Genomic DNA, 144179 nt, shown 5'->3' on the forward strand with positions numbered 1-144179 from the left:
AGTAAAATAAGTAACGCAAATGTATTTTAACGTATGATTATTACTGTATGATTTTTATTTCTGTAAAGTGTCCTTGAGTATAATGAAAAACACTATATAAATAAAATGTATTATTTTTGTTATTAGCCAGGGTGTTAATATGATCTAAAAAGGGTTGCCAGGTTATATGGAGGGCCTCCTAACAGGCAGAGTGTGGTGAATGCAATGGCTTGTTATGTCTGCCTTGGACATTGAAGGAATTCTGAAAAAGGGCAGTAAGGGGGTCGGGATCCACTAAGCGTAGCAAATATTGCTGGCCAAAAATATGTTGTTGGCATGACCAATACCCACGTGCATATAGAGCTCAACAGTGAGATTCCAGGAAGTAAGAATCCTGTTCATATTGTGAATCAGGATTTTTTGATTATTACATTTACATTATATTATAATGTCTTTAAGGTAGGCTAGACGAGCTATAAGATTGTAAAATGATGGTTTATTCTCCTAAAGAAGCCATGTCCGTGTGATTGGTTTGTGACATAGTTCGTCCATGACATGTTTGGTCACGTTGTGATACGACAATTAACGTCCCTATATGTTGTTGTTGGAGTCATTGACAATTGCCCTAATCATTTAGAAATAAGAAATAAGAGTAAGAAAAACAAGTTTTATTTGCAGTGATATTGGATAAATACTTTTACCCATAATCCTAAGCATGACAGCAACCTGGAGTGTGTGAAATATTCACTGCACCCGCAAATGGCTAGTGAGCTGTTACCACTGAGCCCTATAATTGTTTTTGTACACAATCCTGTACATTTATGTTTTAGTGCTGATTGCTGCTCTATGGTCATGATTCATCTGGTAGTTGGATGGCTTGGTTCCAGGCTTAACGCTCTTAATATACAGATTTTCTGAAATGGCAATGCAGTGAATAATGGGAAAATCACTTCCGGAACCTGGAGCCAATCAAAATGTGAGCGGACATCTGTTGCATGTCTTCGTTCTTGTATGTTTTCTGTGAATGGGGAAGAGATGATTTGTACGCGTGTGTGGGCATGATCAGAGATGATTATACTAGGAAGAGGAAACCGTATTGTATATTTTTCTTATTATCAAGAAAAAATCTGTCCGTGAATAAGTGCGGTGGACGTGCAAAACGAAAGAGAAGACTTTACTGGAAGGGAATTTACTTCTCCAGGGGTCTATCAAGTCCAGCTGGTCTGTGTGAAGCTTAAAGATGTTGACCAAATCAGATAAGGTATATTGCTTAATGGATGACCTACTGAGTTCTGTATCCTGCACCTCATGGAAGTCACCTCCACAGTTGATATGGTTATCATTAGGATTAGGTATGGAGAAGTAGAAATGGAAAGGAATTCGTTGTCATCCCAAGTTGAAGCACATATTGATGCCAGGACCACAGAGGGTTTTTTAAAAATATAATTTAAAGCATTTGTCACTTTTCTTTAGACTTTAAAATACTATCTGTTCTCATATATTGTGCAAAAACCCATTTGTGAATGTGAAACAGATGGAGAGGTGGTGGATCAAAGTTGGCAGGGCTGCTGCGGTTCATTACTCACAGATGTGTCCGTGTTTGGATATTACAACAGCTCAAGTCAGTAAAATACTTACAAATGCACTTCAATTGTCACATTGTCAGCTTAACATAAAAATCTATCCTCGTTTTAGAGAATCAAAGAAAATTAGCTAAACATGTATAAACAGTACAGCTTAGTATTATTTACTTAAAGTCCAGGACCAGTGTTAAATTACACTATTTTATTTACATTTTTATAGTATCAGTATGATATGCAAGTTGTATCTTGCGTTAAAACACAGATAAATAAATCATTTAACATGTTGACTGATCTAAATCCTGTCTGAAATACAATATAATCAATGCAACAAGACCATCTGTGAGTCGCACGTTGCTATCATGTCACCTCACCTGTAATCCATTAGTGAGATCATTGTTGGAGGTAGAGGCTCAGGTTGAAAAAGGTGAAATTCAAGTATAAGTAGACTGAGAAATATGTGTTCCTACAATCTGAGAGAAACACAGCGCCCATGTGTATAATTTACAGTAAAACAGTGGTCATTATGAAGAGTGGCAAAATACCATTATGACACCAAGATCCTATCAGACTACCAGCAGGATAAATTCTAAGATGAATGACACAGCAAGGACAGGCTAAAATAAACAATTTTATTCAAGGATATGGAGGATAAAGTTGCAGAAACCTCCATTTGGTCATCACACCTTTTGTGCCAAAATTTAAGGACATGTTAAAATGTTGTCACACTGACTTGGCACCTCTCAGAATAAGCTCTTAGGCCAAGTAAGGGACATCACGTGGAAGGAATACATTTTTTGTTTCCCCTAAATGTATAAAAATAGACAAATAAACTTACTGATATACAGTAAACCAACAGCAACATTTGGTCCCGGGGCGCCCAGGTTAACAGGTTAATCTTACCTTCCCAGTAAAAGACCAGTGCTGCAGTCTTTTATTTTGGTAATCAAATTGAAAGGTGCAATATGAAAGATTTCTTTTGCATTAAAATATTATAATATATATAATTTACCTATGTATGTATAACTTTCGGTACGGTATCATATTACCATCTGAGTGCACATGGCTAAAATAAAGAATGAAAGTGGATTTTCAGTCAGACCAGTTTGGAACAGAAGGGTTTGAAAAAATGTGTGACGCACTCATTCTACGCACTGTTCTGTCTATTTCATCTCGTCACTCTTCTTTTTACGTCCCTATTTTACAACATGTACTAATCTATAATTGGCTGTTTGGAGAAAACAGGATCAAGGCAGGGTGCTCTTTCTCAACATGACTTCTCTTCCACACCGCAGGCAGAGACTGTTGGATGTCTGTTCTTCTTCTCCATAAAAGATTAATGCACAGTGCTGTCTCATCCAGTTCTCTGTCTGTGTTGTGCTGAATTAAAGCTGAATGCTCCCCACTGATCACCAGGGATAGCGGACAGACAGGGATGACCCCATCAGAGCAGGCATAAATAGTAATGGTACGTTGTAAGGATTTATGAACCTGAAAAACTTTTGACTGAGTCGGTCTCTAACGGCTGTTTGAGGGTGGCTGCAATATTTGAAATTTCCCCCAGAATTTAAGAGTGAAAATGTTATTGAAAATGGAGGAAAATGAAAAACAAAAAGATAAAATTTCAATTTGAGCATTTATTACATTAAAGCTTTTCTGTTTTTAACTTCAGGATTTGAGATTTCACTTTCCATTTTCAAATTTCCGTTTCACCGTATAATTTTTTCAGAAATTTCCATTTTCATTTTTAACATTTAGGTTCTCATTATCCTGAGTGATAAATGTAAGCAGGTGAACTTTGAATGACACCAGTCACAAAACTTTATTCAGGGATCTTAAATACCACCTCCTCTTTAATTGGGAGAGTAGCATTTAATTAATTAAATTTGCAGCCTAACGTTACTGGATATATCATGGATACAGTATATAGATATATCTGGATTTTGAACGCTAGCCTTGTAGGTATGCTTAGCTTCTGCTGGCTCCAGCTACATACTTACCGTACAGACATGAGAGGAATGTTTTCACCCAATGCCAAACTATTCCTTTAAGTTTTAGTTCCTTCTGAAAAATGTTAGAAGTGGCTGGACTGAAAAACACAAAAGCTCCATCTCCGGTCTCTGTTTGAGCCTCAGGAACCCACTGCAAAACTACATCCCAGGGCCTAAGAAAATGCTCACTTCTCTTTTAACTTTACCACATAATGCTTCTCTGTCATTCTCTATCAGTTGTTGTGTTTCTTATCTTTCCTCTCTAGGTTAACCCCGGTTGGAGCCAGCCATGTTCAAGAATACATCAGGCCTACACTTCAGCCAGCTTGCCAATCCATCACCAAAAAGGAGACAGACATGGTTCACATCTGTAGACCATCACACCCACATGTCTGGACACAGAAAGGATTTTTAATTTAGACCTCTGAGAAATGACAGTTTTCTTCCCTTTTCCATCTTTGTCATGAATTTATACACATTCCAATCTCCTGCTTAAATTTGAGGTACCAAATGATGAAGCATCAAGGGGTCTGACAAGGGATTCTTTCTTCAGCTTTGTTCTGAAAATAACCGTGAAGCCTCTTTTTGCATCACCAGCCATGTTTGCTGAGGTTTCCGAGACTTTCTCTTCCTGGCGTTTCCCCTGCAAAGACATTTCCGTCACTGGGGTAATTTCCCATGACAAGACAAAGTGTTGTAGGTTTAGCAAACACCCATAACCTACAACGTCACCTGAAAGCAAAAAGGGTGTTCACCCGCTGGAGGCGGAGATGAAGGGAGAAATGAGAGGGGGATGTTGGGACCTCAAAGGCCAGATAGATAATTCCAGGACGTTTTTCCTTCTAAAGAAAGATTTGATGTGATATTCAATGATGCACAAGGATGAGATACCGTCTCCTTCCTTACAAAAAAAATCTTTATCAGCCGCAAACACACACACACACACACAAACACAGACAAACACGCACACACATGCACACACACGCACACACACAAACACACACACACACACACACACACACACACACACACACACACACACACACACACACACACACACACACAAACACAGACAAACACGCACACACATGCACACACACGCACACACACGCACACACACAAACACACACACACACACACACACACACACACACACACACACACACACACACACACACACACAGATAAATGGCAGTGTCTAAAAAAATAAAGGGTTGTGGTTTACTCACCCATATACTATAATACCATTTTCAAGATAATAGCATTTGTGGAGAAACAGAGACCTTAACTTTCTTTCCAAATATGAATGAATGAACGCAGCAGGAGTATGATGTCATATCTAATGTAATAATCTAAAGCAGTTGTCTGGATTCTGTGAAAACTGACGTGATATCAAGACTCGGACCAACAAAAGCCAAAAAAACAAGTTGTGAGGAACAAACATTTGAACACTTATTCTCCTCATAATGACAGATTTTTAGTTTAAAACATAAAATAAAAATGAACAAATAGGTCTATTATCAAAAGAGTGTGAAGAAGTAACAGTTTTATGTCAAAAATGTCTTAAAATGAATGGAGTGTTGCAGAGATACTGAAATCAGCATGCTAACCAGCCGAAAAAGTTCAACTTCCGCGTCTAAAATATCTGGATGATTAGCACTACTTCTGCACCATTGAGCCCAGAGAGCAGGGGGCACACTAGAGACTTCTATGCCTGGCTAAATATAATGGGAAATAAAAGATTTTAAAGTGCGGCTCTTCTAGACTTTCAATGTTGGGGGGCGTCCGGTATGTTATTGGGGGGTGTCCAGTAGCTGAATTGTTAGAGCTGTCGCCCCATGTAAAGAGGCTGAAGGTCCTCGAGGCAGTGGCCGCGGGTTTGACTCTGACCTGTGGCCCTTTGCTGCTCTCCCCCTCTCTCTCTCTCACCCCATTTCCTGTCTGTCCTATGTAATAAAGTCTTGGAAAACTGTCAAAAAAAATCTTAAAAAAAAAAAGGTTATTGGACCGAATGGATCAAATTTCGATATTAGTGATTATAGAGTCATTTTACAAACGTTTACAGATGTTTACAGACGTCTCATTTGCTATGAAAGTCAATGGGAAAAAATATTTTTTCCCATTGACTTTCCAATGGCATCACATGACCATTGCGGAATAATATTATTTTAATTCCACCATTTATTTCAAAAGTCCAGCGGAAGTGCCATATACTGTATGTGCACACAGTATATGGGAATTAATCAACATACACTTGCATGAGTGGCAGTTCTGCTCCTCTCCTTTACTATCTCTCCTCTCCCTTTATACAGCTCCCCATTATCTCGTCACATCTGAAATACATGAGCATACATCTTTCAAACAAGGTAAATGTTTATTGTTATGACTGTAAAATTTGTTACTGCCGGCTTTGTAGAACGAGACTATCAGGCAACTGTCTAATCTATGTGACAAGATGCTGTCTCTGTCTTCCCTGCCTACTGTCTGCTCTTGCCTGGGCCTCTGATCTATGGGAGAAAGTGACTCAGCTTATCTATAGAGACCGAGGCTGTGCACGGATGGACTGAATAAAGACAAAGGAAAAGATGAGAAGAAAAACACAGAAATTTATAAATCTCTTAAAAGCCAAGGTATTGCTCCAAAATTACTTTATTAAGTTGCTTGTTAGTTTAAATGTGAGTTTTAAGAGAAAGAAACTATTTCCAGCTGCATCCGCTCATAATCATCAGTCTTTAACCTTTAAAGCAAGCAACTTTTAAAAGGAGAAATACCTTCATCGACTCAAGTCATTGAGTCACTCAGTCATTGTTTTGATGATGACTTGAGATTAGTGTCTTGCCTTGAGACATGACTTGTCTATGTTCATTTCATGTTTCACTTTAAATATTAAATACAAAATGTTCAACATTGTCAGTGTTGTCAGTTATGAGTCTTTGTGCAACGTTATGTGAGTGCACACAGGATTGTCATTGTCATGATTGGTTGACCCTGTCAGTCAAGCTCCTCGCAATGCTACCTGATGGTCCTACGGATCAAATCAGATCATCATCATGATACCTGTGTGCCATGAGTCATCGCTTTTGGATTCAAGGGTTTCACATGTAAAGGAAAAAGGTCAACTGCTGAATGCGAGACCTGATGGTCAAAGATTTCTGACAGCCAGACTATAACTATAAACTTTATTCGTCAAGAAAGTGACTGGACTTGGGACTTGCCTTGCTTCATATAAGGACTTGTCTCGACTTCGGCCAAATTACTTAAGTCATATCTGCTGCTAACAGACACATTTATCTCCTTTTTTCTCATCAAAGTTCACCAAATTCAAGCAAATATCTCTCCTTTAACTTCTCCCATGATTCTTCCTTGTCCGAGTCCTCATTTACTGGACAGTTGACATTGAAACTCTGACACAGTTTTCCAATATGAACTAAACTGTTCAGAGAAGTGATGGCGGAAACAGACCCTTGTCTGCTCCAAATTCTTGACAGCTCCCTTTGCTCTTTATGTGTCCCAGAATATTTCAAATATCCTGTGTTTAGCCCTTTGTTTCCAAAATTGTTGAGAAACCGGTTTTAGATCAACTAGTGGGAGCAGTTAACAGCATTTTTGAGAAATTTTAATTTGGATTTTGCAAGCTGCATAGCACTGAAACAGCTCTTCTAAGGTTTACAAATGATTAAATTAATGTGTGCAGTGCACTGCTCTGTACCTGTGCTGCTTGACCTTAGCAAAGAATTTGAAACCATTGATCAGATTACGCTTATTAATCTCCTAAAGGAATTGGGTGGGCATTTCTGGAACAGCCCTGGACGGTTTCTTATCCTATCTAATTGATTCATCCATATCTCAGAACAATATATAGCATACCTCAAGGTTCAATCCTTGGACCAATTGTGTTCTCTCTGTATATGCTACCCTTATCATTATACAACAGAACATCTCTTTCCACTGTTGTGCAAATGCTACAGTTATATATCCCCCATTAAAACCTTTGAATGCAACAAGCTGGCCACAATACGAAGCTGCATACCTCCATCAGCCCTGAGCATCTCCTTTATCACCTGAATTACAAGGCTTTACAGGGTCAGGCCCCAGAGTCAGTCCAGTCAGTGAACTCATTCCCCCTTACTGTACAAAAAGGTGTCTCAGATCTGCTGTGCTAGGCCTGCGAGCTGTTCCAGAGTCCAGGTTAAGGTCAAAGTTTTACTGTTTTACTTATTGTTTATTTTCTTTTGTGCTGTATGGAAAGCATGGAAATCTGTGCTCTCAGATTGAATAGTGCTATACAAATAAATTATTATTATAATCATTTTAATACAGTATGTCTGTTTACATCAGTTTGAGTGGTGCAAAGGTCAACTGTGAAGATAACATGCAGATATATTTGTGTTTCAGGAAATACATTGTTTTCATTTTTTACTTTCTTGTACGATTGCATTATTCATCTTCTCATAACAGTTGCCATTTAGCTGACTTCCTGAGGTGAAATGTTTATGTTCTTCTCTTTTTTGACCTGTTCATCAATAAATGATTAGGTATTTTATTGGGCTTGCAGTGGTGGGGATTACTTGGCACGTTGAAGTGGGTTTTTAAAAAAAATAACTCTGACATAGCAGACAATGAACCCAAGGACAAACAAAGCAACCCTTGACTCTTCTCACTTATAAGAAAACATATCACTATTATAGATACAAAAGATACAAACAACTGGCCCTCTAAAAAACTCTCTTTTAGGAGTGGTGGAGGGGGTATCCAAAGCTATTTGACCATCCAACCAAGTATTTCTGACAAAGTACACCAGCCCCTTGACGGACTCACATCGCAATGTGCTGCAATTATATACGACACTACAACTACAATCAGTGATGATGGAAAATGAGGATGATTAATAAAAAATAAGGTTTCTATCATGCATTATACTATCTGTTCCTATCTGCAAATATTAAGACAAAACATCTTGTTGATCATTTTGACCATTATAAACAGCTAAAATAACATATTGCTATATCATAGAAAATGATAATGTGTGTGCACAATTTTAATAAGCCTGCATTAGTGATTTATAATGTTATAAATGCCAATCTAAGACATGAACAGAGGGTTTCCTTAAAAGCAAGAAGGCTGCACACAGAATAAAAGTGCAATCATTACATTTTCATAGTAGTGGGAAATAGTCTTTACATGTAAATGGGCCCCTTTTTTGGCAACCTCTTGTTTGGTGTTTTATGGCTCCATCATGATGTTGGGCAGAGAATGAATGTTATGCCACAGATGTTAGCGTCCCTCTTTTTGGCCATGATGCCTTATCATGTTTGACACGCCTGTAGGCAGAAGTGTTGAAGTTGTTTTGTCTAAGTGTGTGTCAGTATTATTCTTATTTTTACTGGCAAGTGTTAAAATGAAACCAGCATCAGAAACAGCGAAAATAAGTCACTTTCTTTATGATTTTCCAAGACTGAGCCAGTGAAGGATCAATGCCATAGTGGTTTATGTTGCTGAATGTCTGGCTGAAGTTTATTTATATTGGTGTTTCTGAAGAAGTCATTAGCTTAGACAGAGAGAGGTTGTGGTTGGTCAGTGTCAGAGGTCACTCTGCACTGTGTCAAAACACGTCACCGTCTTTGAGCTGCACACTGATAATGGTGCTCCTTTTATCCTGCTCCCATCCATCGTGTATCATCAAGACAGGAGCCACATGTGATTTAATCATTTGACAAAAGTTACGAGGCACAAGATTGCTAATAAATCTCTCAATTCAGTTGTAAAAGTAGTAATTCATTGTTTAAAATGTATATATTCATATATATCAGTCACCACCAACATGCGGTCAGTGAGTGAACATTTTGCAACTTGGCAAATATGTAATCAATTGTTTCCCCATTATGTTCATATATAATAATGAACTGGGATGGCATTACAATTCTTTCAAAACGATTTGCTGCTAGAAATCAGGAGTATATATCATTTCTAAAATATCTTATTAGAGTTTTATTAACTGTTTTCTCTATTGCAAAAGCTACTTCCTCTTTGGAATAGTGTTTTGTTATATATTATAGGTAGCTTGAATTGGTCAAGAAGGTTTTGTTGTGTGCTCTAATTTTAAAGACAATCTTGCCAAATGGTGTGTTAATTGTCAAGAAAGCCAATACATTAAAGACAGGTATGTGTGATTTCACAGTGCTATGAAAATAGGAAAGATTCAACATCAGGCTGTGAAATATTTTAATCAGATTCAAAATACTGCCATCTCAAATTACTCTGTGGTGTGCAGGAGATGGCAAAAGTTTACAAAGTGTAAACAAATGCCATATTCAATTGTCACTGTTAGTGATGGCCGCAAAATCAAACTTCAGTAATAACTCAAAGATCTAAATTCGTTAAAGCTGAAGAAGTCCAGACACTGACAGAATCGGCCTGTGGCTCAAACCTTTTCAAATCATTATAGTGGCAGTTAGTTTTACATACAAGCATGTCATTATGGGTAAAATGTTGAAGCTCGTATTCAGGGTAGAGTAAATGTGTTGCATACGGAAAATATGTCCTTGTTTGAGAACCGTAGCTCACATTGCCTCTCTGCAAGAATCCTGTTACTCCCTAAAATTCCTTCAGGTCATTGAACATTTTTGGTGAACTCCCTTCTATCTCAATTCAGCCTTGTCTTAAGAGCAGAGTGGAACAACTACACCGCAGTGATGTCCTGATAAGCAGAACGGCTGTGAGACGGATGAAATTTATGATATTACTTGTATCTCATGAATCTTCTTTAAAGAGTGAAGAAAGCTCCCACTCTCTTTGCCCTGTGAATCCTTTACATGCCTTTCTGCAAGACCACATTTATTTTAATTTGTGTTTTAATTATGTGAAATAAGATATGAGAAGAGGCTGTGTATATCAAAAACAATAATCCACTATACTCTTCTTCTATACTGTTCCCCCCTCTGGGACCACAAAAGGTAAATTTCCCCCATTTCATCGTAAATTTTATCTTGTACAAAATGTGAAGCTTAAACAATAAATGACTAATAACACAAACATAAATCTGCAATTTGTCGACAACAAAATTGAAGCTGGGGGAGGTGATTAATGAAAATACACAAAACCTTTAGAGAAAATCAGGTGTTTGTGATTTTCTGTAAGTGGTTTAGCTGTAACGACATATCAAACATTAGTTTGCGGCTGTTTGATGTGGATTCTTTATGACTTCCACTTCCATTATTTACATCTGATTATATCTTGCCATGTAACACCTGCTTGCTCACTTGCATATTTGTGTGGGCTCGAAGGTCAAAGCTCATAAAAACTCCCCATTTGGCATGTTTAAAGCAGTTTCCTCTGAGGAAAATTGCTGCCCTCAAAATTAAGGTGAAGACAATAACTATGACTCTGAGGTAATGATATGACGAGTAAATCTTTCACAAAAACCACAGACACTTTTATAGTTTTACAACTTAGGTTTTATCTTAGCATGCAGCACAGGTGATGAAATGATCTCACCGGTCTCCAGTGCTATTCCTCCCAGCCATCACCAGATGTGTAAGTGGACAACAAATGTCCTGATAGCTATTTCAAATTAGAAAGAGATAAGATACCATAAACAAGAGTTCAGTCAGACAACTCATGTTTTAAATGTTTATTGCAACAGCACAACATAGTTTACTTTACACTTTTTTGTTACACGCGGAGGAAATTTGTTTCCACAGTAAAGGCAGACGCACATTAGAAATAAAAACAGTGAAAACAACTATACAGCAGAACATAGCACAAACAAACAATGTACTGATGGACCGCACTGGCATACTCAGGCGTGTGCCATTGTCCCTGGTAGCTCTACCTACATCCTTCTACCCCAGGGTGTTCTGTACCTGTGCTCAGAGGAAAGCAGGATGAGGAGGTGATGTGGGAAGACCAATTATCCTGGTGGCAGTGGTGGTTATGTGTGTCAGTTTGGCCCTATAAGTGACGGATAACATGTTAAAGAAAAAGGTGCAATAGTACAGTAAGATGGATTGAATAATGTTCTGGTTCAACAGCAGGAGGAGATGGGGACTCCTTTGGGTTTGCTTACGGCTTCTTTTTTGGAGGTCTTGTGTGCTGGTCAACGCTAAGTTTGTTGTCGAGTGTTTCACCAAGATTTTTAATCTGTGAACTTGAATTCAACTGATTGATTATTGATAGGATGCTGAGGTGAGTGGGGACCACTCATTATTTCTTTTGTCTTGCTGACATTGAGGTGCAGATAGATGTCCTTGCACCTCTGTTTGAAGTGTGCAACTGTGTTATGAGAGCATAGTGGTTGTCTGTGAGTAGGGCGAGGATGGCTGGGTCTTCTGAGTATTTTAGGTAGGCAGTGATAGGTGACGGACTGATGCAGTCATAGGTGTAGAGGATGTAAAAGAATGGGCTCAACACACAACCCTGCGGTGCTCCGGTGTTATAGATGAGCCCACACATATAGCTTACAGTCTGTCACTCAGGAAATTGTGCATGAGATGGATCAGATGGGGAGGTGTGTTGAGATGGTGGAGCTTCTGGATCGTCAGGTGCCTTTGGAAGGTATTAAAAGCAGAGCCAAAGTCCATGAAGAGGATCCCGACGAAGGTGCCAGGGGAGTCCAGGCAGAATGATGCTCAGCAGTAGCTTCTCCAGGCATTTCATAAATATGTATGTGAGGGCAACGGGGCGTAGTGATTGAGTTCTTTGGGCCAGGTTTTTTCGGGTACAGGGATTATGATGGCAGTTTTCCAGATGGTAGGTATTTTGGCAGTGGGATAGGATTCACAGAAGAGTGAATGAAGTATTGGTGCGAGTTCCATGGCACAGGTCTCAAGCACCTTTGCTAGGTCACAGTCAGGCCCTCGGGCCTTGCCTTTCTTACAAAGGCTAAGCTGGTGTTGTACCTCTTCCCCTGTCAAGGGCGCTGGTTCTTCTGGGTCTGTCTGAGGAAGAGCTCTCAGTCATCTTTCACACTCAGTTGAGAAATCAACAGTGGCATTGATAAAACATATGCAGCATAAATAGACCGCCAAATTAGAGTAAAACTTATTGTATGTAGCAGTGTAACATCCACCACTATCAAAAAAGTAATTAAACGATTTTACAATTTTGATTATTTTTGTCTTCTAAACATCTTTTTCCTCAGCAATAGTCTTTCCTTTCAAGTACTGTCGACTGATGAGTCTCTAGACAGATCTTTCTGGCTTCTGAAATCTTACAAAGATTGGACAAAATAATGCTGCCCTTCATCTGTTCACATTCCTATTTCCCGTTATCTTGTTTTCTATCAGTGCTTATTTTCCCTGACTTCTCTCTCAAAATGTTTCCTTCTCCCATGTGTTGTTTTATGGTCTCTCTTTAGATTTTTGTACAGTTCACTTGGCATCTGGACATCTCAGCAATAGACAGATATCATTGCAAAGGCCTTGAGTGGCGAGAAAAATATGTTGCATTTTCCTCTTGTATGCATGATTCTGTTACTGAGTGTGGGTTTTTTTTGTATTTGTTTGCACATATTATGTCTGAGTATGCAGTACGCCACAGACAATATCCTGTTTCATGCAGTAGGTCAGGTTATCCTGCTCCGTCATCAGGACGGAGATATAACAGGAATACGCACACCATGGGAAAATGGCACCCAGGAAAAGATTGGATGATGGGAATTGTGTGTGTCTTTTCCGTGTCACATACCACAACCAGATAATATACTTACTGTACTTACAATGTGACTGGTACACCTCAGAGCTCTGTGAATACATTTTCAAATGAAAAGGATCAGTTACCTCTCAGGAATGAGGGCTTACCATAACGCCTGTTTTACCCAGCAGACAGATTAACAAATGTGACATCACGCCTGCACACTCTTGAAGACCCAGGAACAGAAGTGCCAAAAACTGACATCAATCCGTCCATCAACAATCCAGATGGTCAATCGAAAAATGTATATAAAAATGTATTTATTTATATGTAGAAACTTTGTGAGTCAGCTCTTTCTGTATTGCATCGTGCGTAAACTTACATGACTTACCTACAACACCACCCCCAAACATTTCGCATAAATTTTAGAAATATACAGAAGTGGATTAAACTGGCCTTGTATTAAACATTTAACCAATTGGATAAAAGACACTATGGACAGAGGCAAGTTATAAACAAATAGTTAACAAATCCTTCAAAAAAGTAGGCTGATCACGCATTTTTCGACAAAAATCCTTTGCGGAAGTGGCTGCCTTCGACTTATTCGCTGCTATTTGTAATCCCCTCAACAGGGTCACATTGAGGGCCAACTGTATTCAGAAAGAGGATTATTATATCAACCTGAGCGGCTAAATAATGTCTGGACTGTTTTTTGAATTTGTTGAGCAATTTGGCCTTAGTTCATATAAGGACAAATACTAGCCTGTAGATTTATGCTTAGGCTTGAATAAAACCTTTGTGTACATGCGGAGTACAAATTTCAAGTGGGAATCGGGCAGTCATACATTATGGGTTAAGTACTACAGTCCTTCCATGGAACTGGCTCCCAGACAATGGCTTCAGCTACAGTAACTGATCTGTGTCGGAGTGCATTTTCCGTACAGCGATGGTGAGCCCTTTTCTAGAGAATACACTGTTGTCTTCAAGGAATTAATTCATCTCTGATCTAATACCGCATTGAACACTAAATGTGTTCCTTGGAGGGTATTCTAGTTTTGTTTCTATATAGAAAATGTTCCTGTTCTTTAAATCTCTCACATTTTCAAGTATAGACACACGCTGGCTCAAGAAAGCACACTTTCAAAAGTTATCCAACACAAAAGCATACCATTTATTCTCCCAGGGGTTACCCCATTTACAAAGCTCTCACTCTCAGAAACATTTACAAACACAGGGCTTAAGAAACAAAATTTCTCTCTCTCTTTCTCTCCTTATCCTTCCTTTAGCCTCTTTCTTTCTCTCAAGCTTTTAGATCCCATACTGGTGTTAGTATCAATCGCCCTCAGGGAGAGCAACAGCTGGGAAGAGCTCCTCCGCCTTCAAACAAACAGGGAGAGATCAGTAACTGGATCCTGGCCACAGAAATGCAATATAGATTTTTAGGCGTGCTGCAGCAGTTTATAAAAGGCCACTTAGTTATCTCTTGGCCCCGTTAGGAGACATAGGATCATCAGATGATGAGGCATCTGGTATGACTAAGCATGTGTGGATACCAAAGAAGAGAGGGATACTGTATGAGTAAAGCGCTGAGATCAGAGGCTACTGTCAGGATGCTCTCAATGACATAGGGTTCACTTTGCTTCTAAAGAACTGGTTATAGCCTCAGCACAGTTTTCTTTATCTTTCTGTCATGTTTTCAAGTCTCTAGAATAAGTAAACTTGGTTAATCTGCAGCCCCGGAAATTGGAAATCAGGAGACACTGGAGCATTTTGCCTAAACAAACAAATTCCACAGTGTTGTCTCATTAAACCAACAAACTACAACAGCTTTGACTCATCACTCCCTTTACCGTCTTGCATATTTGCATTTCATACAGATGTGGGGAGGCATTTCAGGGTGCTGAATACAGGGCGCAACAATCATTTGTATTAATAGCGTGCTGTAAACATGTGCTCTCTCTCAGTGTTGGCCAACAATGCAATCCCAATCATGTCTGCAGGCTCAAGGAGAGCTCCAGCATCTGATGTTCAGCCCAAGGATCCCACACAGGCTCTCAGTGGGACAATAAGCAGCTAACAGCAAACACACAATAGTAATTATTATACATAGACAGGCACAAAAAAAACCTGGATGATCAAAAGAAAAAGGCAGCCAACAGAACTGGCTCAGGACAGGCAGGGATCATTTTCTTCTTTCTAAAGTTTCTGTTTTGGGGAAGGCTGAGAGATTATGAGATCCAGGCCTTCAGTCATACAGGATTCAACCAGGGTTAAATCAGGGTAGATTTTGTTTTCGAAATGGTTAAGTGTTGAGGTGAGAGAATGACTATTTGTACAACATGGATATGTGGCCTGAGGTGCGGGATCCTGGAACTCTGTGTTGAGGAAGTCATTAACCTGCAGTTGACTGGATGGTGAGGCAAAGGGCAACGTAATGTCACTGCATGTGGATATGACAAGGCTGCTGAAAGAATGAGAGGGGCATCCACCGTTCACAGAAAGGTCATGACTACAACAAGTTGGCGAGTTGACTGGCAGTACAACCTGTGCAACATCTCGGAAACACTGCTTGCGGTAATCCGGTAATTCAGCTCTCCTCCAGCGGACAGGCAAGAAACTAAAATGAATTAGAACTATTAGGACCTATTTCTCCTCCCCCTGCAGTCCTTTTTGTTCTGCTCTGGTTCCCGTCTCCGGTCCTTTTCCTGTTGGCCTTGTCTCTCTGTTCTGGATCAGGGTCCTGGATGCACACTCACCTCAGCTACAATCTGGATTCCCTTTGGGTCACTTTGGCTTAGTTTTCCCCCCTCTTTCTCTAGACACCCTGCTCAGATTAGTGACGGCACCCCCTCTACTCAGCTAACCCCTGGCTCATGCCAATTCCCTTATTCCCTGCAATAAACGATCTGTTTATTCAAACTGCAGTCTCCTGCTGCTCTGTGTCTCACACTTACTCAGCCTTAACATTTGTAAAGATTCCCGATCACCCAGATCATAGTAGATCTGGAAGTGCTAAGTGAAGGGCAACTGGACTTGCTTTTTGTCTTCATAAATTATTGATCGTCTCGTGTTTATCATTAAGGCCTAACAACTCCAGCATTTACAGTTTTTCTCAGTTGCGCCGGCTCAATTCCCGAACGATGGTTGAAGTCGTCAAAGCAATATGTGAAATCCGAATTAAGATCACTTTTCATTCTTTGTTACCATTTTGACTAGAATTTCAACAATGTTTGGTTATATTTGCATTACAGATCAAAATAGATGTTTCTTCTCAGTTGAATACTTTTTACTCTCCAAAATATTTCATAAGTAAGTGTTAGTCATCGTCGCATGCAGAATAGTCTATCTAATAATCATTTGCCAGATTTCATAAATTGCATGATATGGAGTGACTGTAAAATCTGCTCACTTGATACATTTGTTTTCAGGTGACATAATAGCAGGAGCATTCTCTGCGATTCTTCCTATGTTGCATTGGGTGGGAGAGAATTAGGTGTGAGGTCGATGAGGAGCAACAGGATGTCCAGTGACTCATGTAACTTATTTTTGTTACTGTACTATACTACTGCATATAGCCTGCCTATGTTTTGTTTCCACAGTACCTTCATGTTTTTGTTGGTATAGGCTACATAACTTTTTAAGTTTTTGTACTACATCTTAGTATGACAATTGCAGGAAAAATAAAATATTTTTTCCTCACATTACATGAAAATGGAAGTGCTTCTTGCTTTCAAAAGTGGAATTTGAAAGGTTTGAAAACAGCATCTGCAGAGTATTCACTTTGATTCACAATAGCAGGCAGTCAGGTTCAAAAAAAGGGTCAAATAGTTGAGTCCAGTAGGTAGGCGTGTTTCCATTAGGGTATATTGTGACCTTGGAAAGTTTCAGGGCACGCCCTCTCAAATGGCCATTCAATCGCTGTGTTTCCATTACAAAAAAAGGCCAGAGAGGGATTTACGAGACTCCGGAGTTGATGAATTACTCTGAATGGGTTTTAATCGTCGGTGATCAGCTGATCAGTGTTACAGCTGCACGCTGCTCTTACTCAAAGTGAGAAATACAAAATAGTTGCAGTTGGATTTAAGTTGGCCCATATGATTCACAACGTCAACTTATGTACAAGTAACATAAACAAAAACCCTCGTTTCAATTCTGGGCGCTGTAAACTGTTTGTTGCAGTACGGTGTGTGAGAGAGCGAGAGAGAGAGAGCGCGAGAGAGAGAGAAAGAGAGAGAGAGACAGAGAGAGAGAGAGAGAGACACACACACACAGAGAGAGCGCAAAGATAATTTTCTGCGCTGCGTTCTACTACTCCACTGGATAAAAGTGTTTTTGTGGCGTCTGTACTACCACACATCACATCCCGCTGAAAGCTACATCCAATCAGCAGCCGTGCTTCTCTCAGGGGTTTGAGCGGCCGTTTTTTGGCCAGTAAACGGCCGCTCGAGCGACTCGCATGCAAATTAGGGGAGACCCAACTCATTCCGGCATTCGACCATAGTGAAAACACACCTATTCAGTGTGAAAACATGAAGCACACGAGTGTTTGGAAATGAGGATATGAGGAACTCACTTTCAGTCCACTGTCATTCTGACAAAACATTTAAACATTTTGACTACCTCGGTTTTCACAATGTCAAATGTAATTTGGCTATGATTGATTCGTTGACACAATAACTTTTGACATTTTGACATATGAATCAAGTGTTTTGGGTTTGTTACAGCCCTTTGCAGACTAACTGTAGTGTTTTGCCATACATATAACCTGTTTTAGGTAATGCATAGTCAGTGTTCACAACATTAAAAATGTTTTGATAAATGTGCCAAATAATGTAATGCAATGTAATGTGAAATTTTGCAGCAAAATCGAATCATTTGAGGTGGATTTGCCACATAAATCTGAAAACATTGAGTTCAGCTTTGGGGCGCTTTCACAAATTGATCATCTTTACATTGCTGACCATTGAAGGAACAGAGATATTGAGACAGCGAGCGTAGCTGTTAGCTGCATTGTTCTGCTCACTTTTATTTTATAGGGATGAAGGTGGGGGACAGGGGAAAAGGTTCTACTGTACTTGACCAACCAGTCTCAACAAGGTGCAAAAGACCATATCACATGAGGAGGGAGAACAGGACAAAGGTCAGCTGCTCTGCAGGTTGCTTGCTTCCTCAGTCAATTGTCAGCTTTACGGGTCACTAGATAGTTGTCCTTTCTGAGCCACCGCCATACACAAGGCTGGCAACACTTCAGTCTCACAGAAGCCCAAATTCTGCTTTCAGACAGCGGCGCCAGGAGCAGATCCTGACCTGCACACAGAGAATCACAGAAATATGAGCCAGCAGTGTTGCTGCATGTGGAACAGACCACAGAGTGGAGGCACACTCAAACACACATGTCTTCAATCAGATCCTGATTCATGGCCAAAGACTCACACACACCAGCCAACACTCCCGATTTTTCTAACAAATTTCTACTATTTCTCCCGCAAATCCACCTATTCATAGTGATAGACAAATTAAATGGGGGGGTTTCTGGTGTTTTTCTGTGTGGGATACATTTTGCTAAATCAGATTAGAGGACAGTATTAGCTCCTACATACGTAACATTTAATTTTGTGGAACCTTGCAACTGTCATCCACAGTCTGACTGCGCTCATTCACCCTCGGACCTCCATCCTGACACTAGGTTTTGTATGTTATTATTGTTAGTTTCTGTGGCCTTCGGATAACCTGACCTGTGGTTTGTTTCACAGAACCATCTGAGAAGGCATCAATAGAAATGATGGGTGAGGGCAGGCGCTTCCACAACATACCTGGCAGGTGATTGGATGAACCCTCTGTCTATCAAACTCTTGCAGAATACAGTTAGGAAAAGAGAGAAAACATTTTCCATTGAGAAAAGGCTTCAATGCCATCCTCTTCTTTCAATGATCTAAGCATCTAAGCTAACTTCTTTAGAAGCCTCCACTCTTAAAAACCTGATTATAATCGGGTTAAGGGCATACCCTGGTTTCTTAAACACCATGTAAACACCATACCCTGGGTAAAATCCGGGATCTCATACCCCGGTTAACAGACCTAGAGAACTCCTTCAGTTCCCCGATTATCTGCGCATGTAAACAACATTCTCGTATTATTATCGGGTTTCTTGTCTGCGCATGCTCCCCACTCCGCGGCAGTGGCTTTTGACCCGGAATTAAATAAACCCGAAAGCAAAGGCGCTGAAAACTACGTGAAAAAACAACAATAATAGAGTGTTACCTTTAGAGTAACATTACTACCAAGAAGACCCGTTTCAGTCGTAATTCTATCCAAAAGTCGGCTATTTTTGACAAAGGTGAACCAGAAAAAAAGCTGTATTCAGTCCAGCTTATTGCTGGCGGAGAGCCACCTACTGTACCGGAGGTCCAGTTACTTCATTACGTCTTTTTCCCATTCAACCCCTGAATGTATACAAGGGGAACTTCAATAATCCAATCATTCCCTAAACCGGGGTACAGCCATTATAGGGTAACTGATGTGCATGTAAACACACTAATTGTCTCATGAACACGCGGTCATCTCTCCGGTCATCATCACCCCCCACTCCCCCTCCTCCCTTAACTGATAGTGTCACAGGACACTGATTGGCCAGATAACTTCTAGTCAAAATACAAATGCATTACTTGGAGCTCGACAAGATGGTTTTTCGTGTGACATGTGGATGTGATTGTCGTGAGAATTCAATTGGGAATTTAAGTATTTTTCAACCGACAAAAGCACAGACAGGCAGGAAACAACTGCAAAAACCCAAGGTCAGGTACAGAAAACTAGTTGTTTACTGGGGAACAAGCGATGAAGAAGAATCGGGTAGTGGAACAGCAGCGGGAAATCGGTCCAAACATGAGTATAATCGAACAGGGAACCTGAGGGTGAATCCACACGATCATTCCCGTCATTCTTAAAAAGTTTTCCGTCCACACGGCCTTGACTCAAGAAATATCTGTCCACATGAAACCAGTGAAACCGACTCAAAATGCTGTAATACAGTACACATGTCAGGCCTGGATGTGGTGCTGTAATTGCCACAGAAATACACCAACACAGAGAAGAAGAGACAGGGAGACGCTATGGAGAATAAAAACAAGCGAGTTTCTTCCAAATCTGGCGACTTCCTAAATCCTCATCCATCCTAGAGAGAAATCTAGTGACTGTTTCTGGTGTACTTGAAGACTTTTGTGGTGTTTGGAGACACTGATGCACGAATCCCTCTGTTGTTACAGTCCCCTCGAGCAGCAGGTGCTACAGTGAGCCCCTTCCCCATACCAAGTGGTCGAAGGCGGTCACTTTCTCTAGATTTAGCGACTTTTCACACCTTCTTAGCAACTTTATTTATAAAAGGCAACTAGTGACTAATTTGCCGACGTATTCAGACCATCAGGTTGTTATGTGATGCCATGGGGTTAGAGGCCGGAGGTGGGGCGATGACGGCATCATTTAACAAAGTATGCGGTTTCGCTGTCCAGACAACAACGCTATGGGGGACGTTTTCAAATCTTCCCACTCTGGGACTCGGTTTCTAAAGATACCGTTTTCAGGCTCTGATAACGGCGGCTGCGTGTGGATGGCCGGCCAAAATGATACTAAACTTGTTACAGAAAAATGCGTCTTTGAAAATTCAAAATTCAACCAAAATCTCAGAAAAATAGGGTTATCTATCCCTATTTATCTTATTTGGATTTTATCCAACCTATTTCAGTTGAAATATAATTTTGTACCTATGTTTCTTATATTGTTTGTTTAGTTCCTGGTAACTTTTTTGAGTTTACTCTAAGTTCTCATTTTATCTTAGTAAGGCTTATTTATGAGTTTTATTCTATTTTTCTACTTTCTCTTTGGTTTGCTTAACCAGCTCTATTTAAGCTTTAACTCACTTTATACAACCCATTCATGTAATACCAATTTGGCACACAATAAGGAAAAAGTGAATGAATTAAAGAAAGATGTATCAAAAATACAACTCAATCAGATCTCACAGATCAATATTACCAATAAGTCAGATCTCCCATGTTTGGTATATGAAATTAAATGAGAATAAAGTACTGAATTACAGATTTACTATCAACTTAAATCCAAACCGCACCCTAAAATGGCGGTATCGCTTTCACTCCCCCGCAAGGCAGACTTGACCGTGTATGCTCTGTATTTTAGCTCTTAACTACACATTGCACAAATGAAAACACAAAATACATAGCATAACAGTGGTTCAGACTGCTTTAGCTTAGCTGCGAGAAATAGCGCCTTCACACTGAACTCATAAGACGGCAACGTGAACAGCCGTTGAGTGCAATAATCTCTCAAAACTGAAAGAAACAAGGTGTAAAACATCAAAATACAATGCTTTTACTCTTATTTTTTTCTCTTTTCCTTTGCTTCTGGACTTTTCAGTCTGTAGCTTCTGCTCTTGCTCTAATTATCCTCCTTTTCTCCAGCAAGCGGTGCTGTAGTCGCCTGACTGGCTATTACCGCTGCACTTGTTACACCTTACCCTAACCCTTAATGATACATTGAACATTAAAATGCTTTTATGACATTCTCTGTTACATTAAACATAATAATTATTTTGGTTGGCTTACATGTTACATCTTTGTTTGCCAATCCTGCAGCTGCGTTATTTGTCTCACCAATTGAGTGATGCATAGTGGCTACGTTTCTCCTTGATCTGTAAGCTAACTTTCATGTTTACTTAGCTGTAACGATAACTGTCAGTCAAACTACTCTACAATACTTGTTTTTATGGTGCGATTTCCCGGAGGGGACAGGTTCAAACAGGCTCAAACAGGCTCCAGTCTCCTATAGGTTACTGGACCAGGTCTGACAAACATGGTAACGGGACTGCTTTTAATGATATTTTGTTGGTGCGACTACAATCCTGAGACACTTGATGGCAGTGTTCTGCTCATTCTCCATATTCAACCTCATATATTCAAAGTTCGATCAATTTATTATCTTCTTCACCTACGTTACACAAGCACTGACAATATACGTCCACTAAAAACGCTTGTTTTAGCTCACTGATAGGCTCAGATCTTGAGTGTCTGATGTTGGGATCCTGGGGTGGGAGGGATATACATTAGCTCTTATAATGGTATGTGATACCTTTTTTTGGCCTTTATTTTTTTCTTTACCAAGAAGTAACTACTTAAAACACAGTGAGAACTGGTGCAGTAGTGACTGAACAGCCCCCCCAAACCAACAGCTCTAAAAATAAACAAAAATAAAGATTTTATACTTTTGGAAGATTGCAAATTATTTCAGTAATTCACAAAATGGTTTGATAAATTGTTTTCGCATGTTTAGACTGCAGCAAGCTTGTAGTCATCAAGCCAGGACACACACTTTAACTTTGATTTTCATCTTTACAGATTGGGAGTGCACACACATAGTTGAATCAAGTATGCTATTTTATAATAGAGCCATGCTCAAATTTGGTGTTCATCCACCAAAAAATAAATAATGCACAATTTTCTCCATAATAACTAAAAACTGACATCTGGCATCCATCATTATGTGCTCGATATTTAATAGAGATCAGACTGTGCTTTTTATTTATTTTTTATTCAAAATAATAGTTCAAGCAGTAACTCAAATTAAAACGTCATGGACAAAAATGATGGGCCTCCTTGTTGCACAACCTTGATTGGCTATCACTGCAATCGAACATTGTCTGTAGCACTCACTGAGATTTACCACCTACCTTGACCTTGGAGTTCAGCTTGTTTCTCTTTGGCATTTATCCTTTTTTTTTTCCTTCTACCACTTGCAATATTCTTCAGTTCAACATTACGTCAATTTTCCTCTTGCGGCCACACCCAGGGAAGTTGGCTACAGTTCCATGGACCTTTTTCTTCTTACTAATATTTGAAACTGTTGTCGCAGGAACATCAAGTTGCTTGGAGATGGTCCTGTAAACGGGCCTACTGGGCTCGGGCCATGGATGTAAAAAGACCAGGTAAAATTACCTTGCACAGCAGCTGAATTCTGGTGATAACACAAGATCACGCGAGAAACGCGACCACTCGTTCCAATAACAACAACAATGGCGCTTTTCTTGATGGAAACATTTTTTTTCTCTTTTCTCTTCTGATTGATTTTGGCGATAGTTTGACAGACTGGTGGTTCATCCAATTACCTTCCAAGTATGTTTTGAAAGTGTCTGCCCTTTCCCAATCTATTTCTAATGACGCCTTCTCAGATTGTTGTTTAAAACAAAACATCTGACGAGTCAGGTTAGAGGCCTGGTGCAGTCAGAAAGAACCTTTTTGAGGCGTGTTTCTGATGGACTTTTTTATCTGATCTCGTCATACAACTTTCTCTTTTGCCGTCTTGGGTCCGGGTTTGACGTCGTGGACCCAATAATACCAAATAGCAGAGTGACTGATTTTCTCCATTTAAATTAGAAATGTGTCATATTTATTAAAGAAACTAATGTTATGAACTAGTTTGGTCCAGGGGTTTAAAACTATGGCTCTTATTTCTAGTCCTAATCATGTGAGCTGAACAGGTTGAAACAAGGAAAGCACAGCAGACCGGGGGGAAAAAAGCTAATTTGGATGCAATGTCCACTTCAGTTTATCTAATGGCATAGGCTGCTTACTGATGTAGCTACAGATGCACTTGGGAGGTAAACATCACATGAGTTATGGAGAGGTGGATGCATGAAGGCGTTTACAACATAGCATCTGGTGAGAATGAGTCTCAGGTCCTTAGAAGGTTTGAGCAACTGTTTGAGCATCGGTTTTCAATCTGTCTTGAATGTTTCTTGGACGCATTTTCACTTCACAGCTATCAGATTCAGTCATGATACACATATTGTAAATGGGGTCTCCAAATTGTAATGGAATTCATGTAATGCAAACTTGTGATATCCTTGTCTAGGTAGTTGTCCAGAGGCGGTGCTTGCTGGCTAGAGGAAGAGTCATACTTGTATTTATTACTTGTATTACAGTAATGCACAAACATCACTGTCAATCAAATATCAAATATATTCTTTAAACCACAAATGTATTTATTTTGGTCGTATCTCCCATTGATCTCAACGCAGATAACTCACCTAAGTCACTGTTTCTAACAATAACCAAAACCATGGGGACAAACCATGCCCCAAGTATGGGCCTGTAATAGCAGGAAGGTAGCATAGGTACAGCTTATTTAATAACATTAACAACAGCTGCACTCCATATAAGTTCACCTGTGGCAAGTTTTCCTGGCACAGCTTAGTGAGCAACCACAATGGAATGGAAACGTTGTTAATGTTATTTATCTACATAAATGATTCTTCTGCTCCAAGAAGTCAATATGTTCAGTACAGCATTGAAGCTTTTGCGTTCATTATGTTTCTTCACTCATTTATTCATGTTTTCCTTTCATTTGTGACACATAAAGATTTTTAAAGGCTGAAGCACGTATCTGAGCTATGGGATATGACACCTACGCAATATAACTAGAGCTTTGGCCTGACAGAACTTTTTGGGTATGCTCGCATGAATGGTTGATATACATATCTTTTTTTTCCTATGAAATATATTCCCATCCAACGCTGACTGCAGATGCCTCAGTGAAACAAAAATCAATTATCCCCATGTTCTATGATAGTGCACCAGACCAGCATGTGTTGTACCCCAATGGTATGATGCAATAGGGTGCCTCTTTTTACCCTCCTTGTGGTGCGGAGATGCCCAAACAAGGAAGACTTTCTGACCCCAGTTCATTCTGGCTTGCAGTTGTTTAGGTACAACCACGCATGGCTGCAACAGAAGTTGCATTTTCTTGTCTTCACAGCAAGAGTCTGACATAATAAATGACAAAGTTATGCTGGGATAGCATGGTTTGAATGATTCCATCCTTTTTTTTCTAAATAAGGAGCCAGATTGAGATAGCACCAGTTGTGCTGATTACAGCCCAGTCAACTGTCAACAGTCTGATGATACAAAAAGTGTTAAAGAATACCACTTTCACTCTTACTCCACTTTCTTTGACTCAAACAACTCCTAATAGCAAAAATCGTTATCTTACCTGGGGGGTAAATGTTTACTCCGAACCTTAGAGGAGGAGGAGGGTGTGGTTTTGAGTTCCTATTAGATTGCATTCGAAGCGGACCCTCACCAATGCAGAAAGTAGAATTTCGGTTTTGGTTTCATTTGTCTGAGTTTCTGCTTTAACAGCTGTCCCTGTTAAACTGTCAACTGCTTTGGTCATCAAGTATCCCATTCAGTACTATTGTATTTACTAACTGAATAACATGTTTTGAATATCAAAAGTGTAAAACTGGGAGGTGCAGTTTGAGATCACACACATTTGTTTAAATGCCACGCCCCAATATAAAAAGGAAGCATCATCATCAGTCAACATGTTTGTTTTGTTTTGCAGAAAATGTTTTAGAATTATTGCATTTCCAAAAAATATTTGTCTTTTTCTTACATTTACTTAAACAGAGCGAGTTGCTGTTGCTTCTGGCAGTTTCTCTTCCTTTTAGCATTATTCTCACTCTAGCTGTCAAGTGTTTTCACTTTACCTCAATTCTGCAGCGGCAGATGAAGAACACATTTCTTGTTGGCTCAGCTGCTACCAAAGCGGCCCTTCCTTGATTGCAATTTGCAATGAGCTCATTTTTCATCTTGACAACACAAGACATGATGCTTTAAAGTTTATTGAATATTTAAAAGATCTAAATTCCATGTTGGGTGGAATTGTCCATTTGAAGGCAACATCGAGGTTTGAAGCCAATTTCTTTTGAAGTTGGTTGGCAGGTGCATGTAAAATATGTAGCCTCTGGACTTGGCCTATTGTCATTCTGTTGTTTAGACTGTTCTTCGCAATACTACTGAGATGACCCTCATTACAACTCTTAAGAGATGTCAATCCAGCATGGTCTGCAAGTCATAAAAAGCTGACTAATCTGCCAACATCATTGGAAATATCTGTATGGAAGTAGAAGGCCTTTAATAATTTGTTCAATACTTCATTCAGTTTCTTTCAATTTGGCAGATAATCACACAATTTAAAAATGATGACAATAATAAAGTTGAATTTACAAGAGGTGAAGATTGAACCCCTAACCTTGCAGTTCAAAGCACAACCGCTCTACCTCTTGCACTGCAGTTGAACCAGAAACCCCACTCTCAGTGCTCTGATTAAGGCAGGATGAACATGTGGTATGATAAAGGCAGAGTAAAAGATCAGGTAGTAATAATAAGCGGGCAGGTTTTGTTACTTAACTGTCTTGCTAAGTAAAAAGAATAGTTTTATTAACCTCCCGCTTCTTGCTGTTTTTCTTTTTCCGGGTAATGGTAGAGTTTCCACAGTTACTCCGGTCTTTCTGTGGTCCGCTAACATTACCTGGCGATAATGTCTGTTTGTTATTTTGTTGGGTTTTAAGCTTGTTTGTTGACTTGCCTCTTAATGAAATGAGATCAAATGCTATGTTCGTTAACATTTGTTGTTCTTGTGCCAATGTAAAAAAAATGTTTATGTTGGAAAGAGCTGTGCCAAGACTGTAAGCTTAGAGATACGGAAAAATAACTTTAAAGGCCCAGTGTGGAGGGTTTAAAGGCATATGGCAGTGAGGTTGCAACCAACTGAATATCCCTGTACTCACCCCTGTCTTTCCAAGCAGGGTAGGAGAACCTTCAGTGGCCTTGAAGTAACATAAAAACTTGAAAGGCCTCCTTAGTTTGTCCGTTCTGGGCTACTATAGAAACAAAGTGGTGCGACATAGTGGGCTCTTTGGAAAACGACCCTCTCTCTATGTAGATATAAAGTGCTCACTGAAAGATAACGATAACACAAGAATTCTTAGTTTCAGGTGTTACACTGTGTTAAAACACTATTATGATTATTATATTCCATTGGCCAAAGATCCCCCTAAATCTCAAACGCTGCTCCTTTGAGCTATCAAAAGCTACTTCCTATTCTTTGTCGCTCCTTTACAGCTGTATCCACTCACTTCTAATTGTTTCTCCAATAGTGGTTAAAATAAATACACGTGCAGGGGACAATTTATACTTTGCACTCAGCTTAATTTATAACAAAGTAAAAGCCAACCATCTGCTGTCAATATGACGAGGGAGAGATAAAGATGCTGTGAAAGGTTAAATAAAGAGAAGAAGAGTCTAGAGGATAGGAGGCACCAATAATATATTTTATCTATTCTGAGGATTTTCTATAACCAAAACACATGGAAAGAAAGTCTGGCATGGATACCACTGGCAGGACAGTGATAAGTCCTTTTTAGGTGGGAAATAACAAGTGTGGTAGATAAGTCATTTCACGTCTGTATTTTAAAAGATGATTAAAGAGAACCAGTTTCCAAAGCATGGCTTTTACTGATTTTTTTGTGACAACCAAATTCCTTTCATCACAAATTCCCGGCGGGGCAATAGCTCAGTGCAAAGGGACATAGCTTGGGAATCAAGGGGTGCCTGAACAGACCAAGTATGGAGCGTGGACTGGTAGGTGGAGAGGTGCCAGTTCACCTCCTTGTCACTGCCAAGGTGCCCTTGAGCAAGACACCGGAAACCCCAACTGCCCTAGGTGCTTTTCCATGGGGCAGCCACCTCACTCTGACTCTCCACCATTTAATGCACGTATCTAGGTCCTGTTCGTGCATATGTGTATTTCAGGCCTGAGTGTGTGTGTAACATGATAACAGAGTGAAAAATTTGAATTTCCTCTCCCGGGACTAATAAAGTAATTCTTTCTTTCTTTTCCTGCAAACGAAAATACACGTTTTCTATTTTCACACCAGTTAAAATGTGTTTCTTGCCCAGGATTTTATAAGTCACGGCCGTCAACGATGTCAGCCTATGTGACCCCTCACGAATAACAATATTTTCAACACAAAAGCTGTGGCCAACAACAGCAAGGGCCTCGCTCTGTGTCTATGTCTTGAGGAAGTGAAATTAAGAACTTGAAATAAAAATCCAGGAAGAAAGTGCCATGTTTATAGGAGGATGGCCACATCCTCCTCTGATGAACTCATCAAATGGTCTTGTCAAGGAAAAATATCAGAGAGTTCAGCAGAAAAGGAGAATGAGATAATTAGTGGGTTCAAACCAGTGACCTCCACACCGCATCTGTGAGGTTGACCACATGAACGTGACTCACTGACTTACAAATATTGGGCCACATGGTTTCACATGTGACATGGTCATACAGCTGCATAAAAATAAGCAAGGGGTTAAACAAGGTTATGCGCCTGCTAATAATTTCTGCTGTTGTGGTCTTCACTTTGTCAAACTTTTCAGCATGTACATGAGATAAGTTGATCTCCAAAATATTACAGCATCAGTCAAAGGTGCAGACAAATCACTGAACTGTGCCAGAATAAACAAAGTAGCTATTATTTTGTCTTAACTGCTTGCCAGACCATTGACACGAATACTGACAATTGGAAAAAATCAACCTTGCTTTTTGTTTACTAGCCATTTAAAGGATTTATTTCTTTCATATCATTTTCTGGTGTAAATTGAGTATGTTTATTTAGCAGAATGACGTAAATTTCTTTTTACATCTATATGGAATGATTTCAAGGACATATAATCCCTCCAATATGCTGGTTAAGTGTTTGTTACTATCGTAAGAGACATGGATGGATAACTGAATGGGCTCTGGGCACTAACCCAATGGTCCACAGTGTCAGGGGCCCCCCTTGTCTTCACCTTTTTTTTAAAAACTGCATTTAAAGAGCGCACCAACCAGGAACAAACTCAAAATGGCCGCAATGAACTACAAAGAGAACACAAAGACCACAAATATATGCAAAACATATGCAAAGAGAAAACATAGGGACAAAACCACAGAAACATGCTTAATGACCACAAAGAGAAACAAAACAACAAAAACAAGCTTAACAATTATATATGTGTCTGTGCTCATGGGGCCCATTGTCACATAGTCCATCCATGCATCACTAGAGGTATGAGACAGTATGAATATGAATATTTGGAGGATTTCAGTATGCAGTAATTGCAGATTGGTGCCCCCTGCTGAAACCGCTGCAGAACATTCTAGGGAAGTCACACATTATTGATTTATTCTGACATTTATTTGATGCATGAAATAATATTTGCTGTTTGGATACAGCAAAATACATAACATTTCACTTTTGAGAGGGAAATTCACACATCAAAAGTAATAGATCAGGTCCGATTCACTTAATTGTGCATTTAATAAAAAACGGTCCAATTGTAAAAGGTTTAATAAACATTATCCAACTCTAATTGAATGTATTATGTTGTATAAGAACATGATTCACCTTAGTCTTCACAGACATGTCAGAGGTCAGGCTGTGCTCCAGGTTCTCTCTATAGCACACGTCATCAGTACATGCCTGTGATAAATGGTCTTATAAACAAGATTGTCGGATGTATGCTCTGAGACCACCTGCTCTCCAAACTGGAAGCCAGTGGTGTCTACTATGCCAGTCATTGTACTGGTTTCTGTTCACTACAGTGCAGCAGAAAATCTGAATTCACCTGCAATCTCAAGGCAGATTTGCTGTCCAAAGCAAGTTTATGGAATTACCGTTTTTCAAACCACACTGCTGATCAGTGTTGGTAGATATCTCATTACACTTCCAAAAAGTTGGATCAATTATCTCTGATCTACAAGAAACAAGTTAAATCGCCCTTGTGTGAATCACCAGGGAAACCAAATATCCATATTTTTCCATATCATTTTGATCAATAAGATGAATCAGCATTGTGTTTCGACAAAATACACAAACTGCCTACCATTATACTGGAAGCCATCACGTTTTTTTCTGAGCATTGCACGTTCAAAGAGAATAGGTTTGGAGCTGGGTGACAGTGCGCGCTGTCCTTTCAGCACCAAGGTTTTACGCACGGCCACAGGGTTGCTTTGCAGTGAAAAAAAAAGTTTTGTAATAGAGGTTTTAGCTTTCAATGACACAGTGGTGAAACACACGATATATTTGGGTAATTCCTGTGAAGACACGTGTAACAAAGTGTGAAGTTTGTTACGCTTCTCGAGAGGTAACTACTCAAACCTCACTGGTCGTCAGATTTGAGGGGGGAGCATGGGAGTCAATTGCACGCCCTGGCTGTAGGCTTACTAGTACAAACTAATCTGAGGAGAAACCTGCTAAACCTCAACTATCCTGCGCTGAAGTCGGCTGTTCCGACCAGTAACTACAGTGCATGAACTTAAAAAAAAACCGTGCGTCATTCATTTACAGAGATTCAGCCTTAAACGGTGCGTAATCGTGTTTCAATTCCCATGATGGATGTAAAGTGCGCAGTGGCTGTAAATGAAGTTACGAGCATTTCCACTAAGATGCCAATCTGCGCTGTGTACGGGGCTGATTGGACATTTCATTGGAAGTATTAGTGGGAAAAACGCTTCCTGTGACTGCGTATCGCACAGATAAATGGAGTAACGGAAAGGAGGGGGGCGCAGAGAACTTCACACGGCGTTTAAGTGATGGTCAGTCAACTCATGTGGACTTTCCGCTTCAGGAGTGCCAATAATGCGTCTTATTTTTATCTCAGACACGGCGGAGTAACCCACAAGGGACAGGTCACCACGTCTGCGAGACAGAATAAAAAGTGAGCTGATCCGCTACTACGGCGAGGACACACACGGGACTTGGAGCGCCGGATCTTTGAGCTGTTCTTCCACTCTCTCCCTACAGTCCGCCGGTGCTCAGATGATGACCACGGATGCTCAGCGAATACTCATATGACTTAAGGAGCTTTGACTATTTGTCCTACAGAAGATCAGACTTTAAACGGGACATATTTCGGACCGGACATAAGCAGGGAAATAAAGTTGCGCACAGTTCCTTATTTCTTTGTTTCATCTTTGCTGGACGCACAGCACGTTATCACACATTAGCCGTTTTAAGAGTATATCGACCTGAAGGTAATTACATTTTTATCATTCCATCACTCATTTCTTCCACGAATTACTTCCTTTAGCCAGAAAAATAGGATTTTTCTTTTGTTGTCTTGCTCATGTGATCTTCTGGATTATTTGTAATATGTTCTCAACTCTCTCTTACATAACAACGAATCTCATTGAGATTTTCTATAAATAAAAGTGTCAGAAAGAGGAAAAGGCTACTAATAAACCTGTTGAACACTTTTACTTCATTCATGGTCAAAATAGTGTGACATATGGATAAAGCCTAGTTAAGAGAGTTAATAACGTCAAAGTGTTTCCACCAAGAAAATGCCATCAGTCGTGATGTATATTTTACTCGTAAAATGGGTCTAAATGTGGTTTTCAAAGTAAGCAAAACTTTTTTCATATAACCTGCTTTGCATCAACATTAGTAGGCAACATAACAACAAAACGTATACCAAGCATAGTGTGTATATAAAATAATACATGGAAAACTATGGAGAGCAATAAGAAACTAGTCACCATCCAGAATTTTAAATAAACGTGCAGCAAAATAACAAGAGACACATCTGGGCATCTTTAGAGTCCAAGTGTGTTCGTCTGGTAAAATACTTTTTCACCATGTTCTTACTGGGAGTATAATGGAGATCTAGGCCATCAAATGACATCAGAAGCACTTTGACATTCATGTTTGATCTCTGCTGCAGGTCTCCGATTCAACTTTCCCCCCCAGAGGCGTTAGAGAAGGAGTTCACATTCTCCCTCTCTGTCTCTCTCCCTCTCGCCACGGGAGCTATGAGCGGACTGCGTAAGCACGTCACTCTGCGACTGCTGCTACTGATGTGCACGCTAACCGGCCACTGCAGCGAGAGCGCGCCTTCGGCGGCCCCGGCGTCTGCAGCAGCCGGCAGGGACGCTGTCAGCAGGCGGATGATAGAGATCGTTAAACATGTGGAGGAGAGCCGGGGTCGCCACAGTGCGAAAACGGAAGCCCCGTTAACTTCACGGGAGAAGACTTCTCCGGTGGGTCCGAAGGATTTACGCAACTTGAAAACAGACCGAGGGGATCAGGTTGTCGGTGAGTGCGGCTTGTCTTCTGGGCGGGACCCAAATGTTGGAGTGAAGAATGTAGCCTACTGGAATAATAATATATATTGTCTTTATTTGTGCGTATAATAAAAGAGAATACATATACAATAATATAAGAAAATGCACAGGTGGGATGAAAAAATATATACATACATCCATATAACTTGACCTCTGTGCTCGAATAATGACCAGTGTTATTTCTGACTATAGAAAGTCAACACGTGAAACTCCCTAAAAAACTTAAAGCACTGTCCTATCTGAAGTGTATTTATGTCAAATATGTTTTAAAAAAGCAGTTTGAAATAAAGGGTTAGTGACCACTCTAAAAATAAAAAATGGAATAGAGACTGGTTATATATCTTCTTGCCCATACTGTTGCCATAAGATATTAAATGATTTAAAAAAAAAATAGAGTAATATAGATCCAGAAAGATGTGTTCTCCCTACGAAATACTAATATTTTTTGCAACTTTGCTGGACACATACGAGATGTGGTTGTTCAATTCAATTTTATTTTATTTACAGTGCCAAATCATAACAAAAGTTAGCTCAGGACACTATATTAAAGATTTATGACTGTTTTGTTGATCACTAATGATTAGGGTTTTTTTTAGGCTAGAAGATATATGCACTCTGTCACATTTAGAGATAATGTATTGCATTTGCGCCAGATATCTGACCTATCTAGAACTTTTTTCATAGTTATCAACCAATGTTCATTTTTTAAAAATAAAGACCTCTTCTTTTGATATCAAATGCAAATCATGTATCGATATAATAAATAAAAGATGACCTAGTATAGAACCTTGTGGAACACCACACTTTATTTGGCTAATTTTGTAAACTTATGGAACTAATGCAGAATAAAGTTAACGTCGTTGCACGGAAATTTCCCAAAAATATCTTTGCAATGTGCAAATATTTGGTTGGGGGCAGAAGTCTTACAGTATCTGAATGGCTGGATACCACCAGAGGTAAGTGAGACTTTTTTCTTCATTACAATGATTTCCTTTTTGCTTTCACACAGGTTTTAAGTTACAACAAAATAGCTCTGCTCTAGGTGGGGTGACAGATGCCCCCTGAGAAAATGAATGCTAATATGCTTAAACAGAAGCGTCTGTGCTGTCTAAAGGAAGCTATAGGTTAAACCTGACACGTCTTTCCCATCTTTCCGCAGTCGTATACCCCAGAGATCTCAGAAAGAAGGAGAAATTCATAAAATATCTAACAGGTAAGGCCACTTTTGTATCACTGGCGCTCTTGTTTCAAAAATTTGTGAAAGTCCGAGAGGGGCATGATGAAAGAAAGTGGGATGTAGGGAACATAAGAAAAGTGAATGATAGCCTCACATTCTCCAACAGCTGTAAAACACATGTTTGTGCAGTCTGCTGTAGAACTGGAAATGTTCTGAAAGCCTGCCGTCTTCCCTTTCAGGTCCACTTTACTTCAGCGCCAAGTGTCGAAAGCATGTGTACAGACTCTTCCACCACACCAGAGACTGTACTATACCTGCATGTAAGCTCTTACACAATGAGGAATAAATCTATTCATCAGTATGATGTCAACACACTGTGACAAGCATCCACTTATACGCAAGTCTCCTTATCATCTTCTCTTCTCAGACTACAAGAGATGTGCGCGGCTTCTCACGAGACTAGCAGGAAGCCCGCAGTGCACAGAGGGGTAGTGCGTACAAGGTACAGTGATATATTCAGCTCTCATGCATAAAAGTATTTCTGCTGTTTAAGACAAGATGTGTACAGAGGGAATATGATCATAGTGTTGGTGCCTTGTATTTGGTTGATATATCCACATAGGATAAAGTTTCAAAAGGTATGTTGCTGATTTATAAGGTAGGTATCATCTACCCGAGTAAATATAACAACACAACAATGTCAAAACACTGTTAAGAGTAAAGGTCCTGCATTGAAAATGTTATTTAAGTTAGTACTAGTAGTAGTATTATTAGAAACATATTATTCAAAGTATCAAAACTAGTACTGCCCCATGTGAGGGTTATTTTATTTATCATTGGATTATTATTACAGATGCATTAATTTGTGTCATTTACTGTTGTAGCTGAAGCTAATTCAAATTATTTTATACCCCGTTGGGTTGTTTACAACAATAAATTACGTTTATCATCAGTTCATTATGTTTTTATATGTAAAAACTTTATTTGTAAAACGACTTTCATAGATCAGACATGTGATGGAGTAGAAATACAACGTGGCATAAAATGAAAATGTTCAAACCTCGGATTTACATAGATGATGCATTAGAGCAGTGGTGGGAAGTTTTTAAAAAGTACAGTTTCTCAAATAATGTTCTTTTCGGGGTGCTTGTACTTACAGTATTTCCTTTTTATGTATGTATTTTATACCTTTACTCCACTATATTAAGGAGGGAAACATTGTTATAGCTGCTTTTCTGATTAATATTTTACATAGTAAACATTAACCCTTAATAAAACTGATGCATTGCATTGATGTGTAAACAGCATGTTATAAATCCAATCAATATTCCATCATCAGTACTCTTTTGGTACATTACCTCAATTTTCGGTAAAATTCTGAGAGCAGAACATTTCATTTGTAAAGGAGTATTTTCCCATATGTGGTATTGCTACTTTACGAAAGAATCTTGAGCAAGTAAGAGCTGAAGGTCAGTGCAAAGATCGAATTCACAATGATGATAAATGCATGTTGTGTCGGTATACACTTGCCTTAGCAGCAGCACAGCAAGAGTTTCTTGATTTATTATGATTCCTTTCAGAAAGCAAATACCTTCATTTGTCTAGTGCTGTCAAGTTGGAGACCGCTCTGAATTGCACTTTCTCTTCATTGCAGGTTGAAACCAAATACAAATTCTCCACAAGAAAAAAATCGTGGGAAAAAAGTGCCTTAAGACAGTAAGAGGGAAGCCTAACATACTCTGACCAGCCCCAACTGACATTAGGCACAGTATTGCCCTTCAGTGAGGCATGCTCTGCTTAGGCGTGGATTACTGCCTCCCAACACTCTGGCTGGGCCTCGATGGTTGGCTGTCACCACGAGGGAGGCAACCAGCCAACAAAACCAGACCAAGATAAAGATGGTGAAAATGAAGAGTGGAGAAAGAAACAAGTGGCTGATAGAAACAAGCGAGAGGCCTATTTTCCTGCTGGAATCCAAAAAAAAATGTTGCTCAATCAAAAAGGGATTGCATATTTTTATTTTGTTCATTTCTTTTGGAAAGGAGCAAAATCCAAATGTACTATTTTTCTTATGACGTGCTTTCTGCGATTGGTTTACTCTGTACGAGTGTTGTGGGTCGATTCGTTCTACTGCACTGCCCATTACGAAGACAAAAAGCTCTCACAGACCCCCTGGCATCGGTCACGCCATAGTTTCCCCCACTTGTACTCACACTGAGAAAGAACTGTGACTAAATTATTAATTGCATGAACATTTCTCTGTGTTTTTGCAAAACATGTTAAAAAAGGAAGTGATGGTTGTACATCATAGCCCTCCTATGGATCTTGGATAGAGCGTGTCAAAGTCTATATTTATATGTTTGAGTTGTCACAAGTTTCCACTGTACAGACTATAGGCCATATGAAATGAGAGAAATATGTACATACTGTAAAGAAAAGCATAAAAGGAATCCACCACCTATCTACCATAAATTAAAGTGACTGACATTTATCAAATGGCTGTTAAATACAGATATATATATATATATATATATATATACATATACGAAAAATGAAATATATTTAAATAAATTATAAGAATGGTACAGAGGTTTTGTTGTCTTGTGCAGTATTTTCTCTTACATTCCTGTGTTGAAAAGCGGAATGCTCCCTGAATGACCACCTGACTGGACAGAGTCCTGTGACAACAGATCTGGTGAGCTTCCCACTGCAGTTCAGCATATTTCAGTCATTAAAAAAAAAATTCATAATGGGAAAAGGGTCTTTGAAAAGGGGCAGTTCACTAAAATACAAAACTTATTTTCTCACTTGACTCCAGTGAAAGTGTTTCAACTTTATTTGACGTTTTGAGATACGTGTCATACGAAAATAACATTTAAGGGACATCCTGGTGGTTGACTTGTTTACGTGTACCAAGTAACAGTGACATTCCTTGTTCTTCTTCTCTCTCTATTACAATACTTTCAAATATGTTGTGAAAATCCTTTTTTAAACAAAATAGAAATAGAATAATAAAAAAATAATATTCCAATAACTCCATACACTTTTGACTGGAAAAACACTATTCCAAAAAAAGTTACTATGAACATTGTTGACATAGCATTCTATGGATTATCCAGAATAACGTCTGGGAAATAAACACATTTTAGTTTACATGCTGGTTTATGTAGGGATTAAATGCAGCATGCTAATTAGTGTGCTTTATAAAAAGGTGCTGGTAAGCAGATTTAGGTTTCCCCATGACTTGCGTCTTTCAGATTATCTTGTGAATGTTTATTTAGCATATGAGATTGTTATCAGTCTCCTCATCTACCTCTCTGCAAGAAGGCTTATAGGGATGTTTCCCAAAATATCAAACTATTCCTTAATCTGAACCTTGCAGCCATAATTTGCTTACAGCACAAGTCATTTGGTCTGAAATATTAACTCCAGCAGTCTTAGATGGAATCAGGGAGCTACTTTGTACTTTATTTCATTACTAAATGAAGCACAGAATGGACCACGTTCTGTCCAAAAGACTTAGAAGCACTTTCTGACTCAAGACCAGAAATAGTCCTTTTTTTTTATCTTAAAATTCTTTCAAAAGCCCTAGATTAACTTAATTGTTCAACAACAGGAAACCTTCCAGTCATCACTTGGACCGTCTATTCTTTGACTCCACCCTTTAATGATTAACAGCCTTTTCTCAATGTGTTACACTCACCACAACCCTACCATGTGGAGATGGTTCACACTGATTTGTATTGGCACTTTTAAGTCCATCATGTGGTCAACACTATAATATTAAGTGTTTGGCGTACAGCAGAATAACTTGTGTCTAATAAGAGGAGGAATAAAATACTCAAGGGAAAAAAGTGAGATGTATGTATGGATGGATGAAGAAGAAGAAGAAGAAGAAGAAGAAGAAGAAGAATTACTTTATTTATCCCGCACGGGGAAATTGAATTTTTTGGATGGATGGATGGATGTACTTGATATCTAATATTTGTAAAAATAAATCAATAAATAAAAATACCTTGTATTAATAAGTCAGATAAAAGGAGCTGTATACCAAAAAAGTCCTGCAAAGAGAATAACCTAATCACGAAGCTTCCAACAAAACGTCCAGGAAGATTAGAATTTAGGACAGGATTAACTTTGATGCCTGCGTCGACCTTTGACCTCAGAGATGACCAGTCATGCATAACTGTCTGCAGGATATATTCATTCATAGAAATACTTTTGCATGTTCAAAGTGCAGAGCTGATGAATTGTGTGTGAAAAATAAATCTCTGATAGGGATACTCATTCATCCATTTTATTTATCACCTGAATTTACAGTCTACAAACTTATCCACACATCATCTTTCCAAATGTAGTGTCATTACTAACGTGTCATTTGTATAACATTTACAACACTTAAATGTTTGTGGTCTTCCAGTGACATCCACAAGAAAGATAAACTGATGAGTGCTTATGTGACACAGTTGACGCGTATTTGCTTAACTTTTTAACGTTAATTCAACATATTCTACAAAGATCCTTTTAATGCCAGATGTTGTTAGGAGTTCTTTTCCAGGAATACTTTGCAGCAACGCACACACTGTTCGTACACTGTTTCAAAGTCTTTGTCACACCCCTAAGAGATAAAACAGAAAAAAAGAGGAATTAAAAACAGTTTTGGCCAAGTGCAATAAAACTGATATTCCATACAGCTGTGAATACGGTATGCAGGACCCAGTCTGCGATGCAGTTGGAAAACAAAAAACAGTCAGTTTCTAGCTCAAACATGAAATTGTTTTCATCTCCCTTCTGATAGCCAAATAATGTTGTAAAGAAGGAAACAGATCCCAGACTGATGTCATATGGCTTCAACTGTAGTGTGAGCTTGAGCACAGCACAAAAAACAAAACAAACATCCCCTCAGGGAAAAATACAGTTCCAAGGAAAAGAAAGTGATTATTTTGGAATTAATTATATTTATGCACAGTGTCCATAAAATATGTTCTGATCCATGTCAATGTCACACTAATAGAAACATTTAATTATCTGCATGGTTTCATTGACAGACGTTTAGGCCTGTGATTAACCTCTGAGGAATGCCGGATGATGTTGTCTCTGTATAAATAATGGAAGGGGTGAAAAGCAGAGGGGAATAGAGGAAAATGTCTTAATGAGATGCAGATGTAGATTATGCAAAAGAGGTACTACCAAAAGCAGCAAAAGTACTTCAGAAATTCTGGTTTGCGGAAATCTTGAAAAATGTTGTGCTAACATACTGATGTCTATGTTTACCATGTCCACCACCTTAGTTTAGTCAGTTAGCAAAAGTAAAGTAAAGCTGAGGCTGTTATTATGTCACGATGTTATGAGTTTGGCATGTACGTGGCCATAAACCAAAGAAATTAAATGTTGACTTGATGATGGCGCTAGATGAAAAGTCATAAGATCAAAGTTATTGCAATTTATCCTGTGGGAAACATGATTGTCTGAACCAAAGTCTATCCAACAGTTATTTCAGTTGGGCGCTGTTAATCTAGAGAAAACAGTGGACAGTTGAAAAGTTTATGACTAAGTTAACTGATCTGCATATACTGAATATCGCTTTTCCACCAAAATCGGCCTGCATGCAGGTTATTTGAAACACAGGAAAACTTTGTCACATTCAATGTCACAAACGCACCTGAAAACAGAGTAAGTAAAAAGTAGAAAGCAGCATGGAGGACAGTGAACATGTTATGGTGGTTACTTCTTCCGTCACTTATTCAGTGTGTCTTTCAAACTATTTGCCGACTAATTTGTAATGACGTCCAGGCTGGACGGAGATGGACGGAATTTGTAAAGGGTTGCAGAAGTAACCCACTAGCTGACTACTGCAGTCATTTGTGCCGTGAATGAATGCCGATTGTAATCTCTCCCAAACTGACTGATAAGTCATCAAACTCCATCAAGAAAGTAGGTAATCAGGGCCTTTGAAAAGCTAACTTCAAAGTGTTAAGTGATAAATAAGGACTAAATTAGTCAATTATTTCTAGTGTTAACACAGACAAAATGGCACGGAAAAAGACATGCTGTCTGGTTATCATTACATAAAGATGACCAGACAAAGCAAGTTCTGCCTCTATTTATTCTGAAACAAAAACATTAAATGTCTGTCTCCTCTTTGCTCACTTTGCCGTCATGCCATGTGGTTGCTGGCGAGGGACCGTGATCCAATACTGACAAGTATCCAAACCACACTGAGGCATTCATTCACTCCATGTTATGGCATAACTTTAGCAATAGACGCACTAATGCTGATGGCCACACAAAGAAAAGTGGTGTTCAAAGCTAAAATCAGAGACAAATTTATAACCGAATAAAATCACATCAACCGCAGGCGATCACAACCTCTTCTTCCAGCCACATCACTGATCATTTGACGAGTTTTTAGGGTCTCATAGTGCTGCAATTACGCACAAAAATACATCATAATAAGGCCAACTGAGCTGCACATATTCCATTAAAAACACACAGGAAATTGTTACTTATCAAGCAGCATTACTATTTATTTAAAGTGGCAATCCTTGTGATTTAGTCCTAGTTGATTTACAGTTTGTATTACTGCAGCTATATAATTATTGCAATACATATATCAGTAGGCTCAATCTCCATTTTGTTACCTCCTTGTGCGATAGACATTCATTTAAATGAAAACTATTGAGGTTAGAGGTTTAAATATGTTATGAAAGTATAAAAGTTTTGCGCGTCCCAATATATTTTATTGACAGCACATAATCACTGATCCAACTTTCAAACACTTACTCCCTCAAGTTTGCTTTTCTCACTCATAACCAAGAAGATAAAAAGCAGCCAAGGAAAAGACGGCAGGTGGAAGGTGAAAAGGCAAACCAATCAGAACCAGACTTCTCCTAGTGATGTACAAGCAAATCAAGTAACAAGTTATGCAAAAGTAATTTATTGTAGTGTGTTGAAAGGTTCAAAACCGACAGCGCTGATTTCCACTGTTACAGTCAACTCTGTTATGGTTTGGTGGGGTTTCGTGAAACGTGCCTGGACATGATCCCATTTCTCCCTGTGGAGAAAAGTCTCCAGAACTATCACATGCACCTGCAGACAGGCATGTTCTGTCCAAAACAGGCGCACAACCACTGTACGGACATCATACATATAATTTTTCTGTGTTGTTTCCAGACACGGTTTACACGCACCATCAAAATGTTTTAAGTGTAGCTAAAAAGGCCCTATAAACCTATTTTGTACATCAGCTTCTTAGTATAATTGATGGGACAGTGCATGAAAAAAACTTCTCTGCTAGATTTCAAACCATTTTGGTTAATTTACATGACATCTTTTCTCTATTTTTATTCTTGTTGCAATGATTTCCGTCACTTTTCAAGTGAACAACCGAGTGCATTGAACAATATAAATGTCTTCCAGATTGTCTGAAAATGCGCGCCATATTTAAGAGATGTGTCCCCCATCTATCTCTAATAGGCGGCTTTTCACCTCACCCTCCAGTGTTGCTGTTCGGAAAAACTATAAACACTTTTGATTTTCGAAGTGGTCAGGCAATACATCATAAGAGCTAGTTCTAATCAATTATACCCTGGCCCTTAAAGGGATTGTTTGGCTATTTTGAAGTGGGATTGTATGTGGGCTTGTATGCGGTACCATTGTTAGTGTGCCGATGCCCCCGTCCACAGATGCTTCTGTGTCGGTAGTTTGTCTGCCTCAACAAACAACTGTAGGTGAATTTGTTGTCAATGGAAAAGTACCTTGTACGATCCCATCCCAAATAAGCCAAACTATACCATTAAACTGCCTAACATCGACATGGTTAATACAGTTATCCTTTTGGCAAATACATTTACACTTGATGTGAAAAATGTCAAAAAGAGTGTGTCTCCAGATTGTCCCAATCTTTTCATTATATTATTACCACTGCTTTCCCCAGTACTATGGCATCCCAACATGACCATTTAAATCAAACATCATGGAATTGTGATTAATTATGTTTGAAAACACTCAAAATGAGAATTGACTGTCTCTTGAGAAAGAGACCCGTGCCTCATTTAGATTGACTGTATAACTAAAATGTTGAATTTAAAAAAACACTTACATAATACGGGTCTTTGATGATGAGCTGCTTCTGGGGGTCATATGAACCAAGAAGCTCAATCTTTGCTTGGTTGTTTTTCGCAACTTTTGCTTTCCTGTTCAGCTCACTGTGAAGACAGGAAAAAGCACATAACTCCAGGAGATTGGAAGAAAGAACAGGAGAAAACATTTGAATGCTTTAACAAGTGACCTCTGGACTTTTTTTAGTTTGTGATTTAAATATGAGGTGACACATCCTACTGTATATGCATGTCCCATACTTCTAATAATGGACAGCATATAACAACCCCAGGGTAATGACATGTAGAGACTTAAGTAATAAAATGGAAAATTATAGAAAGTAAAACAATTAACAAAAAAATGAGATGGGTTCCGTTAAAAAAAAAGAAACATGGACAGGGTACGTTTTCTCTAAGACAGGGTCTAATTTTCTCAGTCTGGTCAGCTTAACATTTATGGAGAAAAAAAAACATAATGTGGGAGAGAAGGGGGAAAAACCTGCCCAAAGAGCAAAGACGAGGCATCCAAAGAACTTGGTAAGCTGCTTACAGATCAGATCTGCCATAGGCATGTGATCTCAAAATGATCCCTAAATGTTCAAAGTATCAAAAAATATCCCTCCCCCTGACCTCTGGAAAGAGCTTAAGAAAGGATATTGCTAATTAAAAGGGAGGCTTTTGCCTATGCAGTAGTTATAGCTCAATGTTACCACCATTTTGATGTGCATGTGAAGGAGTAGCACAAATTACTTTACAGGCAGTTAGTTGGATAACCTAGTTTGACCTCTTTCAAAGAAAAAAAGGTTGTTTTTTTTTTTTATCTCAGGCACCCATTCATGACACTTAACACATGACACCAGTGCTTCCTGCAGCTATGTCTATCTGCAAGCCACAGTCACAAAAACAAAAAGTCACTGCCCTTGCAGCTGCAGACTGAAATAACCATACCTCAAATTGTTCTCATCCATGCAGAGAATGTATTCAAAGCTTATGAAATCGTCCTTGGTCACCTGGAAGTGAAGCAGAAATGCAGGAAAAAAATCAACATTCGTTCTGGTTCTGTATGGTAACACAATACGGCTTGCAGACTTTCTCTATGGTCAACACCATGCAGTACGAACACAATGTTCTGCATAATAAAACAATAAAAGGACATTTAAAGTTATAAGCATGGAGTCCGACATTTAACACACACACGCACACCCGCACACGATTTACAGGAAACAATGCATGTGAGTAATTCATCGTTACAGTTTCTAATTTTATTTAATTGATAACAGACTCGATTTATTGTTCACTCTCTCAACCCAATTCAAGATGATGACTGATTCAACACGGCTTGCGGTATAGCTCACATTACCTCAGAAAGCTAAAGAATGCCAGTCATGAGCTTTTTCTCTCTGCTTGCTATGTGTTTTACGGGTCTCAGTACATGCTGTCCTTACAGATTCTATCACCGAGAGGGTGTTCAAGTGTAATTGGCAGCAATGCATTTTGGTTCACTCAGAGCAAACAATCTATTGATGTGAAAAGGTCTTTAGAGTCTGTCATTAGGGACAAGGCTGCTAAATAAATAGCATGGATAATCGTAGACCCATTGTCTTCACCTGCATCTATAAAGCTATGAAGAAGCCTGTTAAAAAGGTTGGAAGTGTGTGTTCTCTCCACTGATAATCAGTTTGCCTTTAAAAGAAAACACAGCACAGTGTTTATCAATGCTCTACTGAGGGGCCGTCCACATGAACACGGGCATGTTTTAAACCGTGTGTTTCTCTGCACAGTTTAGTCTTTCATCCACACGTAACCGCAGTTGTGGGATCCTGAAACCAGAGTCCGGTTTCAGCAGTGTCATGTGGACAGGAAAATCGAGGAAAACCGCATTGTATCCATGGAGATGTGTTGAGCGCTCTAGACGTGACCAGCGTTGTGGTTATGGAAGACCGAGCCAAAATACTGGTGCCAACTTATCAGCAAAATACCCGTTCAAAAATACCCGTGTTCGTTTGAACTAGGCCTGAAAATCCAAAAAATCAAATCCTCGGTGCATTTATGTGTTCTATTGAAGTGCACCCAATGCTTTTGAAAGAATTAATCACAAGATGTTTTTTTTTTTTTAATTGTTGGTGTTCCAAAGTATGTACTAGCTTTCTGGTACACCCATCAGACAATGCAGGTTACATGGGCAATGTTGCGTATGCCTTGTTCCATAAATAAATAATAAATAATGGTGATCCCAGTGTGGAATTCTGTCTCCTATTTTGTTCAATGTGTATATGGATGCCCCCGTGACCCGACCCCGGATAAGCAGTTGAAGATGAGTTCATTGTGTATATGGATGACATACCGATACAATTAAACGGGTGTTACACAGACTGTCTTGTTGGAAACTCCTATCAATCATCTTATGTATGCTTATGACCCTGTAATTCTTAGTCCATAGAGTGCTGTTCTGCAGCAATTACTGTGCACTTACACTACGGCAAATATTGTGACATTTTCATGCCAAAAAGAGTAATGTCACAATAGTCAGAAGTTAGAGGGGACATGATATTCATTATTCCTGTTTTCAAGTATGTGATATTCCTCTTGTGACATGCAACCAAAGAAAATACAGTGGCCATTTTCTCACCGATGAGTTGAATGATGACATAGATATTTACTGAGGGTTGTAAACTATTATGCTCAGCCAGCATGTTGCTTCTCAAGTTCAGCTTGAGTTCTGTCATTGTAAAATGCTCATTATTTATCTATCATGCTTTTCCATCTTTTTTGACCTATAAATGTTGTTGTTTATGTCCGTCTGGGTTGGCTGTGCTCAGCTCTGAACGCTAGGGTCTCGGTCGCTATTAGAGGTCTCTCTGAATTTCGGGGACTTGTCTGCGTAGAGAATCCTGAATTCCCTATTGGTAATGCTGCTACAAACTGTAAGCTGTAACTTCAGCCACTTTTATGCTTTTTTTGGTGTTTATTTTGAAAGTTAACCTGTTAAAGCTAATGTTAGCATGTTGCGCAGCTAACTTGACTAGCTTCCATATAGACAGTTGCTGTGTCCCAAATCGCGCACTTCTACCCTCAAACTGGCTTTTTTGAAGCTCAGACACCTGGATGTGCTTTACACATCTTAAATAATGGAGCTGATAGAATTGTGTGACAGGCAGCCTTCTTTGCACTCCCACAGACCGCCATTCATTCATTCAAACCTTTATTTAAGCCTCAAAATCATTTTAAAATCATTTTTAATTAACTGATTAGTTAAATGATGTTGAGATACAGAGAAAATGTACAAATACTGTACTACCTCAGTTATTATTATTATTAATTATTCAACTATTATAATACGTCAGAAGGATAAAGCTGTAAATGTTGAAACAGAAAGTTACAAAGTGCTTCACAATTATGAAATTCTAAAAACACATTTTCAGCATTTTATGATAAATATTGTTGTGGGTAATTTGGGGTTTTCTGGGTTTCCTTTGCATGTCCTATTTGTGTCTTTTATGTCTCTCATTTTTAATCTTCTCCTTATTTTAACATGCTAAATAAATACATCAAATATGGAGCCAAAGTGAGCTGTTAGATGAAGAGTTGCAGGTGACAAGCGGTATTGCTCTAACTCCTCAGGAAGGTAACAAACTTTACTGTGACCTATTGTTATGAGGCAATCTGCTTGCGCCGTGTGCGGTATGAAATCCGATTAGTGTTGACTTCTTTATTAAAGCAACTCAAGTTTGCTTTCTGCACTGTAAAGAGACGTACCAGCATTATTTTGTTGTTGTTGTTGTTATCTAACAAAAAGGCTGCTCAAGTAGTTTTATATTATTGTAGTATTAAACCCCACTTACTGTTACTAATGTAACCACAGGTGTTGCCAAATCAACCAGGGCTGAAATCTTAAGAATTAAAACGGGTTATGAAAAGCATCTGAGCTGCACATGTGTAAGCATGTGGAGGGTGTGTTTACTGTTCTGTGTGATGATTATAATTCTTATATAACAAGCAAATTTTTTAAAAACAAGCAGCTCCCTGAATAGTTTTTGAAGGGTTTTGAGAGCTTGCATATAGGAATGCCAAGATCGAGGTGAGGGCAGCGGGAGACAAATGAAAGAAGAGAGGAACAATAAACATGAACGTTCCTGTGATGCTCTCTCAGCTGTGGTCATTCAAGTAACAGCCTTTTTATTCCATGTTTATATTCCCACAGTGTCTGGTTGTAGCTATAACGGTTTGATCACTTTACTTTCCTTTTGAACACTCTCTCACCCTCTCTCTTTCACACAGAGTGGCTAATCTGTGATGACAATAGTCACAATGCATGTTGATTTCTCTGCACATGTCTATCTTGCAGTCATACCTGAAACAGCGGTAATCCCCTATCCAAGAAAAGCTTTCTGATTTCTAACATATCTGGCTGAGAGGGAACTGGGAAGCTGTTGCGCTAAATGAGGAAGGAGCAGGGAGACACAAAGCAAGATGAAGACGATAAAACCCTGAGAAGATGTGAAGAGGTGATAAAATGGTGTGAAAATTAAGAGCTTCGGGGTCCTCCTGGAATTGTGCATGCTGACTCACTGTCACGCTGTCATGGCTTACAGCCAAAGAACTTGGAAAACAGACGCATCACACAGGCTGGGCGGAGTTTTACCTGCTACACAGACTCCGTCTTTGTAACTGTGGTTGCTGCCACCTACACTGTGTGAAGTTTTACCTAGTGGTAATGCAGAGTAGGCTTTATTAACCGGCACTGAATTAATGAAGTGCCAGTTAATTGAATTAATGAAGTGGATTGTTTTAACTACATGATCATGTATACACATTCATTTGATTGATTTATTTTAATGTGAGTTGTAAAAACACCCACATGTTTGGTCTGCTGCCTCACATTGCCTCTGGTACAATGAAGTTTTTATTTTAATCTGCATAAAAATAAAGTTGAGCCACTTCAATTGGATAAAATGGACGCGCTCTGGTGCGGGCATACTGCAGCAGTGATGCTGCAACCTTTGACTGTCTCTGGATTGTGTCATGGTTTAAAACATTGGCTCATTGGTATATTGATTAGAATATATTCTAAATTTCAGCTCTATTGAATTCAACATCAGGATGTCAATTGACAAGGCATTAAGCACTCCAAATAATTTGATATGAATCACACTTGAGCATGTTTGCTTTTTGTTTGTTCTTCTCCCAGTCTTCTTGGATATTGGCAGCAGTAGAAGTTCAGCAAAGTTCACCAAGTACAACATTTTTGAGGACATAAGGGGAAAATACAGAGGGGTGACAGAAATCAAAAGGCTGATAAAAGAAAGAGCAAAAGCTTGTCAAAGCTAATTGTGTGGATTTGGCTGGGTTTAAGCCAAGGGTTGAGCCTCCCCTTCCCGCTTTGAGGAGATTAAACAAGGGTCTGACTGAATGGTTTTCAGAGAGACAAACCAGCGAGACGGAAGATCTCAAGCACAGGGTGAAACTCCCCGAGTTCTCTCAGGGAAACATGAAAAGAGTGTTTTAAGGGCACTGAGGATAAACCAGCACAGCATAGGGCCTTAAGGCCCTACATGGACAAACATCTTGGTGTAATTTAAGACCTGTTCCAGGACTTGAAACACATGCGATATGTCAATTGCTAGATTTGTTCCATCAATTTTTCAGTGCCATCATTTTAAAGAAAATAGACATAGGCTTTGCCAGCAGACAGTCCAACAGCAGATATTTCCATGATTTTAACACTATTGTATCAAAATGCATATAAGAAAGCCAGTAAAAAGATGGAAGCTGTTACTTATTTGAAAAAAGAAATGTACAAAAGGTTAAAAAAAAAAAAAATCCAAAATTGTTAAGCCACTTGCTGAAGCAACACAAAAATAATGGACATTAAGACAGGACTAAATATATTAGTTGACAATTATATAAGTTACTAAATCTATTAGTTGTAAAGGCTATATAACCTTGTACTGAATAATTAACTGGACTGTTTTAACTATAAGACCATGGATACACATTGATTTGTATTATAACCATCCACTACAGCGATGCTGGTGCTGCTTGGTGGAGTTATTTGCTAGGTGACAGAGCAACAGCACCTGGTAGGCATGATCTTACCAACATCACATTCATATACACAAACATGAATGAGGTGAGAGGAGCCACCAGACATCTGGTTTTACCTGTCGGGCCCTGTGGCTTGTCTCAATGCCATGCTTCCTTAGGCAGGCCAGACCGCGGTCATCCGGAGAGCTGCCTATATTCCAGTCAGACGTGGCACCACTGTCTATGACCCACTGCAACAACAGAGAGCAAAAAAGGGGGCTACTGCTAAAACCTTAAAAGTGGAAAGTCGTACCTGCCTGGCTGTGTGCTTCATGGGCACGTCATGACTCTTCATGCAGGCTTGACCACGGTGGTCTGGAGGGTTTCCTATCTCATAGGTGGAGGTGGCAGCACTGTCTATCCTCCACTAGGCAGAGCAGAGCACGGGGGAACAATATAACAGAAAAAAATGTTTCATACTCTCATGTACAGATATGTAATAAGTGATAAAAAAAAATTTGCGGCCAAATTTAAAAGTGAGACTCAAACTATGGAATTTAGGACAAATGTTATGAAACACACCATGCCTTCGTTCATGATCTTTCGAGGCTGCAGCTAGGTTGGTATGGTGTATTATCATGTCTGATAAGTATGAAATATTTTACTCCAGTTTAAACAGCTTCGACAAATGTATTGTATTTACCATTTCACCCACAGCGTCATATCACCAACCAGTATTTCATGTAAAAAAAATGCCATACTGTTAAGAATCAAGTTTGTATGAAAACTATTATTGTGATAATAACCCAATTCAATCACTATTTTTTATACCTTTTTGTTTTTTCACCAATAGCTATAAGTTTCCCACTAATACCAGTTAATAGCAAAAATCTTTGCAAGCATGCTTTGAAAAATGATCAGTACTAATGTTCAGTATTGTATTGTTATTTGCAACAAATTATGTTTTTTTATTTTTTAAATCATTTGAAAATGTGTCAGAAAATATAAAAGATATATCATGTCTTTAGATGTCATATTGGGCCAATAATACCAATACATTGTATTGCAAATACGGTTTTGTATGATGCAATAATAATTAATTAATCATGACATTACCTTATCAACAACACCAGCATCTGTCGCCATCTTCCTGAAGACTGCTTCAGCGATGGGGGATCTGCAAATATTCCCTGTTCAAAGCCACAAACACCATGACACAAACCTTAATACTTTTTTTGTTATTCTTAAAGAAGTGTATAAACAGTTTTACCAAAAAAATGTAACAATTCAAATAGATATGTTGCTGATTTAAATCCAGCTCTGCGTAAGGTCAGTTTGGACAAATTGTGCAGATGAACAGTGTTTGTCTTCCCTCCCTGGCTGCAGCTCAGGGAGGTTGGAGTCAGCTGGATGGACTTTCACTACTCAAACTGCCACGACACAGAGCTGGATTTAAATCAGGAAAAAATTCAGTATACAGGATAAATATTTTGTGGTATTTAAGTACGAATACAAAACTAAATTATACAGTGCATCTGACAAATACCATTATACATTTAACAAAGCATAAAAGAAATTAGAGCTGCGACAATTAGTCAACTAATCTTTACTATGTCATCTTGTTGATGTCGTCAACCTTAATGACACATTTAACAAGATATATCTGATCTCCTGGCTATTATTTATATATTTTTAAAACTGACAAATTATGTACAATGTAAGAGTTTAATAACAAGTTGTGCAGTTTTGCGTTAAAAAATATATATATTAGCAGGGGTGCGCAAAATTTCACAGTATAACTCTAAAGAACCACGTATCTGTCAAAACTTACTATTTTAATTAGAGATGCGATACCCGGATCGGATATCGGCTCCGATATTGACTAATTAGCTGGATCAGATATCAGCTGAATGAGGTCAATCAGTCATTTCTTTTTTATTAATATCATACACAGCAAGATTAATTAAGTTGGGTTTCAGGAAGCTGCTATATTTTATTTTATTACATATTAAAATGTATGTTTGCAGTGCACTTTACATGGAAGTGTTATTTATTTTTGCTGCTAATGAACACTTTAATAATGTACATAATGTACAATAATGTACTAATGTACATTTATATCCGTGTTAATTTGTCACCTTGTTTTTTTAACATGGCTAAATGTTTATGTCAAGCCTGATGCCTTCACTCACATGGACAGGTCTACGGTTGATTCATTCAACGGTATTCATCCAATCCGATACCTGGGCTGAGCGTATCAGCCGGTTACCGATCCGATACTCAGTCCAGGTATCAGATTGGATTGAAAAAAACTGGATCGGTGCATCTCTAGTTCTAATGTTACGTTGTTAAAGTACTGCAGTTGTTGTACTAGTTACACAAACTTCCTGCAACACGGTGCGATATATCGTAAGGACAAAGGTGGGAGAGGCTTATTAAAGAAGAAGGCTGGTAAGAAGCCATCTGATTCTGTTGGGGTGGATGAGGATGACAGTGGTTTCTCCCTGAAATTGCATATAAATCTTTTAACACAAGGAAGAAAAATAAATATATGAATGAATACAAAAAATAAATGAATGATAGAGTTAATAATAATAATAATAATAATAATAAGCAAAGGAACCGAACAAACATTTTTTTATTGGATCTCTTGATTTCATGATGATTTATTTTGGGTTGTAAAACCTCATGATAATATTTGTGATGACATGGATGTTTTTGTTGTGTTATGTTTGTTGTGTGTTCCAGTGTTAACTGTGTTGCTTATTGTGACTTATGTCACGTTTCTGTCTTAATGTCAGATTTTTGTCTGATGAAATAAAATATAAAAAAATCTTCTTGCAACGTTCAAGTGTGTGGGATTAACAACTACTACAAATAAATAGTGCGGATAAGTAAGAGCCATAAACGAGAGGCTTTCACGGTGGACTCTGGACCTGTTCATAAACCGACAGCTAATTTCAGGGAAGTTGTTACCAAAGCTCCTCGCTGATGTAATGAGTCCAGCCAAGGTCACTCAGTTTTCTACAAAACACCCCAATATGTGTTACATCACACAGGGCTGGACAACAAATGTGCATAAATGCGCAGAATTATCCACTAAACTAATGAAAGTGGTTTGAGTGAAGAGTTGTCTGTGCTAGCGGAAGCATTTTAGCTTAGTCATTCTAACAACACCTGAACAAACTACTGAAGTCTATGACCTGATACTGGCTGCATGTGATTTTTGCTTTCTGCCGTGACACTAAATGAGCATTACATGCGCTTCATTAGGGTAAAAAGACGTCTCTTACCCAAGCAGACAAACAAAACTGACTTCGCATCAGAGGCTGCCATGTTGATCTGAGGGGTCCGGGGTGACGCCGCACATGGTGGCCAACTTGTGCCTGAACAAAAGGTCTCAAAGTTTGAACAGCTCATAAACAGTTCATCCCGCATTTATTTTGTTATGCTTACGTATTCTTATATTTTCATTTGATCTCACGCAATTCTTGCCTGGTAAAATAAATAATATATAAGTGAATTAGACAGTGGTGGAAAGAAACTAAGTATATTTGCTCAAGTACTTTACTTTTGAACAATTTTGAGGTAGTTGTACTTTACTTGAGTGATTCCATTTTAATCTACTTGATTATTTAGAATTATTAGTCCGGCAAACGGGGAAATTTATTATTATTTTTTCATGTTACACACACAGGCCCGAAATACACACACATGCACAAACAGGACCTACAGTATATACATGCAATTAATGGAGAGATGTCTGAGCGTGGGGGCTGCCAGTGACCAGCGCCCCGAGCAGTTGGTTGCAGTGCCCAGGAGATGAACTGGCACCTCTCCAGCCACCAGTCCACGCTCCATTCATGGTCCACACAGGGACTCGTGCCGGCGACCCTCCAGTTCCCAGCCAAGTCACCTATGGCTACTGCTGCCCCATAATTATTAGCAGTCATATTCTATCACCTTAGCTGTGGCTGTTTCTACTTCTCTACTACAACATATAAGTCATATTCACATTACAATAGATATTATTATAGTTACTGTTACTTTTGTGGTTGCTTGCATCTCTGGGACTGTCTCTCTTTCTGTCTGTTTTTGTCTCTCTCCTTCCATCTGTCGGTCTTTTCTCTCTTTCTTTCTTCTTTTCTTCCTTCCCAACTGGTCAAGACAGATGTCCGTCCTCCATGGAGCTGGGTCTGTTTGATGTTCCTGCTGTTAAAGGGAAGGTTTCGTTGCCATTGTGTGCACAAGATTGCCTCATGGAAGAATTGTTGGGTCTATGTAAATCCTAAATAAGTCATAGAGTGTGGTCTTTACCTACTCCATATGTAAAGTGTCCTGAGATAACTTTTGTCATGAATTGGAAATGTAAATAAAATAAAATAAAATTGAAATAACATAAATTGTTATAGAATAAGCTACAGATCAGTGTATAAAATAAATCAAATTAGCCCCACCTTTATCATCTTCCACATTAAAGTGATATTTATATTAATATATCAGTAATTATAATATAATAATCCAATATTCTGAAAAGGGGCATTCTGCATAATGACAACTTTTACTTTTAGTACTTATACGTTGATTTCCTAAACTTTTGTTCATTTACTGATGTAACATTTTGAATAAGTATTTCTACAGTGTGGTATTACAACTTTTACTTAAAGTAGTAAAAGCTCTGAGTGCTTCTTCCACCACTGGATTTAGATAGATATTATGAAAATGCTGCACATATGATGGCCGAAATCTCACATTTCTATTAGTTGAGAGAAATCCCTGAAGTTATGGAGAAAGTGTGTAAAACTTTGATCATCGTTAAAATGATCAGGTGCTCTTTTATACATTTTGTAAAACATTGCTTTCTCCGCTAAATTTTAGACAAAAGTTTCTGTTTTTTGCGTTTTCTTTTGATTTATTTTTGGTAATTAAATACATTTTGCTGATAGTATTTGTAGATGGCAGGCTCATTCTTGTTGCAATGACTTGTTCTCAGCTAATCCATTGGTATGTTTTGGCAGGCAAGCACAGTTTTGTGATTATATGAAACACATGTGAACCTGACTCACACACTTAAGTGCCGTAGTCACTCACAAATATTTTATTGCTAGTCGATTAGCCTTAATAATACACGTTAGAGTTACAAAGAGAAAATAACCTTGTCACTTCGTAAAATAAGTTCTCCGATCCCTCCTTGATGTAAATAACCGACACAATCTGGCTATTATGTGATGTACAGTAGATGCAGTAGTGAAATCTGTACTTTACTATGTTGAGTAATGCTTTGCTGAGTCATGGTATGAAATATGCAGGTCATGAGAAAATCCTGGACCTAGACGGTGTAAAACATTCATAACAGCAGATTACAGGGTGTTGTACAACATTCTCTCTGCACTGGGACCTGATCTTTTGCCTCACATTTATATAAAAATCCCAATCGTCGTCTCTTTGTCTGCATCCTCTCAGCTAGCAGGGAATGTTCCCAAAAGATTGACTGATGTTACGTACAAGTTCTAATAATGTTTTAAAGAAAATGTTTAAATCTAATGTTCAAAGACACAAGGACACAATGTTTTAACTGCAACCTTCTAAGGATGTTTTGGGGACATTATTGAGGTAACAGATTATAACATAGAGATAGATATACTGGAGACAGATATAGGCCATAAATCCTGCCATGTTAGTGGATAGGACATCGGCCAAACTAAAAACTTATAGTACACCTCAAATAAATTTTAGGAAAGATAATTTCTGTCAATTTAGGTGTTTTTTATCACGCTGACGTTTGTTAAAGTTTTAATTTCTCTGATATATTTGGTTTTGATGAGTTATTTGATGCTTTGAAAACCATGTTAAACGTCTTCATTGACAGCCACGATCGACTCAATCACTACTGCTTCACTTCTGTACAGTGAGAGAAAGAGGAGCTGCGTTGTCCATCTTTATATACAGTCTATGGATTACACAATGTTACATAATAACAAAGGAGGGACATTTTAAAGCAACATTGTGAAAATGTTTGGAGGAAGTTATTGAAGATGTCATGTGTTAATGAAGATAAAACAATTCACTGAGGACGTTGTCCTACCTTTTAGAAGAAGACTCTGGGAACTAAAAGTAAACTCAAACTCCTCTTCTTACCCAGTCATGGAGTCTATTTGTTATTTGGTCATTTTAACGTCTTGCCAAAGGACTGCAGTTGAAAATTAGCCTGCTGGCTCAACACTGGCACATTTCTACACATGTTGATCAATGTGTACTGTCCTTTAAATGAATGAATAAAATTAAATAAAGAACAGACGATCCGGAGTGGACAAGCAGATTGTGAGTTGCTCATAGGATACAGTAAAGTTTGTGGGCTGATCGTGCATGGACTGTTTGAAATGCTGCTTAAAAGCCGAAAACCAATAATTTAACCAGTAACTCACTTGTTAACTTTGTTCGACCCTGTTTTCTTAAACATTTTGCTTTTAGCAAGAACTAACACAGAGGTGGTTTGGACTATATTTAGCTTTCTGTTTATCTCTAGTTGTAAATTTTCAGTTTCAGTTTCATTGACAGGGGGTAGGCCAATAATTCACCTCTCAGGAATGTCTCAGGATGTTACTTCACTGTAATCAATGTGTGTTGAAAAAGAGAGGAAAGCACAGTAAATTTCTCACATTAAAAAATAACATGCAGATGTTGATGATTCATGTGGACCCACGTGAATAATGTTGTTTACGCACACAAACCTTTTTACCAGCATATGTGAACCATCTCTCATTTACATGTGGTTTCAAAGTACTTCAGATGAAGCAAGATGCAAAAGAAAGTCCTTGGATTACTGTTTGATATATGTCTCAGCGATAAGAAAAATATCAGAAGATAACAGTGCTCATGGAAAGGTACGCATGGTACTCTTCCATGAGCACTGTACTCCAGGGGAATATTCTGTGAACTTGAATCAAAATATTTTGTTAAAGAAACACCCTAATTTAGCGAAACGAACTGGAAACATACCATCATCCTAAAAGTGAAGCAAGGATCACTCGATTCATATGATTTCAGATCATCTTTGCTGCCTCTGGAAAAACCACAAAAAAATAAACAATGCAATCAAATGTAAGCCTATATAAATATTTTTACATGTTTAGGTTTCAGGGTAGCTGTCATTCATCTGATGCTTTATAGAAGTTGGGAGATGTAACACGAAACAATTACTACAAAAGGGCTTAGATATAAGAAAATCAATGTTTCAGAACGGAAAGGTCAATCTTGGTCTCAAATGAACTGAAGAGAGCCATTCATGATCAAGACATCCCTGAAATGTCAATACAATTAAACAGTTTTGTTTGGGGGGAATTTGCTGGACAATATGGAAATGTGATCTACACATGCAGGAAACATCTGTTTGAGGTTTAACTAGATACCTAAACCAATGGCTCACTTCTTATTTCTATCATGATTGAGTAAATACACCAAAACATGCAATTGTTTTATGTTACTAATTTCAGGGAGAAATAGTTTGTCTTTTGTTGGGAATTTCAAGAATATCAGACCACATTTTCTAACTAGATTACTGAAAAATAGAAATCCAAGGGGTTCTCACTTGCTTTTCCTTGGAACTGTAACAATGTCCTACTGGCTCATCTCTAAAAATCCCCTCTTCCATGCCAACCCTGTCCATTAAGCATAATGGTTGTCTATATGTTTCTTGAAACTTTTGTGGAGTGTCGCAACATATCAGGGAGCATTAATTGTCTGTCCAATTCTGCCTCTCCTCTCCCCTTTCCCTTTGTTTCTGTGTGTTCCCTGCCCTCCGTTCTCTGTTGTCTGTCTGTGAAGCGGCAGCCTCCGGGACTATCCCCATAGAACCCCCTATTAAAAAGCCGAACTTTACAGCAAAAATAAACATGTTTACAGCCTGGTACAACAAACTAATTTCAAATGAATATTTAATTAAAACACCTCTTTATTCATTCTGCATTACATGACGTTTATGTGTGGAATGCTTTAGTGTTCACAGAGGCGACACGCTGTAACTCAAGGGTAGGAAACATTAAACATACTTACGGGATTTGGGCTTTTCATAGTCCAGACCAAAATTAAGTTGTAATAAAACCAGATTATAAAAAAAAGCGGCGATTTTTATAAGAATGGTTTCATTGTTTTTGTAATGGCTGTTTTGGGGAAAATGTTTTTGTAATGTCACTAACTTAATCTTGGGGAAAATGAAAACAGAAAAATTACAGCTTTTTATTATCGGTCAAAGCCTCTCATTAGCAAAATGACAAAAACCCTCTGCGTGGGCAAAACAGCCGTTGTACTGCCTCAGATAAAACCGACTGGAATCAGTAATTACAATGCTCCAAAATCCATGCAGCTCTGTTCTGTCTCACAATCACCCTCCACCTTTACTGTGCACATCTGCAACACACTAAAAACATCTGCATGCTCTCTGCCAAACTGTGACAATTACGGTGAAAAGTCAAGAGGGAAATTTGAATTCTTTTTTTATTTTTTGTGTTAGGAAATAAAGATAGAAAGATAAAAATTAATTGATCTCGAAGGAAATTCAATAAACTATATCGACACTGCAGCTATACAATACATTTACAACAGCAGATACTGTACCCCCTTTAATGATAACAGAATCAACACCTATTAAAAACAGCTTCAACAGAAATAACCTTCATGCAGGCAGGATTTATAACAGGGCTGTTGTTTTAGTTAAGTAGCATTAGTTTTAGCTAAGTGTACATAATAAATTGGAAACTGTATAAATTGAGAATATACTCGTCTTTCCAGGGTGAAACACGTGGGCATATGGTATAGCTAAAACAATTCCCAGCTTGTCTTTATCTGACTTCACATCCCAGAGTTTGATTTTTGTCTGCTCCAGATTATGATGGATTCAAGGAATGCACATTACATATGTTCTTCTTTGTATCTGTCCTTTCCAGTTGATATTTATAACTTCATATCCACAGGCATGTCATGGAATCTGTGTGTTGTCAATGCTCCCATTTTTGAACGAGTTTCCTGTTCTTTTAGTCAAACAAGGGGAGAAAAAACAGAAAAAAAGAACATTTGTTTCTTCATGTATGGCACTCATTACTTCCAAAGTTTGGTTCTGACATTGTAGTAGCAATGGTTCTTTTGCAATTTTTTTTTTTTTGCAATCGTGATAGAATTGCTTTGATGTGGACCTGGCAAAAAGACAAGGAATTGGTTGTTGGTGTAAAAATCTTCACTTAGATGAATAAAAATATATGGTTTTAATACAACATAGATATGGTGAGAGAAGATCTTTATACAGCATACGAATGCTAAGTCATACAAAAAACTTGAATTAACATTATATTTTCTTATTTTTATACATTGTATCCCGTGTCACACAGAATAACCATTCTGTTGCACTCAAAACATCTAGGTCTTTATCTTCACTGTGCTTCAGATACTCAGAGCTTCTCAAAATACTCCACCATGACAATGCATATACAGTATCATTCATACATTTATGATGACATTCACATACCTTCATGTCTAATAAACTTACAGCATTCGTATTTGTTTGTAATCAATATCCTGCAAACTTTATACATCTATTAAAGTAGGATCATCTTGTATAAATGTAATATCTGATTTGAGTGGAAACCAATTATCTTTTACTGACCACACCAGACTATCTTACAACATCACTGCTGGACATCAATTGCATTCTGGCACAAACTGGCCCATCAAAATTCATCATATAAATGCCAGCTCAAACACATGTAAGTCATTATAACAGGGTGTAGGGGTTTTATTCATCATTTCTGGGGAGAAGCGCTGGCTCCCCCAAGACATTTTGAGCATCTTACACTTCATATTTTGCATTCTGAGGATTATTTTTGCATCCAATTGCGCAACACTTGCATCTGTATGGTGGAAGGCAATTTTTCTCGATTGCTAAGACACACTTAATAAAACTGGGTTCAACTTAGTCCTTATCATCACTTTCTTAGCACAGCGGGTGTCTTCACTTGCAAATGTGTGAACATGCTTTTATTGGTTTCATACATTTCTACACCTTTTTGCAAAACAGTTAACACAGATCTCATAGAGTGAGAGCAGAGTTTGAAAAGTATGGAAACATGACTCTAGGTCAAAACCTAGAATTTGGCTGTTGTGGTCCAGCCAAACAGAAGGACATGGAAATATCTGTAGCAGGAAAGTAATTTGTTAGTTCTTGGTGGTATTTATTAGTTCTTGGTGGTACACAAATGGATGTGTGAAATGTATCCTGTCTAGCTTCCTGCCAATCTGATATGTGAACGCCAGTTCATGGAAATGGAAATACCTGCCTACAAGAATAAAATGAATGAAGAAAAGTTGGCTGAGAATGAGAGGGCTTAGATCCTGTGGGACTCCTAGGTCCAGACTCCAACCAACCGGACATTGTGGTGATCGACAAACAGTAGAAGAAAGCAGTTGTGATAGATGTAGCAATCCCAAGCGACAGCAACATCAAGAAGAAGGAACACGAGAAACGGTGGTTCCAATGGTAATCAGAGCACTCAGGGCACAGGGCTGTAACCCCAAAACTGGGACAGTGGCTCCAGCAAATTCCAGGAACAACATCTGAGATCTCTATCCAGAAGAGCGCAGTCCTGGGAACAGCTAACATACTGCGCAGAACCCTCAGGCTCACTAATCAGTAAAGCATTTTTTAGATTAGTCCAGTATTGAGTGACACCCCGGCAGCCATGAACTAGGCAGCAATATAATCGCACAGGGCAAGTGTTCACCATCGATGTACCCCCACTCCCCTTCCTACATGTGGAGTAACCTTGCCCTACACCTGAAGTAACAAGTTAAACCAGGGGTACGCAGTTTTAGTTTTGCTGATTTTGGGCACAAAATCCACAATAACCTCTCATCATATTAAGCCTGTGAATGTTCTCATTTGTCCAGGTCATCATTGTCCCCAAAGCAATTTCAGTCAAAAGCAACTGGACTTGGTTATTTGTCAAGGAAGACGTTGGCTTTCATCATTTTCTAATTAATGTGTTCTGAGAGAAAACTTGACTTCTGCACCTCCTCTTGGCTCTCCTCTTGGCTCTGTTTTCTGGCTTTAGAAAACCTGCCTGTAGCAACAGATTTTGGTCACTCATAGAGAGACATTTCAGAGAGACAGACTCAAGACAGAGCAGGGAAAGGGAGAGCTGTAAGAAGAGGTCTCACTCACTCAATTTTTTTACCTACTGCGGCTTTAAGTGTGGGTTGTTTAGAAGCATAGTTAGCTGACGTGTTACCTCTAGAAACCAATTTGGTATCACCTTTGTGCAGCATATTTTATAATAGAAAATAGTTGTGAAGACAGGAAATAGGTTTCAATAGTTTAGATGTTTGTGTCTAGTGTCAAATTGGATTGCCAGATGAAGTCATAAAACCAATCTCATGGGTCACACAGACCGCATATCGTGACTCTGTGTAAATCGATCTGGCTCTCAGCTAAAATACATGCATGTGTTAGAGTTTACAACTCAGCTCGTTAAGCAGATGTTCCAGGAGGCAAAGCCTTAATCTAACACTGTTTGAAAGCATATGATATTGGGTGCCTGGGGGATGGTGTTACATTTCTTCTCATTTCCTTGAAACATATTGGTCCACTCAGAAGTCATGTTTCAAAAACAGTTGACACACAGGCCTAAACTGAAAGTTTCTGGCCAAAATGACACATTGTATTTGCAAAGTGCTCTAACACTGTCAAAACATTTACCACATGCTACAAAAGCAAGTATTTTCACCAAACAACACAATTTGTGGTCAAATTAAAAATGTTCCTTCAATCAACCATTACATAGTGGACAACAAAATACAAAATACAGCTATCAACATGAACCCGTTCAGCCTTAGTTTGAGCTATATGCCTGTTTTTTTTCCCGATACTTACATAATTGTAGTTTGTGCCAAATTGACTGTATTCTTTCCTCCGAAGAGGATTTTATGAGAATTACCAAACCCTCTTGCACTCTGCACATTTTATCAATGTCCTGTTGAAATACTATATTTTTAAAAGAGACATTTTCTGAGAAAGTTTTCTTAATTCATGTTATTCTTGTGGGCAGGCCTTTCTCTGCCCAGGAACTGTTGTTGAATTGTAAGACCTACAGTAAGCACCTAGACTGGACAAATTCAGACATTCATTATGGTACAGCTTTTGTATTACATCTTTTATTCACCAAAGAACCAATATAGAATTTCCCTCACTCACTTATCTTCAACTGCTTATCCGGGGTCAGGTCGTGGGGGCAGCAGCTCTAGCAGGGGACCCCAAACTTCCCTTCTCCTTTCATTAAAGAATTTCATCCAAACTCAAAAAGGCTACTCAGAAACTTTTGTATCATTTTACTACATCAGATTTTTACATGTCATTCTTTTTGGCTGGACCACAACAGCCATATTAGAGCTCGACCTAGAGTCATGTTTCAATCATTTTTAAACTCAGAAATGCTAAATACTGTAAATAAAAATTATCATAATAGCAACCAAACAAAACGTATGGATGGCAATATCTACAAAACAGAATGTAGACAATCATATTTATGAACGTAATTTCTATCAGTTGGTAATAGATGTTATCCTTTTGTTTAGCACAGTTTGCCCAATAGAAAACAAAGTGTTTTATGAGATCTGTGTCAATTGTTTTCAGGGTGGGCTGTTACAATGTGTGAAACCAAGGAAAATGTGTGAGCACATGAGTGAGGACTCCTGCTGTGTTGACAAAGTGATGACATGATGAAGATCATGTAGATCCCAGTTTCATTAGTCATCTAAGACATTGAGAAAAACTGTAAACATGTTAGAGCTGGACATATTAGTTGTTTTATAGCTGGATCTACATGGAGATGTTATGTGTTGTGTAGCAGAAGTGTTTGAAGCGCAAAGCAATTGAACTGCAACAGCTCGTTACCCTGGAAATACAGCCACACCGCCGGCAGCTGCCTCTGGGCATGCACCGCTGGAGCTAATTTACTATGTCAGAAAATCCTGATTCACCAATCAAATCTGCTAATGTGTTACGGGCAGTTGAATACGGCTAAATATGTCACCTTGTTTATTGCTGTGATTGGTCGTAATCGGTAAGTGCTATCCACTCAAGTACAGTGGTATTTTTAAATGCATGCGTGGTGCCACCCTTGAGTAGTGAGGGTCTATTGCTCGTTGCCTGACCCTACATCTGGATAGATGTGGGTCTGGATTTCCAGGCTAAGAGCTCATAAGACAGAGTACCATTTTTCTGAACCAAGATGCCCAAGATGAAGCTAATAAAGGGATAGAGCCAGTGGCTCAGCTTTTAGACAGTCCTTTAAACTGCAAATTAATTATGGTATGTCCAGTGTAGCAGTATGAAGGACAGCGTCTATTGCAGAGTCACCGTGAATACAATCGGTTGTTTGCAAAAGACACACTGGAGATGGATGGAGTTTGTTTGCATGCATCCTCAGAAGCAACATTCCTCCATCACATGAAGGTCTCTCTTTACCTGTGGCATATATTGCAGAAATAATACTGACTGTAGCCTGGGAATCAGTCCAATCTGCAGAGCTCATGTTTAATTTGCTTTAGCAGATATGTCTGGCCCTCCTCACATCAGAGATGGGGGCTCGAGTTTGGGACTCGGCTCGAGTTGCACTTAACTCGCCCTGCAAAGACTTGAGACTCAACTCTAACTTGAGATTGAGAGTGCACAATCTTTTTATTTATGTACTTTTTGGAGCATTAACATCAGAAGCAGAATGTCATTCTCTCCCACAGAGATGCTCGAGCGGCCACACTCCGCAGATGACACGGAGAGATGACACATCACCAGCTGCTGATGACCGGGGCGAAGTTGGATATTCGGACAGGCTGAGACCAGAGTGGGTCCGCAGGTGACTTAAACTAACTTCACCCAGGTCGGCTACTGCAGTTACATTACCGTTATATTGTTTGGCTTCAATAACTTCAGGCACAGCCGAAAACAAAAAACCACAGAATGCAGCATCTGTGTTTTAAGCTCAGCTGCATAAACTATCAACGTTAGCTTGCTACTAATGTTAGCTTTGTGAGAGATTAACTTTTAGATTGGTGATCATTAAATTACATATTTTTGAAAAGTGTTTTCTTCCAGGTGCTGCCACCATCAGCTGACTAACATTGTTAAACCGGGAGAAATACACGTTAATTATTAATGTCAGCTAAAGGCAAGTTTACGTTACAAGTTTATTGTTGACCATGTAACATCAACTTTATTGCGTTATTAGCTTACAATTACACTGCATTTGAGACGCTAGAGGAATTATTTTTAATATAACTTTTATTTAACAGGAATTAAAAATCTTTTTTTTCAGAGTGCCCTGGCCAAGACTGGCAGCAGCATGACTGACAACGATTCTGATAAACATAATGAGCAGCCATTGCATGACTATAATACAATAAAAACATATCAAATAAGTGAAAACTATATATCAAAATCGGAATCATGAATATATCATTCCGAATATCTACAGCTAGATGTATCTGCCTCCAAGTTATAAAAATGTCGAAAATCATTTCTTTATTTACACTATAGTTGCGCTTCAACTCTATCTTATATATTAAAACCATAAGAGACTTGATTAGGACTTGCTGCTTGCCTCCGAGACTTAAGACTTGACTCACACTTCCCCTAAAAGAATTGAGACTAGACTTGGACTTGCAAAAACTGACTTGTGACCATCTCTGCCTCCCATACAGACAGATTTCCATCAACATGGGAGTCAGTGAACTAAGTTATTGAAGGTGACTGCCATTCTTTGCCTAGTGCAACTTACCAGGCTCACAAAACTCTCAAACTGTCAAATTATAGGCATTGTTGATCAAATATGAATCAAGATTCTGTACTGCATTGCCTGTTTCTCAGCACAATTGTTTCAGAAACCGACTGTTTAGTGTTGCCATATGAATATGAAATATAAATCCACTAACAGAGGAGGTAGGTGGCGAGATTAGCATGGCGGCCATTACTAACCTCTTGGAGCATCACCGTGAAGCCCTCTCTGCCGAATTCAAAGCCTTTTTTTCAACGCTCGAAACAAAGCTGGGCCACGTCCACGTCACAGTGTCCGACCACGCTCAGAAGATAGGCTCCCTCAAGCTAAATGCAAATTTAAAGGATGAGCGTCTACTAACCCTGGAGGCCTCCTGTGCCACACTAACGGAGAGCAACGCTAAGCTGCTGGCTAAAGTCAGGGACTTGGTGTCCCGGAGCCGGAGCAATAACATCAGAGTGATTGGATTACCAGATTCTGTTGAAGGTCCACGTCCCACAGCCTTCTTCGCAGAGCTGCTCATGGAGGTTTTAGGGGAAGGCTTCCTGGAGAAACCGAAGCAGGGGCTTCCTGTCCCATCCATATTCTCACATGGATCGGACACCCCTGAGGTTGTAGTGGCGCTAGATGAGAAGAAAGCCTTCGACTGGGTAGAGTGGGGCATCCTATTTTATGTTTTGGCCAAGCACTGGAAGCTCGTCTGCATGTGGATCTCAGTTTGTTATTATATATTTCTTTCACAGCTTTATTTTATTATATTTATACTTTTTATCACCCACCGCCACAGTGTTATCTGAAGTATTTTTGTTATCATTTTGGTCAAAGGGCTTTACTGAGGTCTGATGTCAGCAGCGGCACTCTGTGGGAAGCGCTTAAAGCTACTGTTCGAGGACAAGTGATATCTTATATTTATCAAATGAGAAGGGCTGAACGGGCTAGGCTGGTGGAAAGTTTTGATTCTGATTTTATTTCTTGGGTTAAGCTTCTGTATGTAACCCCCTCTGCATCTGTAAACTCTAACGGCATCCGTTCAGCATGTTTCCCTCTCAGGCGCGGGACCCGGCAGGGCTCCCCGCTCTCACCCCTGTTGTCCAACATAGCCATCGAGCCATTAGCCATCTGGCTTAGAACCCAGAATGAGTTTGAATCACTCGTTTTGGCCTGGTCCACAAACTCTCCTTATATGCCGATGACCTTCTCTTATTTATTTCAAACCCCACAACCTCCCTCCCCCCAGTTTTATCAATCCTAGTCAGTTTGGACACCTTTCGCGGTATAAATTGAATATTCAGAAGAGTGAGTTATTCTTTGTCAACAACTTGGTGAGATCACGACCACAATCCATTTTCCCCTTTAAAACAGCTGACGAGGGGTTCAAGTATCTGGTGTTTGTCACCAGCTCCTACAAGGACCTTTCAAAAGAACTTCCAGCCGCTATTGGATAAATGCAAGTCAGACTTGTCTATTTTGCTATAAGTTTAAGTGTGCCCCCCCCCCTTTTTTTTTTCTTACTTTATCTTTTTATCTACTTATGTTACATGTCATTCTGTTACTTGTTTTTTTTATTTTTTTATTGTGACCGTGCCTGACGTAGCTGTTGGGACGGATAGCGGGATTCATGTTGGGGTTTTTCTGTTTTTTCCACCTGCAAAAAGCAATAAAAAATGTGGAGAGAAAAAAATTGCTCCACCCCTACTAGCAGCAACATTAATTAACACATTAATATATCAATAATTGTCATCAACAATATAATGTGTTTTTCTGAAATGGCTATTTTGCATTATACTTACTTTTACTTTTGGTAGGCTTGCTTTATGTACATATATTTTTTTGCAATATATTTGTACTTTAGGTTAGTAACATTTTGAATGCTGGACTTTTACTTGTAGAGAGAGAGGTAGATACTTCTTCTTCCACCACATATAGTAAGTGTACAATATGCGTCTGTGTGTATATGTGTTTTTTATCAGTCAGTCTGCAAAATGAGTTCCAGATCACAAGAGTGTAGGGTGTGACACAGCTAAGCTAATAAAAACAAGTGATCAAAAATCACCCAAAGTGAGCTCAGACAACAAATGGCTAAACTATCAAAAATAAAGATTACAATCAAAGCGCATAAAGCTTTAAATGCCCATAGAATGAGATTAGACATCAAGTCAGCTGGCTTTGATACAGTTTCAAACAATATTTAAATTCAATTGAAGTGCGACCATTTTAATTCATATTTGGCTTGCAACACAGAAGTGATACCTGATATCTGTATGCATTGTTACCAGGCCCAGGGAGGCTTGAGCTGTTATAGTAGCTAGTACTGGGGCCTAGCTGTGTGTGTGTGTGTGTGTGTGTGTGTGTGTGTGTGTGTGCGTGTGCGTGTGCGTGTGCGTGTGCGTGTGCGTGTGCGTGTGTGTGTGTGTAGTCTTCCGTCCCTCGGTTGTCCTCTGAGCTATTGTGAGGAAAAGAGGATTTCTCCTTTTTGGCTTAAGCACACTGCTTTTCTCTAAGGCTTTATCTATGAAATCATTTTAGCTACGTTTGGTGATAGGCAATCGAGAATTCAAAATAGAGGTTGTACTGGTAGTGGAATCTAACGCTCCAAAAGGAAAAATCTGTCTATCCGAACCCCACGAGACTTCCCTTTAACTACATTCCCACTTTATGCGAATGCTTTCTGGTCGGGGCAACACATGCAGTTTTACTGGCTGCTTCATTATTTTCTACAACAATTTTGTTGTTACATGTTTTATACAATTAACTAGAAAAGAATATGAAACACAGGCAATTACTTAAACGATAAATAAAGGCTATGAACACCACAACAATCATTAGCCTAGTAGGGTTCAGAAATTAAACTGTCTGTCACTTTAACGACAGAGTTTAACAACACCAAGGCAACAACACAGAGATGCATAAACAACATGAGTTGCAGCTGCAGCCGATAAACTTCACTCAGTAAGGCAACGCAAGTTTATTTGTATAACACAATTTAGTATGTGCTTTACATGAAACATTTAAAGCATTGGAAATATGCTACCTTAGTACACTGAGGTCCAACCTTTTTTTTTTTGTTGTTGAATCAATGCAATCTGACCACACTGACCACATCAAAGAGGCATTCTCTGCTTACAGATCAGTGAAGGATGACAATTGAAACATGAAACACATTGATGGAGGCAGTCTTCAATATGAAACCTGACAATAGTAAAATTAAAAGCAGCATCAACACAATACAACGCAAACTAAAATTCATCTAAATTCAAATTGAGAATCCGGTGACCCATTAGTCTGACCTGTTACAGACATGCCCACTTTTTGATTATCCCATGCAGTTTGGGGCAAAAAAAAAAAAAAACATGCAGGTGAAATACTTATTTACACGAGGTACAATCTCTCCCGACCATAATTCTAGGTTTTTGTTTGACACTTGAATAGAGCATATTTTGAGAGCAGAGCCGTCAACCTAACTATGACATATTAAGTTGATACTGCAAACGTCTAACCTCTTTAGCATTCACTTCAAAAGTGTTTCTGCCCACCTGCTGAATGTAAGTCTGAATTGGCCTTTCATTTGGTGGCTCTGTTTTAGGTCTTTAGCTCCTCCATTATGTTCACTAGGTAGTTGCTACTGTACCTTCGTCTGTCTGCTGTTTTGTGCTGGGCAGGTAGCGTAGTGGGCGGTGGGTTTATCAGAGCCCTTTCACTTAAACAGTGGCCTTCTGCAGCAGAAAACAACAATGATGAGAGCAGTGAAAGTGAACAGAAACAGTAAAGGGCAGTGAAACCAAAACTATGAGCTGACATGGAAGGACATGAAGTGCAGAGTCAAGTGATGATTTCTGTGGCTTTGTCACTACGAGCGATGCCTGTAATTCATTTGATCATTGAATATATAAAAACAACTTTTGATGTTTGTTTTCCAAATCTCTGAATAAAAGGCATTCTTCTCACCACGTTAGATGAAAGAGGAGTCAGTTACAGTCCTCAGGCTAAGGAGAATATTATGTAATGGCAAATTAAAACCTTTGATGTACCATATCTGCTATAATCCTGCAAATGGTTTGTTTCTGAAATACAGTACAACAAACTTGTGATAAATAGACACTGACTAATTTAGTGTGAGGTGACCTTATATTGCTGGAAATTTGCGCTGCATGTATAATTACTAATTATCCATTACTTTACATAAAAGTCAAACAATAACTGCAAGCAAAGGATGCCTGCAGCAATTATATCTCATAATTTGCTAGCTGTTTTTAATTGAGTCAGCCAGCTTCATTCACGTCTCAAGAATGGATGGTAATTATTGTGAATGAATCAGAAAAAAACAGAATTAGCAGACGATGCAGTGTCACATTAACGTGTATAATGTGTTTTCCAACTAGCGGCAGAAGTCACTATATTAAATAAAGGTGAGAGGGCTCAGGGGAGAAATGACTAATGCTGAGTGTTCATGTTTACTCTGCTCCCCTGCTCCATCCCTCCAAGTCTGCTCCCTCTCTCTCTCTCTCTTCCAATTAAGCTGAAACAGATTTCACCTATTAGTCAGCCAACATGCTAAATGATTGTAAACAGTGTCACTGCACCCAGTTTCAACTCTAACACTTCAAAAGATGTGACGTTAGAGTTTTTAAAGGCGTCTTTCCTCTTGCATCGCGAGCCAAAGGTCAGATAGGGAGGTGTCGGTGCATACGTGTACAGTATCTGAGTGTTTAACATATATGTGTATGTTTATATATACATATATAAACATATACATACATATATATATATATATATATATATATATATATATATATATATATATATATATATATATATATGTATATATATATAAATATTGTTATTGTTATTGTTCATGAGATGCACAGATCAGCTCTGATGCCATTCAAATCTGTGTGTAATTAATCTTCCCGTCACCAGTGGCGGGGCAAGGGTCCTTTGGGGCTCCAAGCAAGAAATTTGTGGGGGCCCCACCCCATCCCTCCACAGTGAAAAAAATTGTTTTTTGCACACAATTTCTGGGACATTTGATATGTATACTGAAAATAATACTTTAGAAGATATTAGGGGTTCTCAAAGTGAATTTCAGGGAGGAACAGAAATTCTTAAAACCCTACGCCTATCAATAATTGTTGTAAATTAACTGACACCAACACAATATAAAATATGAACTTTTTTTATTACAAAAAATAGAAATCTGAATGTTGTTAACAATAAAATAAATACAAAAATAAAATTGACTGTTCACATTTGGGTCTTGATGGAGCTGATGACAAAAAAGAAAAAAAACAACAACAGGGTATATTTGTTATAAATAATCTTTAATAGCATGGGCTAATTACAGCAATTCTTGTTGCAGTTATTATTACTGTCATTGTTATATGTTCTCTATGGAAGTAAAAAAAAATTATTTAACTCACAGTCATCTGTGTCAGCAGTTGGACTTGATCTCTGATCATCGGTTGGATGTTCCTGCGCAGGAGGTTGGGAAACCACTGTGCTGCTGGAGGTGGATGTTGATGGAACTAAACTCAAAAAACAACAACAGGGCATATGAGAATCTCTAAGGGCAGGCATATGATTATGTATGTGCACAGCATTTTCTACTACTACAGCTTAATACTACTGCCATGAAGAATATTAAGGCATAACATTATCAATTGTGGAATAATGAACTTACAGTTGTCATCAGGGATGGGAGGGGGAACATCATCCTTCCCTGGATGTGTTGGTTTAAAAAAGACAGTAATGATCCTGAGGAGAGATGAGAGGGAAACATATTGTTAAGTTCAACATGTATTATGCACTTGATGTACTCTTGTGGTGGGTGCACATATCATATGTACTGCCAAACACATATTTCTCCCTTTCTGGCACTATTAAGTTCATCTCATCATTATGCAAAGCTTATCATAGAAGGTGTACTTTAGTATTACATACTACAGTGGAAACCGCTTATAGTGATCACGTTGGTCCAGAGCCAATTTGATCACTATAAGCGGTTGGTCGCTATAACCGAATTCTTATTACAGTATTTCACATTTTTTATGCAGAATATTATCTAAACGCCATTTGTATCGTTTTTCAATGATAAGAATTGCACGAAACGAACCGTTTCAGCATTTACTGAATTTTATTATGGTTTCAAACACATTCGTTTCAAATGCTCCTTTTGAGAGGAACCATGCAAGTTATATTACTGCGCAGTGCGCAGACATAACTCATAAATACATAAATACAAATACAGTAACTTCTTCTGTGCGTCGGCTCTGCCGTGAAGCCGGTGCATTTTTTTAAAACAAGTCTTAAAATAAACTTTGAAACACTGTTTCATAGAACAACAACATAGAAGATAACAACGGCATCAAGAAGAGTTAAGCTACGTCTGTTTTGTGTTGCGGCTCCGCTGCGCCGCGTTAAGAAGTCACTTCACATGTTTCCATGGATCAGTGTTGTCTAACACCAAGTTCACTGGTTTTTCAAAACGATAAAAAAAAATATGTCATAAGCCTTGAGGAGACGTTTCTCATCAGGTGGCAATGACTTACATTAACTAGCTGTTAGCTCACTCGTTAGCTAGCTGTTAGCTCACTCGGCAGAAGCACACGTCCAGCACGTTTTCATTCATAAAATGAGAAAAAAAATTAACACTATAAGCGGATTTCTCGATCACTATAAACGAATTATTTAAACAGCATTTGTATAGAAATGATTCTGTCCCAAGCCTTTTGATCCATATAAGCGGTTGATCACTATATCCGTGATCACTATAAGCGGTTTCCACTGTATTAGGCTGTTGTTGTTGTTGTTGCTGTTGTTGTTGTTGTTGTTAGACTGTCTGCCTCACTAAACTTTCTGTTGTTTTCTGCTGGTTGAGACTGGAGAGTGGTGCACATCTCCTGCTAGCTAGCTTCATGTAGCTGTGTCATGTTACGCATCCGTCATAGCTTAGTTTTTAGCTTATTAGCCGCTATGGAGTCCGTGACAACACAACACAGTCAGTCAGAAAAACATAACAATGCACTTACCACTGTCTTACTTTCGTTTTTCCTCCCTTTCCTTCCTCTGTTTTTTCTTTTCTGCCCCGCTGGGATAACTCCTCTTCATCTTTTCGCAAGCGCGGAGCTCGGTGTAAGTGGGCGGAGCTCGGTGCTAAACAAACAATCAAACCTGCGGTTCGCGCTGATTGACACAGACAGCGCCGACGGCAGAAGTGACGTGGGGGCCCCCAAGGGGGGTTTCTACGGCGCTTTTTCATAGTAAATGCCCGTTGTTGTCGTTGCTGTGCCGTACATTAGCACTTGGGGCACCGGTCACTGGGGAGGATGCCCAAGTGGGGGCCCCCTGGAAGCCGGGGCCCCAGGCAATTGCCTGGTTTGCCTGTTGGCAAGCCCCGCCCCTGCCCGTCACCCATCCAAATAGATGATTTCTCCACTGTAGAGAGGCGCACCCGCATGGACATTTCATCCCCCTCTCACTCCCTGCATGAATCTTTTCTCAGCGGAGGTCTGCTCTACAGAGTGCTCCCTACAGAGTGCTTAAGGAAGCTAAACACTGTTAATCTATTCAGGTAAATGTTAACTGTTCATCTTTGACAGTGGAGGTCTGCTCTGCGGAGTGCTCCATGCAAAATATCCCTTTAAGTAGCAAGACTAAAAACTATAGCTATAAACTTGACAGAGGAAGCATAACTAAACATAAAGCTTCTCTAATAATCAATGAAGCTGCTGTACCTGGTGCGTAAATGTCTCAGCGTCTCTCTTATTGGGAGCAACGTCACATTTGCCTGACGAAAAATGAAGCTGTTTGGACAGTTGGCAGCAGCTCTACTACATTCAGATGTTATTAATATTTTCCTTATTGATGTTTTATTTGACCCACAACCCATCTGTTGTTAATAAGAATCTTATTTTTTATATGAGCCCACCCAACCAATCATAAGACAATCAAGATATAACTCCATCAACAAAATGATTTATTAGAGGAAAACCGAATTGATTTAATTGCTAGTCTCCTTTGCTGAATGAATTGTGGGATGCTTCCTAAGAAGGTGAAAACATTATAAAAATGAGCATGTTAGCATTGTTGCTGTGATCATGATAAGATGCTGGTGTTGGCATTAATCTCAAAGCATGTACAGCCTTGCAAAGCTGCAAAGACTCAAAGTCTTGTTCATAGAGGAGGCCAATTTAAACACGAATGAATTAGAAGGACTTCTTCTTATTGCATAACTCTGCTTAAGCACCAGACCTCAAAACCTGAGAACATCTCTCGAGGAAATCATGATTAATTTGAAGTGGAGGTCAATGAAGGATAAAGTACAAGCAAACACTGCAGAATCCCCAAGTGAACTGGTCTGAATTTAGGGAAGCCAGTCAAAATAAAGAACAATCACCAACATAATCAAATGTGGTATGATAATTATGTACAAACATTGAAAAATGAGAGTATGTTAAAATGATTTAGAGGAACCCTTAAAACACCTTAAGGTCATTGGTTTCTGTCGGCCCTGTTTCTGTTTTAACTAACAAGCGGAAATCTGTTGCTGGATGATTACATTGGTAAAGAAGTACTTTCTCTTACTGTAACCTGACCAGCAAAGTGCCTGTTATATTGCAAACAACCTGTGTGGTGATGTGATGGCTGGCTAAGCTTTCTGATGTAGCTGCCAGTGAGCTTGTGAGTGAACAAGTGAGTGGTAAAAACTGAGCAATTTTCCATCACCCAGGCATGATTAGATGCTCTGCTGCACTTGTGCCCAAAGCATTTTACCTGCCACACTAATCTGCACTGCCAGACAAACTGCTAGACAGGCCCAAATACAGACATAATTAATAGCTTCTACACAGATGTTTTAGATTCTAGTCCAGTGAATGTTTTTTAATAACACAATGAAGCCAAGAACAGGGAGTCAGTTATTGTTACCTCCCTACTTTTTGGATGGGATGTTTTTCTATTTGATTCCCATGCATTGCAGTAAAACCTTGATGTTGCAGCAGTCATAAGCCAACAGGGTGTCAATACACTTGGTAAAACCGTCATGTTGCGTTGTGCTTGAGATTTTTCTAGTTTAAAGTGAATATTATAAAAACATCTATTAAATCTTGCAATCCATGTTTCACACCCATGTCTGTGAAAGTTACAGCCAGAACATAGTACTTTGAAAACCAATAATTGAGAAAGGAGGTTGATGGAAATGCCCTATGATCAGCATTTACTGTCAGCAGCATTGCCAAAAGTGCAGCTAGTGAGGATTTTGTTTTTGCCAGCAGAAACTTCAGCTGGGAAGCTTGTGAGTTATCCCTCACTCACTAACACTTGGTGGAAAATGTGGAAATGTTGTGCAGAAAAGAGCGGTGCTAAATTGGAGCAGAATTTTCACTCTTGCTGCAACCCCTTAATCTGTTGCCGATTTGTTTTAATCGATAATCATCAATCATAATTCTTTCAGCATCTCCTGCTCAACTTCACAATACAACTATGTGATACCACACACGCATAATTAGAAATGCACTGCATGTATTTATTCAGGTTGCTTATATGCACAAAAGAAAGAAGAAAGATTGCCAGAAAGAAGAAAGGTTTCCAGGATGGTCTGGTAGTGTAGTCCGCCAAGGCAGAGTCCAATTACACACCATACAATGCAAAACAATTTAGTCCACTATTTATCATTTATTGTGGAATCGTTTGGTTTTAACAAGTATGTAGGAACGTTGAAATTGATCTGTGTTTTGGTCTTATGTGCTGTTGCTTAGACCCAGTTAATGTTGGTACTGACAGGCCATAGGTAAGACTCAGTAGACTCGTCCAGTACAATAAAGACTCCACACACTTATGACATACTGTAGTCTGTTTGAACTCCTTCACTCTGGCAAGTAACGGACAGTTGCTTGGTAAACATACCACTTTTTAACTGGCCTCCTCTCCCTTCATAGTTACATCAAGAATGTAATGAACACTTTGTGAAAAGACAGACTGGAAGTCCAGTACTGGAGACTGTCTCTCTTTCCTACTTATCCCTCATGAGCACAACATCCTGTAAAAGAGATTTGCAATAAAGATCTTCTGTGTACTGCTTATAATTATTTAGCCATTATAAACACTATAGTTGCAACATAACTTGTTGTATATTATTTAATTGCCCTCTTTCTTTCGGTTTTGAGTGATATAAGTACTAGCTACAGTGATTGAGTAAATACAAAACCAAAAAACGTGATATAAAGATAACCCATAAAACGTCTTTTGTCTTTGAGTCTAAGTTAGAAAAACTGTTTGGATGGCCTTGACAAATAACTAGTGCACTGACTGTTCAACGGGTGCCTGTTTGTAACGGGCTGATTGCTCGGCCTCTGGTATTGCTGCTTGCAGTTTTCTCGAGAACCGATCATAGTTTGCTCCCCAGGGTCCTGAGCAATACACCTGCTATGCCATGTCATACTTGCGTCCCTTAGCAATGCTACAGTATACACGTCATTTACTAACAGCTAGCTATTGGGGACCAGACTATTTCCAGTAACAAAAGTGTTTATTCCCAAAGTTACATTGCTGATGCATGAAATGTTTGAGTTTGTTACAATGTAACATCTCTCCTTGAATGCACTGTAGTGAGCAACGGAGAACAAGCAGCATCCCGGTGATCGGATGAACAGTTGTTGAGAAAATTTAAGAACAGACATAGAAAGACAGAGGCTGCTTCCAAAATAGCATTCTACGCACTACATACTCAATATGTAGTATCCTTCAACATACATTTGTGTGAATAAACAGTAGTTTAAACAGACACGCTGAGCAACAATTACCAACCTCAGCTCTCATAGCCAGATAATGCTTATATTACTGGAAAAGGTCATCAGTTGTAATTGACGTTACAGAACTGCCTTGGTCGCTGTTAGTTTGTCTGTTACTGATACATTGTGTTTTGGGATATGTATGCCGGCCAGTGTTCAGTATTTACATACTGTAATATTTTACTAGAAGCATTTTATAATACACAAATAGGTTTGGTTCTTCAAGGTTCTTTAATGTCCACAAGGGGATAATTGTTTAAATAAATGCCATTCGAAGTCCTTCACAACCAAAACAACAATAACAACAAACAGAAGTATAAACCACAAAACGGTAGTATTCTGATCTAATCTGATTTAACACTACTAGTTTCATACTAAGGTTCCAGACGTACTAAAAAATAAAATAAAATAATAATAATAATATATTATAATATTAATTAAAAAATAATATGCTGGGGGAAACATATCTTTCACAACAATTGCACTATAACGAGTCAGTTTGTCTGGAAAAATGACACGAATTTTTTTTTGCCAACAGTCAACAGAATTTGTAAAGACAAAACCAGTTTTCTTAGTTGGAGATGGTGCAATATATTGAGCAACAAGGATAAAGACCCACATTTCCTCCAGGACAAGAGAAAAAAATCTGCAGCAGTGTCAGCTTTCACTGTTCTCACTTCTTATAGTATCAGGTGTACTTTGAACAGGCTTGTGTTTGGTTAAAACTAGCCTTGCACAGGAGGGGTGGGGTAATGTGATGTGTATTTGACCCGACAAGGTAAAGTCTCCTGTTGTAAGACGTGCTCAGGCAAAGGGCGGGCTTGAATGGAATCTTTTACCTCTTAACACCGGAGAGACCGTACGCTAAAGGAGTTTCCACCCGTTGGAAATAACTGACTTGAATGGTCATTAAAACCACCATGGAGGCAACCAGTGATACCACAAAAATCTTGGAGAAGGGACCTGAATACCTTCGAAAGCAAATGGAGCTGGAAAGTGAAACAAAAGGAGGCATGAGTGCTGTGGAGAGGCTTGCTGCAACCAAACCAAAATATGTCAAAAGCCAACAGGTGGTCAACTCAACTCAGGAGCCAGTGATCAGTCTTGGATCAGCCTCTGTGAGTAGTACTGGGTCTTCCAACCGCAGCTCGAGCCATGGTAGGAATCCTGTCAAAGGGAGTAACTCAAGAGAGGCTACATGTGGTGCACAAATCACAGGCTCGCCAGGGCAAGTACGTCGGTCCAGCTCCAAAAAACGACCAGATTCTCTTCTGATCTACAGACAGAAATGTGACTTACGGAGAGGGTCATCAAATTATCGGAAACACCATAGAACGCGTAAGTTGCAGCATAGCTCTGTACATAAAAATGTTCTGTTACCTGAGGCAACAGATAAGGAGTGTGAAGCTGCGTGCAACAAGGAAAAAATCACCACACCTTTGGGAACAGCAAAGGAATGCGGCCCCAGTGTGGTGACCTCTCAATCAGATAGGAGCAATGGAGTAGCAGATCAAGACAGCACAGAAAACAGTGATTCAGAATCAAAGGAGACAGCTGGTGTTGTGAAAAAATCTGCTGGCCTCCTAACGGTTCCTGAGTTTGAAAGGAGATCTGGCAAAGGGGTCAGTCGTTCTCACTCTGACATCAGCTCCAGGTATTCAAAGAACTTTGCAGACTTTGATGCTTTTTTCAAATACTGTGGGCTGGGCGGGGAGGTCATCGAGTCTTTGGGGAAGGAGAACTTCTCGGCACGCTCAGAAGAAATTGTGATAAACGCCCGGAGTGTCAGCGTCTCTACATCAGACGACGGCTTCTCCAGGAACAGTGGCAACAGCGACGGACTAATGGAAGACGAGTTGAATAAAAAGAGCGGCCAGGGGACGTCAGTTATCGAACGCAATGCAAGGATTATCAAATGGCTGTACAGCTGCAAAAATGCTGTAGAGACTGGAAAAAAGTTAAGAGACCTCGATTGAGATAACTTTTTTTCCCTCTACATAGGCCATATGCTTCCTACCTAAGGCTTTTGTATAGATGATGCTAACTCCTGGCTTTCTCTCTGTGCATATTGTCAGTGTGTGCCAATTTCAGCAGACGCTTCTGTTCAAACTTGCATGAAGCTAGCTCTGTCACGTCGGGGAAACGTGAATTGCACAGAAAGCCCCACATCACAGACACAAAAACACAGAAGCTGATACTTCCCTAACAATTGCATCTTGAAAATACATAGTAACTGTGAATTATGAAAGAACATTATAACACACTGCCAGGTCAGAAAAAAAAGACCTCTGCTGGTGTTCTACCCCTCTAGATCCTCTGCCATGTAAGCTGCCATTACTCAAGTGGATTTTTCACAATCGAACAAACAACCCAAAAATATTCTACTTTAATGGCTCAACTTGTCTATAAAAGATTAGTAAACTAGAAGAGATGATGCCGACAAACAAACGGTTTTTGTTAGTGGTACCAACAATACAAGATACAGCTCAGTGCTCAAGTTTGCAGTGTCTTTAGTTTGATAATGCATTTGAATCATAATTAATGTAACCTGCTTCTTAAATCCAATGAGTTTACTTGTCATTTATCTTCAGGCGAAAGGTTTACACACACACACACATACACACAGACACACACACACACACACACACACACACACACACACACACAGAGGCACACTGACACACAGACACACACACACACACACACACACACACACACACACACACACACACAGAGGCACACTGACACACAGACACACACACACACACACACACACACACACAGAGGCACACTGACACACAGACACACACACACACACACACACACACACACACCAGTTAGGAGATCTGCTTCTTTCATGTTGTTATGGTTCGAGAGTTTCTTGTTAACAGTAATAAAATTGGTATAATTGTTCAATTTAACTGCAGCCAGAAAAAAGGCTCTATTATTTCCAGCAAAAAAATCAGTTGGTATGGAATTGTTTTATCATACTACTGAAAACAGAATATAATGAATTAAACTAAGGATATCTGTAAATCAGTTTTGACTAGTCGGAATATAACTTCTACATCTCAAAATAGTTTTAAAGATATTTTAAATAAATATTTTAACTACCGTCAAAATTACATTTTACATGTTGAAATGTTCACAAGTGAAAACTACGTTTGCTACTAGTCAGACTAACTGATTAAATTTTAAAGGGCCATATTCAATGTGGTAAACGAAAATAGCACCCACCCTTTTTCTCTGCACCCCACTCAGGAACAAACAATATTTATGTACTTTATGTACAGTGTGTGAGTAGATGGTTGCTACTCATTACTCAGCTGCACCCATGTTGTAAACACGTCACTCCTCCAGAGGCCAAGCTTTCTATTTCTCATCAAGACAAGTCATGTCATGTTTGTCGTCAGAACTTATAGCTGTTTCTTAAAATTCAGTTGAGGGTTCAGTTAGAATCTACAGAAATGTTACATGTGTGTCATTATTGACTGAATATGTAAACTGTTCGCATTGCTACCTGTGTAACATTGTTTTTTTATACTGAAATACTGCACATTTTACTACACAAATAAAGTTATTATTTTTCTTACAGGTAAACTGTAGCTTGAATGAATTCATGGTAACAAGTTGGGTCCACATCACATCCTATTTAGGATTCACTCTCTCTATATAGGATATAATACAATCATTTTAAGGAATAATGTATATCAATAAGACCCCCAGTATAATCCTTCTTTTAGTGGCTGAAAACCTTTGAATGTAGGCCTGCTGTACGAGGCCTAAAGGGGGCAGTATCTAACAACAAAACTGAACCTAATTAAAATGTCAGCAGGCCAGGAATGCTAATTCTCTGACAGCACAATAAGGCCCAGTGGAACAATAACCACATATAAACAAGTCTGGATATTTGATGGTTTTTTTAGTTTTTGCATTAGTATCTTGCCAACAAAAGCTGCTAAGTCTTAACTTTGAGTGTCTGCTATGATTTTTACAAATAAAGTCAAATAACCTCATTAAACATGTATAAATGGCAACTGTCTGTTCTTCCTCATTATAAAATCCAAAATAATTGTGCACATATTTTTTCAATCAGGGATAAACCACTGGAAACTGGTAGTTATTACTGGACCATGATGGCCTATAAACTAGTTGTGTCACAAAACCATGCGTATAGGTCAGATACACATCTTAAACTCTGGGTTTAAGGTGAGCAACTTTACACCTTAAACAGATAAACATGTACTGTAACTTTCTAGTGTAAAAGTCCAACTTTAATTAGGCCTACGGACTTGGTCTCTGCTAAACACATTAACACAGCTTTGTTCATAAACAGTGCATCATGATCTGAAATTTAAATAATAATAATTGTGACTTGAACTAGCTCTAAAAAGACTTGTGACCAGAAGAAAAACTTACTCTGAAAGGCTTGAGACCTGATTTGGACTTGGACTTGAAGTGGCTTGAGAGTTGACTTCGACTGTGGCTATAAAAATGTGACAATAAAAACAGAAATATGTTATCTATTCTAACATTCACATTCAAGTTTACAATGATAATACTGCCAGATAGTTTCCATGCAGTGATAAAAAAAAAATCATTATTGAATTTCAGGCGTATGATAATGTGGTAATATTAAAAATATAAGATTATTCAATTCAATTCAATTCAATTTTATTTATAGTGCCAAATCATAACAAAAGTTATCTCAGGACACTTTACAAACTAGGTAAAGACCACACTCTATGACTAATTTATGATAAACATAGACCCAACAATTCCCCCGTAGAGTATGGTGGCAACGAAAACCTTCCCTATAACAGGCAGGAACGTTGGTCAGACCCAGCTCTATTGAGGACGGACATCTGTCTGCACCGGTTGGGGAGGAAGAAAAGGAGAGAGAAAGAGAGAAAAGATGGACAGATGGACAGAGAGAGACAAAGACAGACACACTTACAGTAACTATAATAATATCTATAGTAATGTGAATATGACTGATATGTTATGGCAGTTAATACAGCAGAATAGTAGAAACAAGCACAGCTAAGATTATAAATTATAATAGTAGCAGGAAGCGTCATGCAGGACCACGGCAGCAGGCACCACCATGATCAGCAGAGACCTGCCAGATGACAAAGCACAAACAACTCCGGGGGAAGAGGTGAATTAGTAACATGCATTGATGAGACATGAATGATACAGACAGAGAGGAGAGAAGCTCAGAGTATCTGGAAAAGTATTATATATACGTTTCAAATGTTGGTTAATAACAACATTATCATCAATCACACAACCAGTACAGTGGTGTTCCCATCCCCCATCTCAAAATCAAAACATAAGTACATGTGCGCAGTCCTCTGTCACGTGTTAACAAAACTGAAAGGATTAAAAAAAAAGAAAATGATTGACAGCCGCGGCCAGCCAATCAGCGACGCGATTCTGGGTAGCAACAAAATGAATACAGACGCGTTGTCCAATCAGAGAGCATCAGGGGGGCGTGAACGAATTCCGTAGTCCGCACTGTGTTTACTTCCGTCAATATTTGCAGCACGGCAGGCAGAGAGGAGACAAGAAGCAGAATCAGTGACGGACGAGACACAACACAACACAACAAAGGAGTTTCTTAAGGTTTGTTCCGCCGTTTTGTAAAAACGTCCAACTCTGTCATAGTGTAGTTGAGAGTCTGTATTTTGTCCCTGTCGTTGACTAAACGCGTTGAAACGACTGACAGTTGGCTTGTCTTCATTTTTTGTAACCGTTAAGCGTTAAAATGACTCGGACAGTTAGCTAACGTTGTTATTTTTTGCCAAATACTCACATAAAATGCGTTACATTCATTGTCAGGCGCATAGTCAGGCGTGTTATTAAAGCTCAGTGTGTCTGTGATATCGCGATAACATGCTCAAATCTGATGAACCTCCTGTTTATTTGGCAGTTGTCAGACAGTAAACTGAACATGTAATAATAGACTGCAGCCAGAAACTGTGGCAGTAAAAAACAGGTCATACTAATTACCTTACTGGATCTCTAATTCAGCACTATATTGAAAGCATTGAAATTTCTTTTTGAAACTGTGAATTTATGCGTTTTGAAGTATTATTTTTGAAATGCCCAATATATAGTTTCAGCTGGTGCCATTTTAAAAAACTCAGATAAAGGTGTTGCTCATTTTCTTCGCTTATATTTCTGGGATCAATTGTGTAAATGTGACCTGAAGGACAGATTGAACCTGGTTAATTAATTATTCTCAGAATCACTTTGGATCATTCTTCTTGAATTGGAGTGTCTACATTTCTCAATTAGGTAGCCTATTTAGTGGCTTATTATGGCCTTGATTTGCGTCTGTCGACCCCACAGAGATAAATCCTGCATCTTGTTAATCCTCCAGGTTTTCTCTCTGCTCACAGTCTCCCCCCTCCAGCTAAAATGCCTTTCTTGGGCAAGGACTGGAGGTCTCCAGGATGGAGCTGGACCAAGACAGAGCATGGCTGGAAAAGGATTATATTCTATGGACATGAGTTGGAAGATAACAACAGAGAGATTGACTTGAAAGAGTAAGATCATATCATGTTCACATTTGCCATCATATCTTCCCAATGGCAGTGTTGTACAAAATAAAAAATAAATCAAAAAATTAGATCTCAAGTACAAACTTGCCACATGCATAGTAGACTTTTAGGGGTATCGTATCTCAAAGATATGACCATAATGTTTTTGTCAGATTTAATTAAGATAAGATCCCAAAGTAAATTCTTGAACAGTAAAACACAGACAAATGCATTGTACACCAATTTGATTACATCATTTAATATGCATTCTACCTTAATAACATTATGAAATGGATTTCAACCATATTGTTCAGCTCCTTACAGTAGCATAGCCATCAAAGTAGGGATTTTCTTTTATTGCACAGTTTTTGTTAACTTTTATTGTGCAACATAGATTCACAGGGCATTTTTTCTTGTTCTACATTAGTAATAAGTACTTAAATCAATTAAAAACTTAAATACTAAGCAATTCATAATTACTGTGCATATGATATTTTTTTCAAAGCCCATCAGATTCAGAGTTGGCTCTCAAAAGTATTTCATAGCGAGGCCTTCCCTATTTAAACAAAGGATAGTATAAAGCTGTCAGGAAAAAGAAGGTAGAGACGTTGGTCATGTCATGAAACAGAGGTAGTATATAGAATAGACACTTTCTGTTTTGAGCATGGATTGTTGCTCTTTACTGTGGGTGATGTATTTATGTGAACTACAGTTTGTGTTTATGTGTTTTATCCATGTGGCAGGGAGTCAGTAGATTATAACAATGGTAAACACACTGCACTGATGAAGCCATAGCTACTCAGCACCAGAACGAAAAATCATCAGCCAACTCTTATCAGGGCTATAAAAGAGTCTTTGATGAGATGATTTGCATCTCACAATTACAGCCTGTTGTTGCCAAAGGGGCTTCATCATGGCAACAGACAGAGTTGAGTACAGGGTTGGGTTTACTCAAGAGACTAATTTTACATGAGACCAACCTGTCAATGTATCCTGTCAAATAAAAGATAAATATACAACATAATTGAGATGGAAGGTCACAACATCACTGAAGAAGAATGTTTCTGAGTTCACACGTTGATGATTTATTAGCTCATGTGGATAAGAATCTAAAGTATTGAGGTTGGGTGGGTTTTTTTTGTGTGTGTGAACTGAGTTGACCTTCTTCTGCAAACTATCCCCTCCCCCAATACACACACACATTCTTGTTGTTTATGAACACACGTTAAAAAAAAGTCGTGCAACCTGGTTGTTATATTCAACCTGTTGTAACAGCAACACAGACTCAACCTGCTCATGTTTCGTTTTTTAAAACTTAAGATTCCCAGGTATTGTGCAATTGTTCGTGTTTTGGTGATAAGAGGTAAGGGGTAAGCCTATATAGTAATTTGGTGTATAAAGTATTTTTTCAGATGCCCTTCGGGATCCAGTGGTGGAAGTAGTATTTGGCTCCTTTTTTAAATTAGATAAAAGTATTAATACCACATTGTGAAATCCTACAAAGTGCCAGAGCAGCATAGAAAGTCCATCTTGTTCTTCTTGTTCAACATCCGTCTCCTGGAGTTACTTTTGAACGTTGCAACTGTTGCCATATATTAATCCTGCCACAGGGGCTTTGCTTGAAATTGTGTGGTGAATGTTAACATACATGTTTTTCTGACAGCAGCACAAAAGAATAACTTCAGGGTCAAACAGTACCTGCCAGAGGCATTTAGCGGGCGGAAAGTCTTCAAAGACCACTGTTTGTTGAAAGCAGCTGAATTAAAAACAAGTTTCCCTATTTCAGTCTTTTTTGGTAGTCTGGGTTGCCTCCCAGCAGAAGAGTTTGCCTGGTTATCTACAGGAAACGTACTGTTTTTGACACATGCCAACTGGCAATTAAGTGGTCACATAAAGTGAGAGAAAAGAAGACCCTATTCTCATTCATCCCACTTATTATATATATTTATCCGCTGCTTCTTCTTATAGTTTGTGTTGGGGGTTATGTGGTGCAGTGAGGCTTACTCGTTTTATGATTAGTTTGTTACATTACTTTGTGCTGCTTTCATTTACCTGACTCTCAAAGTCTCTTGTTAGCATCAAATATGGATGTATTGCACATTTTTGTTTTTCAAGGCTGTTTGAAATATATATATTTGGTTGGAATTATTGCATTTAAATTTATGATGGATTATATTTAATGTAGACTTTAGGTTTGCCTGGAAAATTTGGTTTACAAAATATGTTTTATGAGACTTCTGAAGGTGTCAAATTGGGTAGGTCATAACTAGGGCTGCAACTTATAATTATTTTCCATTATCAATTAATCTGCCCATTATTTTCTCAATTAATCAATTAATTGTTAAAATAGTGAGAAATGTCCTGTGTTATTTCCTAGAGGAAATTGCGTTTCTTCACTTACACAATAAGAATAAATCCGATTTAAAGACTTAACCGCTGTGAGTAACACTCACAACTACACCACGGCTAACACAAGTACTATGCAAAGGCACCTGCAGCACCACCACAACACTCTTCTAAAATCAACCCACCCCCTGTAAAGAAAATACTGACATATTAAAATAGTGGAGTCTTGTGGACTCAATATCATGTATCATCTTGTCACTACCCTTATTCTGAATGTATGGTATATATATTTTTTTTAAATATTCTAGCTACTGTCATGACAGTGATGGTTCTGTCGGTTTACCTTCTATCTTGCATCTTCAAAGGAGCACGATAAAAATGTGACACTGAATTTGAAACAGCACATTGTAATTTCTGCATCTATTTTTGATTTACCCTGTGTGCCCCTAAAATTTCTGGTTGCACTCCTAAAATTTTCAGTTGGGGCTCATAGTGCTCCTATTGAAAAAAGTCAGTCTGCAGCCCTGTAAAAGAAATACTAAAAATACCTGCTATCATACAAGAAGAAGACTTAAAGTTTATAAAGTCATACTGTGCATTTGTTGTTGAAGTAGGTGTGTCTCTGTCTGTGTGTATGTGTGTAAGGAGGGGCGTTGTAAGACCTTTCTGTATGAGTAGCAGCGTTCAGCAAGATACACTAACCAGTTCAAGAGCAATTCTGTCTTAAACAGTGAGCAGGACGCCGGTGGAGTCTTGCCTGAGCTGATGGGGTTAAGGGTGGAAGCTCAGCACCAGTTGGTGATATCTCCCTTACGTCAGTGTTGCCTCTTCTAATGATCAACCAACTGACAGTACCTCACAGTGCCACGTTAGCTTGTCAGCAGTCTTTTCACAAAAAGGCAGAGCTAATGACATCATCCGATCAAATTGGCCGCTCTCCAAATGCAGCCTCCCTCAGAAAGGTCAGTGACTTCATGCAACAGAGGTACGTTTGACAGACCAACATATGAAGGCCAGAAAGAAAGAAGAGCATTATGATGCCCACTAGCATGGTACACTGTGTTACAGAAGTAGTTTAGTGTAACGTTGAGACAGACAGTAAGTAAGAGAAGTTTTGCCTCGTTCATGTTGACTTCCAACTTCCCACATAACCCTCACCCCTTTAGCTAATGTTTTTAAGATTATAGTTTAAACATCCAAACAAATCCTTCCGAACATTCCTGCTGCTGTGTGATGTCTTTTTTTGGCTCTGTTTAAGGCCTGTGCTCCGCATGCAACCTGTATTAAAAAGTCAAGCTATTGCATTGCTCACAAGTAATTCACTGTGACAGATTACTGTGCTTGCATATGTGTTTGTGTGTACGCCTGTGCAATTGGATAAATGGATAGAGACGAGGGATTACTGTAGAGCCCATTCACCCTGATCCGTTGATTTCACATTCAGAAAGCCATCCCTTCACTTATGCTGGAGGTGAAATTATTATTTTCTCCGGCATCTGAAAACTCAAAAACAAAACAGAGCTCTTGTAGGGCCCAAAACACCCCAGTTTGGTATTTGTTGCAACCATTTTCTGAGTCATCCTCTAAATTCAACAATAAAAAATTGACCTGAAATTGCAGTTTCGAGAAACAACACAACTGGAAAATCCCCCTGCTGCTCTGAAGTCACCGGTTTGGCAACATTTTCGCCTTCCCTGTTAGTTATGTAAAAAACAAACAACAAATGATAAACGCAGACGGCACTTCATTGTGCTTTTCAGATCCCACTCAATTCACGGTGAATTCAGGTGCAGCTCGTAAACTGTTTCTCATTCTTATCGCAGCATTGCCGTCAGTGCTGGAAAAAAAGAGTTTGAATCAAAACTGTAATTGAATTGTGACCTCAAAAGTCAAGTGTAGTAGGGATAATTGTGATATCAGTCCCAACACTAAAAACATATTTTGATGGGTCTATTTCACCAGTACAATCAGCAGACTCATACTGTATTGTGCTCCCTGAGTTGGTAGTGTAGCCAGTTGAGTGCTCAACTTCAGCCAATTAATTATCAATGCATGGAGAGTCAACACCAGTCCATTCCAGCCCTTTGATCTGTTAAAGGTTGTTAGAGAATGTCTAGTTACAGAGTCTTTAGTATCTTGCATTTTATTTGCTTCAGAAGAAAATATTGCAAGTTTTCACAACAGTAGTATTCTAGCCTGCAAAGATGCATATTGCTCTCCTTGTATCTTCTCAAAGGTACTTTAAGCATCTTTCAGTTCTTAGCATGGTGGTGAAATATCGAAAGACGCTGCTCATTCAAATCGTATGTATTACAAACACCCAGTAAGCGAAAGGTACCAAGCATTACAGTTAGTTGTGTTGTAGCAATCAAGTATAAAGAGAACAAACTACAAATACAGGTTATTGTGTGTAAAACACTAACAGATCTATCTGATGTGACACATTTGAGAGCAAATGTTAACATGAAATTAAGACATTTGGGGCGACCTGACAGCCAAGTGGTTAGGGAGCACAACCCAATGCCCTGAGCTGTGAGTTCCAGTGTGTTAACATGCTCCCACATGATCATTTAATCATTTTATTTGGGTTTCTGTTGGACTTGAGCCGATTCGAGCCTCCCATGTCAACATATCAAGTAGAGGTCAGCTGCCAAAATGTTAACATCTATCTTATCAGTAATAACAAGACCACTTATCATCCAAGCAGGCCCAGAATGGCTGCCAGAGATAACAGAGATCAGATAGATGACTCAAAATATTTTGCCTGTTTTCTGAGAAAAGATGTCTGAGTTACATCTATGATTTTATCTCACTCTGATATATGTCTGCCATCTGCTGTTTCCTATATCATAACAGACACTGTGAATCATCATCACTCATATATTCATTCACATTGGTATATGCACATGTATATCTATTAATAGATAGACTGTGACTATTTGTTGATAGACAAACTGTTCACATGTCCACTCATTCAGAAATCTAGTGCAGATATCTAGGGCCTGCTGCTCAGAGTTTTACTTTTCACTCAGAGAATTAATAAAGGTTTTTTCGTGTCTTTTGTGCTGGTATCGTTAACTCCAAAATACTACAGCTTAAACTAGGATCTATCATGCCACTGCAATAAAGTGGTATACAAGACATCAGTAAAAGTCACTGATTTGCTCAAGGCTTCTTCACAGTGCTTTGCACATTGTATTTCAAGCTCACTGGTCACACTCACAGGCACTGCTATTAACAAATTCCTCCCATGCCTTCTCTGTCCGAACAGGCTCTGCAGTGACAACAAAGAAAATCTGTTTGTTGGAGACGTGTGTGAGCTTGCCACCACAAAGAGGGAAAAGGACTTCTACAACAATAACACCAAATCTCAGTGTGAGTTTCAGCAACACATAATCACTACTGAGGCTTTATGACGAGTTTGTAGTATGAAAATTAAAGGTCCTTTGTAAAAAACAAAAAGCAGTAAAAATTAAGAGAGGATCAAGTCAAGTTTATTTATAGAGCACAATTCTTATGCATAGGCAATTCAAAGTGCTCTACATGTAAGCAGACAACAGATTCATAGAAAAACAATCAAATGAAAAAGGGCATAATTGCAGTGAAGGGACCACCAACTCTTGTTCCACTGAGATTTATTGGAGACTTTTTATTCACATAGTAATTTATCACCATAAAATAAAAACACTTATAGACTTCTAGGAAAAATCCTGAATTGTAAATTTAACAACTGCTGCAAATTCCCAACAGTACTAAATGTGTTCCTCCTGCCACGAAACGCAGCCAGCAGGTGAGACAAAGTAATCACGCAGAAGGTAGCAGTTGGGTTACACTCCATTCTACGCTCCAGTGGCAGCAAAGCCCCCATCCCTTGTTTCCTCCAGGCTCTATAAACAATACTATGGTCAGCATTCTCCCAGTCTGCAAACGCTGGTGGTGTATATGCCTCAGATCCGCGCTCACGGAGGAAGTTATGGATGCATAGGGAGGCCATGGGGATTTTAACCACCTTGTCTGGATCCAAGCATATGGTGGACCTGAAAACTTCAATCTGTTGGCAAGAATGCCAAATGCGTTTTCTACCACTCTCTGTGCCCTAGAGAGACGGTAGTTCAGTACTCTCTGGCTGAGATCCATCTGGTTGAATGGATAAGGCTTCAGGAGAAAGGGCCTTAAGGGATATGCATCATCGCCCACAAGCATGTACAGCATCGTTATGTTGGAGTTAGGCAGAGCCTTAGGAGGTGGTGAGTTCAGCAGGCCATGATCCATCGCTTTGCATAGGTCAGAGTCAGCGAACAGTTCAGCGTCTGAGACCCGAGCTTGGGGACCCACATAAGCATAGATGAACTTATAGTTTGCATCCACAGCAGCCATTATTACCACAGAAAACTTGCCTTCGTGATAACAGTCGAGGCTGCAACATTTTGCTGGTGGTTTTACGTTGATGTGTTTTCCACCAAGGGCACCGAGGCAATGTGGAACTCGCCATTTCAGTTCAAAGTCCTGGGCTAGTGTCTGCCATTCTACCTCTGTTGATGGTGTCTAGCAACAAAAGAAAAGAGCAGTTAAGGTTTGATGTTAAACTTAATTTGGTACACTGCTTCTTAGAGTTGCAGCAGATGGTAAAATAATACATTTCTGCAACACTGTGCATGTGGATTCTTAACCATATTTATTAAGAGAGCATGTTATCTTTGTGTCTACAGTATCCTTGTGTGGTGGTCACCAGAGCCTACCTTCAGGAAGTCATTTTTCATGACCTGGTACAGAGCAACACAGGTCTCCATAACTGTTTTTGAGATAGTGCTGGTCCCAATCCTGTACTAAAACCTGAGGGACTTGAATGATTCACCTACATGATTAAAAAAAAAAGAAAAAAATATACAGAAACAGAAAGAATTATCAACAGCTAAATCTATGTGATATTGTCCCTGTATGGCTCAAACTTGCAAAATGACATACATCACTTTCAGCAATAGCTGCTTGTTGGAGGTAATGGCAGATTTCGTAATGTTTTGTGAGATGGTTGCTGCATTGTTCAGGGCAGCACCGGTGAGAATGTTCCTGAATGTGGATATGTAAATGTTCTGGATGTAATTGATACATGAAAGGGGGTTGAATGGGAAAATGAAGGCAGTAACTTGACCTCCAGTACAGTAGGTGGCGCTCTTCCAACATACACCTGTACTGAATACGGCTATTTTCCAGTTCACCTTTGTCAAAATCTCAAACGGACGACTTTTGGACAGATTTACGAAAGAAACAGGTTTTCTCTGTATTAATGTTACTTGCTGTTGCAAAGTCCTTCCTCCGTTTAAAGGTAACGCTCTATTATTATTGGGTTTTTTTTCACATTGTTTTCAGTGCCGTTGCTTACTGGTTTATTTTATTTCCAGGTCAAAAGCCATTGTCGCGGAGTGGGGAGCATGCGCAGACGAGATACCTGATAATAATCTGAGGAGGTTGTTTACATGCACAAATAATCGGGGCACTGAAGGAGTTCACTAGGTCTATTAAGAACCCTGATTTTACCGGGGTTATGGTGTTTACTTGGTGTTTGAGAACTTCTTTTTTTTTTAAACTGCATGTAAACGAAATGAATGAAAAGAGGTAAACATAAACTTTTAAATATGGGAATATTCATGTTATAGGTGGCTGTGTGGGGATTGTTCCCGTCCTGAAACTATGGATATTAACTGTTCATGATAGTGACAGCCTGCAGGAATAAACTGTTCCTGTGGATGGGGGTTTTGGTGTACTGTAAATTAAACTTTATATGCATTATAAATTAGGTAGTATGATTATTAATTAACCTAACTGGTGTGCACATTGACTATTTATTGAGTGACTTTCAAACTTGCATAAATGCAAATGCAAAAAATTGAAAACCCTGTACTTAGCTTTCACAGGGTTCTTTTGGTATGAATCTGCATACTCACCTGTTGCCAAAAAACCTCAGGGTCAGAGACAGACGCTCTCTCGGGGATATCGCCAGTCTCATCTTGGTGTTCTGCTTAGTTATGAGGTGCTTGACCTTCCCCAGCAGCAAATCAAACTTCTCTGTTGTCATCCGCAGCAGCTCCATGAACCCAGTCTCACCCTGCATCTGCATGTGTACGTGGGCACAAAGCAATATGATTTTTATCTGAATGGCATATACACACGCAAGCTTTTCAGTACTTCATTTACCTTGTCGAACCACAGTCCGTTTTCAGTGCAAGGCGTGACGTTATTAACCTCTGGCTGTCTCTGCAGAAACGATCCTTGCTGCACGCGCATCCCAATCCATTCTTTCACCCATTTTCTTTTCTTTCTCTTCTTTGTTGTGTCGCTGCAAATCACTGCGCACAAAGCCAGGAACGCTTGTTTCTGGCAGATATTCATGTTCTGGACCAAATGATCCCGTCTCCGGTGATGCTACAATGTTGATACAATCTTTAACCCAGTGGCAACAAAAAACAAAACAAAGCGACAGACATTCCACGATATATAATGGCAGAGAAGTTCACTAAATGTAATTTGAATAATATTCAATAGCTGATTATATTATATATATATATTTTTTGTTGGATCATATGACAGAAACTTAATTTAAATAAGAAATAATGGGAATGAAGCAGTTGCCTCGGACATTTTGACTTTATGTAAAATAAATGTACCTAGTAATATGAAGAGATTAATTATGTTAAATGTATTAGTGTGAGAGTAGGAGCCAAGAATAATTTTCTCATCAAAGTGATACCTAACTGTAGTTTTAGCAAAAAGAAAATTTTCCAAATCTTTCCAAAAGGTTACTCAAAATGGACACATACGCTTAATAAATGGACACTTTCTCTTTCTCAAAATGTGGAGAAATATGCATTAGTAGTGTATCGTGACTATCAAAACCCAAATTAGTCACTGAGAGGGGAACCCAGAGTTCTGTCCGACGCGCTTTATCCAAAGAGGAAACTTGAAGCTGTCACTGCAGTTTGTGGGTGTTTATTTATCCTATCAATGAAAAGTACTTTGTACATACAGTTTAAGGATAAACTTGCAGCAATTGACTATATGATGGTAAGAAGTTTTAGCGGTCAACAGAAATATGAGCACCCTGCCTCTCCACTCTCTGCATCAAGCAAACAATTTCCCAGTCAGAGACAGGTGGCATGCGTCAAGCAATCAGTCAGCTCCAGTGACATACACACACACACACACACACACACACACACACACACACACACACACACACACACACACACACACACACACACACGCACCCTGGACTCTGCCCCCACATAGACATACCTCCAGACACACATTAGGTTTTGACAATAGAGGGACTTATTTCCTTTAGTAATATACTCATTATTCCAAATTATGATCTGCATGGATGATCTGTCTATGAGCGTGATATAACACAATGTCCTGTGTTACTTCTCGTGCGTTTTCGGACAAAACGTAATTTGGAGACCTGAGGTTATTTCAAAGAATCTTTATTTTTCTAATAGAATATGAATATAGTAAAATGAAAAGAAAAAAATATGGATTTATGGATATACAACTTAATATATAAAAAAAGGGCTGATTTAAAATAAGAACATGACTTCTGATCATTTACTCATAATAAAGAATAAAATCTCCTAAATTTTAGTAAATTAATCTTAGTCCCACATAACATGTCAAACAGGCTACATGTTTAACATCAATCCAGAGAAATGTAACATAAATGTATTCATAACATAAACATGTAATTGCTTCTGTGCCAGCATTAGAGAATACACAATATTGAGAATCATAATTAACTTATTTAAGACACCAATTGTGTAGTGTCAACAGAAGAAGTACGTTGCCGTGATGTGAGTATGGTATGCAGGTCAACAACTGGCCATTTGAGCTGAGGGCTGTATACACCTCCAGTTGCTCCTGTTCAGCTCAGCCTCAAGCACACTTTGACATAAAACACATTTGACATTTCAGCTTGATGTCTGTCCATTTCCTCCTCACACCACTGTGCGCAGTCTCCTTGGAGTCTCCTCGGTCATTGTGCACATTTCAGTTTATGGAATGTTTATATTTGATTTATAGTCTACATGTTTGTGCAGCACAAAGAAAATAACTATTATGTATTTATTCATATACATATATCCACAAGAATCATATTTTATAATACAAGGCAAATACTTGTGTAAGAGATTTACTGCAAAGCTATTGAATCGGACAGATCATATTGTGTCCACCTGATACACAGTATATTATGTTATATGTTAAACGTTAATGAGTAATGTGGTTGTTTGTTTTTTCCTTGTCCAGTTGTTTTCACAGACAAATGGATTTACGTGCAGAAAGGGAGCACGAAAGAAGTAAGCGCTGCAGCAGTTACCAGAAATTTCCACATGAAAGGGTTATTTGATATTGATTGAAACGGCAGAATTTATTTGAAATATGTCATTCTTTCATGTTAACACAGCGACATGGCTACTGCACACTTGGCGAAGCCCTTAACCGTCTAGACTTTTCCAGTGCCATTCAGGACTTGAGAAGATTCAACTATGTTGCAAAAGTGAGTGATGATGATCGCACATTTATTTGAAACTGTTGTACGACTCATACTCAAACCATTTTGTTCTGTTTTTCTCTCCCATAGCTTTTCCAGCTAATAGCCAGGTCTCAGCTGACCTCTCTTAGTGGAGCTGCACAGAAAAACTATTTCAATATACTGGAGAAGATTGTACGAAAGGGTAAGGAGACCTGAGATGGAGATATTGTACAGACATTTTGTAAGCACCCTAGTCTTTAATAGGCTCTTGGTGTGTTTTAGTAAAAGTAGCTTTATTTTTCAAAGAAATAACCATTCTTTAACAAATGGTAAGGCTCTGAGCGACCAGAAGATGTTGTTTCCCAGATTATTGCTTTGAATGCCTGACCACAAAATCAGTATTTTGTGTTGCCTAGTAGAGCAAAGTACAGATCTAGGCTGCCACATGTATATGGTGAAACCTATTTTAAAATGACGCGGCGCCTGTTTAAATTTCTAGTACTTAAGTATTTGTCAGTCTGGGTTCTTTACAGCAATTCATTTGTAAGGATTTGCATTTTCATAATGTAATATTGGTAATGTTTTCTGTCTCTTTTTTGTTGTTGTTTTTAAAATTTTGCTACTAGTTCTAGACGACCACTACAACCCACGCCTTGTCAAGGATTTGCTGCAGGACCTGAGCTCCACATTGCACAGTCTGACTGTCCATGTTGGCAGGTGTGTCCTTGTGGGCAATGTGAATATCTGGTTGTGTCGACTGGAGACCATTCACAAATGGAAGCAGCAGCTCAATAGCCTGCAGATCCCCAAGGTAGAAAGTGTACTGGTGATTATCTGTGTACATGCGTGGGTCTGCATGTCTGTATTCTATCGTTTGTAGTCCATCCCAAAACTTCCTTCAGCATACTCTGGCCCTCCAATTTGAGCTGCCTGTATGCAAATGTGACTTTTAATAAGAGAACAAGTGCAGTAGTTTATCTACTGACCTCTGAGCTGCTGCTGCTGGGACGGCGCCACTGTTCACTTGACATGCTGCGCCCACTTGTAAGCTGAATTTAATGAGTGAGGAACATGAAATATGGTAATATAAGTATTGACTAATCTGTTGGACTTGGTAATTTAAGGCTCAACTCTGAACGAATGGTGACACATCGATATTTGAATTGTTCTGTACAGTCCAGTTCTGAATTTTAATGTCTCCCTCTTAATCTTCTCCTCAGCAAATATGCAACGGCTTGTCATTCAACGACTTGCCGCTACACCTGCAGAACAAGATCCTCTGCGAGTTATCTGATGCCTATGACGTCATAAGCCTGGGGCAGGCCACACCCACTCTGCACAGCCTTAGTGAGAATAGGATACTGTGGAAGAAACTCTGCCACTTCCACTTCTCAAACAAACAGGTGCAAGAACAACATTTTTAGTTTAGTCAGACTTGGACAAGGAGTATCTTCCTTTTTTTTATGATTTTTAACGGGGTGTGCTTAAAACTCACAATAGTAGTTCATGGTGAAGCATCAAAGGAGATGCTACTAAGTAGACCACCAGTTGACCACTAGAGGGCAGAATTGCCACAATATTATCTCAGTCTCTCGTTCTCTCTGTCTATGCCTCTCCCTTTCTTACAAGCACACACACACACACACACACACACAGTTTCACACATATCGTATAAACACTCAATCAGGATTGGTGTTCAATTAATTACACTTTGTGACCTTTGTTTTATGCCCATCCACACACAGTTCTGCAGGAATTTGGTCCTAACCAAGAGTGATAATGTGGACTGGAAGCTGATGTACTTTACCCTGAAGAAATATTATCCAATGGAGGAGCAGTACGGTGACACCTTGCACTTCTGCAAACACTGTAGCATCCTCTTCTGGAAGGTAAACAAGAAGATAACACACCTGCAACCACATTCGTGTCATGTAGCAAATGTCTAGCCACTATTGTTCATTACACTGCAAGTAAATCACCAGTTGTGCAATACAGGTTTTGATTTAGCTTTTGGATACTAGCTTAGTAGAAACATAGTGTATGTACAGTAAATGAAGCCTGCACCATTCAAATAGGCGATTCTCACAGACCGGACACCTCTTAAACTCCGTGTAGATCAGACATGAGAGTCTATCAAATCAAGTATCAAGTTTGTCCCAGAGCACGTTGTATTTTCTTGGCCAAATAGACAAAACATCCATTATTGTTTGGTACACTCAGGGGAAAGTCTCAGAGACTATTTGGTCCAGTCATACAGCCGCTCTCCCACTGATATCTGTCTCTAGCATGCCGTGAGAAAGGTGTTCAATAGTAACGGAAATCCCATTTTCACACAGTAAATATTTATTTGAATAATTACAGATCAGATTACTGTTAAAACTTCAGGCCAGTGTAAAAAAAAAGTAACATTTAGAACAATGTTCTGATTGTTCAACAGAGATGAATGAGTCCTTGTTGTTTATCACTACAATGGATTCTGTGAAATGGTTCATACAGTTCATACAGCTCATACAGTATGTGTTGTACATTACTTGTTTGCCTCCAGTGACACATGAGATCTGACCTTAAACCATGTGCAAGACCACATTTGAGATAATAACTTCAGGGGGAGATTTGTATCTACACAGGCTTACAGCACTTGAATTAAAAATGCAGCTGTTACTATAGCAGGCCTATCTGTTCCCCCCTGTTTGTGATTATTTACATTCTTGTTATCCTCCTTGACTGGGTCTCTATACTTTTTAACCTCTGCTCTCTTTGCTACCCCCTCCTTGCTTGACTCCCTTTCTTCCCCGGCTCCTCTCCTGGTTCCCCTTCTCCCTGATTCCTTAAGGATCACCACCTGGCTTTGTTATTCAAGGTACTTTCCGTCCCATCACGCCTCCTTGTTCTTTGTCTGTTGACAATTTGTCTCATGTTTCCCCAGATGGTCTGATTTATAACTTATCTTTTTGCACGTGTTAAGCTTTGCCTTGTGCTGGTCTCTGTTTCACTCTGTCATCATGTTTTGCTCGAGGTGTGTTTAGTAAACAGTGCGGCTGACTTTTTAATGGCCTCTAACCGCATTCTTAAAGTTAATAAATTCCTCTGAATGTTGAGTAAATGTGTAATTTAGTTTAACACAAATATGTCTTTGTACTAATGTCCAGGATCAGGTTGCACCAGTTATTTGTAAATCCATCCCTAAAATCCTTTTATGTTCTTGGTAACTACTGGCTGCGCCCAGTGTCTGAACACTAAGCATAGCTGGTTTCTTTGCTCTCCCATCTTTCTAACACTGTGGCTGTCGGCTGTCTTCCAGGACTGTGGCCATCCATGCACAGCAAACGATCCAGACAGCTGCCTCATGCCCATTTCTCCACAGCACTTTATCGACCTCTTCAAGTTCTAAACCCCTTCATGTTGTTCTTCAAGAGAAGCCTCCGTCTATTCTCACGCCCAAAACCAAGGGTGGGTACAGGACCTTGATGTCGTTTACCCGAATACAAAGGGCTTCAACTGAAAGATGTGACTTTTTTTTGTCTTCATTTCCTTACGCACAAGTGTTTCCATCAGACATAGGAAAGATAAAATTATGTATGTTTGTAGGTTTTAAGAATGTTGGTGATGGATGAAATATAATTATGTTTTCCCTCCTGCATAAATGTTTGTCTTCTTGACAAAAAGACAGATATGTTAATATAATCTACTGTATATAGGTGAAAGGGTTTATATGTAAATGGAGTTGTAGCATGTTTATGGTAGGTAAGTGGTGATAGGTAATGTTTAAGAGTATTTTTTTAATGGCAACAATTACAGTGTTACAGAATTAACATGACTCATGTTAATTGTTTATTTAATGGGGTTAAAGTATTCTGCTCGGTGCTCTGTTCTTGTTTTTGGTGGTATGTTTCTGCAATAACAGAATGCATGTCATGTTCGACTCTCTGTTTACATACTGTATGTTGTCCTTTGTGAATTATTACTGTACTCTTTGTACATTGGAAGTGTCAACATAAGGTAAAATTCCATTAACTGCACAAGTTTTTACAATCTAATTTTGTCAGAACCCAACTGTCAAGAGACAGAGGAAATGTTAAACATTATTTATTGGGGGAAAAAGTTTTGTATCCTTCCTTTACTTTTTTTTAATATTCCTTTGCTGTCCCAATACTCCTGATGGTACTTCCATGACTTTAAGGGACAGGAACTAGCTATAAATAATTAAAACATTCTAAAAACCTCTTTCTGTTCTTCATTTCATACTCTGGGGCGTAGGGAATTATTTGTACATTTGTTAACTGTATTAAGATCTTTTTGTTGACTTGACCTAATTGTTTTCACTCATTGGATTTGGATATAAATATATTTCCATCTTAAACAGCAAGGAAAAATAGTGCGAAGTTTAATGGTTCATATTCTTAATGGGAAGTAGAAGGAAATAGATAGTAACATTTGTGTGCAAATTGAATGGTCTCATGTGCTCATCTCCTGGTTCAGACGATCCAATACGCATCTAAATACATGTGCTGCAATACAATTCAGGGAACAATACTTCCATTCTGTGCAGTTCAATGTGATATGATGCAATCTGATACAGTTGGCAACATATATATGGGGCCTTTAAATATTTAGAAATAGAGTCAAACAAAACAGTATGTTTTACAAGTCCCTGACGAGCTTTAAATAGCGGCTGATAAAGAACTTGGGGTGACCATGTAGGGGGTGAAAGCAAAGTCTTGTAAAGCAAAGTGTAGATTTAGGTTACTCCAGACTGCAATGTGTTGAATAAAGTAGAGCCACACAGTCAGACTAGATCTTTATTCTGCTTGAGAGATGTGACCAAGCTGTTTAGTGAATAAACACAGGCATCCGTGGAAGTGGACCTGTGTGTGTGTGTGTGTGTACACTTTTGGCTGCAATGAAGCAGACTCCAGTATATCAAACAAATTCAGTAAACAGATTAAAATAAGGAAAAAGAAGAGAGAGGAAAGCCTCAAAGACCAGTTGTGTGGCATTTCCTTCTCACCTAAAAGACAAAAATCAATGTAGAAATAAAAATACTCAGTGTCATTGCCTCAGTCCATTATAAGATACAGGTTTAAAAACAGCATTAAAGAACTGACCAGGTTTTTATAATAAAGCACACAAACACTTCTACGCCTCCTGCTGGTGAGGCTAACAGCATCCAGAGATGTAACTGGAAAACAGTTAGCGGCTGATGCAGCACAAGTGCATTCTGGGTTGACCCACCCGCACATGCATAGGCATTGTGATGAACTCGGCAGTATTGTGCTTGGAGGATGATCTAGTTCAAATTTACAGCAAACACATGATGTCATTCTATTGATACAAGGCACTTCACCCGTGCATGGAGTCCCTGCCTTTCTCCAGATACAAGTACACACACAGTTAAGCTTTTTTCTTGTCATCATTACAAATTTGTATAAATATTATTCAGCATGAGATTTAAACATCCATCAATCTATGGCACGGTGGGGGTTGCTTAGATTTATTGCCCACACATGATTCATGAACAGAACTTCTCTCTCATTTGCAATGCTGTGATTCACTTCAACAGATGTCATGCACATCCATTCACAAACGTACTGTATCTACTGCTATTTCTCTTTCTCTCTCTCTCTCTCTCTCTCTCACACACACACACACACACACACACAAATATTCCAGATCCGAAGTATTCCATAAGCTGTTTCATGATTTCACAGATTTTAAGACCATTTTTGATGCATGAATGACGGCTCCACATTCTTCAGTGCATAGACAGAAAGGAAGTGAAAACCAACAAGTCTTCAGTATCAGGTTTGCATATTCTTCATGCATTTCTTGGCAATATAAAATGTCTAAATTCCAAGCCAGTAGATGTCACAGTTAAAACAGTAGTTTAAGGCTTTTATTTGTCAGTGATTTAAAGTGGCCAAAGAAAAAAACTGACATATAATGTCTTTAAGGATTTCAAATCCATAACAATTAGGGAAAACTGCATGTGTTGTGTTCCGGGCTTTGCAACAGTGTCTCATTACCAGTTGACATTTACCGGTTCTGTCCAGAACTAAACTAGAGAGATGAGCATATATTTGGTTCAGGTCCTCATCCTCTTTATCGATGGTAAACAAGTGAGGAGGAGGGGAATCAAAGATAAAAGGACTCCTATTTAAATCCCTCCCAAGCACTTTCTGACACAATCCCTCTGCTCATCCTGCTGATGCCTGCCAGCTTGACTTTGGCGCGGGCTGTCCACCTGACAGTAGCTGTTGAATCCTTGGAGTCCGAGAGATTAGCGTAGCGGGAGGAGTCCTCCTCGAGACCCTGGCCTGCCCAGGAAGCCAGTTCCAAGGGGAGGCCTAGAGAGTCGGGGAAGGACACTGGTGAGTCTCCATTCTGGTTCTTGTCCTCTGGGGCTTCGTCAGTCACAGTCTCAGTTAGGTTCTCCAGGTGAGGCGGCTCCCAGCCCTCCATCTTCTCCAGTTTTTTGGTGGGGGAGATCTGCCTCATCGTCATGGTGACGCTCTCCCAGAAACAGTGGCCCTTCTCTGGCTTGTCCTTCTTTTCCTTCTCCTTCTCATCGTCCTTGAGTTTCCTGTGAGACCTTAAGAGAGAAACAGGGATAGGGAGAGAAGCATAACATTACATTTCAGCATACGAAACAACCAGGCGACTGCTCAAATCTTAATTATAAATAGGGCTGACTGGGTGGGGTGGGAGACAACCAGTGGCGGATTAAGGTGGTCAGGGCTACTGTTTGTAGCCTCGCTAGAACAGCAGAAGAGTCCGCAACCTTGAAAAATCCTGTTTATTTAGACATTTTCTTTGGTAGATCTCGGTTCTGTTGTTCTTTCAGACCTTGTGATTTTTTTTTTTCGTGCTCCGCTGTCACATTTCCTTTCTGTCATTTTGCCGCAATACTGTCTAGTAACAGTGACCTATCATTGACAACAACACTGACCCGGCCACATGATGGCACCTGATGGGGTAAATGTGTCCCATATTTATCCAATCAGGGACTTCATTTTTAAAAATGTTTCTAAGCAAGGAAGCAAGCAAGTTTTTTTAAATCTTCTGGCCAATTCCGGGCCCCTGCACACCCAGGGCGGCTAGGCTGCAGCCTCGGCCAGCCTGTGCAGTAATCCGCCTCTGGAGACAACTTTACATTGGAGACTGGAACTTTCTTCACACAGAGAGCCATTATAAAGGAATTCCCGGCTGTTTGTCACAGAGGGGTGATTAATTTAGGCTTTCCTCTTCATACATGTTCCACTTCCTCAAGGGGTCTGAAAGTTAATAACTGCTGGCGAATGAAGCTGTGTCTTACATTCAAACAAATATAAGTGGTTCCATTATTTATAATTCAGTTTGTATATATATTTTTGCCTACACACTTGACCAGCAATGGGTACTTAGAAAATATGTTGTACAATCATGTGAACCAGAAAAATTGAGACAGCAAGTCTGATATACATTTGCTGGTGGTAAATTGGACTTGATTGAAGTGCGGACCATTTGAGTTTACAGTTCTTTCTGGGGCTTCAAATCCACCTGGCAATGAATATCAGAATGGTGTTTTTTGTTAAGTGAAATTTGGCACAAACATTAGGAGATTTAAAGGTTCCATTTTAGTGCCTGTCTCTTTAAGCCACCCTGCTGAAAAATCCCAGTCTGCTCTGATTTGAGTTTCCGGGTCTTCTGCATCTGCACTCTCAGTGTCTCTGCACCATCACAACTGTACAGAAGTCCTGACAGCTCGTTTGCGGACACAGTTTCTGAATACGGGCTGTGTGCATTTCCCTGTTGATGTAGCATTTTGGCACTTTCGAAGTATTTATATCACACCTTGACCTGCTTTATAATAAAAGACAGACATAGAAAGAGAGTAGAGTGACACATGCAGTGATAAAATTATCATGTGTGTAACCTCACCCTCTGCGATCAGCCAGCTTTACTCCGGTCAACAAGAAGTGTTCGTCATCTTTAGAGGAGAACATCTTCTTCTCCCTCCTCTCTTTCTTGGACATGATCTTCTTCACCTTGGCCTCCTGACAAAAAACCGACAGACAAGAGGCATTTGATATTGAATTGTAGAGTGTAAGTGATTACCGGCATCTGGTGCATGTTAGCTTGTTATCTCTGATGCCTATTTGACAGTGATTTAGACTTTCTGAAGAGGGTGACGTAAAATACACAGGAATTTAGAAATGTGGCCTAATGATCACAATGATGAATGTGAATTTTTTGAAAGTCTGTCCTAACTAAGTCTTAAATCCTTTACCTAGCCATCATTCATTTTGTAGCCCCCCTTTTCAAATGTACAAAAGGTATTCTTATCCGTATGAAATGGTTTCTCCATTAAACGGCTCCAAATCATATTTACTGTGCAGACACGAAAGTACTATCGATCTTCCCATCTCACTCTTGAAAAGAAGCATCTTCCCGAAACTACTCCTTAAAGTCAAATTAATAATGCTACACCCCTATGCCACGCAACTTTAGTATGGCTGTTGGACAAAAACTTTATAGCTACAAATTCTGTGTCAAAGACAAATACAGGTAGAGAGAGAGAGTTTGCGTGGCATTGACTTGGCAGTAACGTTCGCCACATTCCAGTGGAAGACCCTCCACTCCCTCTAAAACTCCCCCGGTCTCCCCCATCACATCGGAATTCCTCCCTGCCCTCGCTGCTTTGCACCGAGCACAGACTCCGCCCTCCTCAGCGATTATGGAACAATTTTTTGGCTCTGTTTCTCTCCGTGCCTGGGAAGAATTCCCAATGTCAACTGTCAAGGCCATAACGTTTACTCCTACTCATATCCGTGCCTGCCTTTACTTTACTGTTGTCAAAACATTCTCAGAACTCACAACACTATTTGATGAACGCATCTGACCTTGGCGACCCCTAAACTGCTTCATTTGTGTCTATATTTCACCTATCGAGGATGCTAATCCAAGCGCAGCATGTATGCAAAATACCAACACACACACACACACACACACACACATACACACACACACAGACCAACACACACACACACACACACACACACACACACACACACACACACACACATACACACACACACACATACTCCTCTCCCGAGGATGTGAAAGCAGCTACAACAGGCAAACATCTAGCTGGACATGAAAGCAGTCATCATCTCTCAAACCAAACAGGAACACATACAATAAGATCATTCACCAGGTCAGAGATCAGGCTGCACAATGTCACAGTTCAGATAACATGAACTTATACAGAACTGTTTGTCCTACAGGCTACAGAAGCTCTGCGTTTCATAACAGAAGATTACTCATGATCCCACTCATGATCTCCTCTCATATTCGAAACTATGAGACATTTGATTCATTTGTAACCCTCGGTCATACTGTCCCATAAGGAGAACGTTGCTGACAAATGAACTATCCTCCTTGTTTCTCACCTCCCATCATCATTAACATGACTAAGGGCAAGAACTTTGCCAGTTTCTTGGAATTTTATAATCATCTAAAAATATTAACAAAAGTTTCGTCTTAGCTATATCGACACCCTGTCTTTACACTTTCTCTCTTCTCATTCTGCTTCCTGTGTGCCTTCAAGTGTAAACTGTGGATCAGATTTGCTGTATTTCGAGCTTTGCAGTGACAGAAAACGGAGCTGCCAAAAAAACAGATTGAGTATAACAGTGTGTGTGTGTGTGTGTGTGTGTGTGTGTGGGTGAACTGTAGCAAAATTGCAGCTGTGTATGTGATTGCATGCATGTGTGCACATACAGAAGCCTACCTATTCACCATTCTCTCCAGCATTAACCTCGGGGCCACTAGATCCAAAGCAGCTCAGTGCCCAGTAATCTCTCCGGCCAAGAAGTAGGTAAACCAAGCAGCTCACTGAGGCTCGCTGTGTGGGGGAGCTTTACCTACAGCTCCACACCCAGAAGAACAATAGAGCTCTTATTGGACCGAATTCCTCCATTTATACCCCAGAGATGGAAGCTGGGAGATTAATTTGAAAATATTGCTAATTGTGGTTATCAGACACAATAACAGTTTTTTTTAGAGACAGAAATTAGGTCATTGCTTCTGAAAGTTATGTGAAAAGTATTAGTGGCTCTGCATGTACTTTCAAGGGGTTCTGATCTATGTACAGCCTTTGTTGACATATTTTTGCTGTATGTATTAGGGCTGCATCTAACGATTATTTCAACAATCAATGAACCTTAAATATTTCTTGAATTGATTTTATCATTTAGTCTTTAAACACCAGCAAAGAAGCAAATTCTCACTTTTGAGGAAGCTGGGATCAAATGTTTAGTATTTTTGATAACAGAGTATGGATATCACTCTCACATTCATTCAAAATGACACTTATGAAATATGAAGACTGTGCCATCATGTGCGTCTGAATGGTTAAATTAGATCCTGATGGCACCGTGCATGGCTGCTATCAAAGTGAATGTGGCAAGAAGTGTAAAATACTTGGTCCTGATGAAGGTCAATAAACTCAATAAAACAGCTTTAAGTGTCGATTTTTTATGTTGAACTTGACTGCGGATCTGTTTCCAGCACCACCTCAAAGGAGAATGTGCATGCTGATTAAGCCTTAGGTAGTGTAAAAAATGCACTATGCAGTATAAGTCCATTTACCATTACCAATTACATTCAAAGGGGGGAAACTAGCCTACCAGCAACTCTCGACTCAACAGTATCCTGTAAGCTTTGAAATATACCATACATCGTGATAATCTGTCAATATTTTCTTCCTTTTATTTTAACTATAGTCAAAATGATTCATTGTTATTTTTATTTCATTCACATGAAGTATACTTTCATGTTAATTAGATTGAGCGACCAGTGAAAAAGTAAGTGAAAAACTGGAATGGAATGAAGTTGGCGAAAAAGGTGTATCACAGAATTGGGTGATGATTTATAGTTACCAAGTTTTATAAATAACCAAACAAGACCCCAAAGGACAAAAGTCGCACGGTCAGCAGGGAGACAATACCAAGGTTAACCTGTAACTGGAACCAAAGTTTAAAAATGACACGTTTTCCAGGAAGTTAAGTAGCAGCCACGCTAGTTGTTTCTAAAATAAGCTCTTCAGGACATCTGTTGGAGAAACATGTTTACTAGCACAACTAATTGTATGTTGAAAATTGGTTAAACAGCACTGTAGAATGAGAACGGGATCAGCCTTATACAGTGGAAGGTAACCTCCACTTCCAGGACTCCATGTCTACTCTGTGTCCTAATATGAGCATAAAACAGCTGATGGAGGAAGAATAGCAGCCTTCCACCGTGTCAGAGCCGTCTGTGGCTATTTTCAGCCTTGTTTTTCTTCCACACTGATTGTTCCCGTCCAAAAGGCCCAGCTCCTCGAAAGAATGCTGCGTTTCCTCCCCCCCTGCAGCCCAGCTACCCCTGTCCTCACAAATAGGACAGGTCGTGAAATATGTCCTGTGAACTAAGTCACCTACAGTAGCTATACATGCATTAGGAAGGCAGCCAGAGTTCAAAGACAATACATTGTGAGTGTTTACACTAAAGCTTCGCACGGTCAGAATGTTCAGACAGGGCCGCACCTTTTGAGTTGTTGTCAGTACAGATTAGGAGATGTGACATATCTCTCATGAACAAAGAAACAGCACATAATCTCACTCTTACACACATGGTTTGGAGTGGGAACAGATGTAGATAAAGTTGCCTGCACAAAAAAAGGCCACTTGTCAAACCCTCATAATAAAACCATTATTCAACAACAAAGTTTACAGAGATGATGACATTTTCTCTACCACACTCAATATGAACTTTAGCCTAATTTACACTTTCTAATGAACCTAATCTTAAAGATACACTGCTTCGATCTTGTTCTGGCACACATCAGTGTTGAGTTTCAAAAAATCAACAGTCAGCTTTTGATGGTTTATATAGTGGGATTGGGTTGCAGCACATATCCGTAAATCTATCACTAAGTACACATGAAGTCCTGCATAAATTCTTAGTAATTATTAGTTTTATATTTGTGATTTAGTTTACTCAATCATCTTCAAAACTTAATTCATGTCTTAGTCTTTAAAGACTTGAGTGCTTAGCACTGTCCAATGAAGAGCAATCAACAAAACTAAGGGAAAGTCTCACCAGCATCACAAACTATTACATAAATGCCAAAATAACAGTTTTAGTCGACAAATGATTACTTATTAAATTAATATATAGCTTAAAGGGGACACATTGATAAAAACTCACTTTTTCTCTGCTTGTGCCATAGGCTTATGCACATACATTTGGTGTCTGGAATATCTAAATAAGACAATCTAGTCTGTTTCTTTGTGCAGGTGCATCATATGCACTGCCCTTCATCTGAATATCTCCACACTCTGCTTGAAAACTACCTTTGGAAAAGTGCGGCATATTTTTCTTGCAAGCCAATCAGAGCAGACTGGGCTTTTCAGGAGGGAGGCTTAAAGAGACAGGCTTTTCAGACAGAGGTTGAATACAGGTATATTCAGACAGTATGAGAAAAAAATGTGTTTGAACAATAAAGCATCTAAATATGTTCTAATAACTTTTACATACAAACTGCACGACTATACTCTGAAACACATAATCCTTGATGTGCACATAATGTACAAGTCAAATTTTCTTATATACATTATGGGCACATCAAGGAATATGTGTTTCAGAGCGTAGTCATGCAATTCCGCTAACCAATCAATCAATCAATCAATCAATCAATCAAATTTTATTTGTATAGCCCTTTACAATAGTCAGACGGTACCCAAAGTGCTTTGCATCAAAGCAATAAAATAATACATAAAAACACAAGAAAGTTCTACTGTGCTGCAAGAAAGCACAAGAAAAGTGCTACTAGTGCTGCAGGGTGTTAAAGGCCCTCTAAAGTAAAAAACAGGCAATATAATTACACACCTGAGAGCAGGACTACCCGAGTCAGAGTTAAATGCCAATCTAAAAAAGTGTGTCTTCAGTTTCGATTTAAAAATGCTGAGGTCAGTAGTGTCATAACCAATGTAACCAATGTCATTTAGTCAGTCAGTTCAAAAATCCAGTGTACATTGTTATTAAACAACATTTTAATCAAGTGTTGGGTCACGTGTCAAATCTTATTACATCTATTTACTGATAATAATATCAATAATATATTAGCAAGTTAAAAGCATTAGCCACATAACACCTGTTACCAGTTACTGAGCTTAAAGTTTATTTGTAAGTTTAACTGGGAGTGAGTCTGTTATAATACCTAATTGCACACAAAAGCTGTGTGCAAACAATAACAGGTGTTCTTTATTGCAAATAAGTGTGACTAACCTTAACTAACCTTGCCTAAGGGTTTGTTTAAAACTTCTAAACTAAAATCTTCCCAGATCTCAGCAATAACTTGGTGAGTACAGTGTTATTATTATTGATCAACAATGACGGCCAAAACTACAAATATATACCCAAATTGTAATAAACCATACTTTCAATTTTTACACTGAACTACAGTGACCTCACTCCACATTTCCAAACTGTGGGTTTTTGGATAACTACAGTGTAAGTATTTACATACATGCGCCATAACAACAAACAAAAGACAGTTTGCCAGTGATAAGGTTAAGGATAAAGCCAGGGATGACAGCTAATGGCTGGCGTGTTTACAGATAAACACAGCAGTCCTCTGACCCTCCTGCTTTCCCTCAGCTGCACCGTGAAACATTTTGTGGTCGTCTGACAAGAAGAAGCTCTCTGTGCCTGTGGGTGCATTCGGGGCATTGAGCTAATTCAAGGATATGGATGTTTTTGCGATTAAAGACTGAGATTCTTTTAAGGTTACACAACTAGGATTGTGATGTCAAAAGTGCAACATTCTGAGCTTGTGCACGTGTTGAGTAAATGTGTGAGAAGATAAGAGCATGTTGGACAAGTGCAAAACTTTAGGGGGTAACTTTTCTTGGAAGCAAATAATGTGTTTATGTCTGTGTTACATCCAAAGAGCTGTGGAGTTGTTTACCTTGGATACTGCAGTGACAGCTTCCTCCTCCTCTTCCTCTCCTTCTATGTCTTTGTCCTGTGAGACACACACACACACACACACACACACACACACACACACACACACACACACACACACACGAAACAATGCAATTTAACAGTGAGTTAACACAAATAGCAACCACACAAACACACACACCATCCACACTTTGCAGCAGGGATGTGTGTGTGTTGAGAGTGCACAGTCTTTCCTGTGAAACAGAGGGTGACCTTTTTCAGAGGTGTAACATAAACAGGCCGTGTTTGGAGGGTGAGATGGAGGGATGGATAGATGGATGGAGGACCGGAGGGATGAGGGGAAGCTACTGAACTCAGAGGGCAGATTTAAACAAAAGAGAAAGAAAATAAATCCATGACCTATTGCCTCAACAGTACATGACACTATTTGGGTATATAAGTGGAGCTATTTTGGCTCCATTGTGCTTCAGTCTCCAGGCTTTCATTACTCAGTATTTCCATATATCCTTTGTATATTTGTGTTATAGTTTCATTGTTTTTATTATCTTATGCTGTGAGTCACTTTGTTTTGATAAGACAGAATGAGGTTCACAAAAATGAGGTTTTAACTTGAATTTGACTGCTGTGAGACTTGACTTGTAAAACATGTTTACAGTATAAACAACAGTGTACACTGAATGATCCTGCTTCTTGAAATAATTTCGCAAATGATATGTTTCACTGTTATTTATTATATACTATTACAACTGTCTTATTTATTTTATGAAGTCAGACCAGCTTATGTTTGTACACAAGTATAAAGACAACAAAGTAGAACATTGTAAGTTTGAATGTTTTCAAACTGTTGAATTTATCTATTTATTTTTGCTAGCGTTGAGGGTAACTTGCTTTTGTTTAATTAATTTGTTCATGTTTCTGTTGAATTTATCAAATTCAATTAAAAAGTTGAAATGTCAATAGACCCCTTAAAGACACTTGAAAGCAAAAACAAAAAAAAGTTATTTATGAGCCAAGACAGCTTCAGCAGTCTTGGCACATAAATAACTTTTTTTTTACTTTGCAAATCATGATTGCTACTAAATTTAGACAGATTCATTCTTTGCACAGGGCTACGCACAAACAAAAATCAATTGAAAATGCAGGTCCCTAAGTCTTACAGGTTTGTCTTAAATTTAATGTTTTCTTGATTTTATGTCCATAATCATGCCATAAATATGATAATACACATTTATCAAGAATGGTTTTAACCTTAGAAATCAATGTTGACTCATATTTACTACTGTCGTTGACTTGTTGCTCCAAAAGACTTAAAAACATTAAATCATGAGAAGAGGGCAGTAAGAAGTCATCAGACGTGCAGCTGAGCCTGCGATTACTGATGTGGAGCCAGAAGAGTTTATTATCAAAGCTGTTAGAACTTCTAACATCTAATGAGAGAGAGAGAGAGAGAGAGAGAGAGAGAGAGAGAGAGAGAGAGAGAGAGAGAGAGAGAGAGAGAGAGAGAGAGAGAGAGAGAGAGAGAGAGAGAGAGAGAGAGAGAGAGAGAGAGAGAGAGAGAGAAAGGAGGAGGAGAAATGGTGGTTGGAACATGTCTAAGCAAAGTCTGCTGGATCTCTGCCACCTAAGCTGATCAAAGACACACTCACACATACTGATTGCCGACTACTGTTAGAGCATAAAAAGCATTAACAACTTGAAACAGAGGGAGAGATCGAGGGAAAGGGGGAGATTCAGGGGAGAGAGAGACACAGAGAGAGGGGGAGTAATGTTTCAGCTGGAAAAAATGCTCCTAACAACAGAAAGCAAGAGTTCTGCTTTCACACCTCAGGGGGCCATTTGTTTCTCTGTTTGCCTTTTTTTCCCTCTTTGACTGAGTCTGTGTACAAGTGTGTGAATTTAACTGCAGTGTTGTCTTTAAAATAGCCAGATTACTAGGCAGTAAGGACGCCCAGTGAATTTTAATACCAAAGTACCAGAAAGCCACTGCACACCAACAACACTCCACATTCTCCGAGCCCAGGGAAATGTTTTTGCCTGCAATACTGGTATGTTTCACCAAACACTAGACCAAATATATTTGAAGTCATAGTTTTTTTTTTTTTTTTTACAACAATGAGATGTGAAGATTGATACCACTTTGATATCTGTACACTAAATCTGAAGCTACACAGCCAGAAGATGTCATGTTAGCATAAATACTGGAAACGGGGGGGGAAAGAGCTAGCCTGCTGCTGTTTGGAAAAAGAGGAAAACCTCCTACTATTGCAATTACAGTGTTCACTCATTATTCCAAGATGGCTGCCTTGGCCTGATATGCATCTAAAAGCCTAAAATTGGTACTTCTATATATTTTTATAGCATGTAAAACCAGATACAAATATTCTATGTAGCCTCCTATAAATTAGTGCTAATATCAGATTGTGTTTAGCTTTTCCCTTTTCTTTCTTTTTCCTTCTTGTCTGCATCGGTGGATTTGTAGCCTACTTGCCAACGGTTTGTGGGCCCTTGTTTTTTGGACCATGTTTGAGATATCGTTGCTGTCAGAAGTCGGAGGCTGTTGTGAACATTTTTTCCCCACTCAGCTGCTCGTAAATATGGTTTGAATGATATGACATGAATGCAGCAACTGTCCTATATTAGCATCTCTAAAGCTCACTAGTTAACACGCAGTACAGCGTTAGCTGTATCAGGCTAGCTATTTCCCCTTTTTCCAGTATGTGTGCAAAGCTAAGCTAACCGCCTCCTGGAAGCAGCTTTATATCTGGCATACAGACAGGCTATGAGTGGTATCAACCTTCACGTCTACTGTAATCTCTGTAAGAAGAAAAATCATATTTTGAAAGTTCAAACTATTGCTTTAATTGAAAAAGCCTTCAGACAAACCTTCTTTTTTTTACACACAATGATGATTTAGTTGAAAGTTCTTTGACAAAACTCCCAAACCTTTGATTTCCACGATTTTAACCCTAACCCCTTCAATAGATGATTAACTCAGCTTTACTTTGTTTTCTGCACTACTAATGATTTCCATCATGTGAGGATGCCTGAAGCTTTTGCTCAGATTTACTCTCTCATGATCCCACTTCACAAAGAGGGCCCCAATGGTGCTATTAGACTGGTGTTATTGAAGTATTCAGTCGTGTTATACCTCTTTAAGCCTTAGACAAACAGGCACACGCACCTCCTGCAAGCTCACAGCTGCCTCTTGCAGTCTATTGAACTTCAATAGAGAGTGAGTGTGGTGAGAAAGCAAGCTGTGGCACAGGGCCTGTATTGCAGTCGCCCTAGAGCACTGTGGAGGGAGGATAGATATTAATTTCCCCCTCCGTTCCTCTGTGTGTCTTTGGATGTATTATCCCTTTATGACTTGTCTCTATCTGTCTGCCTGCTGGTCTCCGTCTGTGTCTGCCTGTAGCCTACCGGTGACGTTGGTGTACAGTCGAAACTCATTTCACTGGTATGATAGGGAGATAATCTGTTCTGCCATAAAACATAATAACGATAACAGAGAGTAAACAAGTTGAAACCAAAGATATCTACTGTATTGTGTAGTGTCTATAACCAAACATTTTGATCAAGTGAGAAAATACTGCTGTGTACAAGAGTCAGAAAAGTTAAAGATCCCATATTAGAAAAAGTGAGATTTCCATGTCTATTAAAAAGCAGGTAGAGATGCTATAAAAATATGGTAAAAGTATTTTTAAAAAGTATCAATGCCGAGAAGAAATACACACAGCCCAAAACTGAGCTATCAGGACTTCAGTACAGTCGTGACGTCACAACTGTACTATATATAGGTAGGAAGTGCCGTTATAGTCATTTTCCCGGGTGCAATGAATTCATTACAGAAATGCAGAGAGTGCAAAATGCAATCAGAGCAGACTGGGCTTTTTGAGAGGGTGACTTAAAGAGACAGGTGCTAAAACAGAGTGTTTCAGACAAATAGGGGATACAGGTCTATTCCGACAGACAGTATGAGAAAAATCATGTGTTTTTTGAAGAATAATAGCATGTAAAGATGTTCTAGTCGAAACCCAAGCCTGAAAATGAGCATACGGGACCATTAAGGGTCAGACTCTGACTCTGACTGCTTCTATGGTGATGCCCGATCAACAGATCAGACTGTGGGGGTTGTTGTATATTTAGTTGTGGGGAAAGCAAGACAAACACATTTTCTGACATTAATAGAACGAGAAATTAACTGATTAATCTAAAAAAAACTATCAACCGATTATTCTGCAATTGTTACTTCCAGTCCTAAAAATAATAATAATGACCATTCAACAGAATGCTGAATACTTGTTCCAGCATCTCACATGAGAGGATTTGTTATTGTTCTCCCTGTTCGAACATAATAAACTGTATGCATTTGATAAGACAAAACAAACAACATTAATATGGAAGTTTGCATTCTGGGAAATTGATACTGACAATTATTATTTGTAGCCCTATTCTGAATCCTGACTTTCCCCTTAAATTTCCCTTTTTTAGCTTTAAAGTTCAGTCTGACAGTCAAAATATCTCTGGTGACTCAAAGAATTTAAAAAGAGACTGAAACATTCATGCAATGTACGCATGACGCAAAGAGGCTTCGGATAGTCTATCTTTCGCCCTCTATGCTTCACTTTCTCTAAGAGGAAGGAAAAGTCTGCATGTCCAGACTGTTTTATCAGAACTCTTTATCCTTGCTTCATCCTGTAACACTGCTGGGCTGGACCTGCCTCTTCAGTGTGTTTACAACCGTTTTATGATCCGACCCCTAACCCCTGCATGTACTTAATCGCCATGGCGACTCGAGGAGACCAAGCTGATGACTTTCCCAGGAACTCTGAGGAGAAGTTGCTGCTCTGAGATCAGAGCCCAAAGTAGTTCTGGTGACCGCTGGAGTCACAAACTGAACTCAAGGCAGCTCTTTGGAGGTAAGGGCCACATGCGTTGGTCCCCAGGGTGGAAGTAAAGAACAGCCAATAAAACCCAGCCAAGGGTTCACAGATCTCGACATTATCACAACAGCTGATGAAAAATGCTGGGAAGTGCTGTTGGTTGTTCTTCCCGATTACCTACTACATGACACATTAATACATCCAGTGATGGTAAAACAAACTTTTGAAAGGTCCTATTTCATGCTTATTTTGTGTTATGTTTCATATACTGTCTGTCTAAATATACCTGTATTCACCCTCTGTCTGAAATGCTCAATTTTAGCACCTGTCTCTTTAAGACCCCCTCCCAAGCCCAGTCTTCTCTGATTGGTCAGCGTTTCCGGGTCTTCCACTTCTGTGCTCTCATCCTGTGTCACTGCATTTTTTACCACAAGCAAGATGATAGCACATTATTTTGACCATATCATTATAACATTGACTGCGTATGTCTATCCCCAGATTCTTTTCTGTAAATCAACCAAAACCAACTATATGCTTCCTTTTACTATAATTTAAGGATTTAAGTCAACTGCTGAATCTTGTCCTATTTAAAAACCACTGCTAACCTACTCTATGTTCCAGAAGTTCAAAAACAGCCTACATTCGAAAGGATTTTACTACAAGAAGCTCAAGAAATAAACATGTCAGCTTGCTATTTCTTATGAGAAAGGACTGCTGAGTGTGTGTGTGTGTGTGTGTGTGTCTGTGTGTGTGTGTGTGTGTGTGTGTGTGTGTGTGTGTGTGTGTGTGTGTGTGTGTGTGTGTGTGTGTCTGTGTTATCATTGAAACCCCCCCCCCCCCCCCCATACCGCTGGACACCTTGACAGAGCCCAGCTGCTTGTGTGCTGATACCATACAGACAGGCTGATACAGAGGCTCTTAGACCTCACACAGCTGCTCACCTGAAAAATGTGAGCATGTCTGTGTTCATTTGTATTAATTCTCCTTTTTACAATAGAAAGTGACGTGCGTCAATCCATACTCTGATCTTTAATCTCTAAAGGATACAAATAGAGATTCAAAGCTGACATACATCTAAACGTCTTTCTAATATATATATATATATGAAATATACTTTTGCATTTTCAAAACATGTCAGGATTGGTTTGGTTCTTAGTGGAGAGACAATGAGCTACCTCTTCTTTGACATCTGAACATTTGTCACACTCTCCTCCTCAGGTTCACAGCATGGGGTGTATTTGGTCACATTTAGGACAGTTTTAGGAGCTTTAAAAATGCAGTTAAAAAATAATTCATAGCTTTTCTTTAACTGATTTATTATTAATTTACTTTATAACCATTTGTGTATTGACCCACTGAAAAAAAAACATCTCAGTAGACAATTTAAGCTGTTCTGAAAGTAATTTGGTGAAAACTGTAAAGGTGGTTTTCTGTTTACTGTTAAGCCCTTGAAGCCCTCTTTTAATATCCTCACACTTGCTTCTAGAAAAAAACAACATACTGAAACAAGTGTAATCATTAATTCCGGTAGAGTTTGCACACTAATTAGCATTATGCCATTGTTTAACCCGGTTGTTTAAGAAAAGAATTGACATTGTTTGCGGTGAGTTTCCTTTCCATCCGTCTCATTACCTTATAGGAGTGATGATAGTGCCAGGACATGTCGTCTTCCTCCGACGCATAATCCACCAGCACTTTACTCTTGCTTTTCTTGAACATATCTCCACTTGTCGCTGAAACAAGCCGTCTTGATCTCTTTTTTTATTATTCACCCTGAACTGTTTGTCCCGTTTAGTGGAGTTCGCAGCGACGCACCACCGGAGCGCGTTCCGCTCTTTTGGTCCAGAAGTCTTTATCTGAAAACAGCTTATTCATTCATAGACGAGCCGGGAGCTGCAGGGATCGAGTTGTTGTTTTTCATGACGCACACTATATTTCGTAAGTGTTTGGCGTTGTTTGGTGCGTTTTTACGCAGCCTCGACCACCTGGATCTAAATCCGTCGCTCCTCCCATAGCCCCCACCCCCGCACCGGTTCCTTGAAGTTGCCATGGTAGAAGAAGGAAGGGGTCATTCGTCTCATCTCTGGCCAATGCAAGCATTGAGCTACGCATTACTTTAAAATAAAGTAGCCTTTTCATAGTCTGTGTAATTTGAAGGCTGGCAAAACACGGAAACGGATATTTGAAAGCTGCTGTCTGACGCCAGGGAGCCATAGTTTATCAATATAGAAATCTGTTTTTTTGTTTGAATTATATACTCTGCAGTTAAACTCTCAAAAGTATCAGCATCAACTTTGTCATTGTGCAGAATTAACCATTTAAGAATTGTATGTATGATATTATTGGATTATAGTTATTGGTGTTTTAATGAGTTCAGCCGGTAAAAGTGGAACTCATTTTAATTACTTCATTTACTGCTCACTGGTATTATAACATTATAGTTTATTAGTGGATTTATATTTATATTTTAAATCTGCTAAGTAATAAGTAACTAAAGCTGTCAGGTAAACACAGTGAAAAGTACAGTAATTGCTTTTAAAATGCAGTGAAGAAGCTTTAGAAAGTTTCAGGAAATGTAACACTCAAGTAAACAAGTGCCTCAGAATTGTACTTGAGTGCTACTTGAGTAAATGTAGCCTGCTTAGGTACTTTCACCACTGTCAGAAGTGGAGGAAATGTTAATTACTATCATCTATTATCTATTATCTATTCATGTTAAATTATTAAATAAGATATCACTGGATTATTATTACAAATGTATAAGCTTGTCAGCAGTATTTTATGTCACTGCTGATGGTGGAGATCATTTTTTCATCTTCAACAATTAATCCTATTTTATAAGGTCTTTTTGTATATGTAAAAATCTGAATTTTTACGCAAAGTAACTAAAGCCTCATGAAAATAACAAGTATAGATTTCACTCTGACATGTTGTGAAAAAGAAGTACATTGGAAATGGAAATACTTAAGTAAATATACTTGACTACAATGTGTAAATATATTTATAGTCCAAAGTGGGATCTGTTACACCAGCAGCCCTGGAAAGATTAAGAGGGAATCTAGTTATAATTTAAAAAAAAAATCTAAATCATCAAGCATCAAACTCTCTCTCTCTCTCTCTCTCTCTCTCTCTCTCTCTCTCTCTCTCTCTCTCTCTCTCTCTCTCTCTCTCTCTCTCTCTCTCTCTCTCTCTCTCTCTCTCTCTCTCTCTCTCTCTCTCTCTCTCTCTCTCTCTCTCTCTCTCTCTCTCTCTCTCTCTCTCTCTCTCTCTCTCTCTCTCTTAGTCTGTCTCTCTTTCTCTTTCTATCTCTCTCTCTCTCTCTTCCCGGTCATGCAGTCGAACAATGTGTGGAAGTATTAAGCAAGTTATTTTGGTCAAAGGTCTTTTCTCTCTCTCTCTCTCTCCCTCCTCTGTTATCTCCCAATTCCTTTCTTCAGTTTTCAGGGTCGAAACCAAATCTTCAGTGAGGTCTTGAAGTCACTGATATAAAGTGGTGTGTTTTTATCTTTTTTTAAAGGCCAGTCTTGTATCTACTAGTAGACATGATTGTTTGTAGGGTCAGTTAAATTAAAATAGCCCTGTATTGCATTCATGTCTGGGAGTTTTTCAGTTGTTTCCGTTTTGGAGTGGAAATGTGACTTTAATGTGTTATACTGACAGAAGAAAGCACTTTTTGGAGTTAGTGGTTATGTATTTCACTAAGAATGAAATATCTGTCTCTCTCTAAGACCTCTGACGCCAGAGGAAACAAATGACACATTATGCTGGCGGGCTGACCTCTTAAAACACAGTTTAGCTCCGGTTAAGACCACTCACCTGATTCAGAAGTTCTTAAATTCCCATTTCAATGTCCACAGTATACAGTAAAGTCAGCGGGGAATGTAGATTGTGGAATGTGTAAGAACTTACAGGAAAAACCAAATGGCACACACAGACTCTGTTTTTGAGAATGTTTTATATTTTCTGCCCCAAGGTTTAGAAACAGTCGTGTTTTTAGTTATGCAAGGTAAATACATGTAAAGTAAAAACAATGCTAAGCTGTATAGCACTGTTTCAGTTTGTGATGATACTCTGTGTGCATCCAGGTCCGTGTTCAGCAGTGTTTAGGATTAATTGCTTTAGTGTCAGCTCGTCATTAGCACCGGCTGACACAAGCCATTCCTGGCTGTTAGGATGTGTCCATCACCTGTCAAAAGACAGGTCAGTGACCTTTGACCTCAGAGATCATCAGTGGGCCAACTGTCCATTTGAGACGCTTTTGAGACATGGATTCCCACAGTGTCTTTACAGCGGTTATTTACAGTCTAAATGGCCCTTGTTGCCAACAGGTACGTCCCTAATCAATCTTCTTGATTGTTTTTGCCCTAAAAGACCGTTTGCAAATTAGAAATTATTGGAAACCATAAAGTTACTGTAGGGGGACAAACTGATAGCATTCTGTGTTAGGACCCTTAATTCATTCAGAACCAGCTATGTTCCAAACAAAAATATATATAGATTGTAATGGTGGATTTCTACTGTAAATGTACAATGGACGGAGAAGCTGAAGGGCGCAAACCATCAATAGTAAAATATGACAATAAAGTGTATTAAGAGACCTTTTTCAACAATATGCAAGAATCTCGTATCAATAAATAAAATTATACTTTAAAAAGTTTTGATTGTGTATTTTGTAGTGTTTTAACAAACTTTTTTTTAATAAAAAAAGACATGGAAATCTCACTTTTTTCAATATGCGACCTTTAATGTTTATATACTGCTTATAAATCCTAAACAAATGTCCTTATAATAAAGTGTTCCATGGACGGTAAGGACCCACATCTCAGTTCTGCCCAAGGCCCCTTGAATGAGTTAATGCAGCCCTGTTTAGCAATTACAGCATGTCATGAAGTACAGTATCCGTGTTGGCATGTACTTTACTGTACGCATGTGTTGTTAAGGAGCATATAAGTCACTCCGACGTCAGCTGTTCTGATCATTGAGACAGCAGGGCAGCTCGGACAGGGTCAGGCAGTCGTGGTGGCACACAACTGGGATTATCCAACCTGCTTCTAATGTCTCACATGGGCACAGATGTACCAGACTGCACAGCTTAAACTAGGCCTGTCTAGGGCATTGTGCTTAACTTCATAATTGCTTAATTGTGCTTCACCATGATGTAAGAACAGCTAAGAGCTGGCAGAAAATGTAAAGTTCCTGTAGATAGATCACAGCTTCTTATTATCTTAAAGTGGCTATAATCAATGTTTCAAATGATCAATGGCCCACACAGAAGATGTCTGCAGCTCCCCTCAGCTCTGCAGAACCATCTAGCACCTTTCAGCTCATTGTTATTGGTTTTATGGCTAACAACTTTACTGTTTTGCTTCACTTTCGTCAACTCTCAAAACCTATCCGTACGCCCCCGCCGTGAGAGGTGGAAGCAGGTAAAGCTGACTGTCAGGAATCTGGGGAAACTCATAGACCAACAACCTGTAAAACGCATACAATTGATTCAAGAAACATTGAATAAAAGAAAGAACCATAACAAATGAACTTAAGACTCTTCAGGCTAAAGAGACAATGAAAAAAAGGTAGACTGGCCACATGGAGAGGGAGCGTCCAAATCTTTTATCTTATAGAAAACCTACTAACATTGCAACCTGAGTGTGAGGAGCATGTCTACAGGAGGGAAGATGAGCTGATGAGATGAGGAGGTACACTATCTCTCTGTATTTAAACACTAGGAGAAGGAGCACAGAGTTTAGGATAATGGATTGACCCGGCAATGGCTGGAAAAAATGGCCCAAGACAGATAAGGATGGAAACTCTTTATTAGTGCCTATGGTCCGCAAGGAATAGAAAGACCTAAAGTAAGCAAGAAGTTCCCTTTTATAGCTTTCATCAGCAAAAAACTATTGAGGTTCAAATACGTGCTCAGCACCAAACGGCAGAAACAGTTAGCGACTGAACATAGTTGAGCATTTAAAGAATCAGACATTTCTCTCCAGAGTTGCTAGAAACCAAAGACTCACATTCACCAGGTGAATAATAATGTCTCCAAATCAATGATAATGTTGCTAATTGTTGTCACTGTTACTCAATATGCATATGTTTGCTTATTTTCACCATATTATAGGTCAGTGTTGTGTTCACTACTTATTTCTGCTGCCCCCAAGTGGCCAAAAAGATCACACTTCATTTCTACGATTATCAAGTTACAGATTTCATGATATTAATTAGCAAATTAGGTAACAATGAGGTCTTATCAGGTTACATAGCTATGTATACTTTTTTATTTATAGTAGCTAATCAATATTTTGACTTCTGAATGTAAAGGAATGTTAAAATAAGTCTAACGAATGGTTTTTCACAAAGAAGTCATTCATGTCTTGTCCTAACCAGTCCTGTCCTCCTGTCGTGTCCTGTCATGGTTACTCAGCAAACAGAAGGAGCCAGCTGAGATTAACCATGAGTCAACGACTATCTGATGAAGATTCACAGGTCACAGGGTTTTCCTGCACAAACCCACAGGACCACATCAACACTTGTTAGCCAAGAACAGAGATTAAAGCTTTAATTATGTTCACCGGCCAACTCTCAAAGACGCTCCTTAGAGACTCTCTACTGTAATTTAATGAACAGTTGGTATCTGAAGAGCGACTTCAAACTGCTCTAGACTTTAAATGCTCATTTGATTTGTGAGCATTGTAGAATATTTTGTATGTAATTTTAATGTGAGACTTTATTTTAAAAACATTAAAAAAACCAACCTAGATCAGGCAAGAGAGCTCATCGAGTAAGTAGATAATTAGAGAAAGCTTGTTTGAACAGGAGACATGTACTGCAATTATAGATTGCCCCTAAACCCTTTAACATGTTTTCACAGCTAGGGAATATTCAAGTTTGAATTACCTAACAACTACAAGCAAAAAAATGTCTTGCTAACAATGGCCCTGAATCATCAATGATTGGGTCATTAAACTTTAGCTTTCTGTCAGAATGGTCACAGAGAGACACAGAGAGTGAGACTAAAGTCTTTGCCAGAGAATGTCAAAGGTCAGAGATAAATAAGGTTGGGGTGAGGTGGTGGGAAAGTAAAACATCTTGGGGGGTCTTGAAGCTGAGGAGCAGGTAGTCAGTGTCAGACACCTGTGAATTTGAAGTGCTGAGTCATTAGTGCAGCTGTAGCACAGGAACTGGAGGAAAGTACATGCTCTTTCACTTCTGTAACTTTTAAATTTTAACTTTCAGATTTCTTGCCATTGGTCTCTCGGGCAATTGCTGATTATAGTAAATAGCCTATTGTGTGTTTTTCATACAACTGTGGACAATGTTTTCAGTATTTGTAAGAAGCTCCACTTGCAGTTAAGAGGACATTTTTCTTTTTTTAAAAGAGCTCTATCAGAGACTCGTAGGTGGCTCCCTAAGTCCAGTCACAGCAAGGTAATTTTCAGTCACACCTCATTAATTCTGCACAGTAGACCTAAAATAGATTGGATGTGTCTTGGCATACGCACCTTCTTGTGTTTGGTAACAAGCTGCCAGGTAACACAACACATCCACACAGCTGCTCTTTCCTCTTTTAGTCCTTAGATTAGCCTAGAACACAATGCACACCTAATCACGTACATACAGTAGCTAATATAATTGGTTAATAGTCAATGTTTTTAGATTATTTCATCTACTAATACGTGTGTGTGTGTGTGTGTGTGTGTGTGTGTGTGTGTGTGTGTGTGTCGCCATGCAAGGCAGCACAGAATGAGGGGACAAAAAAATATAATTAGCTCCTGAACACGATCAGGTGTTTTAATGAGCTCAAGGTAGAGAACACATTTAAAACAAGACTAAGCTCTTAGTTTGAGAAGAGCCATTAAAAGGGAGGAAGAATGTGCTGCGTCATTGAGGACGCACGCACACACACACACACACACACACACACACACCATCCAACAGATAAATCCACCATACTAAAAAGGGAATTGTGTTCATGCTGTACCATGTGTGCCCAATGTTTGTGTGAGTAAAGGGAGTAAAGGGACAAAAAACACACAGTTATTAAAGTAAGTAATTTAAAATATTGTAGCTATTGTAATATTGTTGGATGTAAATTATATTTTTAATATCCATGTCTGGACAAAAGTAATAACATTATTACTTGATATAAATTACTCTAGTACTTATCAATGTACATTTCGGTATTTTTCAACCTGGACCCCATTTCCGTCATGTTTTTCTGTGTAAGTGACTAATGACAACAACTTTTTTTGAAATTGGTCCAGTACTGAGCATGAGCACTGCAGCCTGCGAACTGTGGCACTGTATACCGACAATAGGACTATACATCCACATATACCAGTACATTTTCCTGAAGAAAAATGCTGTTTCAAGAAAGGAGAGCTGCAGACAGAGTGGAGGTAGGCTAAGGCTATTAGCTAAAGTTACTTTGTTGACCTGCACCAGTATCTATACATGAAAGTATGGCAGGATAGCTGCATCTTGTCCATCCTTCAATAACCCCTTATAATAACAATCTCAGCAAAACCTGTCACTGACAAAAACAAGCACTTTCAGAGGACCTATATTGTGGTGCACAGGTGCCCCATTCGATAGTATTGCAGCCTGGTTCACAACAGTCTGTCTGCAGCATTCGTGCTCAGTACTGGATCAGTTTCAAAAAAAGGTGTTGCCATTAGTCACTTACACAGAAATACACAGGGAAATAGGGTTGAAAAAATCTCTGAAATTCTCCTTTAATCCTCACCTCCTTAAACTCTCAATAACCTTTGGGGGCAAAAGAAAGAAGTTGTGAACACAATATTGACCTTTTAGGTTGATGATATGACACACTCCTTAGCCCACAGTTGCAGATTCACACACTACTGAGCTGGCGGGGATTCGGACACTCCACACTGAGGTGTTAACTTGCATACGTTGGGGCTTGAACTTGCAATGCCACTGACATTAAATTAGGAGAGTGCTCACTGACACATGGGGGCAATGCTTGTCTTTCTTTGTTAACAGCATGGCCCTGCAGCTGCTCTCTAAACCTTTGACTTTGGTCATATTGCCTACAGCTATATGAAATGGACTTATCATTTTCTTTACTTGTAAAGATGCTGAAGATAATATGAAGGTTTGAAATTTATTTCTTCAACATTGTTTTCTGATTCACCTGAGGTAACTGTTACCAAATACAGGTGCAGCAGTAAATCATCCAGATATATCAGACTACCCTTGGCATTTGCCCTCATTTGATACTGGTATGATACTGTAAGATCAGAATCTAACACCGACAACTCCTCTATACACGGCATAAACACACATAAGCATACACACACGGATGTTCCATGTCCATGCCATAGCTGTTTAAAAGCCCTTGTGGACATGTTCCTCTCTCGTTCTCATCCATCTCTTTGGTAGTGAAGACATTCAGCTCTTTGTTGTTGGCTGTAACAGACGGTAACAAGAGCCTCCTGAGGAGAAGTCACTGAAACAGACACACAATGGACCACTGTGTGTGTGTGTGTATGTGTGTATGTGTGTGTGTGTGTGTGTGTGTGTGTGTGTGTGTGTGTGTGTGTGTGTGTGTGTGTGTGTATGTTTGTGTGTGTGTGTGTGTGTGTGTGTGTGTGTGCGCGTGCGTATGGCGTGCGTGCGTGCGTGCGTGTGTGCGTGCATGTGCGCGTATGTGTGTGTAAGAGAGAGACAGAGAGAGAGTAAGAAATTGTGTCTGTCTGTATCAATCTCCTCTCTTCCCTGAGGCTGGGAACCTGAGAAAACGAGCAGGTGTGTTTCCCTGCACAAAAGTCTTCTGACAGTGATGTTTGTAAGTTTTTCAACTAGTGGTCAAACCCATGTTAATCACTGTCACTGGTGTTGAAAGTCCATGGTATATTTCCACACATTGTATCCGTAAAGCTAAACCCTAAGCTCTTGTTAAATCCAGAATGGGACAACTGTAAACCTGACTGGCTGCCTCTCGTGGAGATCTGGGCTTGTTCCCAAAGCAGCTTAGATCTATAACTGGGTCAAAACTCTGTGTCTTAGTCTTGACCATGACTTGCAAGCAGCTAACTAGCAACACTGTCTGACCGGCAGATCAACTTGCCTGAGTTGAGAGACGATAAATAAGAAAGCTACTTATCGATGTCCAGGTGACAAACCACAAACCTCAGTAAGACACACATTAAAAAAAAACGTTTTTGTATCACTGGAGCATCTCTTTGAGCAATATGATGCATAAAGTTGCCCAAATTGTTGGTCTATGCATAAAAACTGTGCTGAGGTAATTGTTGACACATTTGGCAGCAGGTTTCCTTTGGAGTTTAAAAAAAAAAGAAATACTACTTGTTTCTGAAAATATTTGCTTCACTAATAAATTAGTTTGTAGGGCCAGTCAGGTCGTTTCCATCCGTCACATACTCTTCAGTACGCCCGTTTGCACACCCTGAAGGATAATGGACAAGTGAAGCTCACAGACGTGTTGCCTCAGTGTGTGAAAATGGCTGGAAATCTATGCTGACATCTAGAGCTCTAAGGAAGTATTTCTTGTTCAGAAGGGACAAAAACCAGATCTGCGCAGTTCTTTACAATGTTAGTTGTGTTTATTCTTGTATACAGAATGATTAAATAATACAAAATAATGATAAAGTTCAAAGGTGCTTTGTTACGCATTGTAATGCTTCATGCCACTGCGGCAAATCTAAAGAACAATCAGGAAAGATTAGATTTGCCGTATGTATTAAGACAAAGTCAGTAACAAATGAAATGCATCATTAATACAACCACAACTGAGTTTAACTCACTACACATCCAACATGAAACACACAATATCCTTATACTGTATATACGATATATATACAGTTTAAAACCTATGCAAATCAAATGTATAATGATGAATAATATAAAAGCACAACTATGTACTTTGTAGGATCAGCTTGACCATATGCATACCTCAGTATGAGTAAATATTCAAATTTTTTAGTTACATTTAAAACAAACTCAGATAAGACTGTTGTTTAAAGTGATATTTGAGACATCGTATACCTTTGTATGATGAGGATTAACTGTTCATCAAACAAAAAAATTAACAAATGAGAAAAAACTGCAGCTCTGCAGCAACAATAAATCCTATACAACACTCCAACAACAAGGTCATACATCCATTTGAAATCCTGTATAACATTAGAATCCCAGTCACACGCTTAAATGTACACACTCGCTCTGAAGCATTCTTGCATGTCTCCATTTCAAGGTTAGTGACCCCTCATATGTAAGTAAAAGCTGGTCTAAAAAAGACACGTATCGTAAGAGGATCTGTGGGGGATCACTGTATCACTGCACACACCTTGTGACCTGTTAACATGCTAATCTTTTACTTATATATTCAAGCTAGAGACATAACCTCTTTTGGGTTTAAATCAGAGCAGGACACACACTCATCTTTACAATCGCATTACAACGTCGGTGATACATTCATATGCTGTCAAAGTCAAATTTGATATTACAAAACATTGTGCACAAGATATACACAGCCAAAAATAAAAGTCTACTTATGTTAAGAGACCTTAGTGGTCATTCATCTACATTCATCTTGTCTGACTGTGGTGTACAACTGGGAGAGATCCAGGTGGATTCACATTGGGGTTCAGGTGGTATCCAGGGTGTCTGTCCTGGTTCCTCTGCCTGACCCACAACACTGTGTCAATCCAACTAGACGTCACCCAGTCCAGCTCACAACACAGGCTGTTATCACCTGACACTCTACGAATCTCATTCAGCATTAAAGTGATACATGATTATGTACAAAATATGTACACACAAAAAGTGCAAAGTAGCATTGTTCACGCATCAAAAAGTCATACACAGTTCTTATGTTTCTGTTTATAGAGTCTTTTCTCTGTGCATTTTGCAACCAAACAGATTGAGAGCAGATCCTAACTTACTCCTCTGGTATTTAGTCACACACACACACACAAAGGAGAGAGATATCCGTAAGACCAGAACTCATACTGACAACTCCAGAATCAAGAGAGAAATATTGATGCTCTGATTGTCTGAGTTGAAACTGCTTCTGATGTGATATCTCATAAGAAACCCACGAATGTCAAGATGTTACATCACTGGCTGTCCTCTAAAATAGGACGGGCCTGGGAGCTCATGTGTGACATCATGGGAATTGCCAAAATGCCAGAGGACAAAAAAGTAATGGTGTTTAAAAGACTGAGGATTTTTTTTGAAGAGGTTTCTATGGGCTCAAGGCCGTTGAAGTGCTTGGAAAAAAAATTACGTTAAAATTCTGGCCGAATGCTCCCATGATAAGGCACGGGACATGGGGAAGGATTGTGGTTCAAGTATAGCATCAACCAAGGTCATCAATAACATCGGAAGCTGCTTTTCTGTTCCACTGCGTATCAGTCACGGGAAAACAATGACATTGAGCTTAAAATGATGAATAGTTTTAAATAAGGAGGATTCGTTTTTACTCTTAACTGCACAAACAGCGCCTTAAGGCAACATTCTTTTCATCTCAAACACAAAGAAAACATAATGAAAACCAGAACAAGGACACTAAAGTTGAACTGCACAGATGGGATTATTAGTAATAATGCACAGACAAAAAAACCTGAAACAAAACAGAAACATAAAACCTGGTAGCATTGCTTCCCTCAATCTTTCCATGGTGGTATTAAAGGAATAGTTTGACATTATGGTAAATACACTTTCTTTCTTCTGCTCTTTCTACAGACAGCAGCTTATTAGCTTAGCTTTGCCTAAAGAATTGATATACAGTAAATATGCTAGCCTTACTATCAAATGGAAATACAGTCCACCTACCAGCGCCTCTAAGCTCAATAATTAAAACAAAAAAAAAATCAGCATGCTTCCCAAAATATCAGTCTTAGTGTATGCATGTGTATGCTTCCGTCCTCCATCCGTCTCATCTAAAGAGGTGACTCGCCGGCTTACAGTTCAGTGTGAGTTGGCGGGAGCTGTAGCCAGACATGCCGATCCCCATGAAACCCAGCAGGATGGCCATGCGGTGCATCGCAGGGCCATCGCGGTTCTGCAGCACAGTCTGAGCTGCCTGAGTCTGAAAGAGAGAGTAAGGGTCACCACCCAAGTAGCCACGACAACCACCACCGGGCACGATCATCGCCAGGGACGATGATGATGACCAAGGCAGTGTCCCAGCAACGTTCCTCCTTGCTCTGGCTGCGGTAGAGTCCTTAAAGAGGAGACCCTGGTCACACACCTGCCTCATCCCAGCGATGGTCTTACCATAAGGGAAGAGCCGTACTATAGTCTCCATTTCATCAAGTTTTAATACATATTCAACCTTATACAGCCTGTGTGTCAGTCTTGTGCAGGTTCAGAGACATCTCAGAAATTTGAGCCAATCCAAGACTTGTCCTAAAGTCAGATATAAATTAAATTATTTTCTTAGCTCATCAATGTTAACAGATTTTTTTGAAATCTCAGTTTTCAAACAGCTAAATAAAACAATTTCAAAAGTCATTGGTTTGTCTGAAAAACACATAGTTATAACTTAGTTATTCATAGCTCATGAAAAGTTGACATTTTTGAGATGCACAATTTTCTATCCTGAACTATTTCATCAACAAGTGAGAAAGACGAGCTGAGACTTAGATAATGAGGTTTGACACTGTCCATATTTAAAACAGAAACAAGCCACACTATAGGCTCCTAAATCCAGTTGCTCACCAGGGTGATTGGGGACACGGATCTCATGCTATTCCTCTGGAGAGCCAATTAGAGGGCATTTCCCTGACCCTAGGGAGCTAAGGCATCTCTGATTAAAATCCATTCAAAGACAGTAATCCTCTATTCTAAATCCTGCCATGACACACACACACACACACACACACACACACACACACATACACACAAATGGGCACTTTGTGTACGAGTCAGTGGCGTTGGTTTCAAATAAGTTTTCAGAGCAGTGGAAATTCAATACAAATCTTATATTAATGTTGAGCTTTTCTTCAGGTATAAATAAAATGGTTTAACTCAAACTGTGAATCTGTTTAATGCAGACACACACACACACACACACACACACACACACACACACACACATGCACACTACGCCTCTGTTTGCTACAATACAACACAACTTTTACAATACAACTTTTTACGGAAGCATTGCAGTCAGGGAAATGCACAGGGCTAAGCTTCTATCTGTTTGTTATCAGAGGCTCTCATGGAATTTACTCCAATGTTGCACCACTGCAGATGTCCAAGGCGAATCATTAATCTATCTAAAGAAGAAAATCACCCCAAAACACCTTACGCACCTGGAGGTATCTTATATATCCAGGGGTCAATCGAGGGATGCGAAAAAACATTGTTGTTGTTCTCTCCAGTGCTTCACAGCTGAAACCACAGGAGACCCCTCTGACACCAGCCCTTAGGACTGTCTGCTAGGCAACTTTATCACGGGTAAGTCCTCTGTGTCTCTGGCCTTGGTTTCTCCCCAAGACTGAGTGCAGCAGCAGCAGCAGCAGCAGCAGCAGCTCTCCCCTGTGTCCAAAGACACACTCCTCCTTGCTCCTTTACTCAGATACACCGTCACACACCTGCACAGTGATGATCTCCCTTGAGGGAGATCAGTCCCTACATGTAGTATATAAAGCCTTGGCTTCATTGCATAAACTGGTCACATGGTGTCAGACTCTGTTTGTGTGTGTCTTTGTGTGCATGTGCATTTGTGTCAGTGGAGGATTAGCAGAGCAACTGGAGTTGGATTATTCCTGTGAGAGATGTTCTAAATCCATTGGTCACCAATTATGCAGGAAGAAGCACACATCCCCATCAACGGATGACAAAACAACACTGTAATGACGTCTGCTGGGGTCACTGAGAGGCAGTACAAGTAGGTACAATGAAAGGACAAAACGCATTGCAACAGTGGATGCTGGCACAGATAGACATGACAAAAGCAAAAAGACACATTCTGTCTACATAACTGAATCAGTTTTACAATGTCTTAGTCATGATCACTCCATACATTTTCTATCTCTCCTCAGGGTCATGGCTGGGGCGCTGCAGCCTATCCCAGCATGCTTTGGTTTAAAAAACATCATGGTCGTTCTTTATACATATATGTAGATTTTTTTTAGATATTCTTCTCTATTACTCTATAAATCTCATCTTAAAGATGCATCAGAAACAACAAGCCGTATGAAATAATTTACACAAAAATATGTTTTAAAGTACAAAGTGTAATTTGTATGACTGAAATGGAGGTGTATAATATTTGGTCTTGCGCTTTGTTTGCTTGAATTGTCTTTTAAGAATGACCCTTTGAAAAATATCTGACTTACTTACTTATTCTTTATGGTACAATCTTAATAAATCATGGATTACAACGTTTTGGTTTTTAAAATATGTGTCAAAGCAGAGTTTGTGTGCTAACGATATAGTTATCTCTTTGGTGTCACGAAAACTAGGTGTTTCTTCTTTCGGCTTTCTTCTAAGAAGGATTTTACAGACTCATCAATGAAGGCATGCAATGCACTGACAGGTTCACTTCAAGCTGCATACGGACATGAAAGGAACCCTACAGGATACACGGTACCTGGATTAGAACTCACATTATACGGAAGAAAAAAATATTTTCACACAATGAGCAGACAGTCTGGAGCCAAGCACGTCACGCTGACACGTTCCTGAGTGACTTTATTTCCCACAGGAAGGCATAAATACGACAAATAAATAAAAGGCCTATTTTCATAAACTCCTTTAAAATACCACTGGAAAAAGCCTTAACACACATGCCAAGAAAGGATTAGACCAATATAACAGACATGCAAGACTGATTAAAGGAAAATCTAAGCACTTAATCACACACACACACACACACACACACACACGAAACAATGCAATTTAAGTCTTATGTGAATGATTCCAAGCTAATTTTATTCTTACGGACCAAAGAATTGTCGAAACACTTTACAATACTTTTAAATGAGTGTGCATTTATTGAAGCTTAACTTATGCACAGATCATGAATGAGTTCTGAATAATTAAGCCATGCTCACATGTTCACGTCATCAATAATAAAAGGTCTATCTGATTAACAGACTGAGTCATGTATGAATCACTATTAATTAAGTCTGCCAATTATTAATGATTCCTTAATGACTCCTCATTAATGTCTAGTAGGCTATTCATTTATATCCTACTGTCAATGAATGGGTTAACAATGGGTCGAAAGCATGGATTCCAACTTCCAGCCTACTTGTGCTCTTTGTTGTCCATGAGACAGGACCTTTACTGGTTAAGGCTTGCGGTTCATGATCCAGAGGCAAGACACTGAGAACATGCAGGCGGGTACCATTATTTCCTTACAGCGGTAATTGGTTCAGACTCTGATGCTCTGATATTTGCGTGCAGCCCATCTCCCTCCTTTCACTTTGTAGGCTTAAGCGGAAACCATGAAGCATGGTTGTTATAGAAATCATATAAACAGGAAACAACAACTTAAAAAAACAACCCAAAAATAATGCTAATAAAAACTACTCATCTAGAGAATCACATGTGGTTCCAACAGTTCAAGTGGAGACCCTGCGTTGTTACTAGTGATGTGTCGTCCGCAATCAAGTTGGCTCTAAAAGCAGATTCTTTGTAGCGAACAAGAGGAGCCAACTCCTATCGGGGAGAGCTGAATCTTCAGCCACTCCTGCTCAGCTCTGCTGAGAATCAATGCAGGCAGGGACAGGACTTCATTTTGATGGGCACACCATGTCGCCAATCACATGCAAGGACAGACTAGGATCACACAATTATGTGAAAGAAGGAAGTGGGGGCAGTGAGTGTAGTTGTATAGACCGGGTACATACAGAGTCACAGCACATCAAAGCTGAGGCATCTGGTATTTCTGAATGCAACCTGCACTAAAGACTTTTATCTAAAGCAGGGGTGGGGAACCCTGCTCCTGGAGGGACACTGTCCTGCATGTTTTAGGTTTCTCTCTGCTCTAAGGGCGCACTCACACTGTCCATCCGTCTAATACTCTGCCTGTTATCAAGCAGCTGAAGCTTGTCAAGGGTTTAGACTCATGTTTGTTAGAGCAGGGAGAAACCTAAAACATGCAGGACGGTGGCCCTCCAGGAGCATGGGTTCCCCACCCCTGATCTGGGTCACAACTTTAAGACTTTGCCCTTTGTTTATTTGATTTGTTCGCTGTGGTTCGTGTTGTTCATTTAAAAGTTTGGTTAAAATGTTACAAAATAGTAACTGTGTATTTTATGAAAAACATGCATAAAAATAAGGCTTTTATGAAAACACTGAATGAAACACAAACTATTCATAATCGCTAAATGTGGTATCGCCACCTCATTCAAAGGATTAAAAGGTGGCACACCAAAAACTTTTTTTTAAAAAAAAGGATCTTTAAGTAGCCAACACAAAAAAACACAAAAACATGTGTACACTTTTTCTTATTTATTTTAACATTTAATTAAGAGCATACAGGTAATAATAATAATAATCATAATAATAATAAATGATAAACGATAAATGAAAAGAAATAAAACAAACAAATGCAATAACGACAACAAAATCATTTTTTTTACATTTATTTCATCAACTTTATTATTGATTTACAAAATACACTAACCATACGATGAGCATCACCTTGATAACTATTTGATAACAAATAGACGTAACAACAAAATAAATACATACATAAATAGAGATAAAAAATAATTATGATAATTTAAAAAAAAGGGGGAAAGTAAGATACACCAGGGGACATGAGCAGTGAAAATTAAACTGAAATAAAGACACTAAAGTGGGAGCACAGATTTATAGTTTTGATAGCTTTCTTGTTGTTAGCAGAGGATATTGACATGAAATACACCTCCAGTTCTTTCATGAAAACACATAAAAATGGGTTTTACTTTGGCAAATTTACACTTTTGGATGTAAAAACTGCAAGAATTAAAATTAGATTAATTAAAAAATACTCTTTTTCAGACATTTTACAAGAGGAGCTGAAAATCACAGCAGATAATATCGAAATAAATCTACAAATATCTTGCCACAGTTTACGGGTATATTCACATTTCCAATAACAGTTTCAGTGTGGGAGTTATAATAACAACAAAAACACACCGGCACTTTTATAGACAGGCGTTACGTCACGCGCTTCATTACTGGGCGACGTCAGAAAAGGAAGGACCCCTGAAAGCTGTAGAAACAAAACGCGGGCTAATGTTTAGTCCAGAAAACAGCGTCTTTATAACCAAAGTTTCCATGCAAATAAAAAGCCAAGTGGGAAAGCAGGGGACTTGTGCGGAATTAAGCCTTTCTCGCTGCTGTGTCGCAACAGAAGAGTGAAGTTTTTTTCTTCTGAGCTGGTAAAAAAGTAGCTAAGAGCTAAAGTTGCTAACGTTACAGCTGCGCAGTTTCGTTTCACAGAAAACACTGAAACACCCACACTGACACTAACCAGACAGGTCTGTTTACTTTAGCTGTGTTTTTCCTGCAACACAATATCTTTGCAGAATGGCATGGGCCAACTTTACCAAACTTTGATAGCTGACTGCTGCTAACTTCAACACAACCACAGAGGTAACTCGTCATGTTTTCAGGATTTTTTCTTTCTCATAAAATGTCCATTTGTGGCAACGTGGAGGATCAGGACATAACCTGTGTTTCATGTGATCGGGACGAGACTTGACGCCTTTTCGTGAATGTAACTAGATGTCCCAAGATAAACAAGAGACCTGTTTATATGCTCGTTTATGTAAATACTTATTGTTAATATTAATTTTTGGAGTTACATCTGATACCACGACAGAAATAGTCACCTACCTCTTGGACCACCTGTGCTTGCCTTGGCATTTCTAAAATGTCCTCAAATGACCTGTTTTGTCCCCAGAAAAGAGCAAAGACACTGCACATTTTCTACTTTGTTTAGTTTAGACCAGAGAGCTTCAACATGGGGTCCGGGACCTCAAAGAGGTCCTCAGAGTTTCCGCAGGAGGTCCGTCATAGTGTTTGATAATCTTTCCAATTTTTTTTTAAATTTAAATATCTCTTAACAAGAATTCTACGTATTGTTATCAAAGATACATTTGTGGAAAAAAAACGAAATGAATACATTTACACAACCTTGATGATAGGCTTACTAGTCACTAATGTAGCCATGCACAGATATAATGTATGTTTACATCAACATATGATGTATAATTATATGAATAGGTTAATAATGATCATTTTAGTATCTTAGTACCGTATGCATCATAAAAAGCTGTGTCTCTGCCTCAGCTCTCTTTCAACTAAGAGGTCCTCAGCCTAAAAAAACCTATAGACTCCTGGTTTAAAGGACTGATGATCAGTTTCCTCTTTTATATTAATACATTTATTATAAAACTTTGTTGAGCGTACATACGTAAAGGAAATATGCAAGTCTGTGCATTGCTATCCATGCACCAGGTATCCCTGACAGATGCAAGTCAAATGCCAACATGGAGCTTTTCTTTGTATTTATTTATTTATTTTGTGCATGTAAAATTCAACAAAATAAATAAATAGAAAACAAACAAAAGACAGCAGTATATCCAACAATATGAAAAAAGATAATATAATTAGCCCCTCCCTCTTAAAAATAAAAAATGTAAAATAAATCAATCACAGTAGGCCTGTGTCATGAATCTCGCAGCAGAACAGGCTTGAGCCGTCATCAAACATTACAATTGTTTTTGTGGTTAATAAATACACACACAGTGAGGTTAATTGTACATGCAATGAACACTGCTTTTTTAAAAGTGTTTATTATAGGCTGTGGCCAAATTAAGGATACGTTTAGAGGAAAACTAATAAACTGCAGACAATTTGATGATCACAGCACTCGTGTGGATATTCACCAGGTTACCTGATAATAGAAATTCACCATGTTTCTATTGCGATCCGCAATATCTAAATGTGTTAATTTTGACAACTGCGATATGATTCACAATATTATAGGAGATTATCTTTTTTATATCATTATTCTCATTTTTGTTTAATTTTGTGAGGATCTTTTCCAAACAAAGATTTTTCTTAAGTCTGCAGAATACGACTGGCTGGCTCTAGTCCTTGGTCTTCTCCTCTTATTGTCCTCTCTGCTTTGTTTCAGCCACGATGAAGAGAAGAGCTGAAGCAGCAGTGCTGCAGGGGACAAAGAGGCATCGTGAGGACAGCAGCTCAGATGAAGACTCACAATTATCCAGACAAGGTAGATACAACAATCTGCCCCCATCCAAAACAATGCCTGCCATGATTTTAGATGAAAATCTCATACTTTACAAGCCATAATTGATATTGAAAGACACGTTCTATACATAGATGATGCTCTACTCCAATCTGTGATGTAGGGTCACTTGATTAAAAGTACACTTTACATCTTTCAAGTAAGTCAGTAGAGCCGATATTTGCCATCTGAAAAAAAAACAATTTAGTCCTCTATAGAGATAAGCACAACATTGTAACGTTGAAAAGTGAATAGATGACCACGACGATCCTTGTGTAGGTCTGTTTGTTTACTCTGGTGTCTCTGCCTGTGTTTTAACCTGTGTGTTTTTTTTGTCCTACATAGACTCGAGCCAAAATGAATCCCTCAGTGACCAGGATGATCACAGACCGGGCTTCTCCATGCCCTCCATATCATCCTTTGATGACCAAGACACTGACCCCTCACAGGCCTCTTCCAACTTCGCTATGTACAACAGTGTGTCACAGAAACTCATGGTAATGTATTGAAACACGCTATATATTTAACACAGCTGCATTGCAGAATTTTGGATTGTACATATAAGCCTCTCTGATATATTAGGGCATTATTTGTTTATTTTGCAAAATATTCATAAGAAACAGAGTTTTCCGTTGTCTTTTTTTGGAAGTCTCTCATTCTCTTTTACATCTTTAGGCCAAGATGGGTTTCCGTGAGGGTGAAGGTCTCGGGAAGTTTGGCCAGGGACGCAAAGAGATTGTGGAGGCTTCTACCCAGCGAGGGAGAAGGGGTCTTGGTCTCACACTACAGGGCTTTCAGGGGGAGCTCAATGTTGACTGGCGCGATGAACCAGAGGTACACAGCAGTAAATAGTAATCATGTAATGTTTGTAAATGTAAATTATGTACTACAACTATAAGTTATGTTTTGTCTTTTTTTTAACAACAATTTAATTATCTATACATCATGACGGCCTGTTGACTTGATCTGTGTCCCTTCTCTGTCTCTTTTTCTGTTTGTCTGTCCAGCCCACTGCCGTAGAGAAAGTAGACTGGTTCCCAGAATGCACCACAGAGAACCCAGATGCAGATGAGCTGAGGGACTGGATGAAACTGGGGCCGGTAAATAACAAACCATTCAGACACTCCCTTACATTATATATATCTTATACAGTGTTCACTGTTCACACTCTTTTGCCTCATATGTATACATTTTGTTTTTAAAGTCTTAGTATTGACTGCTTACAGAGAAAACTTAAGATTGAAGATGAGACAGAGTTTTGCACTGAGGACCTCCTACACACTCTTTTAAGGTGCAAGGTGAGTTATAATTTCTCTTTCATTTGTTATGCATAAACATAAAATAATACAATCTATATATAAATACTTCGTCTGTATACCTAACGTTCAGGAAGCAGAGGGGGAATGAGTTAGAAAGCATTCACATGGAAAAAGACTGTGGTCAGTTTCAGGCTCACAAACCTGGTGAAGTTCTACTCGATCTAGTGTGAATGTTACAGGGTTCATTTAACTATTTTAATCGCCAGGATAATACACAAAAATTAACTCATTAAGGTGCAGAAAAAAACAGGAGGCTTGTCTGTGTGATGTCTGCACAGGAACCTGGATATTACACACAGAGATGTGTTGACAATGACAACTTAGTGTGCGTTTTTATGTGTGCCGTTTGAGCAATCAAAATCTTTTAGCATTCAGATGTCTTCCTGTGTCCCCTTTATTGATAAACAGCTGGCATCCCTTTTTCTACCTCCACGCCTAAGACAGCCGTGACCAGAGGCATTATGTTCTCGCTCCGTCCGCCCTATTCTCGTGAAGGCGATAGCTCAGGACAGAACACCTTGAGCGATTTTTCTTCAAGTAGAAAGCACAAATGTCCACTTTGACTCAAGCATGAACTGATTTGATCAAAGGTCACTGTGACTTCACAAATTTCAGTTCTGGCCTTAACTCAACAACTCCAGCCCCAATTATGACAAGATTTCACAAAACTGTCTAATAGGATAAAATGATGAAGTGATGACATTTTCTATCCTAAAGGTCAACTTCACTGTGACATCATAATGTTTCTGGTTTATTCAACGCCTTGACTCAGATACAGAAGGAGAGACATTTGGTTGGATACTAATTTGATGACATTAATCTTGAAACTGTGCTGAGTGTATAGATCTCCTGTGCTGTCGTGTTGAAGATGTGTATTAAGCATCCGCATTTCGCCAAAAAATTATACTTAATACCTTTATTTCTTTATTCATTTAAGTCTTCATGACATCATTTGTGTTATTCTGGACAGTAAGGTGTATTGAGTTGGTGGAGGCATAACACCGCAAGGCAAAGTAATTCTAGTTCATCTCTCTATTGTGGTGATGAGGATATCAATGGACTTTTCTTTGTGTATGACCCAAATCATAACACTATAATATTCCTGTGATGTTCAGTCAGTATTTGATAGCCTGGAGGGCGAGGAGATGAGGAGAGCACGGACGCGTTCCAACCCTTACGAGACAATCAGAGGAGGTATCTTCCTCAACAGGTCAGTCTTTAGGTAGTTGAAAAGTAATCAATGTGGATAATGTTGTTTAAGTCATTTGCTTCTTTGTGTTTTTTGTAACTTGATATATTTTCTACTTATTGAAAAAAAAAACTGCTAAGGCGGATTTTGAATGATTGCAAAATGTTTATTTATTTGTATAGAATATCAACTCTGTAAAAATTAGAAATTAGATAAATAGATTTCAGCTGTTTTTGTTTTTCTTTTTAACATGGATTAAAGAGCAGTGTGCCAGTTCTTCAACAGCAGTTTTGTATGATGTTCTTTCCGTATTTAGAGCGGCTATGAAAATGTCCAACATCGACCACTGCTTTGACCAAATGTTCACCAACCCAAAGGATTCACAAGGGGTGAGTTGTTTAAAGTGACAACTAATATGTTGATGCTGCTATATGATTTGTTGGATCAGAACACACAGGCCCGTTAAAGACAGTGAGACAAACCTCATTTATTTTGTAGAAACCTCTGACAAAGGACCGCGAGGGCGAGCTTTTGTACTTCGCTGATGTCTGTGCGGGACCTGGAGGCTTTTCAGAGTACATACTGTGGAAGAGGCGCTGGCATGCCAAGGGGTTCGGCATGACACTGAAAGGACCCTGCGATTTCAAACTGGAAGATTTCTTTGCAGCGCCGAGTGAGCTGTTTGAGCCTTACTATGGTTTGTACACATCACCGTCAGGGGGGAGAGCAGAAACTTGTCGGCCTCTCAGGTGATGAATGATTCAGTGAAAGCTTGGCCTCTGTGTGTCCCAGGTGAGGGAGGGGTGGATGGGGACGGAGACATCACTCGGCCGGAAAACGTGACAGCCTTCCGAAACTTTGTCCTGGAGAGCACAGAGAGAAGAGGGCTGCACTTCCTCATGGCAGATGGGGTGAGACTATTTCACATTGCAGAGTATTTTAGTAGCCTCTGCTCTGCGTTGAAGCATCTAAAAATCTGCATATCAAGCAAAAAGATGAGGTCACAGATTCCTGCTCTTGGTGGGTTGAACTGAGATTTGAATCTTTTGGATCACTTTTGTATTGATTACTGTCTCTCGTAGGGTTTCTCTGTGGAAGGCCAGGAAAACATCCAGGAGATCCTGAGCAAACAGCTGACGCTCTGTCAGTTCCTCACCGCCCTCTCTACACTCAGGACAGGTATGTGTGAGGGATGCAAAACCGGGCCGTAAAAAAAAAGTCCTACTCGCTGCCATTATTATTATTAATTGAATTGAAAAGGTTATTTTTGCAATTAAGGAAAATCTCAAAGAATGCAGCTATACTGAAAGTAGTTTTTTTGTTTTAGAATGAGGAACACTTTTGCTTTTAAAAGATTGTTTGTTGATTTCATATATCTGCGTGGAAGAAAATGTTATTCTTGCAAACAACAAAATAGAGAAGACAGTGTAAATAGTCATTTTTTTCCCCCCAATGTGCAAAACAAATAAAAACCATGGCCCAAAAACCACAATACAAACTGAAGCGTGGGTTTGTTTAACCGTTGCACCCAGAGTATGTGTTTACATGTGCACGAATGGATGAGTCACCTTGTTAGTCTGCATACCTGTCCCTCAGTGGCTCCTATTTTAAGCTCTGGCAATTTTCTAAAAGCTCTGTGAAACTAATGAAAACATTTATACTCAGTCTTGATATACCTTCATCATACTAGTAGTTATTATAATCACCTATGTCTTTGTGTGCACATGTGCTGTATGTTTGTCTCCAGGACAGGTTCAGATTGAATGATTGTGGCACTTTTTGTCTTCTCTAGGTGGTCACTTTGTCTGCAAGACGTTTGACCTCTTCACTCCCTTCAGCGTAGGTTTGGTCTACCTGCTCTACCTCTGCTTTGACAGGATCAGTCTCTTCAAACCTGTCACCAGCAGGCCTGCCAACTCTGAGAGGTCTGTGTGTGCAAGATCTGTGTGGAGCTGGTTAATGAGAGTTATTATTATATTTTAAGTGAATGTTGATAACACAAAGTGGCAGCAAGACTACAAGATTGCAAAAAAAAAAACAGTTTACTAAAGCATGCAAAGAGAAAATTTGTACAGAAAATTCCTGCATCTGTTAAAGCCTTGCCACTCATTGCCATCCGCAGGTACATAGTGTGTCGTGGTCTGAAGCCCGGTTCAGACCACATCAGGGAATACATGTTCAGAGTCAACCTGAAACTGAACCAGCTGAAGAACACAGACAAGGACGTTACGGAAGTGGTTCCCTTGAGCATCATCAAGGAAGACACCGACTTTTACCAGTTTATGGTCAACTCCAACGAGAGGTAGAGACACACCATATTCACAAAAGTCCTTTAATCTTTTCATTTCAAACTGAGTGAATGACTGAATTAACTCTCACTGCAGCCTCTGTGTAGTCCAGATCAAGGCCCTGGCCAAGATCCACGCCTATGTTGTAGACCAGTGAGTAGCCTTTGTACTTGTCTATGTGCATTCATTTCTGTTGCGGTGCAGTCATGTGTGATGGTGTTAATGTATGCAACTGACCATGTGGCGTTTGTTTCTTAGGACCCTTTCAGAGCCGAAGCAAGCAGACATTAGGAAGGAGTGTCTGAAACTGTGGGGGGTAAGTGGAGAAACTGTCATGCATGTATCAAATTGAAGTTGGACTGAGACGGAAATGATAGAAAGAATACAGTTTGTTGAATTATGCTGTTTTATTATTTTCTAATCCACTCCTAAAAACATTGTATGTTCATTTCCAGGTCCCAGACAAGGCCAGAGTCACTCCTGCTTCCTCAGACCCAAAGTCAAAATTCTATGAACTTCTTAAGGTCAGTAAATGCTGTAAATCTGGGATTAAAGAACCCCTACTAGGAATACTACAGTGCTGTTAAATGTTCGCTGTCAAAAAAATCCACTTGTTAATAATGAAAGTAAAAAAAAAAAGTTAAGCATCTTGGTGCATTTGAAAGTTAAATGGGTGTCTCAATGTCTGCCTTTTGTCGTCTCTTTACATCTGTTGCACCTCAGAACTCAGATGTGGAATCGTTCCAGTCTAAACTCACACCTCTCAACTCCACTACACTCGAGAAGTTGCGTCATATCCTGGACCACAGGTGCATTGTGGGAGGTGGAGAGCAGATCTTCCTTCTAGCCCTTGGGGTGAGTAAACGCAAAACACTTAAATGTAGGTCTTGAACTTGTGTTTTATCTTACTGCGCAGTAGTAAGGCGTTTTTTCAACACGACTTGCACCATTCTCCATTCGTACCCAGTAGACGCAAATTTGTCTTTTTCAAGATTTTCTATAATTGATATCAGATAGCAGCTCTTAGGGCCTGTGTACACATGATGTTTTTTTTCTGTCAGAAAGGCGTTGGCAGGGCGCTGGGGAACACTTCATCCTAACCTCGCAGCACTGCACGTTGGTTTTTCACCAACAACAATCAGTGTCAGGTCGATCTGCTCTCACAAATCGGCTTTTATGTCTTCGTTGTGATAGTTTCCAAAGGAGCGCCTGTATGACACCGCTTCTGAAATATTCAGAGATTTTCAACACAAAGCGCTCGGAGCGGACGCACGAAAAAGGTTCGGAAAAAGGACACTTGGTCCAGCGCCTTTTCTCCAGGAGGCTGCATCAGTCTCACCTCATTGGGAACAATTGAAAAAAGACACTGGCGCTCAGAAAAGAACGCTATGTGGACACAGACCCTTATACTGGGTGTAGTATTACACACCGTAATGGGACACTGGCTATCATCAGTCAAGATTAATTTTTATTTAGAGAGATAGTGGTGAGCAGAGAGGCTTAACTGATGTTTTTAAAAGCACGGTATCTTTTGATTTAAGGTGTTTTATCTCTTTATCTGTTCTTTCCATTTCCCCCTTGGCTTGTGTAGAAGTCTCAGATATACACATGGGATGGGAAGATGCCTGTGCGCTGGAGGAAACTGGAGAGTTTCAAGCTAGAGTTGCCAAGAGATACACTTCTAAGTGTGGAAATCGTCCAAGAGCTGAAGGGCGAGGTGAGAGGAGGGACTGTAAACATAAAGAGTGAAACAGATGGGAGCCAGCATCCCAGTCTCTTTCAGCTTGGCTGCATTTCTGTTAATGTTGAAATAATAACAATTGTTCTGACGAGATTATGTGTACTGTTTGATTTTTTTCATGCTCAATTGATGGTTTTGTCCTAAAACAGGGTTCATGTCTCAAAGGCTTGAGGCTTTTGTATTTGTTGGAGTTTGTGATCTTTCGTATCCCTCTACCTAAAATAAGAACGCTCGCGTTTTGTCAGAAATGTATCGAAATAAGCAAGTTATTTGCCGCTCATGGTTTTGGTTTAACAAGTTTAAATCCAGTGTATTTGATCTTCAGGGCAAAGCTCAGCGCAGAATCAACGCTGTTCATGTGATGGATGCACTAATACTGAATGGCACTGATGTAAGAGAACAGCACTTCAACCAACGGTAGGACAGCTTTTATTAATTAATCCTTACTGACCTACAAATTTGTGTCAAAATTGGACTTCTAAATCTCTCAGTAAAGTATAGATAAATAACTTGTTATAAATAAACTGACGTGTATTGTAATCTAATCTGCTTTTCCTACCAGTCTTCTATAGTTTACTTAATAATGCCCATTCTATGTGCAGGATCCAGATGGCTGAGAAGTTTGTGAAGGCAGTGGCCAAACCCAGCAGACCAGACATGAACCCCATCAGGTATTAATAAAAAAAAGTATTTAACCACTTTCTTGTTTGGAAGCAAAACATGATCCAATATGCAGCGTATGTGGGAGCCTGGAGCCTCCACTGCACATGCATTGAGAATGAATGTAATTTGAATTATTAACACACCAGACAAACTATTGTTGAAAGCAGAACTTTCTTTATACATGTAATGTCACATCTTTCTTTTCCCAAACAGAGTGAAGGAGGTTTACAGGTTGGAGGAAATGGAGAAAATCTTTGTCAGGTATGCCATGACAAGTGTCCAATACGCAACATCTATAAAACATCCGCCCAAGTTTCATTTACTAAGTGTTGAGGATTTTGAACTATGTTTCGATTCCTGTCTTCATCCAGACTGGAGATGAAGGTGACAAAGAGTTCAGGAGGAGTCCCACGTCTGTCTTACACCGGCAGAGATGACCGACACTTTCTTCCCACCGGACTTTACATCATTAAGACTGTCAATGGTACATATTTTGTTTGTGCTGCAGCTCATTGTTAAAAAGTGGAACTTTCATTCTCTTGCAAAATACTGTACTTAAATAAATTGTGGGGTTTTTTGTGCAAAATGTCTCATCCCTCTCCACTCCTCAGAGCCGTGGACGATGGCATACAGCAAAAACTCCAAAATGAAGTTCTTCTATAATAAGACCACCAAGAGCTCCACCTATGAAATGCCCCCCACTGCTGCTGCACCCTTCAAGTATGTAGCGTCTTCACTTCCCTTAATGAATTGATTAATTGTTTGAATCAGAACATTTGTATGAGAAACCGTTACATACATACATTACAGCAGCATCGATGATCTTATGATTGAACAGTATCCTTTCTTTGTCTTCGTCCTAAGTGTTTGCCACTCTGAGCGTCTCTTCTGGGCCTGGGTGGACGGCGTGATAGTTCATGATTCTCAGACACGGATGGACCCCGGGAAACTGTCCAAAGATGATATTTTGTCCTTCGTCCACCAGAATTACCAGCCCTGAACACTCACAGAGCCCCAGAGCTTCAGCAGCTGCAACCTATACAAAAAATGCACTAACTTGTGGAGGATATGGAGCCTTAATTAATATTTATTTTGACAGTGAAAAAGGGATTCATAAAATACTGCTAAATAAATAAGATAGCTCAAAAAAGTTTTTATTAATCCCTCTTTTTGCTGTCCACTTAAATATCAATTAATAAACTGTTCTCTAACCATTGTCAAGGCCCTGTTATTCCTTCATACTATGTTGCTTAGAGAAATTATTACCAGGTTGTAACTGAGGTTCTGGAGCTCAAGCGATTGAGTTGTTTGCTGCTATTTCCAGCGGTGACATTTGGACTCGGACATTTGACAAACCACTCTGTCTTTCTGCCTTTTCCACTGCCCTCGGCTCTCTGAATTGTAATGAACAGGACTCGCCTCATACGGATTGCATGACCCTGTAGATCAGGCTTTTACAGTTCTTTGTCTTAAAATGCTTGTGTGTGAGAGTGGGGTGATTGTGTGTGTACATAGGTCATTTTAGCAATGACAGGAGAGATGCATTTGGAGTTTGAATAATGCTAGATAGAGTTGCAAATGTTAAACTATGCATCCATATCTGTACACACAGCCTTGCTCGTCTTGTTCTGAAACTGCTTATCTCCATAGAGACCAGGAACTGTTTGCCCAGTCCCGTCGCCTCTCCTGCAAAACTGTCACAAATAGGTCAATGTTTTCTGACTTTCCCTCACTATCCTTTCATCCTTTATATCAGTTACACATGTAGCAGCTGTTTCATAACTGATCGATCATGCGTTTGTTTGCATTAAACATTTGGAAGGTGTCCTGTTTTAGGTTTTAGGTTTTTACTCCGACTCCTTTTTATGATTGCGCCTCATATCGCCTGGACTGTGGTTTCGTAAATACTGCAAATTACTTTTTTTTTTCTTGTAAAGTTAGCTATCATTCCTTATGATGTAAATAATTATAATGTAGTAAATAAATGGGGAATGTTCTTCCCAGAAATAACTTTCAACTGCCTGGTAAGATTTGATCTAGACTAAGTGATGGTAACTGGATAAAGAATGAAGTTACCATTAGGTACACTGCACCCAGGCAACTTCATTTTATGTACATAGAGAAACCCACCTGCACTCCAACACTGGAATAATACTTGGCAAAGGTTTTCAGTATGTCAGTTACTTTGTAATTTTATTATTTACCAAAATATGAACACAATACAATCTAAAAATAATAGAAAAAGGGGTTACATAATGTAATTTATAATGTAATTCAGTGGTTCAAATTCCATGCACTAACACCTGAGTTTGAATTCTTATCAAACCCTGACGAGCTCCAGGTGATTAATAAGGAGCAGAGCATTAGAATCAGGTGTATTAGAGTTGCGAAAAACAAATATGCAGGACATACTCTCCAGGAGCAGGGATGGCTACACCTGAATTAATGTATAAAGTAACTGTGAATTAACATCCCTTATCTCACTGGTTCTCAAACTGTGATACTTGCACCACTGGTGGTACTCAAGCTCTCTCTGGTGGTACTTGAAGGAATCTCCAAAATAATAAAAGGAAACATTAATTAGTAAATTAATAAGATTTAAGAGCCGTGAAATGTAATTTAAAATAAATTTAGCATTTCCTGTAATGTTTTTGTTTCGATATCAGCCTGTTACGTAGTCACGGTCATGAGTTAAGAGCTAAACTGTGATGGCAGGATACTAAGCGAGTAAAATGCTTGGTTTAAAAAACACTGACATGTCAGTTCTGATGCTAACCTTCCTACAGCATGGCTCTGTCTGAAGACAGTCGACAATAAATAATCTGATTAGGAATAAACCTCCCTGTCCATAGCTGAATAGTGTCGGCCTACTCTGCTGTATTTGAACATTGGTCTTAGTGGTGGTGCTTGAGAGAGCCTGATATTTTCTGAGGTGGGACGTCATGTGCAAAGTTTGAGAACCACTGTCCTAACTGATGAACCAATAAGTGTGAGTAATCACATTAAGTCATAGTGACTTGATTGTTTGTTAAAAGACTGCAACTTAAACTCATGATCCTCCCATGCATTAGTTAAGCATTACTTATATGATGACCCTAACTCTACGAAATACTGCTACAAATGTATTTATATATATGTAATGTAGACAAAACTTCCAGTTGTGAAGTGCTCTTTGTATCTATTGTTACTGGAAGCAGCAAAAAATAATTCCTCATTTACCGGACATTATAGTTTTTTGTGTTTATGGCGTCATTTAATGAATCGCTATCATTTAGCCCTAGGTCCTGCACCACTTTGAAGCATGTAAACATGGTGGTCAAAGTTGATTTCTTTTGTAACTCTTTATTTGCTCAGTGGTGTTTACGTTAAAGATTCGGACTCTTATTTTGAAGTTACAGACGCTCAGCCAATCAGATGCCAGCTTGTTTTGTAACCGGAAGTGGTGATATGAAAACAAACGCGCTCCACACCCTGACAGTCGTTACCAAACGCGTGACTTGAACATTTGGTAAATATGTCTTTATCTCTGTCATTATTCAACAATTTTACAATTTGCCGTGTTGTTAACATTGTTTTAACAAAAAGGTTATCGAACAATTACAATGCCGAATCTGAATTAAGTGAATTTCCAGAGCTGTGTTGCTAAGATACGTTTAAATACATAACTAGTCCTGTGACAGGTTAGCGTTACATACCAGTATGGTGGTTTATAATGCTGACTGCGCAGTGTTTAGAAAGCTTTTTCCCTTTTTTTCTCGACGCAGACAGTTTTGACATCTTCACACCAGTCGTCATGTTGAAAGCTGTGGGACAAGCTCTGTTCTCCACTGGACTGCAGAATCCTACATACACAGCAGAGGAGGAGAAAATGGTAAATGTTTCCCAGATTGTCTTGTATAAAAGGACAGTAAACCTTTGGTCTGATGTTGGTCGAGCTGTTTATCACTCTGCTGCCATGTAACAACAGAGTTCATGTGCTACTGTCTCTGTTTGAGAATACAATATTCAAATGTTTGGTTTCGCCACTGGTCACTATTTATTAAATTCAATTCAATTCAATTTTATTTATAGTGCCAAATCATAACAAAAGTTATCTCAGGACACTATACAGAGTAGGTATAGACCAAATGTTTCTGGTAAAGGATATAAATCCTCCACACCAGACTCACCAGCCACAACAAACAAAAAATACTATACTGGGGCGACTGTGGCTCAGTAAAAGAGTGGGTCGTTTCCATTCGAGAGATTGGTAGTTCGACCTCACCTCCACCGGTCCACATGTCGAAGTGTCCTTGGGCAAGACACTAAACCCCGAATTGCTCCTCGTGCTGTGCATGAGTGTGTAAATGTGTGTGAATGGTTAGACTAGATGGTATGTAGATGTCCACTGCCATCAGTGGGAATGTCTGTGTGAATGGGTGAATGTGACAAACACTGTGAAAGTCCATTTACCATCTACAACATAAAACAAATAATATCAAGATAACTATTTTATCTAACCAAATGTTAAATCTCTCATTGAGATTAAAAATCTCTTTTACAAGAGAGTCCTGGCCAAGACAGGCACCAACACAGTTCACAATGACAGGAAGTTTACAACCATAGAGGACTTATAAAAGGAGTCACAATCGGAACATCATTAGACAAAGCATGTACCGACAGAAGAGTCTGCTTCATCATTAGAAAGAAGGGATTTAAATGTGTTTAGAGAAACCAGCTCCTTCAGTTTCAGTTCATTCTGCAGCTGGTTCCATGCAGAGTCTCCCCAGTTCAGTGCGGTACAATAATTTCACAAGTACTTTTACAAATTATCACAAAAAAACAGGAATAAAATAATCATAAAGTCAGCTCGAAAAAATATACAAAATATCCCTTGTTAACCAGAGCTTATCCAATCTATTATTAAAAGATCACAGAGTGTGAACAACACTTTACTTTACATTTTTTATTCCAGATGTGGACGACAGGCTCAGCAGTATAAATCATATAATCTGTGTATAATCTTATAGACCTCTGTGTCTCCTATATGCTAGAGTTGGTCAGTTAAATTGTCTTAACCTCTCCTCTCCATATGACATCTCTTTCAGATCTGGAATAAGTTTAGTAGCTCTTTGAACTTTCTCATTTGTTTCTATATATTTTACTTTATTATAAGAGAACTGGGCTTAAAATATTTGACTTATCTAAATACTATGGGGTCATATTTATGATAAGAGCCATAATAGTTAAGTTCTTGATCAGTACATAGAATATAATGTAACATGGGAATTTTCACTTATATTAAGTGCGTGCATGTGTGTACGTTTACTTTTCTGCAGGGACAAGACTATGAGGTTCGCACCTACCATGCTACTAAATGGGTGAGCACCTCTCTGAGCGAGATGCAGTGGGATGCAGCTATGAATGCTGGCTTCCGCAGGCTCTTCAGCTACATTCAAGGCAACAATCACAACAGTGAGTTTCATCCATTTGGTCCTAAAACGCCACATGGATCTATGTGGGGTGAAAAGCAACAAAAAAAAGCTTTTATAAAAAAACAAAATCGATGTAAAGCCGTTAATGTAACCAGAAAAAAAAATGTAAACTTTATTAAATCAAATTATCATGTTGATAATGTTCAAATGCAGTGTGGAGACTAACATCAATGAAAAAGTGCACTTTAGTTCTCGCTCAGCAGTTTGTAACAGCAGCGCTGCCTTTGTCTTACTCAGCAGTTCACACCAGCATTATTTATGAGAATGTATATTGTTTGTGCCGTTGACTGCAGTGTAAGGAGAGTGTGATGTGCAAACCTGCTGTTTAACCCTCTACATCTGCCACACGTAGTGCTTCTGTAACCACCATCTGTTCAGGTGTCTTTATTTACTCAAGTGTTGTTCCACCAGCTGATACCTGAGGATTTTTTGTAGACAGTTTAATACCTGTGCGTCTTATGAAAGCTGATTACACGTCAGACCGGTGATTAACCTCGTTGATATGTTTTACATCCATCATATGTGTGTTTTGCTTGTGTTTTTCTTAATTTATTTAATGTAGTATTTATATTCCTTGTTCCTCAGAGGTGAAAGTGGAGATGACGGCTCCTGTGACGTGCCGGGTGGACCCTGGAGCCGGCCCCGCATGTGAATCTCAGTTCACCGTGTCCTTCTACATCCCGCAGGAGCATCAGGACAATCCACCAGAGCCGAGCGCCCCGGAGGTGTTTGTGGAGCACAGGAAAGAGTTCACAGCTTATGTCAGGTACAGTACAACCTAGGATTATACATTTAATTACAATATTGTTCAGAAGTCATGACACGTAAAAATTAGCCCTGCAAGTCGTTTATATTTTTGTTTTTATCCGTCTTTTTTTTAACTAAATATTTCAAACACTTCATAAGAAGAAAGTACAGTTAGAAGAGAATTAATGAAATGGAGACTTGAATTCCCTGATATGCAGGACTTAATCATCGCTCCTTCTCTTGATCCTTCTTCCAGGACATTTGGTGGTTTCTCCAATGAGAAGATGAAGCGTGAAGAGCTTCTGAAACTTATGGAGAGCCTGCAGAGGGACGGAGTGCAATACGTCGAAAAGCCGTACTACGCAGCCGGGTATGACAGTCCCTTCAAACTGACCAACCGCAGGAACGAGGTTTGGGTCCTTAAGAAGGAGCAGGAGTAGAAGTTCAAACACTCTGTCCACCAAAACCTTCAAATAATCCCATTTTAGAAGAAATAATCAACATGCTCATTTTATAACACTCAGCACAGCACTAATCAATGTCAAAAAGGAAAAAGAAACATTGCTATTATAGATATATAAGGAATAAAATGGGAGTTTTAAAGGTCATACTGATGACCAACATTTTTATATATGTTTCCTTTGACTGGAAGTTACTGAATTATAGACTTACTGAAAATCTTGCCAAAGAGACCAAACAAATGATTACAAGAGCTCTAAGAGGAGGTCATCACAAACAAATAAACCTGAAGCAATAAACTGCATCCAGTGGGCCAGTTGTCCAGCAGGTGGAGCCAAGTAGTCAGGAAACAGTTCTCTCATTTTGTGCAACTTGTCATAACAAAAACCACAAGTGCCTCTTCATTTTATTTTATTTTTTTACGAATTATGTGTTGAAAATACAAACATTTGCTTATTGCTATTCAGCTATTCCTAAAGGGAAAAATATATAAAGTTTAAGTAATGTGGTACTTCTAAATTTGTTTTCACTCATACAGGACATTAGGTCTGTTCTGGCTGCAAATAGATTGCTTGATGGTGTTTGACAAAATCCATAGTCCTCTGTTGGTTTCCCCAATCTGAGTTTTTTTTGCTCATATGTGTCTCAGATCACAAATCACATAAAACCTGAT

General features: G+C 39.1%; 7 protein-coding genes and 1 long non-coding RNA gene across 12 annotated transcripts in view; 5 read left to right on the top strand and 3 right to left on the bottom strand.

Moving 5' to 3' along the window:
- The first annotated feature begins 30970 nt into the window (after positions 1-30970).
- alkal2a (ALK and LTK ligand 2a) lies at positions 30971-35413 on the top strand. The gene is made up of 6 exons (XM_083933564.1): positions 30971-31102; positions 31792-32162; positions 33351-33404; positions 33608-33688; positions 33796-33870; positions 35023-35413. The coding sequence occupies exons 2-5, from the start codon at positions 31880-31882 to the stop codon at positions 33858-33860; spliced, it is 483 nt and encodes a 160-aa protein (XP_083789690.1). The 5' UTR covers positions 30971-31102; positions 31792-31879; the 3' UTR covers positions 33861-33870; positions 35023-35413.
- Positions 35414-37659: 2246 nt separating this feature from the next.
- acp1 (acid phosphatase 1) lies at positions 37660-50839 on the bottom strand. Of its 2 annotated transcripts, none has more exons than XM_083934127.1 (6): positions 50785-50839; positions 48608-48681; positions 47805-47918; positions 42416-42477; positions 41470-41575; positions 37660-37986 (listed from the first exon to the last, which is right to left on the bottom strand). In XM_083934127.1, the coding sequence occupies exons 1-6, from the start codon at positions 50825-50827 to the stop codon at positions 37909-37911; spliced, it is 477 nt and encodes a 158-aa protein (XP_083790253.1). In that variant the 5' UTR covers positions 50828-50839; the 3' UTR covers positions 37660-37908. The 2 variants fall into 2 exon arrangements, with proteins under 2 accessions (XP_083790253.1, XP_083790252.1); XM_083934126.1 differs by lacking the exon at positions 47805-47918 and adding an exon at positions 47629-47742 and having other exon boundaries at positions 50785-50838.
- Positions 50840-67464: 16625 nt separating this feature from the next.
- Positions 67465-69409, bottom strand: LOC310961798. The gene is made up of 4 exons (XR_014593640.1): positions 69333-69409; positions 67985-68058; positions 67725-67829; positions 67465-67570 (listed from the first exon to the last, which is right to left on the bottom strand). It is a non-coding gene; the product is annotated as an uncharacterized lncRNA (long non-coding RNA).
- A 4516-nt stretch (positions 69410-73925) lies between these two features.
- On the top strand, positions 73926-75822 carry fam110c (family with sequence similarity 110 member C). The gene has a single exon (XM_083933664.1). The coding sequence runs from the start codon at positions 73994-73996 to the stop codon at positions 75065-75067; it is 1074 nt and encodes a 357-aa protein (XP_083789790.1). The 5' UTR covers positions 73926-73993; the 3' UTR covers positions 75068-75822.
- Positions 75823-78639: 2817 nt separating this feature from the next.
- Positions 78640-94656, top strand: fbxo25 (F-box protein 25). 3 transcript variants are annotated; one of them, XM_083934242.1, is made up of 11 exons: positions 78640-78719; positions 79480-79645; positions 85257-85360; positions 90281-90330; positions 90438-90530; positions 90615-90708; positions 91133-91317; positions 91727-91909; positions 92252-92395; positions 93340-93366; positions 93808-94656. In XM_083934242.1, the coding sequence occupies exons 2-11, from the start codon at positions 79518-79520 to the stop codon at positions 93895-93897; spliced, it is 1098 nt and encodes a 365-aa protein (XP_083790368.1). In that variant the 5' UTR covers positions 78640-78719; positions 79480-79517; the 3' UTR covers positions 93898-94656. The 3 variants fall into 3 exon arrangements, with proteins under 3 accessions (XP_083790368.1, XP_083790370.1, XP_083790369.1); XM_083934243.1 differs by having other exon boundaries at positions 78642-78719; positions 79499-79645; XM_083934244.1 differs by lacking the exon at positions 93340-93366.
- A 1736-nt stretch (positions 94657-96392) lies between these two features.
- Positions 96393-111160, bottom strand: LOC310962090 (testis development-related protein). Its single transcript, XM_083934448.1, has 4 exons — positions 111011-111160; positions 104497-104553; positions 98424-98539; positions 96393-97095 (listed from the first exon to the last, which is right to left on the bottom strand). Exons 1-4 carry the CDS (start codon positions 111095-111097, stop codon positions 96657-96659), a joined length of 699 nt encoding a protein of 232 aa, XP_083790574.1. The 5' UTR covers positions 111098-111160; the 3' UTR covers positions 96393-96656.
- Positions 111161-127574: 16414 nt separating this feature from the next.
- cmtr1 (cap methyltransferase 1) lies at positions 127575-138766 on the top strand. Of its 2 annotated transcripts, none has more exons than XM_083933677.1 (24): positions 127575-127963; positions 129513-129611; positions 129972-130123; positions 130302-130460; positions 130634-130726; positions 130853-130924; positions 132061-132155; positions 132451-132523; positions 132633-132831; positions 132927-133045; positions 133217-133313; positions 133927-134059; positions 134257-134436; positions 134519-134575; positions 134681-134738; positions 134878-134946; positions 135146-135277; positions 136014-136139; positions 136489-136580; positions 136766-136834; positions 137040-137087; positions 137198-137310; positions 137438-137546; positions 137691-138766. In XM_083933677.1, the coding sequence occupies exons 2-24, from the start codon at positions 129518-129520 to the stop codon at positions 137824-137826; spliced, it is 2475 nt and encodes an 824-aa protein (XP_083789803.1). In that variant the 5' UTR covers positions 127575-127963; positions 129513-129517; the 3' UTR covers positions 137827-138766. The 2 variants fall into 2 exon arrangements, with proteins under 2 accessions (XP_083789803.1, XP_083789804.1); XM_083933678.1 differs by having other exon boundaries at positions 127575-127749.
- A 1493-nt stretch (positions 138767-140259) lies between these two features.
- hebp2 (heme binding protein 2) overlaps positions 140260-144179 on the top strand; it is a 5142-nt gene continuing 1222 nt past the window's right edge. Inside the window, exons 1-5 of the mRNA XM_083934259.1 lie at positions 140260-140334; positions 140591-140697; positions 142145-142280; positions 142886-143066; positions 143304-144179. The exon at positions 143304-144179 is cut by the window's right edge and continues 1222 nt beyond it. Of these exons, the coding sequence (XP_083790385.1) occupies positions 140620-140697; positions 142145-142280; positions 142886-143066; positions 143304-143487 (579 nt within the window). The 5' untranslated portion in view covers positions 140260-140334; positions 140591-140619 and the 3' untranslated portion in view covers positions 143488-144179. The remainder of the gene's footprint in view (positions 140335-140590; positions 140698-142144; positions 142281-142885; positions 143067-143303) is intronic.

The sequence above is a fragment of the Echiichthys vipera genome (genome assembly GCF_963691815.1).
Source record: "Echiichthys vipera genome assembly, chromosome: 19".
Classification (NCBI taxonomy): Eukaryota; Metazoa; Chordata; class Actinopteri; order Perciformes; family Trachinidae; genus Echiichthys; species Echiichthys vipera.

Excerpts from the sequence above, each read along its gene's own strand:
- alkal2a (XM_083933564.1), top strand. The coding sequence starts at position 31,880 with ATGAGCGGACTGCGTAAGCACGTCACTCTGCGACTGCTGCTACTGATG. Across the intron at positions 32,163-33,350 it reads CCGAGGGGATCAGGTTGTCG|TCGTATACCCCAGAGATCTC; the intron begins GTGAGTGCGGCT and ends ATCTTTCCGCAG. Across the intron at positions 33,405-33,607 it reads ATTCATAAAATATCTAACAG|GTCCACTTTACTTCAGCGCC; the intron begins GTAAGGCCACTT and ends CTTCCCTTTCAG.
- LOC310962090 (XM_083934448.1), bottom strand. The coding sequence starts at position 111,097 with ATGTTCAAGAAAAGCAAGAGTAAAGTGCTGGTGGATTATGCGTCGGAG. Across the intron at positions 104,554-111,010 it reads ACTATCATCACTCCTATAAG|GACAAAGACATAGAAGGAGA; the intron begins GTAATGAGACGG and ends TGTGTCTCACAG. Across the intron at positions 97,096-98,423 it reads AAGCTGGCTGATCGCAGAGG|GTCTCACAGGAAACTCAAGG; the intron begins GTGAGGTTACAC and ends TTCTCTCTTAAG.
- fam110c (XM_083933664.1), top strand. The coding sequence starts at position 73,994 with ATGGTCATTAAAACCACCATGGAGGCAACCAGTGATACCACAAAAATC.
- acp1 (XM_083934127.1), bottom strand. The coding sequence starts at position 50,827 with ATGGCAGCCTCTGATGCGAAGTCAGTTTTGTTTGTCTGCTTGG. Across the intron at positions 41,576-42,415 it reads ATGGATGAGAACAATTTGAG|TGAGCTGAACAGGAAAGCAA; the intron begins GTATGGTTATTT and ends CTGTCTTCACAG. Across the intron at positions 37,987-41,469 it reads TCATCAAAGACCCGTATTAT|GGGTGTGACAAAGACTTTGA; the intron begins GTAAGTGTTTTT and ends TTTATCTCTTAG.
- fbxo25 (XM_083934242.1), top strand. The coding sequence starts at position 79,518 with ATGCCTTTCTTGGGCAAGGACTGGAGGTCTCCAGGATGGAGCTGGACC. Across the intron at positions 90,331-90,437 it reads AGAAAGGGAGCACGAAAGAA|CGACATGGCTACTGCACACT; the intron begins GTAAGCGCTGCA and ends ATGTTAACACAG. Across the intron at positions 91,318-91,726 it reads ATAGCCTGCAGATCCCCAAG|CAAATATGCAACGGCTTGTC; the intron begins GTAGAAAGTGTA and ends TCTTCTCCTCAG.
- cmtr1 (XM_083933677.1), top strand. The coding sequence starts at position 129,518 with ATGAAGAGAAGAGCTGAAGCAGCAGTGCTGCAGGGGACAAAGAGGCAT. Across the intron at positions 130,124-130,301 it reads GTGTGTCACAGAAACTCATG|GCCAAGATGGGTTTCCGTGA; the intron begins GTAATGTATTGA and ends TTACATCTTTAG. Across the intron at positions 134,947-135,145 it reads AATTCTATGAACTTCTTAAG|AACTCAGATGTGGAATCGTT; the intron begins GTCAGTAAATGC and ends GTTGCACCTCAG.